At 46.2% G+C, this 144,179-nt stretch overlaps 1 protein-coding gene and 3 long non-coding RNA genes across 11 annotated transcripts; 2 read left to right on the forward strand and 2 right to left on the reverse strand.

Moving 5' to 3' along the window:
* Positions 1-27,971: 27,971 nt before the first annotated feature.
* On the reverse strand, positions 27,972-39,233 carry LOC128339915 (uncharacterized). The gene is made up of 3 exons (XR_008313318.1): positions 39,102-39,233; positions 37,837-38,012; positions 27,972-28,471 (listed from the first exon to the last, which is right to left on the reverse strand). It is a non-coding gene; the product is annotated as an uncharacterized LOC128339915 (long non-coding RNA).
* A 2,446-nt stretch (positions 39,234-41,679) lies between these two features.
* LOC128339917 (uncharacterized) lies at positions 41,680-44,987 on the forward strand. The gene is made up of 2 exons (XR_008313320.1): positions 41,680-42,046; positions 44,239-44,987. It is a non-coding gene; the product is annotated as an uncharacterized LOC128339917 (long non-coding RNA).
* Positions 44,988-47,015: 2,028 nt separating this feature from the next.
* LOC128340714 (uncharacterized) lies at positions 47,016-80,478 on the forward strand. 8 transcript variants are annotated; one of them, XR_008313914.1, is made up of 10 exons: positions 47,016-47,692; positions 51,430-51,604; positions 53,909-55,010; positions 56,955-57,051; positions 63,616-63,679; positions 69,355-69,530; positions 72,784-73,033; positions 75,345-75,453; positions 79,185-79,310; positions 80,357-80,478. It is a non-coding gene; the product is annotated as an uncharacterized LOC128340714 (long non-coding RNA). The 8 variants fall into 8 exon arrangements; XR_008313907.1 differs by lacking the exons at positions 79,185-79,310; positions 80,357-80,478 and having other exon boundaries at positions 75,345-78,321; XR_008313908.1 differs by lacking the exons at positions 79,185-79,310; positions 80,357-80,478 and having other exon boundaries at positions 69,358-69,530; positions 75,345-78,321.
* Positions 80,479-136,228: 55,750 nt separating this feature from the next.
* Positions 136,229-142,722, reverse strand: LOC128340414 (uncharacterized). The gene is made up of 2 exons (XM_053285459.1): positions 141,631-142,722; positions 136,229-138,086 (listed from the first exon to the last, which is right to left on the reverse strand). Exons 1-2 carry the CDS (start codon positions 142,073-142,075, stop codon positions 137,455-137,457), a joined length of 1,077 nt encoding a protein of 358 aa, XP_053141434.1. The 5' UTR covers positions 142,076-142,722; the 3' UTR covers positions 136,229-137,454.
* Positions 142,723-144,179: the final 1,457 nt, after the last annotated feature.

Genomic DNA, 144,179 nt, shown 5'->3' on the forward strand with positions numbered 1-144,179 from the left:
TTTGGCACAAAAAGGGGGTTCTGGGGGCAAAAGGGTGGACAAAGAAATTGGGCAAAGGAGTGATTTTTTAACAATTTTTTGAAGTTTATGGATCTTTAAGCTTTTCCCCATAGGGAATAATGGGGATTTCAGCATACTTATAACTCCACTTAGGGGGGCACCAGGGTGGCCAAGAGCAAGTTGTGGTGGATGATAGTGCCCAATGGGTGCAAGGAAGCTACCACCCAGTTTACAAAGAAACAGGGCAAAGAGGAGATTTTTAATAATTATTTTAAGTTGGCATGTCTTTGTGGCAGATTTCGGGCAGAAAAGGGGTTCTGGGGGCAGAAGAGTGTATCAGGTGGTAGTGCCCCAATGGGTGCCTGCTACCACCTAGATTTCAAAAAAAATGGTGAAAGGGGTGATTTTCTTTTTAAATGAAGTTTGCATGTCTTTAAGCTTTTCCCCATAGGGAATAATGGGGATTTCAGCAGCCCCATAATTCCACTTGGAGGGCACCAGGGTGGCCCAGAGCAGGTTGGGGTGTAGTGCACATAGGGTGCCAACAACCTACTGGGTTTTGTTGTTTTCAGTGTTTGTGGTATTCTGAGAGTAGATTCTTTGGTGGGAAATGAGAATGGGTTTTTTCTAAGTTCATTCATCATTTTGTACCAAAGAAGATTATGAATGAACAAAGATGAGCAGTGATAGTGGATTCTAAGAACTTCAACTTTAACAAAAATTGTTTAAAAAAATCACCCCTTTGCCCAATTTCTTTTAAATTTGGGTAATAGCTTCCCCCCATTGGGCACTACCACCCAACCCACTGTGTAAAGTAAAATAAAGTGTGCCATTGAGTCGGTGTTGACTCCTGGAGACCACAGAGCCCTGTGGTTGTCCTTGGTAGAATACAGGAGGGGTTTACCATTGCCTCCTCCCGTATGATATGATGCCTTTCAGCATCTTCCTATATTGCTGCTGCCCGATATAGGTGTTTCCCATAGTCTGGGAAACATACCAGTGGGGATTCGAACCAACAACCGGGATTCGAACCAGCAACCTCTGGCTTGGAAATCAAGTCATTTCCCTGCTGCGCCACCTTGTGTAGGGGTGCACATCTCCACATTGGCGGGTGGGTTGGCAGGGCACAGGGTTTGAGAGTGGCTTGCCAGCAGTTGCCGATACCAGGAAAGCACTTGCCCAAGTGCCCATCCCTGCAGCTTTCCTGCATGGAGCATCCCCCCTCACTCTCCTTCGTCTGACACTCTCATGAGAGTGGGGTAATGGGCTAGTGTTGCAGTCTACAACACAAGCACCATCTGTCACAGCACTATTACCATCTCGCACATTTTGCATTTGTGCCCCACAGATGGTTCTCCTCATGAGGAAGACTTAGGGAGCAAATATTCCCATCCGGGGAAGGGGCTGGGCCTTTGTGCTTGTGGACACCCATGACTGTTGCCCCCGAGTGGCTTGGCAGGCTGGCCAGTCCGGGATGGGGCATGTTGGCATCCCTGCAGCCTGGCAACTCCATAGCTGGACAGCAGACGGGGGGGCGTGGCCTTTCCCCCAAGCAGCTGCCAGCGAGAAGTGCTGAAAACATGGAGCAGCCACATCCTTGAGCAGATCTGCACTGCTGCCTCTATGATTGGGGTTTGTAAATGGGCACTTAGCTGCAGTTATGGGCGAGTATGCCTTCGGGCATAACAGTTTGGTGGCAAAACTACGCTTGGAGAAAACCTTAGGTTCCAACTGAAGTTTGGCAGGCCAAACTAGTTAACTTAGACCCTTAGCCATGGTTTTGCACATTTGGGCATACTATAGTTACCAACTCTGGCAGCTTTAGGTGCAGTTAAAGTGTACATGTGAATCAGGCCATTGTGAAGAACACTTCTCCTGAATGCTCCACTCAGTGACTGCTGGCACTGACAGTGTGGTTACGAATGTGCACACTCTCCCCACCCCCCGCTCCCCTCACTCCCTGTAGGGATGTGCAAACAGGTTCAAACTCGAGCAGCGAGTCCAAACAAAAACTGGATCTTTGTGGCTGCATGAGTTCTCTCAATGAATCCCTATGAAGATCTTTTCATACATATATCGATATACAGACCAGAGAAGCTACTCCGATAAAGATAGATGGTTAAAAGGCCAGAAACTAAAAAAATTCCTGACAAAAACAACCATGAACCCCACCGGCTTGGGGCTGCCTAGGGGGAGTTGTGGTATAATCTGTTGTGCCCCCAGACCCACTTTGGGGTGCCCTGGTACCCCCCAAAGGGGGGGAATGGGGCTGCCTCAAATCCCCATTATTCCCTATGGGAGAAATGCAAAAATTGGAAGAATCTTCAAAAAATCATTAAAAATTGCTGGAGTGTCCAATTGCTTTGGGATTCTGTGGGTGGTAGGCACCCCTGGGTTTCTACAACCCACCCCAGTTTTGTCCCCCTAGGTACTCTGCATAGGGAATAACTAAGAATCTAGTTATCAAGACTAAGAATATATTTCTCTCTCGCGCTCACTTGCTCTCTCGCTTTCTCTGTTATTGTCTGGGGAAGCACAGATATTGGGGTTATTTATTTGCCTATCAGATATGGGCATAAATTGTATGTATGGTTTCCATTGGGAGGGTGAGGGTAAATCAACATATTGTTATTACTATAGGTGATATTTTCTTGTACATCGGATCATTTTGAATGCTGAATTATGGAATGTTTAATAGCTAGGGAGTAACAAAAACAACTATACAGCTACAATTGCATATGATAAAAAATTTATAAAACCACATTAGAAACTGCTACAGCTAAAAGGAGATGACAGCAGCCCTGATAACATGATAGGAAAATGTGTGTACATGTACATGAGTGTGTGTATGTAAGAAACTAATAAAGTGTATTGAGATATCCCTAGAAATGTGTGGTAACATCTTAAATCTATGCCCACATAGAAAGGATTACTGGCCTTTTATGGAATCTCTTCTTTCAGGGATTCACCACCCTAGATTCAAAAAAACAATACAGTATTAAACCACATATTGCCAGCAGTTCCCCTGCCCCCCAGCTCATATTGTTAAATATCAGGCTTCGGCATAACCAAAACACATACTAACCCAATTGTAACCCACAACTGTAAAGCGAGAAAGAGAGAGAGAACAACCAGTAGCATTTCTTGTTGCTGTTTTTTCAAAAGAAAGCAGATGCTGCCAAGGCCATAGCTTTTTGTCATCTGTTTCCCACATTGGTTTTATGATAGCCGGAATTAAATCTTGCACTTGCCATTGATCCAATGGCAGGACTTTTCCCTGGTAATTTGCTGGTTTTCTTGATCTTCCATCTTCCGCTGAACCAATTTCCTGACTCCTGCAGTGTCTCCAGGTCTACCACAGCCTCCGAGTCTCCCTAGCTCTAATTAAATCTTCTGTTCTCACTTTCCAACTCACTTTCTCCTCTGGCAAGCTTATTTTCTGCTCCCATGTCCCTCTCCTTCTATTTCATCCTCCCAGAAATGGTTCAAGGAGATGATCTCTTCTTCTTCTGCCTATCTTGTCAACTTGCCGAATCTGTTCTGCATTTATTAAGCAGTGACTCCGGGACGCTTCTAATCTGCTCTGGTGTTTTGAGATACCTGACTGGTCAGCAGAAGAGCACACAAGAACATAGGAAGCTGCCTTACAGTGACTCAGACAGCTGGTCCACCTTGCTTTGTCTACCCTGATTGGCAGCAGCTCTCCAAGGTTGCAGGGAGAAGCCTTTCCCAGCTCTAACTGGAGCTGCCATGGAGTGAACCTGGGAGATTCTGCATGCAAGCACGCCAATATTCCACCCCTGAGTTATGGCCCCATCCGTTATGGGGAATATCTTACAGCAGACAGAGCGTCCATGTGAAACCTCTTGCTAGACATATATTGCAGGGAATGATGGGAAACTGTCTGCTCTTCTTTGTGTGTGCAAGCACAACGCTTGTGAAGTAGACTGAGAATACAAGAGATTGTGCAACTTTGAGCATTTGCTCAACCACGTGTAGTGCATCTATGCTTGCTGCGCTAGTGCAGCATCAGTCTGGATGTCAGCCACTGTATTTCAGGAGCGGATGCCATAATGCTGTCTCTCCGTATCCCTATTCACATGTTATGTTCAACACTAGGGATGTGCACCAAACTGGTTTGCCCAGTTCGGTTCGAATCTGAACCGAATTTGAGCAAGACCAAGCATGCTCGCTTTTGCCCCCTCAAACAGGTCGGCTCATCTCAAATTAGAATCAGTTTGGGGCCAGTTCAAGGGTGGCAAGAGGCACAAAAATTTGTTTTTTGGATATTTGGGGGGCCACCATACATGCGTGCAGGCCACTTGCATGACCATGCAATTGCATGCATGGCGGCCCAAAAAATGGCTGTCATGCATGTGCAGAGGGCCAAAATGGCTCTGAAATGGGCCAAACCGGCCTAGGGAGATTTGGAGGGAGGCCAGCAGGGGAAGAGGAAACTGCTGGAGACCACACTCCCGTGGCCGCTGTATCACCTCCCGAGGTAGGTCAATCTTTTTTAAAACACTTTTTTATACCACTCGCCAAAACTGGCCCTGAACCAACCTGAGAGGTTTGGTCCAACCTCAGACCAAACCAGACCCGGGTCAGTCTGAGATCAAGCCCTCAAACTGAACCGATTTGAGTGTGAACCAACTCAATTTCGAGCCAGTTTGCACATCCCTATTCAACACTCATATGACAAGTGTACATTGTACACAGGTATAGCTCTGTACACAGGTAGGGTTATTCACATGTTATGCTGAACAGAAGTACAGCAGTGTACTTCCTATCTGTACTGTATTATGCATTTGAAGGGCTTGTACCCAGGTTCACTTTTTAAATAAACATATTTAAACAATTTAATTCATATCATCAATATTAACAAAAGTCACTCGAAAAAAGGGTTCTCATACATCTTCAGGCAAAAGTGGGGCAAACATACTTTAAATCATGGAGAACAGCATATAAGGATGAATCTGATCGTTGATGTTATTATACCAGTAATTAATAAGCAGGGATTAAACAGGACCCACTTACTTACAATTTTACTGACTGTGTCATTATCTTTGGCATTCCCAGGTTCACTTTTAAAATGAATGCAGGATACAGTCATTCACACAAAATCATGTACAAGTGTGCAGACATCTATACAATCATACAATGTAAAGGGCATATACATGTCACCCTTTTCTAGTCTCTTCTTAGGGCAGTCAGTGTTACAGCAAAATGGAGGTGGATTCCTAGGCTTACAAAGTTTCTTCCCTACATCGATTCCAGTACAGAGTGCAAGATAATAAGATGTTTTTTTGACAGAGAATCCTTAAGATCTTCCTGAGCAACTTACTTGTTTTCACTCATTAACTCCAAGTAACAATGGGCCTTTTCTAGGGCATATTATTATTCTAGGGCATATTATTATTTTATTTTCTAGGGCATATTATTATTATTACTAGTATTTTTAAGCCCGTTAAAATAACGGGCTCTAGTTGGGTTACGTTTTCCCCCTCTCCTCCCCCCTGCCCCAATCCCTCTTGCCCCTCCCCCTGCCCTTCCCCCCCTGCATTTTTAAATTTTCTTCTTACCGGCCTGCCGCTCCTCCTCCCAGGCGGCAAACAGTTAATTTTGGAAGCCGCGGCGAAGCAGCAGCAGGAGGCGGCAACTGGGTCCGATGCCGGCCGCAGCGGGCCCGCCACGCCACGTGGCCTGCCGTGGCCGCTGCCGTCATTTGTCCGTCGTTGCAGCCGGCTGCTGGACAGCCACTGCTCCCCCCCATTCCCAACTTCTGCCCCTGTTATCGGGGCCCACTTGTAACTCCTCCAGGATTTTTACTTTATTTGGTCATGGGAATTTAGAAGTATTATGTATGTATTCGTTATTTTAGTATCTTACTACTGATTATGTTGATATTTTGTTGACTGTATCACAGCTTTGTTATTCTGGGCTATGACCATAACAAAGTATAAGTAAATAAGTGGTGGAAATTAAAAAATGAGAAGATGAAAACATCTGGGACATATCAATGGAGAAGGATGCATGGGATTATATTCTGTTGTGTGTTTAAATAATCCTGCCTCAAACAGAGAAAAACAATACATCACAGCCCTTCTCCATCCCCAGCTTCTTTCCCACAATTCACCGGCTGTTTTTCATTCCATTTATATTTCCGGCAGGTTAGTTTAGGGTTGTTTCTATGACCCTAGAAGTGGCACAGTTAACTTTCTAAACAGCTTGCTGGTGCATATTTTGACTCCTACCCCTCGGTGCCATCAAAGTGGATTTGGGATTGGCAGAGGCAATGCTGACTTTGGAACCAGCCAAGGGAATGAACTTTTTAAAGGGGTCTAGTGGATGTGGACGTTTTACAGGAGTCTCATTAACAGCTGGCTGTGTGGAGGAACCTATTTGGCACCTTGGGATGCATTAGCAGCTGCAGCAGGGTACTTAAGGTGCAGCACGAGCAACATAGCAGTTTGAGCATTATTCATCAATTGCCATGCCGCTGACCGGCTTTAGCAGAGTGGCAGACTAAACAAAGAAGCTGGGGACCTGGAAGAAGCTGGCTCATCTTGCCTTTGGAATTTATATTGCTCGACTGCTAGACTGTGCTGCCAAAGACACAGAAGGAGGGGGAAAAACTAAGCAGAAAGCAAGGTTCTCTCAATGGCTGAGTACATTTCTCTCTCTCGATCTGCAACCCTCCTTCAAAAGGGTAACTTGCGTATACGACGTGCCTTACATATTGAACGAGTATACAGAGCTGTGTGCCATGTGGGGAGAAGAGCTGGTCTTGCAGTAGCAAGCATGAATTGTCCCCTTTGTTAAGCAATGGCTGGCTGGGCTTGCATTTGGATGGGTGACAACATTTGAGAGTTGTAAGATATTTCCCTTAGGAGATGGGGCCATATCTCAGTGGTAGAGCATCCGCATGCTTGCATACAGAAGGTCACGGGTCCATTTCCTGGCATCTCCAGGTAGGACTGGGAGAAAATCCTGCCTGGAACCTTGGAGAGCCAACACCAGTCAATGTTGACAATTCTGAGCTAGATGGACCAATACTTTGACTCAGTATAAGGTAGCTTCCTATGTTGGGTCCAAAAAGCACATTGATTGATTGATTGATTGATTGATTGATTGTTAAATTTATATACCACCTTTCATTAAAACAATCCCAATTGAATCTGGCATGCCCTCTGTTGGGTTCCATCATGACAGCATGGAACCCCGATGGTTGGAACTCTGTTGGAGTTCTAACATGCCTGTCAGACCTCTGCTCTTCACTACTCTGCCATCTCCTTCCCTCTCCTTTACTTGGGACCAGGTGAGGACCAGGAGACAGGATGCATTATTTATTTATTTTATTATGTCCTCTTCACTCCAAATAGAGAACCAAGCCAGCAGCCTCACTGCTTGCCTTCAGGTACAGTTTCTGTTTAAAAGGTTTGGCTGCATCCCATTAAAAAACTACAATTTCCACAATCCCCCATGCCCTTTGCAGACCTAAGGGAGATTTAAAACCAAAAACCAAAAAACCTTGTACACAGAAGCCATGTCGGAAGGTGAGAAGTACTCTGTATGGAGGAAAGAGGACATCACATATGCTGTCTCCTGACCTCCATCTGGTCCCACTTAAGAGAGGGGGGGATGAGAAGGTGACAAGGAAGAAGAGGGTGTGGGGGCCTAACAAAATTGCCAGAATTCTGATGCAATCTCATCTGACAATTTGGAGGAGCAATTTTGGCATATCCTGAAAGTCTGAGTGTCATGTTGGGTCAGATTGGAATTTGACCTTTTGAGCCCATTCACACTGAACACAAAACGATAGTTGAAGGGGCCTCAGGATGAATTTTTTTATATCCAAATGTGTGCAACTGCAGTTTGGACCCAAAAGTGACCCAAGGTTTCCCTTCCAAAATTCCAGTTTCTACCTTCAGTTTGTAGTGGGTTTTGCCGCTCCTACCTGCGGTTTGGCGGTGCCAGTGTTACGTCCAAATGCTGCACTGCAGGCCCACTCTGCTGCAACTGGATTGGCTGCTAGGGATTTGCTGTGATTGGCTGCTGAGGTATTCCTTCAGAATACCAGAAGGTAGCCCACACAGCCAGTTCCTCCTTCTCCCTGAAGTCTACCTGACTGCAGAGAGGCTCCTGTTTGTTATATCCAACTGCAGAAAGGAGAGCAGGTGGGGTGCAGAACCGCAAATCCATTGGATCAGCAGTTCCATGTTACGTGCAAATGTGGCCTCTGGGTTAAGCACAGACCTACTAGCTTACAAATACAAGATATCTCACATATCAAGGTGGCTTAGATTTTCAAAATTCTAAAATGAGAAAACGAATAATAAGTCTTAAGTTCAATCAATAAACAAGAGAAACAACAGAAACAAAAAGCAGCAGCAAAAGTCTAAGACTTAAAAATGAGAAGAACAGAAAAGTGTAACAGTTCTATGCCACAGGCATCAGTAAATAACTGTAGAACAAAGCAGCGCTCAAGCAGCAGTGGAACACCGCCCAAGTGGGAGGAGATCAGTGAGCATTCTAGGGTAGGGAAATTCTCTATGGCACCACAAAGGAGGTCCTTTCCCATTTCCTTGTCAAAAGGCAGGGGGTTGCACAAGAAGTTTTCAGATGAGAACCACAGCAAAGGGCAGATTTGTACAGAAGTGTCTGTCCTGAGCCATTTACCAAGACTTCCACTGAAGCATGGGGAGAGAGCAACAGCAAGAGAGAGGGCATGCCCTCACCTCTTGCCTGTGGGCTTCTCAGAGTCATCTGGTGGGCCACTGTGTGAAACAGGGTGCTGCAGGGCTGTTCATACGTTCTTGTGCGGGAGCTTTAGCTCAGTGGTAGGCATTTTCAACAAATGTTTCCAAAGTGGTTTACCTAGAGAAAAAAATAAATACATAAATAAGATGGATCCCTGTCCCCAAAAGGGCTCACAATCCAAAAAAGGCACAATGTTGGCCCTCCTGCAGATGTTGGCCTACAGCTCCCATAATCCCTGACTATTGGCCACTGTAGCTAAGGATGATGGGAGCTGTAGTCCGTGGTCCAAAAACAGCTGGAGGGCCACCAAAGTTGTGCAGCCTTGGAGGCAATACTGTGTTAGATAGACCAATGGTCTGATTCAATATAGTACAATGCAACAAATATTTGTATACCGCTTTTCAATGAAAGTTGACAAAGCAGTTTACATCGATATAAATAAATAAGTCTGCTTCCTATGTAAGTCAAGATGCGGTTTAGCATGTCCAGTGTCAACATGACAGGGATAACAGGGTCAGTCTCCTGTGAGATATTCAGATATGACAATGCAGGTCTGGAAAATAAGTCATGTTTCTTGTTTTTTATTCCCAGTTTCCAGAAAACCAACAGCCAGCATGCAAGTGTCTCCCCCTTGAAGCACTGTTTTTCATAAATCAGCTACTGTCCCTTTAAATCTCAGCAGGCTTCTTGTATCCTCAAGTGTAACCTCCTCTTTAGCTCAGGTCAGTGAGCTCTGGAAGCCCCTGACCTCCTGCCGGTTTTAACACTGTCCTAGTTATGTGGAACCTTCATGTTCAGAGGCAGTTTACCATAGACAGCCTGTTGCTGAGCAGCAACACCAGAATATTGCATTTATTCTCTCTCTGGAAAATGTTCCTCTGAGGAACAGAATGCTGAAAGCATGATGGGAATAGTAGTTTCCACAGCTGATGTGCATATAACACATTTATATCCCACTCCTCCTCCAAGGAGCTCAGAGCGGCATACATGGTTATGTTTATCCCCACAACAACCCTGTGAGGTAGGTTAGGATGAGAGATGCACAACTGGCCCAGAGTCACCCAGTGAGTTTCTTGGCTGAGTGGGGATTTGAACTCAGGTCTCCCTGGTCCTGGTCCAGCTCTAACCACTACACCAGACTAGATCTTCAGAATTTCACAGATACACATTTTTATTATCCCAAACCCACAGCACGAAATAAAGTGCCTTAGCAACTCATCCACATCCTCTGTGGAAGGCAATAATGATATCTGCCTATCCCTTTAAATGCAAAGAAGACTCTAAGCAGATACATTCTTTAACCTTTTATAACGCAACAAAAGATGAGCAATTCCGTTCTGCACAATAACCTGTACACATGGTTTTAATTGACCTTGCATTGCCTTAAAAACTAACAAGTGAAGCAAGGGAAAGTTTGCCAGCTTCCCTTAGAAATTAGCCATGTGTGCTTATTCAATTTCCAGCTATTAGTAAAGCCTCGATTCCTAAGCTTATGAGGGAGATCAGGGCATGTCCCTTGCCACTGGGTCTCATCAAAGATATGCATTTCACTTTAGTTCTGCCTGAAAGAAAGGCGTTGCTACAGAAGAAGAGCGAATCCAGAATGGGGGGGGGGCTTATAAGAGAGGAGAAATTCAAGGGGCCAGTTCATGCATAACGCAGAACTTGAAGTTCCCCCAGCCCAAGCACATGTTATGTTCAACACTTGTACAATGAGTATAAAGTGTACATAGGTACAGATTTCTACTAGGGATGTGAAAGCCAGTTCGCTTCACTGTCCTAGTTATGTGGAACCTCCATGTCCTGAAGAACCTCCATTTTCAAAGGAATCCTTTACAAGTGTACCCAAGCTGGTCTCTGAACCGGCTTGGCCTGGTTCGATGGCTGGACCAGACCGAGACTGTTTCGGCTGAGCCTGAAGCGAAGCCGGCTGAATAGCCAGCTCGCACACCCCTAATCTGTTCACAGGTGCAGTTATTCACACGTTGAGACTATTCACACGATGGGATGAAATTGGGCTAGCCTCCGCTAACCCGATTTCATCCCACCGTGGGAACCACCGGGCTCAGCTGCAAGCCCAGTGGTTCCTGAGCAAGTAACCTGCTCAAGTAGCCCGTCCCTTAAACCAGGATTGCAGAGTGAGCGCTCCGCAAACCTGGTTTTGGGGATTGTGAGTCTGCTCATCTACGGGGAGAGCGGGCTTAGCCCGCTCTCCCCCCAAACCCTATGGAGGCGGGTCTCTGTGCTCGTGAGACACACCTTGTTATGTTGAACACAGATGCAGCAGGCCACATCCTATCTGTACCATGCATTTGAGGGGTTCACTTTAAAAATGAAAGTGGGTACAGTCATTCACACAAAAACATGTACGAGTGTACAAACGTCTGCACACTCACACCACATAAATATGCCTTGTCACACAATAATAAAGGGGGGGCATTCTACCTCGGTTTGCATGATTGTGTGAACTCACAAAAAGCCCTCCAAGCCAAGTTGTTCAAAACAGTGTAGCCCAGCTTTTGTACCCTACTCTCCTCTTAACCAAGGTAGGAGGAGAGGAGAGCATTGTCTCCTACCTTGCTTCTCTGGTTCTGTGAGCCTGCTTACCTCTTGTACTCAGCCATCAAGACCCAGCATGTCTGGAAACAAGAGAGAGCTGTGTCTACATGGCCTGCCATCACTCTGCAAAGTAAACTCTATGATCCTGTAACTGCAGCCATTTCAGCAGGACTGGTTCCACCTCCTGCTCTTTAATGGCCAATCAGAAGGCAGCTGCTGATGTAATGATGTTTTCCATTCTCCTGGCAGCAAAAAGTATGCTGGGAAGTCCTACTAGGCCTTTAAAGGACTTTCTGTGCTTATAGCTCCCAGTTTCAGCAATGGATGCCTTGCTCGGCTTGTGTGTTTCCTGGGTTTGCAACCCAAACAGAGTTTTAAATTCTGCCACTACTGGCGTGGGAGCTCTCTAACCCTCCAACAAGAGCTGGTCTTCTGGTAGCAAGCATGACTTGTCCCCTTAGCTAAGCAGGGTCTGCCCTGGCTGCTATGAATGGGAGACTTGATGTGTGAGCACTGTAAGATATTCCCCTCAGGGGATAGAGCCACTCTGCGAAGAGCATCTAGGTTCCAAGTTCTCTCTCTGGCTTCTCCAAGATAGGGCTGAGAGAGATTCCTTCCTGTAACCTTGAAGAAGCCGCTGCCAGTCTGTGAAGACAATACTGAGCTAGATAGACCAATGGTCTGACTAAGTATATGGCAGCTTCCTATGTTCATATGTTCCTAATCCAAGGGAAAGACCTGTGGAATGTAAAGGCAAGGCAGTGGAGTGGAATAAGGAATATTAATAGTTGGATGGAAGAGATATTATGTACAGAGAGGCAAGGGCAGACTGCTTTTCTGTGCTCTTGCTGCTGGCTGTTTGTTAGCCCCACCTCTACTGCAGGTCTTCAGTACAAGTAACTAATGCCCCATTCAAAAGCTGGCCTGGATCAAGGAACGGATTAACCAAAAACACCACAGTCATCACAGCAAAAATGTGCTGTGCTGCCCCCTCGAATGGCTGCCATGCAAGCACATTGACCAGTTGAGCAGTTGGGGCAAGGAGCATGGTGGGGCATGGGGGGTGGGCAAGCCATGTGGGATGTTGTGTGGTAGTGGTGGTAGATTTTACTGACTCCTAAAGGAAACATCTGCCTTCCTTTCTGCCCCACCACACTCCAGCCAGCCAGCCTCAGCCTTTACAGAGTCCTACAGGTGGCAGTGTGGGTCAGTGACATCGTCTGCTTTGATACCACTGAAGGATCCGGACATCAAGAAGACCTCTGGAACACGCCAATGATCACGATTACCAAAGAACATAAAAACATAAAAACAGCTCTGTTGGATAAGACCAAACGTCCATCTGACCCAGCAACCTATTTCACACAATGGACCACTGGCTGCTTCCAGCAAGCCCGGGTTTTGAAGCAACAGCCCTCCTTTGTTATTGCCCCAGCAAATGTTATACTGTGGTAGTCTGCTACTGAACCTAGAGGCTCTATTTCTCTATTGTAACTCTTAACCGTTGATTGACCTACCTTCATTGAATTTAATACTTCTTTCGAGATATCACAACCGCTGCTTGTCCGGAAGTCAATAATTTGGTCCGAATTCCATTTCAGCAGAATTCAGCAACCTTTCATTTATTAGTTTGTTTATACCAGTGATCTTCACTATTTTGGAAGTGGGGGCCACCACCACTGAGCTGCCTGGGTTGCAGCCTCTCCCTTTTTGTGGTGGCTCTATAGGCTCTGCCAGATTTTCAAGGGGCTTCAGCTCCTTCCCTCCCACCTGCCAAGGCCCCCAGTAGCCGCAGCTGTACAATCTCAGCTGGCATCACTACTCCCCTTGGTATATGCAGCCCCTGGACTGCCACTCTTGCCCTCTTGCTCTCTCTCCCACTTCTGTCACCATCAGCATCACTGCTTGCCCACCAGCTTGTGCAGCAGTAAGTAGCTGAAGGGGCCCTTTTCTCTCCCTTGTGAAGGAATACATATGATTATGATATATGATTTATATACTGCTTTTCAAAAAAGTCCCCAAAGTGGTTTATAAATGAATGAATGAATGAATGAAACCATTAATCAAATAATCAATAAAATGAGGAAAGAGTACATCCATCCCCATACTGGACAGTGCAACCCCTGCCATTTTCCGACCACTCCTGGCAGGATGGTAAGGGGATTGAAACACCCTCTCCTCTCACTTGCACACCAGAGTAAAGGGCTCCTCCAGCCATTTAGCACTGGGTGAACTGGTCAGGAAGTGGTGGTGCCAGCACGAGGAAGGGGGGAAATATTGGGGGGGGAGCATGCCAGCAGCAGCCGGAGACATGGAGGAAAGAGGGAGAGCAGCAGGAGAGGGAGCAGGAAAAGAAGGAGCAGAAAGAGAGAGAGTGCAGAGGGAGGAGGAGGAGGAGGAAAATTGAGGGAGTGTGGAGTCACAGTGACAGGAGGAGGAGGAAGAGGAGAGAGCAAGCTAGCATGGAGAGAGAGAGAGAGAGAGAGAGAGAGAGAGAGAGAGAGAGAGAGAGAAATGCAGTAGTTGCAGCTGCCCAAAAGGCTAGAGGTGACAGGAGGAGAGGGAGTGGCAAGCCATGGCCCACCACTGGTCCACAGGCCACACAATGAAGAACTGTGGTTTATACCCAACCTTGTGGCATCGTCCCTCAAGTTGGTTTGCATGGAAATTAAAATGCAATCGATACATAACCATCTAAACAGGCAAACGCTCAGAATCGACAAGTCTGATTATGTTCGGGGGGGGTGTTCCCCCACCATTTAACTGGAGCTACAAAGAATGTTAGCGGTCCATTTTATATGTGAGCTCCCACCTGTTGTTGCCTGTGTAACAGGACAAGGCTAAAACACCCTCTTTAAAAATCAAAGACATCGAATCACCATGAAATCCCCTTTATGTTTGCCTACGTGCCTGTTAGCATGAAGCTGCCCAGCCTGCGTACCTTGGTTCATTCAAAATACCAGAGAACCAAACCCTCTCCTGCCCTTTTTTTCCAAATGGGGAGCCACATCTGACAGGTTTGCCTGCAGCAACTCCTGTTCCTCCCATGCTCCTGCTTGAACGAGTGGTCTTTCATGTCATGGGGTGGGCAGTTCCATTTCAGGTTTGGTAGCAAAACTGCAAGAAGCAACATTTAATGTTTTATGAGTTGCCAGCCTCAACATAACCCTTAAGAAACAAACACGCTCTCCTCGATTCCAACCAGCCACAAACATTCCAATGAGGAGTTAATTGGTGTGAGCCAAGCATCACACTCCTAGTAATAATGAAATACAACACACAACCTGGGCAAGTTCATAGGCATCACTTCCTCCTGTCTATCCAGCTGCCAGCCTGGCATGAAAAAAGAAGAGGAAATGTGGAGTAGAGGACAAAGACCTAGAGCATATCCAGAGAGACACTCTATGCCACCGCTCCCCTCTCCTTCATTCTTTTCCTTTTTAAAATTGTGTGTGTTCAGAGGAGAAAAAGCAGAATCAGAGATGCTCACAGTGGAGGAATGACTTCTCTCTCAGCCTAGCCTACTTCACAGGGTTGTTGTGAAAGAGAAACTCAAGTATGTAGTACACCGCTCTGGGCTCCTTGGAGAAAGAGCGGGATATAAATGTAGTAGTAGTAATAATAATAATAATAATAATGGGAGGAAAGAGGGCACAGTAAATGGTTAGCAGTAAATTACTGGTAGGCTGCATTTTGCTTAATATAGATAGATATACACATCATATAGATAACTAGCTGGGCCAGGCACAGAACATCTGAGCTTCTAGTTCTCCTCGTACGGCCACCTGTCCCTGCTGCCATTTCCTTCCTCCCCCCTCCCACCCGCCCTTTCACCTGCCCCGCCTTCATCCCCCTCCCGCCTGCCGCCTCCCACCGGTGCTGTTGTTTTCCCACCCAGCCAGCCGCCTCCACATCCGCCGCCAAATCCTTCCTTCCTCCCCCCTGCCCTGCCTCCACTGCTGTTTCATTTCTTCCTCCCGCCACCCACCTCTGCCGCTGTTTCCTTCCTTCCTCTGCCCACTGCTGCAGTCGTCGTTTCCTCCCGCCCATCTGCCCGCCGCCCACCGCCCCTGCCTTCTCTGCCCGGCCGTGGTGTCATCGTTTTTCCAGCCGGATGCCACCGCCATTAACTCCCAGGCTGGCAGGCTGGCTAAGACTGCCATTTTCTTTCCCCTGCCCATTCCCGTCACTATCCTATCCAGCAGCTCTCCTAACTCTTGCGAGATCTGCCACACAGGGGATTAGCCATGGGGTATGCCTTAGTGAACTATATATAAAGATACAGATAGATATACACTGGAATGTTTCTGAACGTCTCCTCTTCTGAACTTCTCTTGGGATGTTATAGTTCTGGACAACATGGCTTTTTTTCTGCAGCGGAACTAATTTATGAGGAACTCCCCATTGTTCTGGTTTATATTTATTATTTTTTAATCAGTGTTACGAGCCAGGAGAGAACACTCAGGAAACAGATGGAGGTTTTCCAAGTGCTCAACAAGGAAAGTCACAAATCGTGAACCAATTCAAAATCAAACTGAGGAGAGTTCACCCACTGATATTCTTTTAGCAGCAGCTTGTCACAAGGACCTCTCCACACTCCTCATTCTCTGTCAGATATGATCTAGGAGGGAGGTTCTAGCTCTGTCTTCTGCAAAATGTGAAAAACAGAAATGATGCTGTATTTGGACGAAATCCAAAAGGAAACTTTCCTAGACCCCCACTGGTAATTTCAACTGACTTGGTATTTATTTACTTATTTATATTTATTGTTTAGTTTTTATAACACTTTTCATTAAGCATCTCAAGGCAGTTTACAGAAGTTAAAGTACAATAAAATTCCATAAAAGTTACAGTAAGGAAGACTTTGAAAAGTTTCCAGTGCAATTACTCCTGGTGCCAAAGAGTTGCGTATAGATGATTGCTATATCTTAGCAGCTTTTAACAGAGAGTTCCCAGTCAATCCTTCTCTCTCTCTTTCTTTCTCTCTCTCTCTCTCTCTCTCTCTCTCTCTCTCTCTCTCTCTCTCCCACATACGAGCATAATATACACTTCAGTCCCTCTTCCCGTGTTGTAGGCACTTATCTCCATTAGTTCCCTGATTGCATGGCAGATCATGGCAGGAAAGCTGAAATGTGCTGGTTCAAGAATGGTTGAAAGCTCTTTTTCTCTGTGAACAATGACAAAATATTCACTTTTCCCACCATAGCCCGTTTCCGTCAGCAGGTATCTGGTGACAAAGGCCTAAGAAGAAGCATTTGAGTTTCTCAGATGGGGTTTTAAACACCGCAGGATGTCTGCCCAGCTCATTTGGGAAGATGGCTGTGTTACAGGGATGAAATCATTGGCTTGAGTTGCCACCTCCTGCTTTCAAAAAATTTTAGCACCTAAAAGTGAGTGTATCTGAACACATGCAGAGTTCCTTCCTCTTTGACTGAAAGCAATCTTTTTTTAAAAAAAATCTAAGCACGAACTGCCCCTGAGCCTGGAAAAACTGGATAGAACCTTCCTATGTGAAGAGCATGGATCCTTACTTGTCCAGAACCTGCTTGGGTCCTTATTTTAGTCTATCAGTGGCTACTAGTCTTTATGGCACTGGTGGAGGGAGGCCAGCGGCGGCCCATGTCCAGATGCCACGGCGTGCCCCCTTGTCCTGCCCCTGTGTCTGACGTCAGATGTGGGTGGTTAGCCATGCCCCCATGTCTGACTTCAGATGCAGGGGGCGTGGTCTAGCTCCCAAACGGGCCCCCGAAGCCCCGTTCAGGAGTTAGATGGAGGCCAGTGCTGCATTTGCAGCGCAGCCAGGAGCAGCTTTCCCTGCCTAAAGGCAGGGAGAGCCATTTCTGGCCGCGCTGAGAATGCAGCGCTGGCCATTTAAATCCCAACGGGGCCCATTTGGGAGCTAATCCACACCCCTCCGCATCTGATGTCAGATGCGGGGGGCATGTTGGGGCCACGAGGCACGGTTCTTGTGGGGCAGCGGCCCAGATTCTGTGAACATGGTCGCTCAATAGTGGCTATGCCCCTGCTTTATGCCTATAGGCTTGTACTACTACTGCTAATAATAATAACAATAATATTAGTACACCAGATATAACTGTAGTTGAGAAGAAAGAAAAACAAGTTAAAATAATTGACATAGCAATACCAGGGGATAGCAGAATAGAAGAAGAAAAAATAAAAAAAAATCACAAAATACAAAGATCTACAAATTGAAATTGAAAGGCTGTGGCAGAAAAAGACCAAAATAATCCCAGTGGTAATTGGCGCCCTGGGTGCAGTTCCAAAAGACCTTGAAGAGCACCTCAACACCATAGGGGCCACAGAAATCACCATCAGCCAATTACAAAAAGCAGCTTTACTGGGAACAGCCTATATTCTGCGACGATATCTATAACAGCAGCAACAACATTGACAATAAAATTCAGCCATCCCAGGTCCTTGGGAAGGACTCGATGTCTGGATAAAACAAACCAGTCATCATCATCATCATCATCAAGCCTTTATTGCGTTCATAGACCTGTCTGACTGTGTAAACAAGAAAATAATAATAATAATAATAAATAATAATAATTCGATTTCTATACCACCCTTCCAAAAATGGCTCAGGGCGGGATACACAGAGAAATAATAAATGAATAAGATGGCTCCCTGTCCCCAAAGGGCTCACAAGGGCTGTAGTGATGGGAAGGATTGGAGGGAGGACTAGGCCTCACTTAGAGCAATTTCTAGGAGAGAAGGCCTTTCTTTATAAAGGGAAAAGCCCAGGAAATTCAAAACAGAAGGGTCAATCCAGGGGACAGGGTGGGAACTACACACATAGCCACCTACTGAAGAAGAGAAAGTGTTGTTCTATTAGTTCTGTCCCAGGAGTGCTGGTCTTGTGGTAGCAAGCATGAATTGTCCACTTTGCTAAACAGATTCTGCCTTGGTTTGCATTTGAATGGGAGACTACATGTGTGGGCACTGTAAGGTATTCCCCTCAGAGGATGGGGCCACTGTGGGAAGAGCACCTGCATGCATGCTTGCATATGGAAGCTTCCAAGTTCCTTCCTTGGCATCTCCAAGATAGGGTTGAGAGAGACTCCTGCCTGCAAACCTGGAGAAGCCGCTGCCAGTCTGTGTAGATAATACTGTACTAGATGAACGAATGGCTTGACTCAATATATGGCAGCTTCCTATGTTCTTATTATCACCATTCTTTACTCCAACATTCAGCTGCAAGTTTCAGCCCCTTGTAACATCAGAAGCTTGGGGCCTTCTGCATGCAGATGCTCTTCCCAGAGTGGCCCCATCTCCTAAGATGCCCTAAGGCATCTTACAGTGCTCACAGATTAGGGATCTGCACCAATGGTTCATGCAGAACCGGTTTGATTGTGGGCCGAACCAAACCTGGCCGGGTCCGGGTGAACCAGATCTGCATGAACAGGGGCATCTGGGAGGAGGCAGTGAGAGTTGTAAAGTACTGCTTATCCTGCTAGCATGGCTGCCAATGCTGCCGCTCGCCCTCCCAGCGGCCCCAAGCTCACTCCCTTCCCCTTTTACCAAGCCGCCAGCTCGGGTCTGGCCTCCGTGCATGCGTGGAGGCCATTTGCATTGATGCCAGAACCAAGCCTCCCATCTGCATGCACAGAGGCCAGAACGGAGCCTCTGTTGAGCTGGAAGCTTGGTGAAAGGAGAGGAGCACATACTTGGAGCTGCCGGGAGGGTAAGCGGAAGTGCTGGCAGTCACGTAAGTAAGAAGTGCTTCATATCTCTCACTTCCCCTGCCTGGGCCGTCTCTTACCTCCCAAAGGCCCCCCCCCCCGCCCCGCCATGTACTTGGAAAGGGTAATCCTCACCAGAGTCCCCTTTACAAGTATATCCACCTAACTGGTTTGGCCCGGTTCAATGGCTGAACTGAACTGGAACTGGTTCAACCAGAACCAGGCTGGGTTGATTCAAAAGCGGTTCCGTGAACACCCCTATCACAGATACTTCCCCATTCAAATACAAACTAGGGTGGACCCCACTTAGCAGAGGGCGCAATTGATGCTTGCTACCACAAGCCCAGCTCTCCTCCCTTAGCCCAGCTGTCTTGCCTGAGTTGCGCCCTTAGTGATTGTTTTTATTGATTGCAACAACCAGTGGAGAAGCATCTAAATTAGGGCAGGTCAGCATCTTCCCATCAAATAGGAGACCAGATTTCTAATATACCATAAGCAGGTTTTATTAGATTCATTTAAATAACCTATTAATTTCCAAGTAAATGAAGAACATTTTTAATCATTGCATGGGAACCACTTAGCACATTAATTCATCCCTCTGAAGCCATTTGCTTTACTGTGCCCTCAGTTTGCTTAATCCATAACTGGTCAATAGTATATTAATATTACAGTCTCATTTTAGATCTAAGCATGTATGAACCTATTAAACTGTCACCCTGGATTTACTTGCAGGGGGAAAATTATCTGTCCTCCAAGATGGAGAGAGAGAAGGAGAGAGAGAAAGAGAGATGTATTAAGGAGAATTGAGTGCTAATGAAATTAATCACAATCATCGTAAGTATTTTAAATTGCTGTCACCCAGTAGGAGACAGTGTGGCAGGGAAAATGTCCTGCACACTTCTTCCTAGTGCTAAGGCTTGGGGAATATATTAGCCTGCATTTGCTCCCCAAAGATAGCTAAAATTAGATATTAAATAAGATAGCCCTGAACAACTTGGGTCCAGGGTAGAGCACCTCCTTTCTCATGAAACATGCCCCCTATTAAGATCATCTGGGGAGGTCTGGTTATGGTTGCCACCGGCTCATCTCAGGACTGTCTCAGGACCAAGCCTTCTCTGTGGCTCCAGGGCTTTGGAATGCACTCCCTGTCAAAATAAGAGCTTCTCCATCTCTGATTCCAGATCCACATGTTTTCTCAGGCCTTTAATTAAAACTAATTTTAAATTAACTGTTTTATTCTGTGAAGTTGTTTTAATTGTCCCTTTTGCTAAGCAGGGTCTGTCCTGGTTTACATTCAGATAGGAGACTACATGTGAGCACTGTAAGACATTCCCCTTAGGATGGGGCTGCTCTGGGAAGAGCACCTGCATACTTGAATGTAGGAGGTTCCAAGTTCTCTCCCTGACATCTCCAAGATAGGGCTGAGAGAGACTCCTGCCTGCAACCTTGGAGAAATCGCTGCCAGTCTGTGTAGACTACACTGAACTAAATGGACTAATAGTCTGACTCAGTATATGGCAGCTGTCTATGTTCCTATATTGTATTTTGGATTGTGTACACTTATCAGGGGGCATATAAATATGATGAACAAACCAATAAATTTTATGGCTGATGTGTTCTGCAGTGTAAAACGAGCATTGCTGATCCACCCATGCTTCTTCAGGTCTCTAACGCACACAGGAAGACTGCTGCACACATGAGGGCTTTTCTGGTATAGCTGACCCATATCTGGTTGCTGATCATGCAGGACACGTCCCAATGCAACTAACACCCAATGCAGTTTTAGAGCCCCCAGCAGTAGGGGTAGGCATGCCTGCATTCCATGGCAAAACATATCAGCCTATGATTTTAATAATCATTCTTTGGCATCAAGAATCATTTTTGGACCATCCTTCTTAATGCTGCATATTATTGTTCTATTGGGCTTACAAGGACCCTCAAATTTTGTTTGACCTTGCCTTGGTTATTTAAGAGAGTATCTTCTGCCCCACAGTGGTATGTAGTTCCTTCTTGCATCATGGTCTCATAGATCATTAATATGGAGCTGCATTAGTGCATGCACAGATTTGTGTTTTGCATGCATAAGGTCCCAAGATCAGTTCTAAGCACTTCCAGGTAGAATATTTTGAAGTGGAAGGTTTGGGAAAGGCCTCTGCCTGATACCCTGGACAGCCACTGACAATGAACTGGGTACGATGGACAAGGCCTAATTTGACATTAGTGGGGATGCTTAGCTTGCATCCACCTGCATCTCCTCCACATTAGGGGTGTGCAGAACTGGTCTGGTTTGAACTGGGTTCAACTTGAAACATCTCGGGTTTACGAGTTCAAGTTTGAACCAGACCAGCCTCCCAAAAGAGGGGACCGGTCCAGGTTCAAACCAAGTTGAGCCCATTCAAACGTGGTAGCCACCATTACAGAGCTCTGTTTACCAAATGTATGCCCTCCTATTGGTTTTTCGCCACTGCCCTCTGATTGGCTAGTCATCTCTTTTTCTGTGGTTGGATGGTTATCATTCAAATATTTCTTCTGTCTGAGCAACACTGCCCCCGTGAGTCAGTGGGCAGGGCACCTGGCACTATGTGGCTGGCAGAATCTAGGTCAGTGCTGATCTATTTTGCACCATGTTCCACTGGGACTTGGGAGAATCCCTTTTTTTAAAAAAACATGTCTGTGAACTTTTTAAATGTGTATGTGTGGTGCTGTTTGTGGTTCTGCTAAAGGGAATAATGAGAATTCAAACTGGCCCATTATTCCCTATGGGTAGTGCCTAGAGACACCAAAATGGGTTGGGTGGTACATCATGATGGGTGCTAGGGATGTGCATGGAACCGGTTTGCACGGCAGGGCTGCAAACTGCTTCAAATGGCAGGGGGTGCAGCTTTAAGACGGGGGCGGCAGGGAGGTACGCTGCCACCCCGATGGATTTAGAAACCGAGTGCCAGCGGGGGAAACACGGCATGGGGGGAAGTGTATACTCCCCCATTCTTAAAGGTGCAACACCACCAGCCCTGGTCATCAAACCAGCCCCCGCCGAATCCATGCACATCCCTAATGGGTGCTGCCTACCACCCAACCTGCAAAGTAATCGGGCAATCTGATAATTTTTATTTCAAAAAAAAATACGTTGGGGCAAACTGCTTCAGAAGTGGTGTGAATTTCAGTGGGAAAGTAGCAAGGGAGAGCAAGTTGCTGCTTAACCCCTTTGCACATCCATAGCTTTCCTGCCTTGCCCTGCCTGTTTCCTGCCTTGCCCTGCCCATTGTGATAACCTTCTACATTGTAAGTACTCTCCTAGGCTTCTGAAGCCCAGAGCAAGGCACACCCTAGGGAATCACTCATTGGCCTTCTCCCTGGAGCAGGAAGTATAAGAGACTTCTGGCTGAGGCAAGTGTTGCCTCAGCATCGAGCTCTGCTTGTGTTTTCTTGTGTCCCCCCCCCTCTTCTGTCTACTCCCTGGCTTGACCAATGGTGTGCTCCTGGCTGCCATCTGACTCTTTGGCTCCTGATGTATCATGTCTGGGTGGGGCATGTGTGTTACAAAGCAGTCTGTCAGGAGATGCAGAGCCAGATACAAGCAGGACAAGAGCTGAGTGGTCGGTCCAACCAGAGCAAGCAAGGTTGTGGTCCCAGTAAGCAGGAGGTCTGGAGCCAGGATTCAGTAAGTCAGAAAGTGAGTGAAGTCAACATCCCAGTGAGGAGGGGGTCTACATTCAAAAGAAGCAGAGCACATCTTTTGGCTACAGAGGAGCTGGATAGCTGCTGGTGGGTTGTAGCACCTCCGCTTCATCCTCTGAGACGGAGGACAAGGGCAGAGGAATGTCAACAGGTACAGGAGAGGAGAGCTGGTCTTGTGGTAGCATGCATGACTTGTCCCCTTAGCTAAGCAGGGTCCACCCTGGTTGCATATGAATGGGAGACCAGAAGTGTGAGCACTCTAAGATATTCCCCTCAGGGGATAAGGCCGCTCTGGGAAGAGCAGAAAGTTCCAGGTTCCCTCCCTCGCTTCTCCAAGATAGGACTGAGAGAGGTTCCTGCCTGCAACCTGGGAGAAGCAGCTGCCAGTCTGTGAAGACAATACTGAGCTAGATGGGCCTATGGTCTGACTCAGTGTATGGCAGCTTCCTGTGTTCCTATGTACAGGGGAACTTGGTGCTGGAGGCGGAGACCCCTTGAATCTTGTCTTATACTACTAGTAGTAGTAATAGTATTAGTAGTACTATTACTACTACTTAATGATTTTAATAATTTAAAAAATGTGTTTTAAAAACTATTTTATTATATTGCTTTAATTGTGTCATGTATTTTAATCTGTGATTTTAAAATATTTTAAATTTTGTACACTGCCTAGAGATGTACATATCAGGCGGTATAAAAATATGATGAATAAATAAATACTTCTACGAATATGTATCTACTGCTCTTCAACCAAAGTTCTCATAGCGGTTTACACAGAAAAATAAACAATACATAAATAAGATGGTCCCCTGTCCCCAAAGGGCTTGCAATCTAGAACGAAACATAAAGTAGACACCAGCAACAGCCCCTGGAGGGATGCCGTACTGGGGTTGGATAGGGCCAGTTGCTCTCCCCCGGCTAGATATAAGAGAATCACCACTTTAAAAGGTGAGGCGCTTCACAAGACACGTGCAAATCGCCAGGAGGGTTTGTGCGGGCTTAGCCTGTTCTCCCCGCAGACGAGCAGCCTCCAAGCCCTGGGTGGCCACATTGGCCGCCCTCATGACTGCTGGCTCTGTCAGGGAGCCAGTGGGGTCTGTGGGGATCGGGGGCCTCCCAGGCGTTCTCCAGGTATCCTGGAGAAACCCCTGCAGCCTCCTACTCGGGGGTCTACTCATGTGTCACCACACACCACAGTGGCACACGAGCAAAAAAAATGAGGTTAATGGATTAACCTCATTTAAGGGGAGGGGGAATTAGGTGGGATAGCCACCTTGGAACCATCGGGCTCGCCCGCAAGCCCGATGGTTCCCACGATCAGTAGAAAGAGGGCTAGGCTCCCTTAGCCTGCTTTCTACTGACCGTGGGAAGAGCTTCAGTGTCTCTTTGCTCAGTTAGCAGGGCTCATCCAGGGCTCAGACCTAGGAATTATAGGGTGAAGCTCAGAATTCATGACTACCACATCCTGAGAGTCCTCTGTGCCAAACCCAGGCACTATAAGGTCCGGCTCAGGGTTCATGATATGTTGACTCCTCTGTTTGATCCTTGGTGTGTTCCTGGCTCCTGGCTTCAATCCTGCCACTCCTGGCTCCAAATTAGTTACCTGGCATGACCCCTGGTGTGATCCTGGCTCTCCCAATACTGGTATCCTCTGCCCATAGCTCAACTTACTTTCCCACCACAATTCCTCCCACATGCTGCTTTTCCCCTCCGGGCATTTTTTTTTTTAAGGCCAATGTCCAGGAAAAGCTGCAACCCATGTTTCAATTCTGTTGATCTTTTTGGCTGGATCAAGGCATTTATTCCAAGATCAGGTAGAAAAACAGAAAGCAGGAGTGATCAAAAGCCGAGCAAAGATCAAATGCAGAGACGTTTGAAAACAAATTCAGTCCAGCCTACAATTATACAACATTTGACATTTTAGAAATATTTGATCAATGGGTTTTTCCCCTTTTTTATTTTGCAGAACTGCTTGAGGGGGGTTGTGTTATGATGAGTAAATTAAATTTAAATGAAGTTTAAAAATACTTCTTTGGGAGAAATGGCTCAATTGAAATCATCTCATTATTTCAGCCAAAGCTGGTCTGTAATTAAATGTATATAGAAGCTTGTCTCTTTTTTATTAAGTACATATAAAGGAGAGATGTTTATCAGATAAAAAATTACCTCCCTGGAGATCTGGAAGACAGAATAATTGTATTACTCAGAACTATGCAGGAAAGAAAGAATGTTTAATTTGTCAGAGTTCAGGCAAGGTTGGAAGAAAACAGAGGAATAAAGCCCAGTTTGGGATTTAAAAAAATAGTAGTAGTAGTAATACGCGATTTATTTCACAATTATTATACCAGAGGATTTCCCTCATTGCATTCCTTTATTGTCTCTGGCTTGCTTTGTCCAGAGTTTCACTCCTCCTGAATTCTGGTTAAGTTAAGATCATTTCTAAAATTAATTTTTGATTTGGAGCATTCACAGCTTGTTCTGTTCTTCTGTTCATTTGAAGGCTAATTCCATGCTTGAGATAATTAGGAAAGGGATTGAAAATAAAACTACCAATATAGTCATGCCCTTATATAAATCTACTGTATGGTGTGACTGTGCTTGGAAGACTGTGTACAGTTCTGGTCACTGCACCTTAAAAAGGATATTGTGGGACTAGAAAAGGTGCAGAGAAGGGCAACCAAAATGATCAGGGGGTTGCAGCAACTCCCCTATGAGGGAAGACTACAACATTTGGGCCTTGTTAGTTTAGAAAGAAAGTGGATAATAAGTTATGGATGTGCCCAAATAGTTTCAGCATCTCTTTGAAGAGGCACCAAAACGATTCAGCTCCCCGTGGCCGAAACGTTTTGGCCGTTCTGGCCATGGTGCCAATGCATAAGAACATAAGAATATCCCTGCTGGATCATGCCCAAGGCCCATCTAGTTCAGCATCCTGTTTCACACAGTGGCCCACCAGATATGGCTAGAAGCCACAGGAAGGAGTTGAGGGCCTCTCTCCTGCTGTTACTCCCCTGAAACTGGTACTCAGAGGCATCCTGCTTTTGAGGCTGGAGGTGGCCTATAGTCCTCAGACTAGTAGCCGATGATAGACCTCTCCTCCATGAAGTCATCCAAACCCCTCTTAAAGCCATCCAGGTAGTTGGCTGTCACCACATCTTCTGGCAGAGAATTCCACAAGTTGATTATGTGTTGTGTGAAAAAGTACTTCCTGTCTAAATTTCCTGGCAATCAGTTTCATGGGATGACCCCTGGTTATAGTGCGGGCTGATCAGCAGTGCGGGGTGATCTCCCTCCTAAACGGGGCCGCGTGGCCCTGTTGGGGAGAGAGATCCATGAGCCCTGCTGTGTTGGCAGTGAGACCAGGAGTGGCTCTCCCTGCCTTTAAGGCAGGGAGAGTCACTCTGGCCATGCTGCCAATGCAGCACGGGCCTATTTCAGTTCCAAACGGGGGCCGCGCAGCCTCGTTTGGGAACCAAAATAACACCACCCCGCGTCTGATGTCATAGGGGCATGTCTTGGGCCGCACTCGCGGCCCCTGATGTGTGGCTGCCTGGCTTCTTGGAATCTGTTCACCAAATGGTGTCTCTGCCCCTGCTTCTTCCCCATGCCACCCCATTGCAGCACTGTCCTTCCAAAAGCTCCTCCATGAAAGCAGCAGCTCCACCATGAAACCTCCATGCTGCTGGCTCCTTTAAAGTGCCCCACCATGGCGACAGGATGCTGCTCCTAGCAGCCCTCACGCGGCATTGACACTCACATGGCATTGAGGCATGCGCTGACTCCATTTGTGGGGCCAATGCCGCAGGAGGGCTGCTGGGAGCACCATCCCATCGCCGTGGTGGGGCACTTTAAAGAAGCCAGCAGCAGGGGCTGTTACTTCCATGGAGGAGCTTTTGGAAGGACAGCACCACATTGGGGCCACACAGGGAGGGGGCATCCCTATAAGCAGGGACATGATAGAGGTGTATAAAACTTTGCACAGTGTGGATCAAGTGATTGAGAGTTCTATATCACCCCTCCCTCTCTCATAGTATTAGAATGTGGGGTAAGCTGTTGAAGTACTTCTTTACCCAACATAAATTCTCATGGAATTAATGGGGCAAGATCATTCATTCATTCATTATATTTGTAACCGCCCCAAACTCATGTCTCTGGATGGTTTATAACCAACCTTTAAAAAATTAAAACAGAAATTAAAACAGCTTAAAGCCACAATCTCTATATATAATTCTCTAAGATGTACCTGTGACTAATCTCATGCGTGGCAGCTCTCGCAAGAATTTGTGAGCGAGGGGAGGGGGAGAGGAAAGCAACAGTGGGGGGACCATTAGGCCAATGGACAGGCCAGCGAACGGGCAGGTGGGCCAGGAGAGAAAGTGGCAGCAGCAGGGGGAGAGAAAGCAGAAGCAGGAGAGAAAAAGCAAAAGCGGCAGCAGCGGTGGGGGAAGAAAAAGTGAAAGCAGCAGCAACAGCGGGGAGAAAGTGGCAGCAGCAGGGAGAAGAGAAAGCAGCAGTGTCTGGGGTGGGGGTGGGGAAGAAAGCTGCGGCTGGCTGAAAAAAAGTGGTTGGCCCGGTGCCTGGCAGAGAGAAAAAATATTGGAGAGGGGAAGAGGGAAGAGGAGAGGGGAGGACTGAGAACATGGTGTCAAGAACAAGGGAGGGGGGCCAAGAATAAGGGAGAACTAGATGCGCAGATGCTCTCCACCTGGGCCAGCTAGTTCTAGTTTAAAAGCTTGGGTGAACAAATGCATCTTAAGAGTCTTTAAAAAAGCTTGGGGCAACAACACTGAAGGTCGGTCCCTGAGTAGCCACTGGACAAGCCGGAGGGAAATGCAGATGGACGTCTCTGGATTATCTCTCTGAAATAGTCATGACTAACTAATCCAATTAATTTCAATGGGACTACTCATGAGTAACTGAGTCTGGATGCCACCAGCCCATATTAATTAAGCAGTCAGGCAAGTTTCTAAAGCATATGTTCATGAATTGAACAGGGCATTTGTTTGGCCCAGAGGGGACCAACTACTTGTGAAAGGAATGTACTCTACATGCATAAGTGTGGAGTGAGTGTTCTTCAAAGGAAGTGGGGGGGAGGAGATTGTTCATCTTTCTGCCGAACAAGTTGTTTCTTTATTTAAATTCCTGTTGCAACCATGGAACATGAGATTTCTTTAAAGAGGAATTTACTGCTAATGGCAATACAGTTGAGCATGAATCTGCTGTGACTGCATGTCGAAGCTCCTAGACAAGTGAGAACACAAGCAATTGTTATCATTGATTTTTATTATTGAAACTCAGCATAGGTGGTACATGCTCTAGGGATTCCTGAAGCATCCCAAAGAGAGCAAACCTCACACTATGTTTCGACAAAACAAAAGAGCAGCTGAAATATGGACCCAAAATGCAAAGTCCATCTTATGTGGCAGCAAAAAAAATGCCAACATGAATAAAAAAACAAAAGAAGTCCTGTTCATACTGACCAACATTCTGACTAAAGCTCTGCCTGTGCAAGCAAAGAAAGCACATGTGCAGAGGGACTGCCCCACTAAAGCAGAGGGGTGGGGTGGGGGGTGAGACTATTTTTCCCCAGGTCGTGTGAACTGTTCATCCTTGGTGCATTGGTCTGCCAACTTTCATGCCTGGAAACCTAGACTGCCTCCAGGCTCAAACACAGGATGCCTCTGAATATCCGTTGCAGGAGAGCAACCGCAGGAAAGAAGGCATGCCTTCATCTCTTGCCTGTGAGCTTCCTGGGGACATCTGGTGGGCCACTGTTGGAAACAGGATGCTACATTAGGTAAGTATATCATCAACTGCTTGGACGGTGGCTTCATACAACGCACAAAAATGTCAATCCACCCGTTTGTCAGCAAACCCGACTTCCAGGGTCAGGAAGGCTATGCCAACATTGGGCATGTCATGTGAACCCAATAGGGTTGTTCCGCCCTATTTGCGGTTCTAAATCCAACATGTGTAACCAGCTTCAAATCTTGGTTGCACATGTTGGGTGCAGAATAGGGGTGTGAAGAACTGGTGCAAATCAAACCTGGTTTGATTAGAACCGACCTGGTTCAACCAGTTTGAGTTTGAACTGGACTGGCCCCCCAAAAGAGGGCTCACCCTGAGTTCTGATCGAATCCAATTTGATCCCAATTCAAATTGAGCCCATATAGGCGCAGTTCAAGTACCTTGCCTGTAAGGGTGAATCCATCGGTGGCAGTTCTTCCGGCGGCAGTGGGGGTGGCTCTGTAGGGGCAGTGGTGTCAGCCCCTCTCAACCCAGCGGGGACTCCCACACACACACCACAGGATGGTGGGCAACCCAGTTCCAGCCATTTCTGTGACCTCCACACATGCGCATACAGAAGACATTTACATCACCACACAATTTGCAGGGGGGGCCCAAGAGGGGCCACTGCAGAGCTGCCACCACCACCTGGGAGCTGCCACCACCGCAGCCACAGAAGGTATAGTGCCCTCTCACTCGCCCTCCTCAGGTCTCAACCCTATTTCAGTTAGGGAATCCTCACCGGATTCCCTTTTACAAGTAAAGCACTCGAACTGGGTTGAACCGGTTTGACCCAGTTCAACAGCACTAACCGAACCACTGCCAGTTCTAATGATCCGGGTTGCAGGCCGGGCAGTTCAGTTTGAATTCAGTTCAAACCAAACCACTGCTTCTGTTTCCGTGCACACCCCTAGTTCAGAACCGCAAGAAGGAAAGAACAACCCGACGCTGGTAGGTTCACACAACACACTCATGTTGGCATAGCCATCCCAACATGGGAAGTCAGGCTCGCTGTTGATGACCAGAAACCAGTGCTTTGCCTTTTTTTGATGTTTTATTAAGCCACCCTAAGTTCCCTGGGAAAGAAAAGTAGGATTATTTTACTTTTTAAAAAAAATTCATAGCATGAATAAGCATTTGATACATCATTATCATCATCAATCATCATCATCATGTATCTTTTTCTTCCAATCATAATGTCATAAATAATATGTGCTGCCATTCTAATTTGATTCTTATGTCTCTGCATCATCCTACAGGCAGTAAAAAGTTAATGCACTCCAATGAACCTCAGCATGATGATCTTTTGAGCCTGGCTAGGAAAACTGCAGGGCTCATTCTGAAACCACTGCTACAATCCTTTTGGATTAGGACCTTAAGTGGTGTCCAAAAATGGCTCTTGCCCTCATATTGGTGTCTTGGTGATTTTTCACAGGGTACAAAATGGATTTCACAGCTCTGAGCAGATGTAATGAAATTGTGAAATCGGGGGGCGGGGGGATAGAAAACCATGTGCCTTCTCTCTCTGCTTGCTTATTCACTGGGGCTTTGATTTGCCAGTCTTCTAGACACTCTGGATTTCAATTGACACCAATGTTTGATAACATAATGGCAGTCTATGCCTTGAACAATGTCTGGGATTTTTCCACAGTCAGTCTATGGAGCTAGTTAACAAGCTGCCCTTAGAAAGAGGCATCCGGCCTGTTCCTTTTGCATTTCAAGAAAACAAGTTGATTTTTATTTCTTGCACAATATCTATTTTTAAAAAGCAACTAATATCCACTTTATTGAATACAGGGCTGTTTTTCAAACAGGACTACATATCTAATGTATTCCTTAGTTTACAGAACATTCCAAAATACTGCTAGTTTCCAAAGAAATGCTTGTGAAAAAGAGGGTATTTCAAATTTGGATTTGTTTGGATCTAGTCTGATTTCAGATGTAGTTTGGGGACTGAAACTGCCTTGTGCATCTCAAGTGGATGACCTTCAGCAGAAGAAGGGCAATGTGTTGATTCTCATGGACCTCTCAATGGTTTTCAGTACCATTAACCATTGTATCCTGCTGGACTGTCTTGCAGGATTATGGGTCAAGGGCAGGGACATAACATGGTGGGGATGGGCCCTGAGACAAAAAGTGAGGAGGGGTCCCTGTGCCCTGTGGCTCCTTCTTCAGAGAGGTGTGAGGCTGAGAGCAAAGAGCAAGCACCCAGTCAGCAGGTCCCCTTCCCTCAGAGCTCAGGGACATTTGCCCCCCACCCTTGTTCAATTGCATCAACAACGCTGGTTCAGGGTGCAGCCTTGTAGTGGATCCATTGATTTCTGGGAGGTTCCAGAACATGGTGCTGCTGTTGATGACAACCAGATCTATTTCCCCGTTTCAACACATGCAACTGAGATGGTGAACTTGTGCCTACAATCTGTGGTGGACTGAATGAGAATGAACAGACTGGAGCTCAAGCCAGATAAGACATAATTGATGATAGTGGAAGCTCATGGTGCAGGTTAGACAGTGGACTAGTTCTCAGGGGGATATGTTGAATGGGGTCATGCTCCAATATAAGGTTCAGGTACATAACTGGGATATGCTACAGGGTAGGGATGTGCATGAACCTGTTCGGAGGCCCTTTTACGGGCCTCCGAACAGGTTATAACACTGGCCGGTTCAGATGTTAGGCAGGGTGGGGGTAGGATGTTAAGGGTGGGGGAGGGTGCACTTACCCTCCCACCAGTGCTGGAGTTGTGTAAAATCCCTCGGGGCTGCAGCGTACCTCCTCTTCTTTGGCCGAAAGTGGCCAGAAGTACCAGGTGTATGTGTGCATGCCAGGTACGCACATACACATCACGATCATCCATGAGCCTGTCTGACGTGTGCAAGTGTGTGCGCGATGTGCACACGCATGCCCGGTATTTAGAAGGGGCGGCTGGGAGGAATGCTGCCAACCCAAGGGATTTTACACAACTGCAGCGCTGGTGGGGGGGAAGTGGGGGAGGGGTAAGTGCACCCTCCCCCACCTTAAATTCCTACCCCCCCTTCGAGCCACCCCTGCCCAGTTCCATGCACATCCCTACTATAGGACTCACTTTTGTTCCTGAATTTCCACACTGCAACTGTGGCCAGGAGTGCCTTTTAGTCAGCTTCAGCTGGTTGTGGTTGCAGATGAAAGATTAAAATGTGGGAAGCTGCCGTCACCACCTCCTGCCCCACCCAACACTGCCATTATTCTGAGCTCCATCTTATTTAGAAACTAGATTGGTCTCTGAGTAGGGCCTTCTTGTCCTAGTGAGGTCAATTCAGCCTCCTCCCTGTGGTCTTTCCTCATGAATGTAAAAACATTTTAAATTTCAGATTGTCTTTACTAATTGTTGATTAGTATCTGCTGACCTGCTACCACTACCCCTTACTTCAGGGATCCTCAAAGCAGCCAGGCAAAGGGGGAGGGGGCAGTGCTAGCGAGGGAAATGGAGCTAGCATCAGCATCATGGGCCGAGGCCAATGTCAGGATGTGGGGCTAGCATAAGGGGTGAGGCTGGCAGGTTCTTGGCTTTCACCTCTAGTGGTGGAAGATCTCATCATGATGTTGTAGAAGACCTCCAAGGACTAGCATGTGCAACTCAATTTGGATTCAGATCAATTCAACTCAAATCTAAGTGATTCAAGCAATTCAGATTTGAATCGAATCACCTCTAAAAAGTCTAAAAGTTCAAATTGGAATTGAATTGACCTGATTTGAATCTACTTGACAACTGTTTTGGGACCTTTAAAAAACCATTCAGGCACACTGATTGGTTAAAAAAGGCACCAAAAATGGATATAATCTATTCAAATTTGATTTCAAATTGAATCAACCCTGTTTCAAACTGATCCAATTCAAATTGAATTGGGCATATTCAATTCAAATTTGAATCGAATCATAAAATTCATCTCTATCGTTACCATCGCTACCAAGGACCCTTCCAACTCTAAAATTTGATGATTCTATGGACTCAAAGTTCAATTCCTGGCATTGACTAAGTTCTCGTTGAGGTGGTAAATTTGTGATGGGCTGTATTAGACTACAGTGGTGATTCAAATTGATCAAATGCTCCTTCATACAAAACAATCTTCTGCATTTAGGGAAAAAGCATGTCAGGAAGAAGACTAGAAGGTTGTTCACATGACCACAAGGGAGTGGGCTGGGGGGGAAGGTAGGGGCCTTCCTGCCTTCCCTGAGACAACCAGCTGCCCACCAGGGCTGTGCTGCTCATGAGCCCACATGAGAAACGTGGTGGTGAGCCCAGCAACAATTGGTGGGGGGAAGCAAGCCAGGGCCACCAGATGTCCCACAATATGCTGCATGAGCAGCACGGTGCATTGGGGAAGCTCTCTGCTACCTGGCCACTCCTTCCCCCTGGCTCTATCACAAAGATGGCAGCCAGGGAGCAGTTGCTGGCAGCATGGTGCCCCAGTCAACTAGAGAGTGAGGTAGGAGGTACACAGTTGTCCTTCTTCCTCACTTTAAACCTGGGTGGTCGGTCAGGACTACCCTGGGGAGGAACAGCAGGATCAGGAGGAATCCCAGGCCCCAGATGGCCAGCCCTATCTCGGCTGGTGCTGTCCTACCCAGGTAGGGGCTGGTTGTGAGAATTGGTTCTAGGCTAAAACTCTTCTCCCTAGCATCTATTTTTCTATGTGAAGATATGTATCTTTGTATGGAGGAACATTCAATAGTGTGATCCCTAAGCTGCATCTGAGGTGGTACAGCCCACCTCATTGAGAACCAGGCCTTATTTGACATTAGATTGACAACTATCATAATCCAGCATTAGTATCCTAGTTCCTGACAAACAGCTGTACCTCCATGTTTGAGTGGCAATGAATACACAGCAAATATTGTTGGAAGTAGGTTTTGCAGGCTGCCTGCAAAGGAATAGTTTATCAACAAAGAATAGTTTATAACTGGAAATGTAGGATGGCTTCCCTCTCATCCACTCTTTTATTTTAAGTTTGATCTGGAATATCTTTCCATAAAATATATATTTTATATTTGTTCCATCTTTGTCAGTTCTGGAGTCATTATTTTTGGAGACCACAAGATGGAAAGAGTTGATTTTTCTTTACTTGCTCTGCAACATTTGACAAAGTAAATGGTCCCCTGACAGACAATGGGGCTGTTCACATGAGCAGCCCTACCCAGGTTTAGTCAGCCCTATCTGGGTAGGGCTGCTCATGTGAAGCTCCAAGATCAAGGCCGATCCTGGTGCTGCCTTCCCAGGTAGTCCAGGATATTTATCTGCCCATTTACCTAGGTAAAGGGGTGTGTGTGCATCCTTGTACCCAGGTACATGGTCTAGTGAATGCTCTAGCCAGATATGCATTGGCTTCAATACAGGCACCCCATATTAACTTGGTGATTGGCTGAGTTGCGTAACAGGTACAGTTAACAAAAGGGTGTTATGTTTCTTAGAAATTCCAGGATAAATGTTAATTTGAGTAAAAGGATTGAAGGAAATCCACATCTGCTCAACAGGATTCTGCATATAGATTGCATTGATAGATTACCTTTATGTCTTTACCTTTAAACCCCTGCTAACTGGGCAAAGAGGCACCTTTTACCATGGTGATTCTCTTTATTTAGCAGGGGGAGAGTAACTGGCCCTGTCCACCCCCAGCACAGTACTTCTAGTGACTGTTGCTGGTGTGTGTCTTATGTTTCTTTTTAGAATGTGAGCCCTTTGGGGACAGGGAGCCATCTTATTGTTTGTTATTTCTCTTTGTAAACCGCCCTGAGCCATTTTTGGAAGGGCGGTATAGAAATCAGATTAATGATGATGATGATGATGATGATGATGATATATGGCCCATCAAAATGGGATAGGCTTAATTAGATTGAAGCTGGTCTCCTTTTCTAGAATATGCTACTCTGCATATCTCAAGTTCAATTCAGGATTTCAGATTAAGGATGTGTAAAATCTGATATTTAACTTCTTAGATATTTCCACCCTGCCATAAATTGGCACTGTGTGTTCAGGACACGTATCCGCAAAAGGTTTATACAATGCCATTCTGCATTATTGTTGCACGTTGCTTGCTCACTGTGTTCCATGACTGGTTGAAATGCACATTATATTCACCATTAAAAAGCCTCAACATCTCTCTAACCCAGGGGTTCTCATACTTGGCTCCCCAGATTTTGGACTGCAACTGACAACATTGTGCACCAGCCTGTGCATCCTATTGCTGCTTTTATTTTCTAGTCTGTTGGAAATATTCCCAAGCCTCTGCCTGTTCAAGACATTTCTCTGTGACAAATATATGTAGCTTTTGCTTTGCTCCAAAAGATCATGGGCCCTTTCTCATGTTCAGTGAGAAGGGCTACCAGGCGTGCAGGGAGAAAGGCTGCTAAACCTGACCACCCAGATGACTTTAATAAGTAGTGGGAATCATGCAGAAGAATGCATTCTCTTAAGAACCCTGGGCCTAAGCCATTTAGTAATTATCAGCACTTTGTATTTTTGCCTGGAAACATAGCCGTAGACAGTTAAATGCTTTTAAAACAAAAGTGATGTGGTCTTTCTGAGTTATCCTGAGTCCAACCTAAACACGTAGGGCTTAAGAAGAGGAAAAACAAAGTAGCATGGCCATACAACAACTGAAGTCGAGGCCAGACAATTTTTATTATGGCCTAGTATGACCAGCTTAGATAGGGAGCAGGCGCGTAACAACGATAGGGCAAGGGGAGGCAGTTGTCTGGGGGCCCCACTGCCTGGAGGGGCCCCCCAGAGGCACCTCACGTGACTCCCCATTGCCCCCTGCCCAGCCCCAAGGCTCCTCAGCCACTTGCCCTGTTCACCGTCTCTCCAGCTTGTTTCTCCTGGCCGGCAATCCAGCAGCAGACACGGTGCAAGGAGCTCCTTTTCTCCCACCTCTCAGCTGATCGGCGGGTGGGCGGGGCTTCCACGGAGGTCTGGTGTAGGCCTCTGTGAAGCCTGAACTCCAGTAGGGCCCAAGCCAGCCAGGAAGGAGGAGGCAGCCAGAGTGGCCACCACTGGTCTCTGCAGCAGAAGACCCCCTGCTGCCAGGTAGAGTGTGAACTCCTTTTTGTGGTTACCTTCCCCACACCCGGATATATAGGGATCTGCTTGCCATAGGGCTTTGATATGGGGGGGAGGGACTGAGAAGTCTCTGAATATTTATTTTTAAACAGCTTGGAAAATTTGCTGGCTTAAAAAAAACTATCTAAAAAGTCCTATAAGTGGCTTGTTTCATGGCAGAAAATTACAAAAACTTCTGGAAGAAACAGTATTATATTTATTTTATTCATTCATTTATAAATGCACTTATGTTCAAGTTGTTTTGCAACCCAGAAGGTCTGAGTGAGAACTGTGAAGCATGTCTTCTGCTTTTATTTTATTTTATTTTTCTTGTGTGTGAACTGCTCCCCAATAACTTGCAGGGACTTCAGGGTCAATCTGGCCAACATGTGAATGCAGCACCTCCATTCCAGAGGAGATGTGTCTTAAAGGGCTTTAAAAGCCTCCTGTGAAAAACCTCCTGGAATCAAACTTGACTGAATTTGTTCAGAATTCTGAGTAAACAAACATAGGCTCACCCTGAATGGTTGAAAGTCTTCTTGGCTAATCTGCAGCGAGGGGCCCATTTTAATCATTCATCTTTCTAGTGTGTTCTAGGCATTAAAAGTAAAACAAATGTATAGTACTCAGTGTATATCACTATATATTGTGACGTGTGCGTGTGTGTATTCAGTGAAATGTATTTCCAGGCAGCATACTTATTTTGGAATATCAGACTTAAATCCTTGGGGGCCTGGGGTGTGCGGAGGCCCTAGACTTTGGGGGGGGGGCCCATTTTAAAATCTTGTCTCTGGGCCCACTCCAACCTTGCTACGCCCCTGCTTCCATATATGTCTTTTTAGATTGTCACGCCTTTTGGAACAGGGAATAACCTTATCTATCTACCTGCTCAGGGGCGTAGCAAGGTTGGAGTGGGCCCAGAGACAAGATTTTAAAATGGGGCCCCCAAAATAAGTATGCTGCCTGCAAATACATTTCACTGAATACACACACACACGTCACAATATATAGTGATATACATTGAGTACTATACATTTGTATTACTTTTAATGCCTAGAACACACTAGAAAGATGAATGATTAAAATGGGCCCCTCGCTGCAGATTAGCAAAGGAGACTTTCAACCATGCAGGGTGAGCCTATGTTTGTTTTCTCAGAATTCTGAACAAATTCAGTCAAGTTTGATTCCAGGAGGTTTTTCACAGGAGGCTTTTAAAGCCCTTTAAGACACATCTCCTCTGGAATGGAGGTGCTGCATTCACATGTTGGCCAGATTTACCCTGAAGTCCCTGCAAGTTATTGGGGAGCAGTTCACACACAAGAAAAATAAAATAAAAGCACCACACATGCTTCACAGTTCTCACTCAGACCTTCTGGGTTGCAAAACAACTTGAACATAAGTGCATTTATAAATGAATGAATGAATGAATGAAATTAATAAAATACTGTTCCAGAAGTTTTTGCAATTTTCTGCCATGAAACAAGCCACTTATAGGACTTTTTAGATAGTTTTTTTAAGTCAGCAAATTTTCCAAGCTGTTTCAAAATAAATATTCAGAGACTTCTCGGTCCCTCCCCGCCCCCATATCCAAGCCCTATGGCAAGCAGATCCCTATATATGGGGGGGGGGGCGGGAAAGGTAACCACAAAAAGGAGTTCACACTCTACCTGGCAAATGCTGGTCTGGGTTGAGCAGGGCAGCAAGGGGTCTTCTGCTGCAGAGAACACTCTGGCTGCCTCCTCCTTCCTGGCTTGCTTGGGCCCTACTCGAGTTCAGGCTTCACTGCGGCCTACACGGAGGCCTCCGTGGAAGCCCCGCCCACCCGCCGATCAGCTGAGAGGCGGGAGAAAAGGAGCTCTTTGCAGCTTGCCTGCTGCTTCGATTGCGGGCCAGCAGAACAAGCAGGAGAGACGGCGAAGAGGGCAAGTGGCTGAGAGGCTATGGGGCTGGGCAGGGGGCAATGGGGAGTCACATGAGGTGCCTCTGGGGTGCCCCTCCAGGCAGTGGGGCCCCCAGACAACTGTCTCCCCTTGCCCTATCATTGTTACGCGCCTGTACCTGCTTATTTTTCTGTGTAAAAACTGCTTTGAGAACTTTGTTACAAAGTGGTATATAAATATTTGTACAGTAGTAGTAGTAATAGCAATAGTGATCCCTGTATGTTTCTGAAGTGCTCCCTCGGGAACTGCCATGGAATGAACCAACATTAGGAAAAAACACCATTACAGGAGATGCTTGAGCATGCATTTCCGGGAAGCTGGAAAAAGTCAACTCACTGAAGGATGTGATGGTTCAAAGCTGGGTGCCCCACTTTGGCCTGTGATGAGTCACTGTACTGGGATCTCCTGTGACTCCAGCCCGTACGATCAGCCTCCCCACAGATGTCTCAAAGCCATAGCCAAAAGTAAACAAAGGAGATCTGAAGTCTCTTTCTGTCTTTGATTAAGACATGCTTCCATACAACAAAAAACCAAAAGCAGAGCACAGATAATTACAGGAAATAAAAACCTAAATGGAATGAGATGAATAGCTAGCAAACAAAGTATGTAAACTGTTAAGTGCCTAATGCAAACAAATGCGAATGAAGCCCAGGCTGCTATCAGATACAACTCAACTGAATAAATACAAACAAGTTTGTATAAGTCAAATTTAGGCGAATTCAGCCCTGAAGTTATTCCCAATTTTGAAGGTATCTCCTGGATGCTCCCTATCAGGGGCGTAGCAAGGTTGGAGTGGGCCCAGAGACAAGATTTTAAAATGGGGCCCCCCCACTCAAAGTCTAGGGCCTCCGCACACCCCAGGCCCCCAAGGATTTAAGTCTGATATTCCAAAATAAGTATGCTGCCTGGAAATACATTTCACTGAATACACACACGCACACGTCACAATATATAGTGATATACACTGAGTACTATACATTTGTTTTACTTTTAATGCCTAGAACACACTAGAAAGATGAATGATTAAAATGGGCCCCTCGCTGCAGATTAGCCAAGAAGACTTTCAACCATTCAGGGTGAGCCTATGTTTGTTTACTCAGAATTCTGAACAAATTCAGTCAAGTTTGATTCCAGGAGGTTTTTCACAGGAGGCTTTTAAAGCCCTGTAAGACACATCTCCTCTGGAATGGAGGTGCTGCATTCACATGTTGGCCAGATTGACCCTGAAGTCCCTGCAAGTTATTGGGGAGCAGTTCACACACAAGAAAAATAAAATAAAAGCACCACACATGCTTCACAGTTCTCACTCAGACCTTCTGGGTTGCAAAACAACTTGAACATAAGTGCATTTATAAATGAATGAATAAAATAAATATAATACTGTTTCTTCCAGAAGTTTTTGTAATTTTCTGCCATGAAACAAGCCACTTATAGGACTTTTTAGATAGTTTTTTTTAAGCCAGCAAATTTTCCAAGCTGTTTAAAAATAAATATTCAGAGACTTCTCAGTCCCTCCCCCTCATATCAAAGCCCTATGGCAAGCAGATCCCTATATATCCGGGTGTGGGGAAGGTAACCACAAAAAGGAGTTCACACTCTACCTGGCAGCAGGGGGTCTTCTGCTGCAGAGACCAGTGGTGGCCACTCTGGCTGCCTCCTCCTTCCTGGCTGGCTTGGGCCCTACTGGAGTTCAGGCTTCACAGAGGCCTACACCAGACCTCCGTGGAAGCCCCGCCCACCCACCGATCAGCTGAGAGGTGGGAGAAAAGGAGCTCCTTGCACCGTGTCTGCTGCTGGATTGCCGGCCAGGAGAAACAAGCTGGAGAGACGGTGAACAGGGCAAGTGGCTGAGGAGCCTTGGGGCTGGGCAGGGGGCAATGGGGAGTCACGTGAGGTGCCTCTGGGGGGCCCCTCCAGGCAGTGGGGCCCCCAGACAACTGCCTCCCCTTGCCCTATCGTTGTTATGCACCTGTATGGAAGACACAAGCAACAGCTACTGGATGGTGTGCTGGGTCTGGATAGGGGACAGTTGCTCTCCCCCTGCTAAATATAAGGGAATCACCACTTTAAAAGGTACCTGTTTACTTAGTTCGGAGGGGTTGCAGCTGGGCATTATCAATTAGCACTATTGGAGCTGCAGCTGGTAAGGTGTTTGTGACAGCTTCCCCCTCTGCTTGATGGGTTCCATGCCAACATATAGGCCAGGTTCCCACAGTCATTCGAATCTTAATTTAATGTGGGTTACCAGCATTAGCATAATGGTGAGAACCCATGATACAGCAGAAATCTCAGATCCTCTTGGGCCGTAAACCACCTTGGCATGGGTTCACACAATCTTGCTAATGTCGGTAACCCACATCAAACCTAGATTTAAACAATTGTGTAAACCAGGCCAAAGTGTAGAGAATAAAAAAGTCTCCACAACAAATGCTCTCCAAATGCACAGCTACCCCGCCCTCCAATTTACACATCAGAAAGCAAGCCTTTGAATCAAGCTGTGAATTTCATCCCACCCACTCCCGGCTGAAATCTTTCCTCTCTCATAGAACCTCTGGAATAACACCTTAGCATTTATTCTCTCTTCCCTGCCCTTCCTTCTTCTTTCTTTCGCTTCCAAATTTTTATTCTCTGTGGTAGGGGAAGAAATGTGCGGAAACCAACGTTTCTGGACCAAACTGAGAATTTATTTTTATATGTTTTACAACAGGTTGCTCCATGCATGTCACATTAAGTTACACACGCCTGAGGAGATGAAGGCTGAGAGTGCCACATCAGAGTGTTTTCATGGGTGGAGGATGGGGTCACACATGAAAGTGGCCGCCTTCCTCCTCCAACAGCTGCTTCTCCCTGGAGAGAATGAAGACTCCTTTCTCTTGTTTTCCTCTTCTTGAAATATTTGGTGCATCTCTTCAATGAACAGTGCATCACGTATGGGAAAACTGAAGCTGAGATTGCAAGGCTTTTCGTGAGACTGCGGGAGAACATATTAAGCAGAGGGAAGGAACAGGCAGTTTGGCACAAATCAGGGCTTTGTGCTGTTTTTCTCTCATGTCATTCCTTTCTCTCCTTTCCCTCCTTCATCCCCCTTCAATTTTGTACACAGACTAATAGATTCTCTATGGTCCATCTCAGATTTTCAGCATCCATTGTGGAAAATGGACAGACATTACCTCGTTGAATCATGAAACATAGTTCTGGCTCACCATTTTCCCATACAAGGAAGAGCAAAAAGGCTCATTTTATTCCTTCAGCGTGCTTCTCACGTTTATGTGACACTCTCTTCGTAAGTCAAATTCATATAAAAGAAGAACTTATGAAGTGAAGGATTGAAGCACTAATGTGCCTCACAGTCATGTGACATGTGGCCACATTTTAATTACTGCCACCTGGAGCTATCTCCACAGGTATGTTTCCTTCCTGCATAAAACATGAGCCTGGGGGCGATTTCAATCCTCTTGCTCCATCAGACGGGAAGCCAACAGTGTTAGACTTTAATCCGAGAACCGATTTCTCATCCAGGGGTTTATCTTGTGTGCTCCAGTGGGGAGGTGAAGAATTATGTCTATGTTTGTAAACCCACAGCACTGGTGCAGTGGACATCAGGGCAATCTTTCATTTCCTTAATAAATACTAAGGCATGGCCAGCCCTTGACACTAGTATCCTTTCAATAAGAGCAAACCATATATGGTCACTTTATGATACATGATTGATTAGATGTCAGGTTAAGGCAAAGTCAGAGCTACCAAATGCACTCAAGAGATGGTTGTCTGGTTGCATATGGCATTTTTATGTTTCTATAAAGAACAGACTATTTGAGCATGGCAGATTCAGGGATAAGGTGTGATACTAAAAGCAGAAGAGGTTTTCTCCAGATATATCCAGATCAATAGTGCAACAAAAACAGGAACAAGAATCCTTCCAAGGCATGATTATAGGGCAGAGCTAGGATAAAAGCAGGATGCTGGGCTGAAACAAATGTGATTCCTGTGGTGTTCCTTGATCCAGGCCATTCCTTGATCCATTCCTTGATCCAGGCCATTCCATTCCTTGATCCAGGCCAGGTTTTAAATAGTGCTTTAGTTACTTTGATTCCAGTCCTGGAATAGAGGCGAGGCTAACAAACAGCCAGCCGCAAGAGCACTGAAGGCAGATTGCACTTGCCTCTCTGTACATGATGAGGCTATTTGCATCCGTGTGTGAACCGTCACGATTAGGCCCGATCCCGGTGCCTATACGGCGGCAAACCCACCTAAGTAGCCTCCCTTTAAAATGAGGTTAAGTGAGCAAGCGCTTCCTTAACCTCATTTATTTGCTTGTGTGTCGGCGGCTGCTGCTTGCAGTCATAGCTGGCACAGTTGGGGGGGGGGAGTCCCCAATAATGCACTGCACACTTGTGTGGTGCATTATTGGAGCTGAGGGGGGAGGGGTGATGCTCAGAGGTGCCTCCCAGAACCCCGACCCTCGGAGCCGCAGGGAGCAGCCGCCTGTTGTCTGGGTGTGTGATCTACCCACTCGGGGAAGCAAGGATGATTGTTTGTGGGGAGGGTAAGTGTAACCTGTTCTCCCCACAGACCGCCCCGGAGCTCTTCTTACTGATCATGAGAAGAGCTCCAATATCTATCTCATTAAACTGTTAATATTCCTGATTCAACTTCACTATCTTGTCCTTGTATACCACAACTCTTGCCCCTGGATTCTACTATTCCCAAACTGCATTGCAGTCTCTTTTACAAATCTTGCTGTTGAATGTTCTTCAGATAATCTCTGATGACTGGTTCTCACTGAAAATCAAATTTTCTGAAGTGGGACAACCAGCGATAGAGGACAAGTGCGCTGCCCAAGTTCAGGAGCTGTGCTTATTCACATTTTGTGATTGTTCCAACCACAATCTGTCACAATAGATTGTCAGTCTTGGAGGACAGCCTGTGCTATTTCCAATGTACAGTGGCTTACATACTGTGTGGCACCCTTCCAATCCAAAAACAGGGCACCTTTGCTGGTTTCATTCAATTCTAAGCTATTAGTAATTCCTAACGAAGCGGCATCATTTCAGCACTGGTGCAATTCTTAGTGGCCATGGAGCATCTCCTAGCTTGGTAAAAGCATGCATGCAACATAGATTCAGACAAATCAGTGCAAATACCCCACTCTTGAATTGGCAGGGCACTGCACGGTGTGTGAGACACTGTGTAGACATAGAGGGAATTGATTGTCTCAAGCCTCATGCTGGGTAGGACCGTTCTGTCCTACCCAGCAACTGTAATGAGGTAGGAGGAAAAGCCCTCCTACCCAGTGGGAGCCTTGCAGATGATTACTTCTCCACCTCTCACCTTGCCTTTTATGAGCACACAATCACAAAACAGGAGTGTGCCTAGCTCCCAAACTCAGGTAGGATGCTTGTCCTACCCAAATAACAATCTTGAGAACTAGCCTTGAATTTTTAATGGTTTCCAAATAATATTTGATGTGTGCTTGAAATCTGATGGCATTTAAGTTTAAGATCTGGATATCTGACAGTTGATTCTTGATTGTTTGGTGGTGGTGGTGGTGCTTCTAGTAGTAGTAGTAGTAGTAGTAGTAGTAGTATGATGGAGGGATTGTGGATGGCACCTAAAATGTCTAGACACTGGCTCACATAGCATGTGGTGCCCAGCCAGTCCAAGAGCATGGCACCTGCCCTAGTTCTGTCCAATTCTAAACTGTATACATGTTGTTACTGAGCTTGAAGAGGTGTAGGGGAAGGATGGCAGTTCAGTCCCCAAATAGTGAAGCAAAACCAGTTTGGTGAGAAAGCAGCAAAGCAAGAGCTTTTGAGACAGTACTTTAGTATTGAAGAACTACAAGGATTTATTTAAAGAAAAGGTTACAAACAAATGTGAAAAGGCCTGCAGCTTAATTTCAGCTGTAGTTCATGGCTGAAAAGAGAGACCAAAACAAACAGCCATCTCTGGAAAGACAAAATGGAGACTAACTCTGGAAGAACAAAGAGCGGGGGAGTCCAGCACTTTTATCCATGACCCTAACAGCCCCAGTGGTCACTATGAGACATTGCAACTAAGAGCTGATGCTGCCAGGGTCCTAGTTCCAACAAGAGGCTCTGCTGCAACAATGAACTGTGTCAGCGCTGAAGTGATGCCTCTCCATTAGGAATAACTAATAGCTCAATAACAGTGTGGATGCAGCTTAGAATTGGGCGGAACCAGCACAGGCACTTGGTTTGGTGGAGCACTGTGAGGTATGTATGGCACTGTACTTTGGAAATAGTACAGGCCCTCCTCCAAGACTTACAGTCTATTAACAATAAAGTTTTGGGAAACAGAATTAATTATGTGGTGAGCTGTGGGATGGGAGAGCTTGCCCATCACTAATAATGTCTTGGCAGTCAAGAACCCTATACCTCTAGGCTTAGAAATTAGCTGGCATAGGATATCAGCCAGTCCAGGCATTCGAGTCCTACAAAATTGCTTTCCACTTGACAAGGAAAAAGGATTTGAAATATTGCAGATCTCCAACTCAGCACACAAAAGGTGTGGAGTTTTGTATGATTTTGTTTCCTTGCTGTGTACAATGGGCTGGGTTTGCTACTGTTACAAACAGCTCAAAGACAGGTTTTCTGTAAGTAGCTTTAAATAAATAAAATTGTGCTTTATTTATTATGCATAAGCAAAAAAAAAAAAAATCTAGGGCATTAGATTCACTCCTCTCAGAAATGTTTGACACTGCTCTCTTCTGTATAGATCCCACTACAGAAGGATGCTGTTAACCAGGGAAGACTGCTTAGGGACTCCAGCAGACATCTCCATCCAAAGATCAGCAGAAGAGGTTGTAAACAGTGCATGAAGGTGGCTGAATTGTATTTTTCCTTCCCTTTAGGGGGCAACCATTCACCATTTGACTGAAAGCCAGGGTCACTGCGTGCGTCAGTTCAAACCAGGAAACAAGCGGCACAGGGAAATCTAAAGCTGAAGAAATTTTTGATTTGCGCACTCGCAGCATCGGGTCAACATACTTTTCAAACAGTTCTTTACAGCACTGAGAGCACCAGGGTAAAACCCTCAACCAAAGATCTCGGGTATAAAAAAAACTAGCAGAACTGTGGAACTGCTATTAAGTACCACAATACAGCCAGAACTTATTTTCAGCAAGGACTGAGTAGTTTTGGAAGCTAACATCATGACCTGATCCACAGATTCTTAGGTCACTTTTTTAGACAATCTGGGCCTCAGCACAGCCACAAACATCTCAGACATCAAAGATATTATGGATGTACTACATGCCTCCAATAAGGAACCATGCCACATTTTCGGGGCACACCTTCATCTTCTGCCAATCATTAGTCAACTTGGAGCCCTTCTCAGTCAAGAATGACATCCTAGATTGGGAACAGCCCTGGTTATCCTAAATGACTCTCCATGGCCCAAATTACCACCTTGTTGCAATACCAGCTGAAGATTTCCAGCATCCCTGGAATAAATAATTGCTAGCCTTGGTGCCATTCCTTAAGTGTACTTGCAGTCAGCTACTGGAGGCAAAGCCAGAGCTGACCTTTGCCAGTATCTAATTCTAGGAAATCCCCCCCCCAGCTCATAAAACTGAAGCATTTTTCCAGAATTCGGCAGAACCAGCCAAAGCCTAACCAAGGGATAGGTAGAAGGTGGTTCACAGTCCAGTGGTGCTATTAGCCAGTTTCTGGTGGACTACCTAATACCTCCTGGTTGCTGGGATTCTTGCAAAAAATGCTGTTCTAGGTTTGGTGTGCACAGCTCAAATGCCCTGGTGGGCCAGAAGCAACCATGACTTGGGGGGTGGGGTGAGGGTTATTTTCTTGAAATTATTTTATGCACATTATTACATTAAGATGAATTATTACAAATATTAATGGAAGTTACTTGTGGATCTTCTCCCCTCAGCAAGGTATCCACAATTTTAATCAAAGATAGTGGCCCTGCCCCTGCTCAGACAGTGGGTCACCTGGAGTGCATGAATGGCCCCAAACAAATGCCAAGTCCTCTCCTCTTCTTAAACCACCATTACTTTCAGGTTGCAATCCTAGGCATGCTTGCTAAGAAGTAAGTCACACTGAGTACACTATGGAATGTATTTCCAAGTAAACATGCATAGGATGGTGCTGTGAGGCAGTTTCTGGAGAGGAGAGAGGATGGCCCTCCTTGGAGAAGAGGGAACTGACCAAAGAGTGGCCCTCTGCCTTTCTGGAGTGCAGATGCTGCAAGATACTCTTGCCTGTGGGCCAGCAAAAAAGTCTCTGTGAGTCAGATCTGACCCATGGGCCTCATGTTGTGCAGGTCTGATCTAGGTGGACTTTGCTGTGATCTGATTCAAGAAGTTACTTTGATTCAAGAAAATTCTGAAACTTCTCACCAGCCCACCAACCTCACCCCCCATGCCGTTTCCTCACCCTTCTAGTGAAGGGAACAGCAGTGACAAGCAGTGATAGGGGAGGGGTTCCTTCCCTCCCCGTGATGCCAGAGTCCCCCTAGGGTGACAATTCCAAGTCAGACTGGCTTGGACAGTTAGCAGGAAACAGGAAGCAACAGATGACCCAAGGTACTTATAGTTTTCAACAGACTATAGTTTTAATTCAGGTCAAACATCTGAGGGTGACTTCACCCATGGATTGCCTACCACCAGGGATTATTGTCTCTCTGGGGGTCTTGCTCATACCACAGGGTTGAGTGTTACTTCATAGCCAACCCCAGCTTCTACTCATCTTCCATTCGTTCCCTGCTGCTGTCACAGGGACTGTTGGGAACTGGCCCCTCAAGCTCCTCTCGCAGTTATTCCTGTAGCTCAGAAACTCCATCCAATGGCAGCTTGTAAACTGAAGTGCCTCTCCTCCTCTTCCTCCTCCTCCTCCTCCTTTGGGCTTGCCACCCAGTAAGCAATTCCCCTGCCTACAACCTTTTCCTGTGTAAGAATTTATTTAACATGCTTTGTTTCCCTCTGGGCTTGACCACAGCCTCAGCAGACACTTTTATTCAGAAGATAGGTCCCTCCCAGGCTAATTACCTTAATGACTCCCAGAAAGTGACCCAACCTGACTAGCTTTACAAAAAGTATATCTGGGAACTCACCACAATCCCAGGAAAGAAACTAGCGAAACTGTGCAATTGCTTATTCAACTGGCTGAAGGTACACAGAGTTCTAAAAAAGATCTGAAGACCACCTCACAATCTATTACCATCACTTTTATACCCCTTAATCTGTTCACTTTCTTGGAAGCCATTCAGGTAACTAGCCTGAGAAGGAATGATCTTCTGAGCCTAACAGTGTCTCAGCTGTGGCCAAGTCCAGAGGGAAACATTTAAATCATCTATAATATAATTCACTAAGGTGTACCTGTGACTAATCTCATGCATGGCAGCTGTCACGAGAGTTCATGAACAGAAGCACCATGGTGATTGGACAGTGGAGATTCCATATGCAGATAGGGAGGAGGAGCCTGTGATGGTTAAGGTCAGTTGGAATTCAACTGTTACTGGTCAGATGTTCTTGATTGTAGAGAAGAAGAATCTATATATATAAAAGGATAGTGGGCAGGGGTCTGTGAAAAGAGGAGTTGTGAGGGAGGAAAGAGCCCCTTCAGGAGAAGGAGGCTGCCGTTGTGAAAATTAGATGAGGAAACAAGTTGAACAAGATCTCTTATCTCAAGAAGAGAGAGAGAGAGAGAGAGAGAGAGAGAGATGGGAAGAGAGAGCGGAGGAGAGAGAAAGAAAGAAAAAGAAGGGAGGGGGAAGAGAGAAAGAAAGATGGGTGAGGGGTGGGCCTGAGCCTGTCAGTGGCCTGAGGGAACAAGTGGTCATGGTGGTGGCAGCAGCAAGGAAGGGCCCAGTCAACCACTGCTGCTGTTTTGGGCTACTGAGGGCATTGGCAGAGGGAGGCAGGCAGGCAGGCAAGGGACAGGCTCGGGCTTGTCAGCAGTCTGAGGGGAATGAGCGGCCATGGCAGTGGCGTCAGCGAGGAACAGTCAACCACTGCTGCTGCTGCTCTTGTGGGGAGGAGCAGGAGCAGGGCTCGGGTGGGGAGGTCTCTGGGGCATAGGAGGTTGTAGCTTGACCAATAGGTTCCAGCAATGCTGCAGCTGCAACCAAGAGAGGTGAGGGGGGTGGAAGCAATGGGATGGAGGAAGAGAAGCAGGAGTGCAGCTCAGGTGAGGGTGAAGAGATCTATGAGGTGAGTGGGGCTGTGGCAGGGGGTGAGGGGAGTAATCAAGTACTAGCATGCAGATACTCTGTGCAGGTTAAGCTAGTTTTATATACATTCCTACATATGCTTTATAGGTGGGGCTTGATCACGTCCAGGTACCTGCCACACCCTGATGGACCAGCCTCCTCGTATCCTAGAGCAGGCCTGCTCAACTTAGGCCCCCCAGCTGTTTTTGAACGACAACTCCCTTAATCCTCAGCCACAGTGACCAATAGCCAGGGATTATGGGAATTGTAGGCCAACAGGTGCAGGAGGGCCGAAGCTGAACAGCCCTGTAGCTATTAGGCTCATGGGTTTAGCAGGAAAAGATCATGTTTTCCAGCCTTTGGTTTTCTCTTTCTTTTGCTGGCACCAGCCTTCATAGGAACACAAGAAGCTGCCATATACTAAGTCAGACCATTGGTCCATCTAGTTCAGTATTGTCTACACAGACTGGCAGTGGCTTCACCAGGTTTGCAGGCAGGAGTCTCTCTCTGCCCTATCTTGGAGATGCCAGGGAGGGAATCTGGGGCCTAGATGCTCTCCCCAGAGTGGCCCCTTCCCCTATGTTACAGTGCTCACATGTAGTCTCTCATTCAATTGCAAACCAGAGTGGACCCTGCTTTGCAAAGTGGACAATTTATGCCTGCTACCAAAAGACCAGCTCTCCTTCCCTGATTACTCCTCAAGCCACAGGGCCACACTCCCAGGTACCCTGACACATGCTGTGATGAGAAGTAAGCACGGAGCCTCTCTCTTCTTTGTTTTTCTGTGACATGACACACTGGGTCCTTGTAAGTACAAAAATCTGGGGCATTGGAATAATTCCTCTCAGAAATATTTAACACTGCTATCTCTGCAGACCCATGCTTTAGAAGTATGCTGCTAACCAGAGTAGACTTATGAGAATAATGAAAGCAGCATCAGGACAACAGTAACACTGTGCAAAGTAGGTACGGAGGCTCCCCACTTTTTCAGCCAACGTCCACCTGCTTTTGAGTAGGACACTACAGCGTATGTGCATTCCACTTACAGCATGTTCTGTAAGCCAATAAACATTATCAGTGCTTATTGATTATTATTAGGGTGGCATGTTCTGTAAGCCAATAAACATTATCAATGGTTTTATAATATATATGTATAGAAATAAGGCATTCCCAGAGACTTAGATCTTTAAAAAAATCTGCTTTTCATTAGAATCAGGATATCTGTGAAAGGTTTTCTACAGACACAACAAATTGGGGGGGGGGGGTTCCCCCCTGCCGAGCACCTTAAATCGGCATGTATTTAACATGCTGTGTATAGACAAATCCATTATGTTCCTTTTTAACGGACCTCAGAAATGTCAGCATACCAATAGTCTCTCTGCTCTTTATGGCATATAGCTGAGTGAGCTAGAATATTTGGTGATAAATGGAAATTGGATACTAATGGTAGTCGAATCTGCTGTAATCTTATATTCCTCAAGAAGCAAATGAGACAATGTCTGCTGGTATAACTGCTGGCAGATTACATTGCTCCTTGGAGGTCAATGAAGCCACAATGATTTACAGAGGCCCTGCTCCTGGAAACTTGCCCTTGACCCCATATCCCCACAAGATACAATAGATGGGTGGGATTAGGAACCACTCGATTATTAATGAAGCCACATGTCTAATCTGCATATTCCTTAACAGGTTAAAGCCAACCTCTCTTAACTCAGTGCTGGTATGATTGCTACCATAGTGAGAATTAGGAGATAGTGGCCAACATACTGACTAGGAGTGTGCATGGAACCGATTCCGTGGTTCAATTAGAAATTCAAACAAAATTCAAACTGGCCCTTGATTCGGTTCAACAGTCGAACTGGTTCAGAACCACTTTGATTCGATTCGAGGGATATGCTTGTGAAGGGGAATCAAGCACTTGTTGTATATTGCCCAGAGCCTTTGGATGGGGCAGTATAGAAATGTAATTAGTAAATAAAAAATAAGCAAAGGGCCAGGGAACCCAGCCTTTAAAATACTTCTAATGGCAGCTGTGGGGGGGGGCAGTGAGAAGAAACCTCCGCAGATGTGGAGGCCATTTGCTAGGAGCCCCAGACCCGGTCTGGAGTTCAGAGGAGCCACTGCTGCCACTGCTGCCGGTGGGGTAAGATGCCCTCTCGCCGACACCCCACCACTACCACCATTATAAGTATTTTAAAGGCAGGGTTCCCCAGTCCTTTGATTGTACAACCATGCCCCTTGAACCGCTGAACCAGCTCTGAAATGGTTCCATTTGAACTCGGGTCAGTTCAGTTCAAACTCGGACCAGCAACCCTTCTGGGGGGGTCCGGTCTGGTTTGTTTTTGAAGGAATCAAACTGCCCAGTTTGATTCAAACTGGGTTCAAGTAGAATTTTTGCCTGCTAATTTGGCAAAGAGGCACCTTTCAAAGTGGTGATTCTCTTTATTTAGCAGGGGGAGAGCAACTGGCCCTGTCTACCCCCAGCATTAGTACCTCCAGTGACTGTTGCTGGTGTCTATCTTATGTTTCTTTTTAGATTGTGAGTCCTTTGGGGACAGGGAGCCATCTTATTTATTTATTATTTCTCTGTGTAAACCACCCTGAGCCATTTTTTGGAAGGGCGGTATAGAAATTGAATGAATGAATGAATGAATGAATGAATGAATGAATGAATACCAAAAAATGGATTTGTGCACAACCCTAATAGGCACCCTAGACAGTGCTGTCCAGGATGCCCTGGGGTCCAGAGATTTTTCTAATCCAACCTCAAGGTTCAGGCAGGGCTGTCTGATGGCACAGCCAGCCTGTCAGTCTCCTTCCATGTGCCTGCCTCCCCATCTCACTGCTGGGATGATCACTACCCTGGTGATCTCTCAGTGGCAATGAAGGGGTAACTGCAGTTGGCGCCTGACATAGCTGCACTCTCACAGAACTCTAAGTGTGCCATTTTTGTGCCAGTGCAATCATGCCTCTGAGCATCTGCACAAGCGTTCCCGCATTTACCTGAATCCAAGATTAGGGTTTTTTTCCAAGTTCTTTGCTGTTAGAAATTGTGTGGGAGTGGGGTGGGGGTGAGATCATCATAAAGTCAGAGTTTTCTTCCTTTTAAGTAAATACAGGTATAACCTGTATTTAATCTCGATTTTTTAAGGGGGGTGTCTTAAATTCAGAGTCATCTTCTATTTAGGGAAACCTTGTAAGTTCCACCGCACATGTAACATGGCACAGTAAGTCAGCCAGAGAGAAGAAATGGGGGCTCAAATGAATGTTTTATTCCTTGGGCTCCTCTGATTCTTAAAAAGACCCTGTTCTTTACTTCTCTGAATTTTTTAGTTAAGAATTGGGTAAAGCAGGACATATTATAGGTGAACGTTACTGCTTGGCCTAAGAATTAGCTCTTCATTCTGTCCATCAGGCTACACAGAAAATTTGCCCTTTGCTGCAGACTTTTGTTTCCCCAGAACCATGGGCAGGTTTCAGCTCTCTCTGCAGGAGTCCTTTTGCCCCAGACCTTCTCAGCTTGAGAAACCTTGCCTTCTTCGACAGTCCACCCCCAGATCTGGAAGAAAAAGGAAAATCAGCTTTTTTAAAAAAGGCATCATTCATAATTAGCATATACAGAGTTAATAGATGTTTTTAGTAAATGCTTAGTCAATTGTTACCAATGGTTATGGAGTCCAATAGGTCAATAGGCTGTTTGTAACACGGCTTATGACCACCAATAACATTTCTCAACAGATGTGCTTTATAACTAGATTAGGAGCAAATGGGGCTTTTCAAATTGGAGCATTCATTGCTCTTGAACGATGCAGGAATCCAGAGGTGCACACACCCTTCAAGCGTTGCCGTGATTTATCAGCGACTCCTCAGTTCATGCATCATGAATGTGATATTTAAGAACCCAGCAGCACAGGTATGGCCATTTGTTGGGGAATTTTGTAGATTATATTACACATCAAGGACTCTGTCTCATGTATTTCTATATGTAATGCATTTACATATACAAGTGAGTCACATGTACGGGGTTGTGGATGTTGTACATGTGTGTATTGCTGTGCATATTATTATTATTATTATTATTGCTATTATTATTATTATTATTATTATTATTATTATTAAATAACAATGGAGGAGGAGGATCCATGCTAGGGATCATTAGGAAGGGGACTGGAAATAAAACTGCTAATATTATAATGCCCTTATCCAGATCTATGGTACGACCACATTTGGAGTACTGCGTACAGTTCGGGTCACCATGTTTGTTTGTTTGTTTGTTTAACATATTCCTATATTGCCCAAAACTTGCATTCCTGGGCGGTTTACAATTAAAATCATTTAAATATTAAAATCTTTAATGTTAAAATCATTTAAAACTCAACATTAAAAGTATTAAAACTATAAATCTAATAAAAAGCCTGGGTGAACAAATCTGTCTTTAGTGCCTTTTTAAAAATTGCCAGAGATAGTGAGGCTCTTATTTCAACAGGGAGCAGATTCCAAAGTCTAGGGGCAGCAACAGAGAAGACCCGTGTGGTACCAACAGCAGTTTCTGGACAATGTACAAAAGCAGCCCTACATAGACCGCGTTGCCCCAGCACCCAAGAAGACACGAGACACAGAGTATTGTTTTAAACAAGGGCCACAATTTTATTTAACTTCTTATTAACTCTTAACAAAGAGGAATTGACTCACCACCCCATCCAGTGTGGTATCACAAGGCACGCACCAGCAGGGCATGCCTGGCCTACGGCACAGGGTGATAGACCTCTGCTTGAGGCAGCCCCATTGCTCTAAAGCAGGGGCTGCCTGTCCTAGCCGGCCTAATGCCAGACCTCAGGCATAGCAGCACCTCTGGTAGCCATTCAGCAATTCCGGGGAGCTTAGCCTGACCGAGTAAATCATCCAGAGCAGATCTCCCTGAGTTGTGCAGTCTCTAGAGAGTTGCCATGTCTGACCTGTAGCCAAACACTTACGTGAAGGTTCTTACTGGCTTCAAATGTTATTCTGGACCACACTGAATCTGCCAAATTGTGACCAGCAAGATCAAGTCCTAACTATCTAACTAGTGTCAGTACAGTCCAGAGCAGGCGAAAAAGGATGCGCACCAAGAGCCAATCAGGTGAGCGTCCAAAAACATTCTTGCCGAGCCCCAAATGGCGACCAGCAGAAATCTAGACTGTACTTCAGGGAGGGAGGGCAGGTGCCTGAATGGAGCGATCTGAGGCTGCTAAAGCTGGAGCAGCCCCGAACGGCCAAAACTCCACCCCTACACGGGCCGGGGGGGCAATCAGGGCCTTCCAAAGCCTTATGCTTCTTTCTTTCTTTCTTTTTGCAAATTAAATTTTTATTTATTTTGACAATATTCTTATTAACATTCACAACAAATAAGCAAATATGGACTTCCTGCTCACACCTCTTCGTGAATCATCAGCTATAAAATTTACCTTTGCTATAATAATAATTCAAAACATAAATTTAAACCTTACAAACATGATTTTAATCTACCCAACCTGCTAGTTATTACTAAATTTCAAACCCTGCTGTATCCTCATGCTTCTTTCTAGCAGATGGAGGCAAACCGGCTGCGCCGCCCAGTTGGGTGGCGAGCAGCCCGATTGCAAAAGTCCAGTCTGGAAGTTATAAGTGTAGGTTTTAATTCTGTTTTAATAGTTTTAACTTTTTAATTTTAATTGTTGAAATGTTTTAATCTTGTATTGGCTGTTTTTATTGTTTTGTAAACTGCCCAGAGAACTTGCATTCGGGTGGTATAGAAATGTATTAAATGAACAAAATAAATAAATATGTACCACCGTTCTGAGGTTGTTCATCTCAAGAAATGAACGCAGCTGGCGTATAAGCCAAAGCTGATACAAAGCACCTCAGGCCACCGCCTCAACCTGGGACACCAGGGAGAGATTCGGATCTAGAAGTAACCTCAGACTGTGTACCTGTTCCTTCTGGGGGAACGTGACCCCATCCAGACCAGAAGCTGCAGATCAAAATTATCTCCTGAGTTCCAACCCCACACAATAAGTACCTCCATCTTATCTGGTTTTAGCCTCAGTTTGTTATCCCTCATCTAGCCCATCACCTCCTCCAGGCAGGCATTTAGGGAAGTTATGCCTTCTCCCGATAAGGTTGATATGGAGAAATAGATTTGAGTGTCATCAGCAGATTGATAGCACCCTGCACCAAATCTCCTGATGATCTCTCCCAGCAGCTTCATGTAGATGTTAAACAACATCGGAGACAATATGGAGCCTTGAGGGACACCATATGAAAGTTCAGATTTTGAAGAATAACAATCTTCAGGAGATACCATCTGGAATCTGCCCGTGAGGTAGGAGCAGAACCACTGCAAGGCAGTGCCTCCCACCCCCAATCCCCTCAAACATTCCAGAAGGATACTATGGTCGATAGTACCGAAGGCTGCCAAGAGATCCAAAAGGACCAACAGAGTCACACTCCCTCTGTCATTTCCCAGTTGGAGATCATCCATCAGGCCATCCAAGTCAGTCTCCAGCCACCTGAACACCAGTTTGAAATGGATCTAGATAATCAGTTATCTAGACCGCCTGGAGCAGTCTCCTTATCCACTTTCTCCACACCATTCATGATTTTATAGACCTCTGTCATGTCTCCCCGCAGATGTCTTTTTTCTAAACTAAATAGTCCCAGGTGTTGTATCCTTGCCTCATAAGGAAGGTGCTCTAGGCCCCTGATCATCTTGGCTGCCCTCTTCTGCACCTTTTCCAGTTCTACAATGTCCTTCTTTAGATGTGGGAACTAGAATTGTATGCAGTACTCCACAGGGGCGTAACTATAATAGGGCAAGGGGAGACAGTTGTCTGGGGGCCCACTGCCTGGGGGCCCCACCCAGAGGCAAGTCACATGACTGACTCCCCCAGCCACGCACCCGCCCGGGCTTCCTTCAGTTCAGGGGCGTAACTACCATTAGGCAGGGGGAGGCAGTCGTCTCGGGGCCCCACTGCCTTGAGGTGCCCCCCAGAGACACCTCACATGACTCCCCATTGCCCCCTGCCCAGCCCCAAGGCTGGGCAGCCACTTGCCCTGTTTGCCCTCTCTCCTGCTCGTCGTCCTGGTCGGCAATCAAAGTAGCAGGCAAGCTGCTTTTCTCCCCGCCTCTCAGCTGATCGGTGGGTGGGCGGGGCTTCCAGGAAGGCCTCTGTGTAGGCCTCAGTAAAGCCTGAACTCGAGTAGGCTGGCAAGCCCCAGGAAGAAGGCTTGCAGTCAGAGTGGCCACTACAGTTCTCTGCAGCAGACCCTCTTCCCAGGCCAGACAGCTCAGCCTTTGCCAGGTAGAATGTGAATTCCTTTTTGTGGTTACACCCCACCCACACCCCTATATAGGGATCTGCTTGCCATAGGGCTTTGATTGGGGGGGGGGGAGACTGAGAAGTCTCTGAATATTTAATTTAAAACTGATTGGAAAATTTGCTGGCTTAAAAAAACCCTCTAAAAAGTCCTATAAGTGGCTTGTGTCATAGCAGGAAATTACAAAAACTTCTGGAACTAATTAATTAATTAATTAATTAATTCATAAATACACTTATGTTCAAGTTGTTTTGCAACCCAGGTCTGAGTGAGAACTGAGACGTGAGTGAGAACAGTGACGCATGTGTTGTGCTTTTATATTTTTTCCCCTTAGGGTCAATCTGGCCAACATGTGAATGCAGCACCTCCATTCCAGAGGAGATGTGTCTTAAAGGGCTTTAAAAGCCTCCTGTGAAAAACCTCCTGGAATCAAACTTGACTGAATTTGTTCAGAATTCTGAGAAAACAAACATAGGCTCACCCTGCATGGTTGAAAGTCTCCTTTGCTAATCTGCAGCAAGGGGCCCATTTTAATAATTAGTGTTTCTAGTGTGTTCTAGGCATTAAAAGTAGCACAAATATATAGTATTCAATGTATATCATTATATATTGTGAAGTGTGTGTGTGTGTGTGTGTGTGTGTGTGTATTCAGTGAAATGTATTTCTTGGCAGCATACTTATTTTGAAATATCAGACTTAAATCCTTGGAAGCCTGGGGTGTGTGGAGGCCCTGGACTTTGTGGGGGAGGGCATTTTAAAATCTCTTCTCAGGGCCCACTCCAACCTTGCTACACCCCTGAGCGCATTTGGCTCCGCTCTTAGAGCTCTTCTTCGAAAACGGAGCACAATGCAGAGAGCTTCACCATTGAAAAGGGAGCTGCATCTGCTGTCCACAGAGCCACCACCGGGTATTACTTGCTGGCAGACTGGAAGTCACTTAGATGAACTTCAAGCTCAAATCCTTGGTTTTGCAAATACACCATATGAAAAAGGAATTTTTGACTTGGAAATAGTTGTGCCTGAAAGGTATCCATTTGAGCCTCCAAAGATGCGCTTCCTGACTCCTTTTAAAAAAGGTTTTACTCCCATATAATTCTTCTCTTCTCATTTGCTCAATTTTGTACATCTGTTTTTTGTATGTTTTGAATGAGGACAGAAATGTGAGAATAAAAGTCCCCTGCCAACTGGGCAAAGAGGCACCTTTTTCTCTTTGTAAACCGCGCTGAGCCATTTTTGGAAGGGCGATATAGAAATCAAATTTTTTATTATTATTATTATTATTATTATTATTATTATTATTAAAAAATTTCTCTGCGGGGGGGGCCCATTTAAGAATCTTGTCTCAGGGCCCACTCCAACCTAGTTACGCCCCTGCTTCAGTTGTATTCATTCTCCCAAATTGATGTGAGTGTTAAGACCTGGAGCTACCAGAACAGCATGTCTTTCTCTAGTACCATTAAATGACTTGCATCGTCCACAATTTACAAAACCTTTTAAAAAATAATTTAGGATGATGTTCTATTGTGGCACATAGGTTATATATATAACTTCAGTAAACAGGGGCCCCATTTAAAAACCTTGTCTCTGGGCCTACTCCAACCTTGCTACGCCCCTGGTACTCCAAGTGTGACCACACCATAGTTTTGTAGAAGGGCAGTGACTACAGTAATCGACTACACTGCATTGACTACAGTAATCAAGTGACAAGGGAGACTCTTAGCAGCAAGAGGGTGGGGAAGAGAACATTTTGCTCAGAGACTGGAGAGAATATTAAAGAGTATTGTTCCTTAGCTTATTAACTTGCCGTTTACTATGCAGGAACTGATATTAAAAATGCTTTAATGCTTACTGAAGCAGGGTATACGGTACCTAACAGCATGTTATTTTGTGCACACTATTTAACATTCTTTATTGCTCCAACTCATAAGGTTTATTTGAAATCAGTGGAGGAATTCAACCCATCTCACATTTACTCAGCTATTATCAGCCACTGCAAAAGTGCCAAGCGTAGGGGCATAAACACAGGTAATTTATGAGCGTTCATAAACATGCAAACGACTGTGAGGAAATTAAAATCTTTAGGTACATTGTTATTTATGGAATAGATGAAGTAGAAGTACACATTTAGCAGCCTGGGTGCCCCCAAGTATGGTGAAGGAAAGAAGGATAACTTTATTTGAAGTTCCTAGGCCCATCAGATAATGTAGTAAGTAGTAGCATGGTATGTTTATAATCTCTTGCAAGCTGACTTTCTGTTCCTAGGGATATTCACCTAAGAAATATTGGTAGTCTTATCAACACTCTATTAGATTCCTTATAATTTTTTCAGATGGCTCTTCTGAGAAAGAACCTCCAAATTCACTTCAAATATGACTTTCAGCACAATCCAGTGTTATAAAGTTTTCAGAAAATCTCTTTTGACTTCCCTCCAGAGCTCAGATGCTTTGCCTGAGAAGGGAAACCCGCAAATTATATTCAACATAAACTTTATATGAAAACTTGGATGGAAGCAGTTTCATTTTGTGAAGCAGTGAGGAGAATTTTACAATTCCTCTGTTTCTCTAGTTTTAAGATTAGATGCAGAAGTACACTATCAACACCACAGGACAATTAAAATGAATGGCTTACTTCACTGACTCCTGGTTCTAGAGGTGTGCACAAACCAGTCCAAAACAAACCAGTCTGTAATGAATCAGGCCAGTTTGATGGTTCGATCGTAAACCAAAATGGCATCCAGGAGAAGCATTTTGGTCCGTAACCAAACCGAACTGAGCCCGATCCATTGTGGATGTGTTCGACCCGGTTCGATCCAGTTTGACCTGGATCGATGGTCCAAGGAGTTATGCTTGTAAAGAAGAATCCAGTGAGGATTCCCCTTTACAAGCAAAGGGGAATTATGCCTTTAAAGGCTTTAAAAGACGAGTTGGTGGCAAGCTCAACTGGACCTCTCCAGAAGTTCGTAACAAGTGGCAAGGATTATGACAAAGGAGGCACTCTCTTAAGTACACTGGACCTAAGCCATTAAGGGCTTTATAGGTAATAACCAGCACTTTCTATTTCACCCAGAAACATATTGGCAGCCAGTGCAGTTCTTTTAGAAAAGGTAATATGTAGTCCCTTCGTGTTGTCCCAGAGACCAATCTGGCTGCCGCATTCTGTACCAATTGTAGTTTCCAGATGATGTACAAAGGCAACCCCACATAGAGAGCATTACAAAGTCAAGCCTGGAGGTTACCAGCATATGTACCACTGTTTTAAGGTCATTCACCTCTAGAAATGGACATAGCTGATGTATCAGCCAAAGCTGATAATGGCTTTTAATGGCTATCTTCTGCTTTTATTTAGTAGCTTTACTGCTCTTTGATACATATTCTATTGAATGTTATTGGGTTTCACTATTGTTGTAAGCTGCCTTGAAGCTACTTGTGGCAAAATGTAGGACATACGATAGGTAAGGAGATAGGTAGGTAGATAGGTAGGTAGATTTGTGCGTATTGTACTCAGTTATCACTCAACAAATATTTACCTGTGTTCACCTCAATGGCAACTCTCAACAAAGGCTTTCTTACCTGTCCTGTTCTCAGGGGGTTCTTAAAGTTTGTATAGCATTTTAAAATATAATGTTACCTGTAATCTACTAGTGTTACCTAGGAATACTGGAAGCTGCCTTCTACCTAGTAAGACCATTGGTCCACCTAGCTCAGTATTGTCCACACTGACTGGCAGTAACTTCTCTAAGGTTTCAGGTAGGAGTGTCTCCCAGCCCTACCTGGAGATGCCATGGAGTGAACCTGGGTCGTTCTGAATGCAAGCATGCAGATGCTCTTCCACTAAAGTATGGTCCCCTCCTATAAGGGGAATATCTTTTGGTGCTCACATGTAGTCATCCATCCAAATGCAAACCAAGGGGGACCCTACTTAGCAAAGGGGACAATTTATGCTTGCTTCCACAACACCAGCTCTCCATTCGGAGCACTGCTTGTAAGGGGATGTAATATGAGAGCTTAACAGTGAGAAGTAGAAGGATTGCCTGGGTGTAGATAGATTTTCAGAACTATGCAGCATTTGTCATGCTAGTTTTGGAATAAGGTGTGCTTGAAATTAACCTCCTTGCCTTGATTGCCTAAGACAACACTTTCTCACAGTTAGGGGTGTGCAGACCAGTTCGAGGTCAAACAGGGTTTGAATTGAACTTGACCATTTCGAGCTCAAACCGGCCCAGCCCTCCAAAAGGGGAGCCAGAACCAGCTGGTTGATACTCGAGCTGAATCAGACCCAGTTTGGATTGAACTAGTTCAGCCTGGTTTGACCAGTCTGGATGCTTGTAAAGGGGAATCTGGTAAGGATTCCCCTTTGCAAGCATTGGGGTGGGGGTGGGATGAAAAACAGCAGGTGGGGGGAGGCGGGAGATCACCTTACATGCCACAGGCTCTCAGACCAGGCGGTTCAGTTCAAATTCATTTCGAACTCGAACCAAACCACCCTTAGTGGTCTGTGCACACCCTTGCTCACAGTGAGCTTTCAGTGCAGTGCAGAAAGACTCCTGCCTGAAACCCTGGAGAGCTTCTGCCAGTCAGTACAGCCATCCTGAGCTAGATAGACAAATGGTCTGATTTTGTATAGAGCAGCTTCATATATTCATATCAAAGTCCAGGAAAAACAGGTCTACCGCATTTATGTGATTCATCTCTTTCTGCCACTATGCACACACCAAATAGGAAAAGCGTATTTAACAGTCGCGAGTGACTTGTCATAAATGACTTCAGATGAACAATTCAAATTAGGGCCTTGTGTCTAACTCCATATTTCACCCTTCCAGAACCCCTCTTCCTCTCCCCTACACACATGAACACACATATCTAAGATTCCAGACATTGGTTAACAGAACATCAACTGTACAAGTACAATGAGGTTTGATGAGCTCTCGGGATGTAAATTTGGACTTTGAGCACTTTTCCCCCAAGTGCGTTCTTATGCTAGTTTTACATAATCAGACTGTGCTTCCCTCTTCCAATGATATATTTACAATATGTCTTAGACAAAGCTGAGTTTCATGAGACAGGCTTCGGAGCAGCAGGGAATGTGTATGCTACATTGGGCATTAGAGTAACGATTTAGATCTATCTCCCCAGCATGTAATGCACATACGCTTTGAAGCATAAAAATCATAAATGATTAACCTACTTGATCTCTTCCAAATGACAGAAATATGCTCTTCCTGGAGTATTCGTGGAAAAACAAAAAGTGTGAAGTCATCCTTTGCCAGAAATCAGAGACCATCTCTTGGTTGGAGATGGGGTTGTTGCTCGACTTGGTTATTGATTGATGTTTTGGCCCTGCATTGATTGCTGTACACTCTCCATTTGCTAGGTGCCCCTTGAAAAGCTTGCAAAGGAGGATGTAGTCTTAATGCAATCATGCATGATTGCATTGTTTGCTATAATCATGGAGGCTTCTCTAGGTCTCCATCAACGGTGCTGAAAGAGGGAGATAAATAATATTAAATTGGGAAGAGGACTGATTTATATTCTTCACACCTTGATGGTTTAGCAGTACTTACTCCTGAGGAAACATTCATCGGATTGCACTGTAAATGAGATAGATGTTGAAGCTGTTCTCACAAGCAACCTAGTCCAGGCTAGGGCAGCCTAATCTGGGCTAGGCTACTCATGTGGAGCACCAGGATCTGCATGGATCCCGATGCCCAGACAAACCTTACATTTAAGCCCGGCCCTTAGCCAAGGTTAAGGGAGGGCTCCCTTAAACCCACTACCAGGATCATGTGTCTCCTCAGGCTACACTCAGACACAGAGGATTCTGAAGGGGGAATCTCCCAATGCACCATACTTGACACACAGTGCATTGTGGGATACCCAGAGGCTGAGAATGTCATCCTGGCCTCTGGAGTTCCATGCTGCCTGGTGCGGTGCTGCTCATCTGGGAGCATAGTCTGCACTCCCAACAACATTGGAGGGATCATCTGGGGGGAAGAGAAGGTCTTGCAGCTTCCCATTCCTCCCCACCGCCCACCCACCCACCCTCCCAAATGGCCATGCAAATAGCTCCATTATCTTATACTGAGTCAGACTGTTGGTTCTTCTAGCTCAGTATTCTCAGTGTTGAGTCCTCAGATGATATTGGACTTCAATTCTGATAATACCCTACCAAAGTCCAATAACATCTGGGAACCCAACATTGAGAATCCCTGATCTACACTGACCGACAGTGGCTTTCTAAGGTTTCAGGCAGGAGTCTCTTCCAGCCCTACAAGGAGATGCCAGGGGTTGAACTCAGGACCTTCTGCATGCAAAGCAGATGCTCTACCACAGAGCGATGGCCCCATCCCCAAAGGTGGCACACATAGGTCTTCCATCCAGGTACTGACCACACCAGCACCTGCTTAACTTCAGCAAGTTGGCTGTATTGTGTGTGCTTAAACTATGCTCTGGAACATAAGAATATAATGCAAGATAAGAACATATGAAGATTCTGCTGTTTCAACAAACTGAAGAGCCATCGGTTGCAGCATCCTGCTTCTCACAGTGGCCAACCAGAAGCATTTAGGAAGCCAACAAGTAGGACATGGAGACAGTAGCCACCTTCTACTGTTGCTCCCCTGCAACTGGCATTAAGTGGAATGTTACCTCTGAACCTGGCAGTCATAATTTTTTAGATTGTAAGCCCTTTGGGCAAGGAACCATTCTATTTCTTTTTAAATTTTATTTATTTATTACATTTATATCCTGCTCTTCCTCCAAAGAGCCCAGACAAACATACATGGTTATGTTTGTCCTTACAACAACCCTGTGAGGTAGGTTTGGACAAGAGAGGTGTGACTGGCCCAGAGTCACCCAGTGAGTTTCATGCCTGAGTGGGGATTTGAACTTGCGTCTCCCCGGTCCTAGTACAATACTCTAACCACTACACCACACTTTCATAGTGGCTGCAACATGCAGAGCAAGAATGCACTGGTGCAGCAAGAGAGCATCCCAACAACACTTCCCAACTAACTGCACCAGTGCAGCAGGGTAGCAGCCATTTTTCTCACACACAGAGACACACACTCTCCCCCAGGAAGCCTTCTGTGACACCCAAAAATATTTCTATGATGGTTACACAGCCCTTGGGGACATGTTTTTGGGAGGCACCGAATGCTTCCTGGAGAAGGGGCAAGCATCAGAAATTGCCACTTCCTCACAGCCCCCTCCTCTGGTGCGCCTCCATCACCCTGGGTTCAGAGCACACAGCCCCTCAATGGTAGATCCACCTGGATGGCGCCTGTTAGAGAGGGTTCTGAGAAGTATTCCAGTGCATGGCACTGCTGAGCTTGTAGGCAGATGCACAGGGACAAAGGAGTAGTGGGGACAAATGTCCCTGGGCCACAGGGGTCTGGGGGCTGCCAAGGCACTCCCTTGCCCCCCAGGACACCTGGACACCCCTCATTCCCATGCTACATTATCACTTTGCTCCACCATGTTTCCCCACCCTGTCGCCGAGGCTGGGTGTCCTATCCTACACAAACAATGCCCCTTCCCTCTGCAGAGGGTGTGACCAGCAGGGCTGTGGCCAGCAGTGGTCACGAATGCACGGACTCTCACCCTCTCCAGCCAGCGAGCACTTTGTTCACTGGTTGGGTGAAAGTGGTGATGAAAGCACTTCACTAGCGGGAGAGGGTGACGGATCACGTGTTCAGCCCCAGCGCCTGCCATATCCCCTGCACTGGCAAACTGACACGGCAGAGGCGTGGCTGGCATGGGGTAGCATATTTGGTGGCAGCCTTAGTGGCCTGTCCCAAGGCCTCCAGCAAACCTGCTCGGCTGCCCCTCCTTGTAGGACCTAACTACTGCTGCACTGTACTGAAATCATACCCAAGACTATACCTAATCTTCCCCTGCAATCATGCATTTCAGGGAGAAGTCAGTACTCAGTAGTGGTGGACAAGCAGCCTTTCAGTGAAGCTTGTCTGCCATTATTGATTTTGTCATTCATGATAGTGCTACAGCCAGATTCCCTAGCTCAGAAATACAGTCATCAAGGACTCATAATCCTTAGTTGCCTCAAATACGGATATTATGGCCCCATCTTTCTCTTCCAGCCCAGATTAAAACACAGCAGGAGGAACTAGCAAGAACCTTCTTCTTCTTTTCTTTTTTAATGCATTTTAAATTTTTATTAGATTTTACAATAACTTTTACATTCAATTACATTCATTTCCTAACTCTACACATAAATAAACATTGACTTCCAGCTCACCTATGTGCACGGTTCACAATAACAATACATATAGTCCACTGCTATAATAATTCACAATATTCAAACTGCATTCAATACTGCTCAATTTTTACCCACCCCAACCTGCTGCTATTACTGTATTCCATACCCTACTGAGAAGTCCATATTGGGAAAATAATTCTTTAAATAAAGCAAAAAAGGTACTAGCAAGAACCTTCTGAAAGACACCAGAAAAAAGTTGCTTGTTAGCATTATTTCAAGGTTCATTCCAATGTGCATCTAGGCATATTTTGTGCAGTGCACAATATATTGCACAATATATTGTACACTTGAAGCTATTTTTTTTTTTTTTTGCAGCTGGACCTGTAGAATTTAATAAGGAACTACGTTGTTTTGAGAGAGAGAGAGAGAGAGAGAGAGAGTAAGTATTGGTTTTTGATATGCATAAACTTATTCAAAAATCATATTTTTGAGCTTTCCCTAACTTTCTCCCATTTTTGGCAAGGCACATCTGTTTTCTTTGATTCCTCTACATGTGTCTTTTTCATTCCCCCCTTCTTTCCTACCTACTATATTTACCGGAATCCAAGACTATGTTTTATCCGGTTTTTGCTATTAGAAATCAGGAGGTCATCTTAAATGCAGAGTCTTGTTCCTTTCAAGTAAATGGAGGTATAACCTGTATTTAACCTCTGCTTTTTAAGGGGGTTGTCTCAAATTTAGAGTTGTCTTCGATTTGGGCAAATATGTTAGGCTGTTTTCTCCGCTCTTGCTGCCTATCTCTTTATTTTCCTACTCCTCATTTCCGCTTCCATTTTTCTTCCTTTCTTTTGGTTAGAAAAGTCCAGAGTAAAGGGATGCTCATGGATTGGGCTGTGCTATATGTGCTGGTTGGGCAATAGAAAACAACTCTTAAAACAAATCTTACATTATTTCATACGAGTGCCCTTTTGAGGTTGGGGGACAGGCTCCCCCCACAAGGTTCAGACCACATGTGATCAGTGTTCCCTCTAATTCCCCCCCCCCCATCTCTATGAAGAATGAGTTTTGCTCTGGGTAGCAGTATCAAGGCAGTGTGTGCACATGTATTTCAGAGTGGGGCGGGGCCTTCCTGATTCAACCTGAGCAGGAACTAAAATTAATGGAGGAGACAGCTAAAAAACTTGTGAGCATGTGCACATGTGCACACCTTAGAGGGAACATAGCATGCAACTATGCCCCTGGAGAATCTGTATTTCTGGATATTGTGACATATATTTAAATTTTAATTAATTAATTAATTAATTAATTAATTAACACACTTCTATACCGCCCCAAACTCATGACTCTATAACATATATATTTATTTTTATTTATTTATTTAACACATGTCTATACTGCCCCAAACTCACGTCTCTATACCATATATGATATATATCAAATATTGTCATAATAAATGCCCTTAATTATGCATTGCTTTTTCCTTTTTGAAATTCAGTCTTGAATAAATTCAAGCGCAAGCCTTTGAACTGCATTCTAACTCTTGCCCCTGTTAAAATCTCTTTGACCCCCATCCCCACTGAACCCTGTAATGGTGTCCTCACACAGAGGATGCGTCGGTTCTGGTATGCGACTTGTGAGATGTGTCTGAAGCAGGAGGCAACTACTCAGGCAATTGGTAATTAGGTAATTAGGCAAAGGGTAATTGGAATGTGTAAAAGTATCTCACATTTGCGGTTTGTAAATACGAGTAAACAGCAGACGAAATCCACCCGGGATTTAAACAGTTGTTCAGTCTGCGCAAAATACAACGTAGAATGCAGATGGCTGTTAATTTGGGCTCCATTCCGAACCCAAAGCTGCAATCGGAAATGTGTATCTTATCCTCTTGAACACTCAAAAGCACAGATAAATTCCTTCCACTTTGTTTGAAATGTTGTGGTTCTTGACCTCTGGGGGTACAACAAGATTTATATAAATAGAATTTCCATTTCTGCCGGCTTCCTTGGCCTGGAGAAATATGTGTAAATAAGAGATCAAAGTTCTGTACAAATATTCAACATAAAACTGACAGCCCGCAAAGGCACAGCGGCTTCCTTGGGAGTCTCGAAGCGATGTGACTTATGAAGCCCAAGGGAGATCACAAAGTCTTCCTTACCCTTTACTAAACTTTGCCCTAGGAGAGGTTCTCTCTAATCTACCCCCCAACACTCTTTACATATGAAAACTGGCTTTGAGAATACTATAGAAGCTGTGCTATACTGTTGTGCAAAGGTAGTCCTCTTACTGGGTTTTCATATTGCCTGGGACTTGATATGGAAAAACAGGACCAAAGTGTATTCTTGGAATGTGCCACAGACGAGGATGACTAATGTGTCTATACCACTTTTCAACAAAAGTTCTCAAAGTGGTTTACATAGAGAAATAAAAATAAAGATAGTCGCTTGTCCCCAAAAGGCTCACAATCTAAAAAGAAACATAAGAGAGACACCAGCAACAGCCACTGGAGGGATGCTGTGCTTGGGCTGGATAGGGTCAGCTGCTCTCCTCCTGCTTAGTAAAGAGAATCACCACTTCAAAAAGGTGCCTCTTTGCTTGGTTAGTAGAAGAAGTTAGCCACACTCTCATAGGAACATAGGAAGCTGCGTTACACAAATCAGACCATTGATCCATCCAGCTCAGTAGTGTCAACACAGTCTGGCAGTGGCTTCTCCAAGGTTGCAGGCCCCATACCCTAAGGGGAATATCTTACAATGCTCACATGCTCTCTCCTGTTCAAATGCAAATCAGGACAGACAGACTCTGCTTAGCAAAGGTGACAATTCATGCTTGCTACCATAAGACCAGCAATACTCCTTAATAGTCCGTCCTGCACAAGTGATCCACTGCACCAGATGCAGTCCTTCTGTCATATAGATTGGCTCACTAGTTGCTCAGTAGATCTGGGACTCCAAACAGCTGGGATTGCAACAACAAGGAAGTTGTCAAGTATCTGGCAAGCCACAATATGTGTTTGATGGGTTGCATTTGGTTTGGTGGTGTCCTGTCCCAAGGCAGTCAGGGTTACAGGACCCTGGAGAGCTCATTCTAGCATCACAACATTGTATACCCTCAGAGACATATGCCCCATTTGCACATAACGTGAAACTGGAGTTTAAGGGGCCGGAGGTTTTTATTGTTACATTGTTACATTTATATACTGCCTTTCATTAAAAACAATCCCAAGGCAGTTAACAAAAGTTTAAAAACATACAATAAAAATGACAATAAAAATATTAAGCTTAGTAGTGTGCACGGATCGGTTCGGAGGCCATTCTACTGGCCTCTGAACTGGTCTGGACAAGGGGTGGTTTTGGTTCAGGAGGGTTAGGGTGGGGGGTTCCATTAAGGGCGGGGGGGGCTTTACTCACCCCTCCCGCGCTTTGCTGCTTTGGCGCCATAATTAGTTTAAAAAATGCGCCGCAGAATCGCTCGCCGCTCCGGGGCTCCTTCTTGACTTCAAAATCGGGCGGCAGGATACTTCCCTGCCGCCCCCGAAGCCCCCTCAAGCCATTTTAGCTCTTTAAATCTCACCCCGGACCGAGTGCTAAAGCGCTCGGGCGGGCGGCGGGGAGATGTCCGTCCGTCCGCCCGCCCCCTTCCCTGCCTTCTGCAAAGTGCAGGGAGCCTTCTGCGTGCGTGTGCGCAGAAGCAGGGAGCCTTCTGCGCACGCGCGCACAGAAGGTTCCCTGCACTTTGCAGAAGGCAGGGAAGGGGGCGGGCGGACGGACGGACATCTCCCCGCCGCCCGCCCGAGCGCTTTAGCACTCGGTCCGGGGCGAGATTTAAAGAGCTAAAATGGCTTGAGGGGGCTTCGGGGGCGGCAGGGAAGTATCCTGCTGCCCGATTTTGAAATCAAGAAGGAGCCCCGGAGCGGCGAGCGATTCTGCGGCGCATTTTTTAAACTAATTATGGCGCCAAAGCAGCAAAGCGCGGGAGGGGTGAGTAAAGCCCCCCCGCCGCCCTTAATGGAACCCCCCACCCCAGTGCCGAGCCGCAGGTCCGCGGTCCGGTGCACACCCCTAATTAAGCTAAAAATACAAAACCCATCTAATTTAAAATCTATAAAATACAAACATAAAAACTATACGTGAGTAAAACACATAGAAGCAACAATAAAACAACCATGTAAAGGCCGGGATAAAAAGCCAAGATTTGACAAGCTTTCTAAAAACTATGATCGAGTCAGAGGAGTGAATGGCCACTGGGAGAGCATTCCAAAGGTTACCAAAGCCGTACGTCCAAATGCAGGAAACTCCAGTTCCACACACAGAGTGAACTGAGTTTTTCTTTTCTAAACTCCAGTTTGAACCCTTGGGTTGTAGTGAGTTTCACTGCTCCAGTAGACTGTCTCATAACTGTAACTGTTAAATTTGTGTGTGCATAAAAATTTCTGTGGGGTACATGAGCTAAAGGTTTGAGACAGAAGAGGTGCACTTGTTTTTCAAAAGCTGGGGATTCTTACACTCGACTAACAAGTACAAGAACGTTGCGCTAGTTAGTCTAGTGTTTCACGGATGTGGCATGCCTCCGACTATGAAACCTCTGCCTCAGACCATACACGTTTGAGGGAATGATGCAAAGCTAACTGCTGTCCTTTTTCCATAAATGGACTAAGAGTGAAAGACCTGGAGACTTTGAGAATCTACCCAGTTCTGTGACTTTTCTGCATGGGTACCTCTTTGTTCCATTAGTGCAGCATCCATCTGGATGTCAGCCTATGACCTTGTTCTCATGACCAAGTTTTTGTGTGTGTGGGCGGTGGTTGGAGGGAAGGCAGGACCCTACCTGCTGCTCTCAGATGACCAGAGCCTGCTCTGGGCTTTGCCACTCACGTCCCCACACAAATGATAGAGCAGCTATCTCCATGACTGAAATTGGTAGCTGGGGCCTCCAGCTATACCAAAATGCAGTGCAGGAGTAGTGGAGAGGCCACCCACATTTCTGCAGCAGCTCTGCACTGCCTTGTCCCTCTTTCCAAGGATAAAATGTTGCTTGGGGCAGCTTTAAACAGCACAGCTGCACAGACAACCAAAAAAAAAAAAAGGTAGGAGAGGCTGGGTGTCTTCCTACCTCGCTTTTAACCTGGGTAGCAAATCTGGGCTATCCAGCTTTGGCATGGCTGGGTTGGGAGGGCTCCTGCTGCCCCAGATGACCCGAGGTTCCTGGGTTCACCCTCTCCTTTTACCCCTGCTAAAAGAGCAAAGTGGCACCCTTTAAAAGTGGTGATTCTCTTTATTGAGCAGGGGGAGAGCAACTGGCCCTATCCATCCCTAGCACAGCATCCCTCCAGTGGCTGTTGATGGTGTCTCTCTTATGTTTCTTTTCTAGATTGTGAGCCCTTTGGGGACAGGGAGCCATTTTATTTATTTATATTTATATAAACTGCTTTGGGGACTTTTGTTGAAAAAGTGGTACATATAGATATTCAGCATATTCATATTCTCCCCAGGAATGTCTGGTTGTGAGAACAGCTCCTCTGTTTTGCCCCAGGTGCCGGGTTATTTCTCGGTGGCCCTGACTTTAAGGATGCAGACAGCAGCTCTAACTGCTGAGCATTGGCCCTTCTCTTATCTGGGCTCATCTGGGATGAGAAGTTACTGTACAAAATTAGAGCCATCTTGTGTCCATGGCAGAAACCAAAGTCCTCCCTCTCCCTGGATTGGGGATGGGGGAAGAACTTTAGGCTGATAGGCACTTCTAACAAATGAGAATTTTAAAACAGCCTACCTCTTCAAACAGAATGTGCCCTGCATGGGGGGAAAAGGCATTTGCCTGAGCATTTCAGTGTTGCAATAACCCCTTTCGTGATTTAAAAGCCTTATAAACATGTCAAAATGGTTGGTCTGTTCTACCATCTTTGTACTACCCATTGCACTGGATATGTAAAGGGAAATGCAATTTATTCTGTGCTTTGGGAGCTCAACATTTCTCTCACTGATGTGTGACAACTATTATCATATTTATTGTCAGTGTTACACTCTAAGCATGTAGGTGATGCATTGTGAGTACTTCATACTGATAAAGCCATCAATAACTTCCTACTGGACTCTTTTTCTCTCCCCTGCTCCATTTCAGTAGAATCGGCAAAGCTGGCTGCGGAGATCTTGGGGGCAAATGCATGGAAGGCCTGAATGAAAGAAATGCTAAAAATATCGGTTCTGCACTATGAAAACCATCACCACTGAGATTTCACTCTATGGGCTGGTTCAGACATCATGTGGAACCTCGTTAGAGCTGTGCTCCATGCAGGGGTGAGTCTGTAGCTTGGTGATGGAGCATCTGCTTTTGCATGCAGAAGGTCTCAGGTTCAGTCGCTGGCATCTAGAGGTAGGGATGCAAAAGACTCCTGCTTGAAAGCTTGGAGAGCCACTGCCAGTCAGTGTAGACCAGGGATTCTCAACACTGGGTCCCCAGATTTTATTGCACTGCAACTCCCATAATCCCCAACTGAAGGCCACTGGGGATTATGGGAATTGAAGTCTAATAACATCTGGGGACCCAAAGGTGAGAATCCCAGGTGTAGACAATACTAAGCTAGATGATATAAGGCAACTCCCTATGTTCCTGTGTTCGGGTCTGAGCCATAGCTCCGTAGAGCTCGATAGAGGATCTGCTTTGCATGCTCAAGATCCCAGGTCCAATGCCTGGCATCTCCAGGTAGGGATGAGAGAGATTCCTGCATGACATCTTAGAGATTTTGATTGATTGATTGATTGATTGATTTGAAACATTTAATATACCTCCCGCTCCAAAGACTCTGGACAGTGCACAAAAACATGTAAACAAGGCAACATTAAAAGATGGACCAGTGATCTGACTCAGAATAAGGGAGCTTCCTATGTTCCTATTCCTCCTACCTCGGTAAAATGCTGGGGACAAAATCTGAATAGGGCACACTTATCCTACCCAGCTCCCACCTTGCACATGATCATTTTCTATGATTAATGCTTGCAAACACATGACCCCAAACCAGAAGTGCAGTGGTTAGTGTAGTGTAGTGTAGTGGTTAGAGTTTTGGACTAGGACCAGGGAGAGCTGAGTTCAAAGCCCCATTCAGCCATGAAACTCACTGGGTGACTCTGGGCTAGTCACTTCTCTCTCAGCCTAACCTACCTCACAGGTAGGGAGATAAACCAATATTGTGAAAATAAACATAATTGTGTACATTGCTCTGGGCTCCTTGGAGGAAGAGTGGGACAGAAAAGTATAAATTAGTATTATTCTATTCTATTCTATTCTATTCTGTTCTGTTCTGTTCTGTTCTGCCCTTCCAAAAATGGCTCAGGGCCATTTTGATCAATTCATTTCCAGAGAGCAAAGCACATAATGCCCATCATGCCAACCCTTTCTTTCCTGATTGCCAGGATAGGGGAACAAGGGAAATAGTGGAAGGAACATAGGAAGCTGCTATATAATGAGTCAGACCATCGGTCCATCTAGCTCAGTATCGTCTACACAGACTGGCAGCGGCTTCTCCATGGTTGCAGGTAGGAAACTCTCACAGCCCTTGGGGAAAGGGCATGTCCCATGTGACTTTCCTGTCTGGCAGGCTTGCAAGCTTGGGATGGGATGTGGCAGTATCCCTGTTGCCAGGCAACTGCTTTATTAGATTGGGGACAGGGGGTGGGGCAAATGCTCTGAGAGGTGGGCAGCGAGAAGTGCTGCAGGCATGGAGTGGGCATGATCCTGGGTTAGTCTGGGCCACCCTCTCTATGATTATGGTTCCAGAAACAGCACAAAAGCATGGTTATGGCAGCATCTGCATTCAGATGTAATGCTGCTGCCCCAAAACCTCAGGTTGGGTGGCAAAACTCACTACAAACTGAAGGTTCAAATAATTTATTTGTTTGTTTCTTTGCTGTTTGTCATATTTTTGTACCACCTGATATGCAAATCTCTAGGGGGTGTAAAAATTTTAATATTAAAAATCACAGGTTAAAACACAATAAAATTTTAAAACAAATTATTAAAATTATTAGAATTCTAATTCACAGTTTACGAGAAGAGCTTTGAGGGTCTTCCTGAAAATAAACAGAGGAGTTGCTTTTTATTTCACAAGAAGCATATTCCAGCCACAGAGAAAGCTTGGCCCTGAGTCGCCACCAGACGAGTTGGCGGAAACCGTAACTGGACATCTCCAGAGGATTGTAAAAGGCAGGAGGGTTCATGACAAAGGAGGAGCTCTCTTAAATAGCCTGAAACCAAGCCGTTAAGGGCTTTATAGGTAACAACCAGCACTTTGTATTTCACCCGGAAACATATCAGCAACCAATGTAGTTCTTTGAAAACTGGTGTTATAAGGTCCATTTGTGTTGTTCCAGAGACCAATCTGGTTGCCGCATTCTGTACCAATTGTAGTTTCCGGATTATGTACAAAGGCAGTCCCATGTACAGCACGTTACAGTAGTCAAGTCTGGAGGTTACCAGCATATGAACCACTGTTTTAAGATCACCAACCTCTAGAAATGGATGTAGCTGATGTATCAGCCGTATCAGTACTGTAGTGGGACTGCTCCTGGCCACCGCCTCCACCTGAGAAACCAGGGAGAGCTTTGGGTCCAGGAGCACTCCCAAGCTACATACCTGATCTTTCAGGGAGAGTGTAACCCCATCTAGAACAGGCAGCTCTACACCATCTCTCAGACCCCACCACAGTCAGTACTTCTGTCTTATTTGGATCCAACCTCAGTTTGTTTTTCCCCATCCAGCTCATTACCGCCTCCAAGCAGGCATTTAAGGAAGATATGCCATTTCCTGATGAGGTCGACATGGTGAAGTAAATCTGGATGTCATCAGCATATTGATAACACCCAGCACCAAACCTCCTGATGATCTCTCCCCGCGGTTTCATGTAGATGTTAAAGAGCATTGGAGATAGTATGAAGTCTTGTGGAACTCCATACTTCAGTTCTTGCTTTGCAGAGCAACAATCTCCAAGTGATACCATCTGGAATCTACCAGAGAGGTAGGAGCAGAACCACTGTAAAACAGTGCTAATCCCATCTCCCTCAGGCGGTCCAGAAGGATACCATGGTCGATGGTATTGAGAGCCATAGAGAGATCCAAAAGGATCAGCAGAGTCACACTCGCACTGTCAATAGCCAGTTGGAGATCATCCATCAGGCCGACTAAGGCAGTCCCATAGCTCACACAAAAACCAGTTTGAAATGGATCTAGATAATCTGCATCATCCAAAACTGCCTGGAGCTGAGAGGCCACCACCTGCTCAGTCACCTCAATGACCTTTTCAAGGAAAACCGCAGGTTGCTTTTGCCGTGAAACTGTGGTTTCACGCATTCAGACGTACACAAATTCCAACCTCTGCCCCATTTAACTGCGGTTTCACATTACATGCAAATGCGTCCATAGCTTCTCATATATTGCCTAGCTATCCTTCACTAAATAAATTAGAAAGAAAACAAAGGGGTTTTAGGGTGAATATAAAAGATGAATATTCAAGAAGGGATGGAAATTAATAGATATGGTGACTGCCTTTTCAATCAGGCCTGTGTCTTTGCTGATGAATAGAGATGCCAGATCAGAATGCTGAGGAGCCCCTCGGGGATCTTTGTGGCAGAGACCTATGGGAGGAGCAGCAGCAGCAGCAACAGCAACAGCAGCTGCATATGATTCTTCAATGACACATGGAGGCTTCAACAGTGCCCCCTGATTGACAGCATCGAAGGCAATCCATTGATCAGGAAGCCTTGGCGTGAGGCTTTGAACACATCTAATTATCACTGTGCAAAATAAGGTGACTCAGTGGGGATTTGAGGCTCGGGGCAGGAAGTTGGGTAATGGGATGGTGCCTAGGAAACATCTGTGCATTGTTTGCTAGCATTTTCATACAGTTTGGTAAGTGTTCAAGCCAAGAACTTCGGCAATCCTCATGATAATCAGGGCCTTTTCTTCCCATCCATCCATCTCTCACTCTGCAGCTGCTCCCTTCCTGTTCTTCAGTGTGCCTAGCCTGGCAAACCTATAATCGCCCAGCTGTATGCCTGCCACTTCACCTTTAGCTCAGACATTTTTCTAGGTGTAGGAGAAAGGAAATGGTGCAGCACAGTCTTCAAGCTTCTCTCTGTTAATGATTTTGATCTGCTTGGCAACCATGCCTCATGGGGATGAGGTCTTAGCTCAGTGGAAGAGCATCTGCTTTGCATAGAGAAGGTCCCAGGTTAATTCCCTGGCATTTCCAGGTAGGGCTGGGGAAAACTCCTGCTTGAAACCTTGGGAAGTTGCTGCCAGTCAGTAAAGACCAGGGGTGTGCAAAGTTGGCCCTCCAGATGTTGTTGAACCACAATTCCCATCATCCCTCACTATTGGCCACTGTGGCTGGGGATTATGGGAGCTGTAGTTCAACAACTGGAGGGCCAACTTTGCCCACCAATACTGTATATTGCATTGTCTAGTGTAGACATTGTCTAGTATAGCACATACTGTGCTAGATGGACAATGATGTGACTCAGTGAGGTTGTGCACGGAACCTCTGGCCGCTGCTCAGTAGGGATGTGCATGGAATCGGCTGGACTGTTTTGGTTCGAGTCCAGACCACACTCGAACCTGACCGGGCCATTTTGGTCAGGCACCTGCTCGAACCCTCCCTGGTTCGGTTTGGTCCAGGGGGTTAGCGGGCCTTTTTTAAAAGAATTAAATAAATAAATAAAATGTACCCAACTGTTCAGGGGGTTTGCGGACTTTAAAAAATAAATTAATCAAACTTGTTGGAGGCAGTGATGGGGGGGTCCATGGTGGTTCCCCCTCCACTGGCCGGCCTCAATGCAGCCTAAACCAGACCGTTCGGCTGGTTCTTTGGCCCGTTCAGTCATTCCCCCTCAGCGCATCGGCCATTTTGGAGGCTGCCACACCTGCCCAATTGGCCTCTGAGAGATCTGGGTCATGCCAGGCCTCTCAGAGGCCAAAATGGTCACCGCACCAAGGCGGAAGGCCCGAACAGGCTAAAAAGCCAGCTGAACAGGCCGGTTCAGGCTGCATTGAGACTGGCAGGGGAAGGGGGAACTTCCGCGGGACCCCCCCCCCCTCTGCTGCCACCTCCAACAACTCCCCCAAAGGGGGTAAGGCACCAAAAAAGTTTGATTTTTTTTTTAAAAAAGTCTGAGAACCCCCGATCAGTCTGGGGGTGTTCAGTCCGGGGTTGGACCAAACAGTGGGTGGTTTGGTTCGACCCTGGACCTTCGAACCGAACTGGCTCGATGTCAGACCTGTTCGATGTTGAGCCGGTTTGCATATCCCTACTGCTCAGGAGGGCAGTGGGGCAGGCAGGAGCTTGCCTGCCTTCCCCAGCAGATGAGCAGTGGCCATCTTCCCATGCCATGTGCCCACATGTGTGGTGGTGCAGCGGAGCACAAAGCTGGGATTGGGAGGAGTGCCGCATCCCAGAGTGCCCCGCGAGTCCTTTCCCCCAACTCGCTGCCCAAGTTGGCAGTGAGCCGGGGGGGGGGGGGCTTCTACCCAACGTCAATCACCCACATCGCCTGCTGAGGTAGAATAAACCCACATTGCATTCCACTTCTGTAAAAAGCCAGGCAGAATTATTGGGCTACCCTTCACTGGAGCATCCGGGAGTGGAAGGCTCCCAGATGGTTACCACAGGCAGCTCGTATTGTGAGAATAGCCCTAGTATAAGGCAGCTTCCTATGAAACTCTTTCTGGTGTGGAATGCAATCAATGGCTGTTCACAAAGCAATTGGCTGCTTATTCCATGAGACAAGTGTTGCATTATCCCCGTAGTGGAGGGATAGCTCTGCTCAACATGCATGTTCTGCTCAATACAATGCCAGACCTTCCCAACCTTGGGTACCCAGATGTTGTGGATTACAGCTCCTATAATTCCCAGCCACATAGTCAAAGGGGGACAATGGGTGTTGTAGGCCAACTGAGAGGCCTCGCTCTATGCCAACCATGGCAGGTCTTCCTATACCTACTTTTATATACAGTTGAGAGAGTAAAACTATGCCAGATCTCCCCACCCACTGTTAGACTTAGGCCATAACTACAACACAGACTTAAACTGGTTTAATAGTTCTTCCTTCTCCCAACTCTAGATGCTGTCGTTCTGTGCATGGAACTAGGGACCTCTTACACAAATTCTCATCACCTTCATCAAAGGACAATTCTCAGGATTCTTTTGGGGAAGCCATTGCAGTTAAACTGGTATAAAACTACACACATTTGTACTCGAGATAAACCACGAATTTCTGCTTCCCCGCATGGGCAGCTTTGGGTAGTTGTGTCCACTTCAAATAAAAGGTGGGGGAAATAATCTGTTTGGTTGCTCTCTTATATATATTTTTTCAAGATCTGCATGTAGAGACAGAGTACTTCAAGGAGAAAAAAGAAAAAACAATGGGGGTGGGAATCCCAGCTGAACATCAAGCATCTTCTGGAAGTAGCTCACTGTGTCTGAGGAAGGGCATTGCTTGCTTAAAAATTAGATACAGAAGGAAGATCTGGAACGTAAAGGCATGGCCTACTCTCAGTGGGTCACAGGCTGACTGCATCATGCAAGAAGAAGGATATTACACTTGTGCATGGGGGAGGGATGATTTGTGCAGATCCCCTCCTCCCTGTGCTGCCCCGATGCCTCTCAAATATAGCCTCAAGGGTAGGTGTGTGCACGGGACCAGTTTGGCCAGTTCAGTTCAAATCTGAACTGGAATCTTACTGGCCTAGTCCAGTTCCACATCTGGTTAAACTGGGCCGAACTGTTTCATGGGATATACTTGTAAAAAACAATCCAGTGTGGATTACAAGTAAAAGGGCATTTCCGAGGTGGAGGCAGTGAGAGGGGGCTAGAAAGCTGCTTATTTACCCTGGTGGCTCAGTAAAGGAGGGGGGGCTGCTTGCTGCACTGGGAGGGCGAGCAGTGGTGAGCAGCTGGGATAAGTAAGCAGATTTTTCCCCTCTCACCTCCACTGCCTCAGGAATGCTCCTTACCATCCCGATCCAGTTTGCCCCAAAAAAGGCCCGGTTCAGTTCGATCACAGACCAAACTACCCCCAGTTTGGTCCATGATCAAACCTTCGAACTGGCCCTGGTTCAAGGCAAACTGGTTTCGGACAAACTGTCTGTGCACACCCCTACTCAAGCTTGGGTGGGGGGCATTCAGGGATATATTTTGTGGAACATGAAGAGCAGCAGAAGGAAGGAGTGATTGGTGAAAAACGCACTTTCCTTCCATGGATGAGTGAAACATCCTTCCGCGCACTTGATACTAGGTAGTGATAGAAATGCTGCTGAAGGCAACACAGTCAGTTCAGTGGGAGAAGTTCTGAGTGGGACTACAATCCACAGAAGTCTGCTTGTTCTCTCAGCAACCCCACAAGCTTCCCAGGCTGCCCAAGGTCACTCCTAGCCCACCCCCCACCTCCTGTTGGTGGGGACTGGGAATTCCCTTTTTCCAAGCACAGCCCTACTAAATATAAGAAATCACTACTTTAAAAGGTGTGTTTTTGGGCAAGTGAGAAGTTATGAATGTTCTGGACCAAGAAAACAGGCAGTGACTGGTTAATATCCTGAATAACACTGCATGCACGCAGCCAACAGGCTTACACATGCAGCTGATGCACTCCTGCTTCTGAAGCATGAATGTTCGTGCACAGAAGAGGACAATTTTCACTGATCTCACTTTCCCCTGGAGAATGACTACTATGTCCCTGAGGATCATGCAGCCCTCAGGGACATAACTGCTTGTGATACAGAGGGGGAAGAGGAGATAAGCAAAATTCCCCTCATGGGCAAGCACCCACGCTTCAGAAGAAAGAGCCAATCTCTGCTTTCCTGCTTTGTTTGGTTGCAAGGATGCTGGCCATTATTTTTCCAGAAAGAAAGAAAGAAAAAAAAGGAAGGAAGGAAGGAAGCATGCATGCATTTGTGGGAGGGTGACCCCAATCTCTTTGTCCTCTATTAGAAGTAATATTAAGCAATATTGGTTATTTTAAAATTATGACAGCAATTTTAAAACATCTTTTCTGATACTACCATCTCCTTCCACTCCCTCTCCTCACGCACATATTCAGAGTTAATAAAGTTACCTGGAATATTGAATGCTGCCTGCAGGGTGTTCACTTGAGTCATTACTGCTGATTCTTAGTAATTTTCTTCACCCTGAGGGTGGCAGTTTAACATTGTGACCCCCCTCCTCCCCTCCCCTCCATGAAGCTTTTTACATTTCTATAAGCCTTTCAGAATAAGCCAAGGACTGTGATTATGCCGGTGTAAAAATAGACTTCGGCGCTGAAAATCACATTCGTTGTCATCTGGGTAGTCCACACAATAGACAGGTAGATTGTGCGTACATCTAGTAAGATGGGAGGCAAACTGATGGAAAGGTCAACCACATCTATAATCAGCTGATTCTTAATACACGTGAATACTTAAGACATTTGTTGTGTTTTGCCGTAATGGCCCTGACAATATAGTTACAGGACATGTGAAGCAAAGGTTCCTTGCCAGTCTCTCATGCCCAAGGCTAATTTCTCCATGACTTAATGAGACTCCATTTAAAAACTTATCAGTTCGGTGTAGAAGTGCCTGTTTAGAATATGGTGCTGGGAATGAATTGTGTGCGGGGTATTTTCTATTCATATCTGCAGGAGAGGGGGTTGTTTCACTGCTCCAGTCTGAAAAATGAGCAGAATTAGAGGTTCCACTGTAGCAGCATAATGGCTCAACAACACATCAGAGCAGAGGAAGGTAAATTAGGTCAGCCTCAGCCACATGCACTCAGACAAGACAATGTAATTTAGAAGATAGTCATGTTAAATATAACTCCAGCAGTGGGATCAGGGGCTGTCTGTCTAGCTCTATGGGATTTCCGCAGATATCAGGCATGTTTTATTTATTTGTTTTATTTTTTATCCTATTTCTATACTGCCTGCAAGTTAAAACATAGCGAGTGTAAAACAATATACGAAACAGTTAAAATCCACAAGACAAAGTAAAAAACAATCTCAAAAGTTAGTTAGTTCTCTTCAGAAGAAACCTCAGTTAGTTCTAAATGCAGCAGCCAGATTGGTCTCTGGGCAGGTGCGGCCCGTGAATGCGCCTCCGAGGGGGGCAGCAGGCGGCTTCTTTTAAGTGTAAACAGAGCCGGTGCTCTGTGCCGCACAGCAGCCCCCGCAGCAGGGAATCGCCTCCTCCACTCACCTGGCTCCCACGGAGGTGAGCCCCCGCCAGCGGCCAGGTGAGTGGCGGAGGCGATTTCCCGCCATGGGGGCTGCTGGGCGGCATGGAGCACCGACCCCGTTTACAGTGAAAGATGCCACCCGCCGCCCCCGCCCCCCAGAGGCGCATTCACGGGCCACACCTGTCTCTGCGGTAACCAGGAGATACCATATTATGCCTGTTTTAAAACAGTTGTATTGGCTGCTGATATGTTTCCGGGCCAAAGTGCTGGTTATTCTTTTTAAAGCTCTGAACAGCTTGGGTCCAGGCTACCTTAGAGAACGCCTTCTTCGGTATGATCCCTCATCTGGAAAGGTCCATCTCCGGTTACCACCAGAACTTCTGGTGGCGACTCGGAACTAGGCCTTTTCTGTAGCTGATCCTGGCCTATGGAATGCACTCCCGGCAGATATCCAAATTTTAAAAAGCATTTTAGTTTTAAATGGTTTTGAATTGTTTTCGAATATATTGTTCTTAGCAATGTGTTTTAAATGGTGTGTGTTTTGATGTCTTTTTAAAGTTGTTGTACACGGCCCAGAGCCTTTGGATGGGGCGGTTTATAATTGTAATACATACATACATACATACATACATACATAATAAAAGATAAAAACAAATTATTATTTTAAAAAAATGAATTCAGTTAAAAGCCTGGGGAAACAGGTTGGGCTTGAGGTTCTTTCTAAAAGCAAGCAAAGAAGCAGCTCTTATTTTCACAGGGTGTGCATTCCAGAGCCCCCGGACAGCCACAGAGAAGGCCCGGTCACCACCAAATGAGCCAGTGGAAACCATAACCAGACCTCTCCAGATGATTTCAATAGGCAGCAGGATTCATGACAAAGAAGGTGATCTCTTATGTACTATGGAACCAAGCCGTTCAGGGCTTTATCGTTAATAACCAGCACTTTGTATTTCACTTGGAAACATATCAGCAGCCAGTGCAATTCTTTTAAAATTGGTGTTACAGTGTCCCTTCGGGTTGACCCCAACACCAATCTGCCTGCCATATTCTGTACAATGTGAAGACTGCACATGCAGATGAATATTTATGCAGAGAGAAGTGATACAGAAGCCCTGTTCAGACATGATGCACATGTGTCTACACACATATATACATTTTTGTCTGCATGACCGTACATGTGCATTTTAAATGTAGACCTGGGTAGACCTACCTCTGCTAACTGAGCAAAGAGGCAGCTTTGAAAGTGGTGATTCTCTATATTTAGTAGGCGGAGAGCAACTGGCCCGATCCAGTCTCAGCAAAGCATTCCCCCTTGGTTGTTACTAGAACCTTTAAGAACATAAGAACAGCCCTGCTGGATCAGGCCCAAGGCCTATCTAGTCCAGCATCCTGTTTCACACAGTAGCCCACAAGATGCTTCTGAAAAGCCCACAGGCAAGAGGGATGGGCATACCCTCTCTCCTGCTGTTGCTCCCCTGCAATTGGTATTCAGAGGCATCTTGCCTCTGAGGCTGGAGGTGGCATGTTGCCACCTGACTAGTAACCATTGGTAGACCTGTCCTCCATGAATTTATTGAAGCCCCTCTTAAAGCCATCCAAGCTAGTGGCCATCGCCACATCCCGTGGCAGATAATTCCATAAATAAATTATGCACTGTGTGGAAAAGTACTTCATTTTGTCGGTTCTAAATTTCCCAGCCTTCAGTTTCATGGGATGACCCCTAGTGTTGTGAAAGAGGGAGAAAAATGTCTCTCTGTCCACTCTCTCTACTCCAGGCATAATTTTATGAACCTCTATCATGTCTCCCCCAAGCCACCTCTTTCCTAAACTAAAAAGCCCAGATGCTGTAGTCTTCCCTAGGAAGTATGTTCAGGATTTAAATCTCATTCTTCTACCCTGCTGCCTTCTTCCCACAATTACCTAGCACAGAAATCCAAGAGAGGCCAGACAGCATAGCAGAACAAATCAGCCCAGACTCTGGAAGAAAGGGCACAATTGAGAAAATAAGAGGAACTACCTGGAGAAGGAACTCATTAAAGTGTATAACACTTCGAAAGTCTCTCTCCTTTTTTTTTTAATTATTCTTCTACTGAAAAGCAATTAGGTTGGGGAGCTACTTTTTGTCCTCCACCTGTATTAAGTCTTTCATTTTCTTCCCTGACTTAAAACGATATCCTTTATTCTTCGCACTTCAAATGAAATACCCACATCATTTGCTAATGCTGGTTGCTGGTTGCCAAGGCTTGGAAGGTGTCCTTCTTGGGGGGGGGGGGGTTGATGCACTTGCAGTGCCTTAGGGCTTCAACCCTTCGAAAAGCAATACAGCAAGCTGTGATGTATAAGCAACACTTGGGCTTATCTCTATAGGGAAAAAATGGTTTTGCTTCGTAATGTTCTCATAGAGTGCCAGGGAAATTCAACTAAAATCCCACCTGATTTCCACATGGCACGAAAGTAATTATCACTCACTGGAAATTAGACGGGACTGAAGAAATGGAAGACAGATATATATATATATACAAACACACACATATATGTATGTATGTATATGTGTGTGTGTATATATATATATATATCTCCTAATGTAGAAAAATGAGAATCACAGATCGTTATGACATATGCTCGTAGAGACTGGTTAATATTTTGGTTTGCCCATTTTGATAATTGTGGCATAGAAGAAGGTGCTTTTCTCTAAATGCTTTTCTCTAATGCTTTTCTCTAAAACCAGAAATATGGAACACAATCCTGCCAAAGCTAAGCACTTTTAGGACAAGAGTCAACTGAGTGGTCAGTACCATCTGGAGGGACAAGTGCTCCTTGTTATTTTTGACAAGGTCTACACTCTTAGAGATGGGAATGAAAGCATTGCAATACTTTCAGCTTCCAGCCTGTTCTCGAACCTTTATTGCAGGGATGTGCACAGAACCGCTTTGCCCAGTCCGGTTCAAATCTGAACCGGATCCAAACCAGACCAGGCATGTTTGGGTGTCGTCGTCCCCCCCCCCCGTGGAGCCCCAGTTCAGTTCAAATTTGAACCAGTTTGGGCCTGGTTCTGGGGTGCCAGGTGACATTAAATTATGTTTTTAAAGTTTGACTTACTGCTGCTGAGGGCTTCGGTGGCCTTGGGTCTGCTGCTGTGACCATGGGAGGCTTTCCGGTGGCTTCGCCTCCCTTGCTGGCCTCTCCCCTGAATCTCCACGGGCCTGTTCAGCCTGTTTGGGGGCCATTTTGGTCCTCTGCATGCACACAGCCATTGTTTGGGCTACTGCTCATATGTGCAGGCCAAAAATGGCCATCACATGCAGAAACAGAGCTGAAACAGCCCTGAAACAGGCCTAACAGGCCCATGGAGACTTGTGGGGAGGTCAGCGGCAGGGGGGGGAGCCGCTGGAACAACACACACACCCCATGGTGGCAGCAGCACCACCCGAGGCTGCTGAGACCCTTGGTGATAGTAAGTCAAGTTTTTTAAAAAACAAAATCTAATGTCACCCGGCACCCCCGATTCAATCTCAAGCTGAACTTGGCCCAGTTTTGCTCAAGGTTGAGCCCTCGAACCGAACCAGTTCTACAGGTAGCTCAAAGTGGCTTGAGATCGAGCTGGTTTGCACATGCCTACTTTATTGTCCTGATCAGCAGGCCTTCAGCGACCAAATTTGCAATGGTGTTTTTAAAACTGTTTAAAGTTTTAAAAACACAAAAACTACTATACCATTTTATCGATGTTGTCAGAGGAATGGCAATGAAAATTGGCAGGAATGTCCTCCAAAGCTTACTCCATGAAGAGAGTACAGTTTGTTCATTGTTACCCTGATCTAACACAAACCGTGACCCTAACCCTTTGCTCTGTGCAAAAATGATTGCAATTTTACCCTCTTCATTTGGAGGTCAGGATAAAGAAGGAATGATAACACAGAGAAAACAGTAAGTGCAACAATGCTATCACCTGTTTTCCATCTCTCATGGGGTAAGGTAAAGTTGTGCCATCGAGTCAGTGTCGACTCCTGGCGACCACAGAGCCATCTGGTTTTCTTTGGTAGAATACAGGAGGGGTTTACCATTGCCATCTCCCATGCAGGATGAGATGATGCCTTTCAGCATCTGAGAGCTGACTGATATGCTGCCTGATATATATGTTTCCAGCGGGGATTAGAACCAGCAACCTCTTGCTCCTTAGACACGTTACTTGCCCACTGCACTGCCAAAAACACATGTGATCTTACTCCTCCTCCTACTATATACTATGGCATTTGAAAATACTAGTGTAAAAATATAGCAACTCTTCCCTTCCTGGATCAATTCTGCTATCAAAATTATTTTTGTTTTTCTCAGAATTCCTCAGATATTTGTCTAAGATGATATCTAAGAAGGAACTTCCAGATTTAGATTAAACCTGTTAACTACTTAGGAATGTTCAGAGATCCTCCCCATAATTTTTTTACCAGTTTTATTGAAATGTTTGGTTACTATCCAATGTTCTCAGATGTTCTGTCTGAGGGGAAAAACCCAAAGCTAGCTTCAGATTTCACTGACTGGCATACTGCACAACTTTCCACATGCATTTTAATGGAATGTGTCCACATTTATGCCAAAGTTGCTCTTGTGGAAGAAATTTCACAAATGCAGTTGTACGGTAGACACCCATTATTTCCAATGGCCGTTCTATTACAGCGTATGCAGAATGTTTCACAGTATGTCAGCACTTTAGGTGAAATTTTGGTGGGATCTCTAAGCATGTTGTTTTATAGCTGCTTCCCTCATACACAAGGAAATCTTATGAAGATTTAACTAAAGGTTTATTCAGCAATATCTCCATTTTTCTCCTTCTCCTTTCCCTCCCTTTTCCTTTCTGACTCCATCCCCACACTCTCTACAGGATCTCCCCTGGGATAGTCATGTGCACGGACCGGTTCGGAGGCCATTCTAAAGGCCTCCAGACCGGTCCGGACACGGGGTGGTTTTGGTTCGGGTGGGGGGTTCCACAGGAGTACGGGGGGGGCTTTACTCACCCTCCCAAGAACGGCGCCGTATTTATGTGAGTAAGCGGGCGGCATGCCTCCCTGCCGCCCGCTTCATTCCCCCTCTCGGCGTTCCCTCCGTTCAAATTCTGAATCGGGCGGCAGGGTATCTCCCAGTCCCTGCTGCCCTCTTTAATGCCCCCGCTCGGCTGGCGGCCGCCCCATTCAAGCCTTCAAGACCCCTGCCAGGCCGGCCCGGCCCGGCCCGGCCCGGCCCTTCCCTTCCCTTCCCTTCCCTTCCCTTCCCTTTGCAAGGGGGACGAGCGGCAGAACTCCCTGCCTTCCCCCTTGCCGGCTGCGCTGCAAATGGCTTCAAGCCATTTGCAGCGCAGCCGGCAAGGGGGAAGGCAGGGAGTTCTGCCGCTCGTCCCCCTTGCGAAGGGAAGGGAAGGGAAGGGAAGGGAAGGGAAGGGAAGGGAAGGACCGGGCCGGGCCGGGCCGGGCCGGGCCGGCCTGGCAGGGGTCTTGAAGGCTTGAATGGGGCGGCCGCCAGCCGAGCGGGGGCATTAAAGAGGGCGGCAGGGACTGGGAGATACCCTGCCGCCCGATTCAGAATTTGAACGGAGGGAACGCCGAGAGGGGGAATGAAGCGGGCGGCAGGGAGGCATGCCGCCCGCTTACTCACATAAATACGGCGCCGTTCTTGGGAGGGTGAGTAAAGCCCCCCCCCCGCCGTTATTTGGAACCCCCCACCCCAGTGCTGGACCGCAGCTCCGCGGTTCCGTGCACATCCCTACCCTGGGACAAATGTCCAAACAAAAAACTGCAAAAAATTACTGGATATGATACAACACACGTATAAAACTTTCCTATTGATCTCTACGACTGAGTTAAGATGAAATAGGAAACTGGAGGCCTCTTAACCTCCGGTTTCCTAACCCGAACATCCAAACTCAGGGAAATGGCATTTGCAGTGATATGACCTGTGGTTTCCCTCACTGAACTCCACTCTGACTGAGTTTCACTGCCACAAACTCAATTTCTGTGGTGCCAGCACTATGTTTGCATGCTGCCACTGCAGTTTGGGCCCAATGGGACTGCAGTTGAAGCAGGAAGTGCCTCCATCACTCTGGACTGATTGGCTGTGTGGGCTGTCCTTCAGTCAAGAAGGAAGACCACACCTAGGTGGCCAGATTTGGCTTTTAAAAAAGCCAAATTCTGGCTTACAGCCCATTTGACCCATGAGTATACCCCTTAGGTTCTGGCAACTCTGGCACCGCAACCCCGCCTCTCACAGACTGCAGAGATGCCCCTCTCCCCAATGTTCGAATGCAGACAGGAGAGCAGGGGAGGGGGCACCGAACCACAGGTCCATTGGATCCATGGTTTTGTGCAACATCTTAACCCAGCCTTAGGTCTGACATTCTGACTTAGTCAAAGAAGAAAGCAAAGAAATTCTTTGCTTCAGGTGGACTGTGCTCATGTTTCTGAAAAAAATAGAAATGACGAGTCTAAGATTTCTACATGATGTGAAGACAAGGGAAACTTTAAGCAGGGAAATCAGCTATTACAAGACTCGGAATCTAATTGGAAGCTTTGGGGACTTTTTGATCAATTGCTACATTTTCATGTTCATGTTATTTTCTTTGAAAGATCACAAGGGGGAATTTTACAGCAAGTGCAGGTTAACTTAGGGGTCAATTCTTTAGCCTGGTTGTGTATATTTCTAGAATGATTCTTAGCTTTTCTTTTTGCAGATATTTTCTGTCTAGCTTTTATGGCTGAAGTTGGGCCTGATATTAAAAAAAACAAGGTTCTTCGGTCCACCAGAGACAGTGCTAACAACAGAGCTTTGAATGTAGACTACAGGAGGCCTGCACTCAAATCCCCACTTGGTCCTGAAGTTCACTCAGTGATGGGATTGTTGTGAGGTTGAAATTGGTTTGCTTGTCGAGTTTAGCATAGAAATGAATAATAATGAATTTAGGTTGACTTGTGTTTCTAGAAGTCCATCTCCGAAATCAACCCTATTTGCATTTACTGATTTCTAACCTTACAGTGATATGATTTTATAAGGCTGTGCTTAAAGAAACTTAATGACCAGGATTAAAAGTTAATTAATTGTAAGCATAGTTAAACACAGCCAATTCTTTACTTTGTTCTCATAAAATTTATCGACTGTAAAAAAAATCTTTTTAACTGCTTTGCCACTGAACTTTTGAATCATGTGTAAAACGTCTTTTGTCTAATTTTCTTTTTAGAAAACTTTCCTTTCTTCTGCATTCCATCAGTCCCTATTCTTTTTATGGAGAAGCAGGAAACCACCATAACTTAAAACATTGCACTGATTGGTGCTGAGCTGAAAGGGGAGGCACTTTGGGCAAACCCTTTCCCAACCTAACTCAAAAAGATCTCCCCTTTTCAGTAATTTCTTGCATCTCTTTGCTAAAGGCTGCAAAAGCATTGCCCTGAGGGCAAGTGTTGGGAATGTGTCATGTTGGTGCTCCTTCACCCAATCTAGCCACATGATATTGATTTGTGGTGGCAGAACATGGATCAAAATGTGCATTTGGATCCGCATCTAAATGCACGTTCTCTGGAAAGAATGAAGCATGGATGGATAAACATCCACACTTTGATGCACATCTGAATGTGGATGTGGCTCATCTTCACTACATTACTTTCAGTGGGAAGCACATCAATGGGGCATCTCCATCCAGATTCTGCTGCAGCTAGTCACATGTGTGATGAGTGCTGGGTCAGGGTGAAAGTGTCCTATGCAAATAAACACTGCCAGCATAGCATGGCAAGAGAGGGGACATCAGCCAGGTTGTCGAGGCAATGGGGATGCAATCTTGTAGACAAGGAACAAAAATTAGAGCTCCCCTCACTATAGTCCCAGTCTGGATCCACCCCCCGCCCCATGGCTTTTATTTAGGGAATAAAAGTATGTGTAATGAGGGATAAAAACTGAGGCTGAATCCAGATAAGATGGAGATACTTATTGTGTGGGGTCGGAACGCAGGAGATGATTTTGATCTGCCAGTTCTGGATGGGGTCACACTCCCCTGGAAGGAAAATCTCTGGCAATTTTCAAAAAACACCTGAAAACCCATCTCTTCACCCAAGCTCACTCAGCATCCTAAATTTGGGGTTTTTTAAAATCTGATTTATTTTAAAATCTAAAACCTGATTTCGGGGGTTTTAATTACCATAATGGTTTGATTGTTGTTTTAAAATGTTTTTACATTGTTAGCTGTTATATTGTTTTTAATTTGTTTTAGTGTTTTGTTTTAACTTTACTGTTTTAGTGGTTTGTTTTAGCTGTAAACCGCCCTGAGCCATTTTGGAAGGGCGGTATATAAATCAAACAAACAAACAAACAAACAAATGGTATGCCGTTGGAGTGCTTCTGGATCGAAACCTCTCCATGGTGTCCCAAGCTGAGGCAGTAACCAGAGGTGCTTTCTATCAGCTTCAGGTCATCTGGTGGCTACTTCGGGACAGGCCTTCTCCATCGCTGCCCCTGGGCTTTGTTTTGCACTCCCTGTTGAAATAAGATTTTAAAAATTTTAATCATTTTTAATTTTTTGTTTTATTTTTTAGTTGTACACCACTGACAAGTTTGGGGGGATATATAAATATGTTAGATTGATTGATTGATTGATTGATTGATTGAATAAACAAACAAAGTAACATGTAATTCAGCCCCAAAGCACCATAATTTCCTGGACGAGCTTTGCCCAATCCATTAATCTGGATTCACTTTTTAAATTATGTTCTTCAGCTAGAGTTGAGAGGCGGTGGGAAGGACAAATATTCAGTGAAAATGGAAACCTGTAATGTAACCTGTGTTGCTTTGGCTCTCCCAGAATGCTTTACTCAGCTGTAATATCCTGAGAGACTCCACGGAGTCTTGCTATAAATGCAAGTGCAACTTGTCAAGTAGAAATAACAGCTATTTCCTTAATTATATCTTAGCTGCGTACTCTCTTTCCCCCCCCTTCCTTTTTAACAGTCCAACATTTCTGCCTGTACTACATTTTACTGTTGTTAGGGAATTAAATCAGTAGGAAACTCGACCTGAATTAATGTGCAGGTTGGTTGACAACTAGCAAAAGGTTTCCGTGTGTGGCAATTGCTAAAATGCAATCATCTGCATCTGACGTTCAGTCAAAAGGGAAGGATTGTATGCAAAGATTAAATCATACTCAGCTTTTGCACTGTGTTTAAAGGGGAAACGGACAGGACAACAGGTATTTATTTATTTATTTATTTATTTATTTCATTTATAAACTGTCCCATTCAGAGGCTCTGGGCAGTGTACAACAACTTTTTTAAAAGACATAAAACCCGCAGTTCAAACACAATGCTAAAAACAATATAAAAACAATTCAAAAATGGTTAAAACTATTTAAAACCAATTAAAATTCCTGATTGGCCATTGGGATAATTCTACAATCAAGGGAGAAGGAGCAGGACATGATTGTCTGTGAGCTGGATATGGAGGCGGGAGGTACCAGAGATGCTTTCCCTCCACCCTCTCTCTGGAGCTGTGTACAAGTTGTGGGTTTACAGCTGCCACCTGCCTCCATATCCAGCTCACAGGCAATTATTTCCCCCTCATCCTATCTTGATTGTAGAATTCTCACAATGGCCAATCAGGAGCACTCAGTGCTCCTGAATTAGGGCTGGAGGCTTCTCTGACCCTAATGCCAATCAAAAATGTCCCTCCCCTCTCCCCAAAAAGGTTAAGTGAGGAGTTGCTCCACAGGCTTGCCCTCTATCTGCACCCCTGCTTCAGTTACCGCGCCCAGCTATGTCCATGAACTAGTCCCACACCAGTTCTCTATGGGAAGAGAGCTGGTCTTGTGGTAGCAAGTATGACTTGTCCCCTTTGCTAAGCAAGGTCTGCCCTGGTTGCATATGAATGGGAGACTAGAAGTGTGAGCACTGTAAGATATTCCCTTCAGGGGATGGGGCCGCTCCAGGAATAGCCCCTGGATGTTTGCATGCTGCAGAAGGCTCCAGGTTCCTTCCCTGGCATCTCCAATGAAGGGCTGAGAGAGACTCTTGCCTGCAACCTTGGAGGAGCTGCTGCCAGTCTGTGTAGACAGTACTGAGCTAGGTGGACCTATGATCTGACTTGGTAGAAGGCAGCTTCCTATGTTCCTATGTACACTGCTGAGCTGCAAGTGAATGATCCAACCGCACAAGCATGGCTGATCACATGAAACTTTCCCCATGAAATTGCCCCGCCTCCACCCCAGTTCAGTGAGAAAGACCAATGTGATTGTTGGTCTGCTTACATGCAGTAACTTACATACGGAAAAGGGATAGTAGCTCAGGGGTAGGGAACATGCTTTGTACACAGAAGGTCCTGGGTTCAATCCCTGACATCTCCAGGTAGGGCTCAGAAAGACCCCCTCACCTGAAAGCTTGAACAGTGGCCAGACAGTATGGCTCTGGCTTCCCCAACCTGCGGCCCTCCAGATGTTGCTGAACTCCAACTCCAACTTTACACAATACATTGTGGCTAGGGATGCTGGGAGTTGTAGTTCAGCAACATCTGGAGGGCTGCAGATTGGGTAAGCCTGGTATAGATGGTACTGACTTCAATACGTCAGGGTCTGACTCTGTGATCGTGAGTAGCCGCGGTGCGCCTTCGCGCCGTGCCTACTCATGAGGAGACCCCCGGCCAGGAGGCGAAAAGCTCGCGCAGGGCATACTGGGGATTGCGGGGGCCATGCAGCCCGCGCTTACCCCACCCCCCGCTGGCTCCATCACGGAGCCAGCCATCGTGTGGGCGGCCGATCCGGCCACCCAGGGCTCCCTTCCCGCTCACCCAAGGAAACCGGGTCTCACTGATCGTGAGACCCGGTCCAGTATCTTTTTGGTTGTGTCCCCTCGGCTCTGGAATGCCCTCCCAGAAGAACTTCACCATGCTTCCTCCCTTAGGGCTTTTAAAAAAAGATCTTAAAACCCACTTGTTCAGAGAAACTTTTTAATGTGTTTTATTACAGCTCAGTGGGTTTTTAATTTTAATTGTGTCTGTTTCAATTGTTTTATTCTATATTGTGTTTTATTGTGTTAAATTTTATATTACTGTTATTGTTTACTTTTGAGCTGCCCCGAGCAGTATTGTACTGGAGGAGTGGTATATAAATCCATCATTATTATTATTATTATTATTTAATGGAATTATTATTATTTAGTGGAAGAACAGACTCCTACTAAATGGGCAAAGAGGGACCTTTCAAAGTGGTGATTCTCTTTATATTTAGCTGGAAGAGAGCGACTGTCGCTATTCAGTCCCAGCACAACATCCCTTCAGCGTCTGTCGCTGGAGTCTTATGTTTCCTTTTTTATTATGAGCCCTTTGGAAACAGGGAACTATCTTTTTTTTCTATCATTCTTTTTACATATAAGCTGATTTGAGAATATTTTGTTGAAAATCTTAATAACGGCAGTTAGCAATGCTGCTGCTTAGTAAGATTGTTATCCAAATGCATTTGCCATATTGTTATCTTTTGATATGCACTGAATATGATCATTATTAAGATTATTTGATGGTATTATCACTGAAAGTGTGATATCTCTGTTACTAAATTGCTCATTATTTGTCGAATGGCTAGATATTGACCTAAGCTTTTTGATAGTAATGAAAATAATTGTAAGATATTAGAGCTATTCACATGAGCAGCCTATCCCAGGCTAGGGCAGGCCAGCCTGCGTCCAGCGGCCTGCGTGCACTGCTGGTGTGGTACGTTGGAATCCCGATGTTTGGAAAACCGAATCCCATCCTCCAGTGAACGGCGCTGCATGGAACAGCACAGATGGTGTGGGCACACAGCTGCACACCAAAGGCAACAGCACCGATCCTCTGGGGGGAAGGTAGGTCCATTGCCCCCACCCACCTCCCCGCAGCTATTTTGCTCTCATGTACAGCCTCCTTGTGTAGTATTTACACAAAATAACTCCAGGCAGACACAGAGCTCTTAACAAAGCATTTTCATTGAGCAACAAGCCCAATGAGGCTGTTCACACGAGCAGCCCTACCTGGGATTGTGAACCCCTCTCGGGGTATGGTTGATGCCGACTGAGGCCAATCCAAGTGCTACCCAGGGGTGTAGCTATAACTGAGCAAATGGGTTCAACGAAACTGGGCCCCGAGCTCCTGAGGGCCCCCCAGCTCCACCCCTCCCTATTTTCTTCATTATCTCCCTCGCTCTGAGGGGCCACTGGAGAGAGGGGTGAACACAGGCCCCCTCTCCCCTAGCTACACCCCTGGTACTACCCTGCCAAGTAGCCCAGAAACTTGCCCCGGGCTATTACCCAGAGGGGAATGAGCATGTCCTTCTACTGGGGATCCCAGCCATGTGTCTGCTTGGGCTCTCTGCAGCCTGAGGAGACACAGAGCCCAGAGCCGAGAGCGCCCAGTTTGAGCGGGAATCCACCAATGCACTGCACTCCTCACATGGTGCATTGTGGGATTTCTGGAGGCCGGGCAGTGTTCCCCCAGCCTCCAGAATGCCATGCCGCTCACCACAGCAGCGGTTGTGTACGCAGCCGGGTGGCACAGCGCCAGGAGTGCCTTGGTCATGTGGGGCAAGGTAGGTATACTCCGGCCTTCTCTTCAGCCCTCCCTAGCCACCAGGGATTTCAATTATATGACCGAACTTTCTACGATAGCAGATACAACAGTTTGTCAGTGTATTCCAGTAGAGTGAAACCTAAATGCAGATTCATGAAACAATTCAAACAGATCTAACAGTAATTTACTTACTTACTTACTTACATATTTATATATTTATTTATTTATTTATTTATTTATTTAACTTGTATAACACCCAAACGTTCATCTCTGGGCAGTTAACAATGACATAAAAACAATTAAAACAAATATAAAAGGTTAAAACAGTTTAACAATTTAAAAACAGTATAAAAGTAAAACTACAAATTTAAAAAGCTGAAAAAGCTTGGGTGAAGAGATGGGTCTTCAGATGTTTTTTAAAAGTAGTCAGAGATGGGGAGGATCGCATCTCAGCAGGGAGCGCATTCCACAACCTCGGGGCAGCGATCGAGAAGGCCCATCTCCGTGTGGCCACCAGACGAGCTGGCGGTAACTGGAGACAGACATCCTCAAGCGACCTCAGTGGGTGGTGGGGCACATAACGAAGAAGGCATTCTCTTAAATACCCAGGGCCTAAGCTACTTAGGGCTTTATAAGTTATAACTAGCACTTTGTATTCTGCCCAGAAGCCAATTGGCAGCCAGTGTAGCTCCATCAAGAAGGGAGTAATGTGGTATCTCCGAGATGATCCGGAGAGCTGGTGATTAGGAGAGCTGGTCTTGTGGTAGCAAGCATGACTTTTCCCCTTAGTTAAGCAGGCTCCACCCTGGTTGCATGTGAATGGGAGACTTGATGTGTGAGCACTTTAAAATATTCCCTTTAGGGAATGGAGCTGCTCTGGGAAGAGCAGAAGGTTTCAAGTTCTCTTCCTGGCTTCTCCAATATAGGGCGCAGAGAGATTCCTGCCTGCAACCTTGGAGAAGCCACTGCCAGTCTGTGTAGACAATACTGAGACAGATGGACCAATGGTCTGACTCAGTATATGGCAGTTTCCTATGTTCCTATGATCCGGAGACCAACCTGGCTGCTGCAGTATAAACTGGGGGCAGTGCTGAATAGTTCCTAGTTTTTATTATCAGGATAAAAGATTGGCTATTTCAACAGAGGAATACTGTTTCCTGGTAACATGCCTTGATCGTGCTAATATATCTAATTCCAGTAGAGCTGGTTATGTTATGATTATTATAGATGATATCTGGAGCACCTGCAGGTGAAAAGGAGGTGCTGGCAGATGTGGGGTAACCCACAGAGAAATCATTTTCAAAAAATTCTGGAAAAATTAAGGAAAGACCCCAGACTCCCCCAATGTGACTCAATGGAGCAGAATGTTTGCAGACTGAAGACACTTAACAGACAACCAGGTGGGTGGAGCTTATGGAACTCAGTGGCAGGGATGGGGGAAGGAGGGCCTGAACAAAGAGAGTGGGAAATGTCTCAGCTTGAAGAATACTCCACAACCCCTTCTGTTTTTGAAACTGTTTAGTTTTCTCACTAGCCATTTCACACCTTTGTGTTTCTGGGGATGGGGATGGGGTTGGCACATTTAAGCTCTTGGTGTGGTGGATTAACCCACTCTCCCCAAATATCATTAAAAAAGAACTGTATGTGTGTGAACGCTCCTGTGCAATGGAAGGGGGACGCTGTGCACTGAATCTGTTAGTCTGCTATCAGTGTACGTACACACACAGAGAGAGACACAGTTACACAATAAGTTCACAACATTCACCTTTTCCCCACCACATAAGGCATATACGGCAACAATTTGTGGCAAGTCCAACTTTTTCATCTCACCCCCCCCCCGCACTCCCCCCGCCCTGCTATTTCATCCTCCTTTCTGGGTCAGCCACAGAGGTTAATCCCATCCAATCAGTGAACACGGCGTTAATGGATTGATAACACAGTGCTATGTAGCCAATTAGATTTGGCGATGGGATGATGTCATCGAGGGCAAGTGAAGCCCATTGAGAGCTCAAGCAAATCAGAACAATATAAATGAACACGTGGACATTCTTAGAAGTGCAGGGTGGGGGAATCATAAAAAGGGAGACTTTTTTTCACACAGCTGAAAAAAACCTGAGTCATTTTGGCTCAGCCCTTCTCCAAACCCTGTCGTATGTAATACTTTTGATCCCATAATTGTTGGTAAGGATAGAGCATATGGCTAGCATTTGGTCCTTTGCCAAGCATAGATAACTGGGCAATTCTAACAGGCTGGAATCAATCTCTGCCTATATTCAGAGAAGAATACTGTCATGATTACACATTTGCTTGCTCAAGACTGCCAGCGACCACATTATGTTGGCTGGCTGAGTGTTTGCCATTAGCTGCATGTTTAAGGCGACAGAGGCATTGTCACTTGCTGAATACCCGTATTCAGGATAAGTATAAAATGAGGAGCATCATCTTGCATTTCTCCAAATCTTCCTCTGATTTCACAGACAAGGTACACTTACCATTCTGATTAAAAGTGGAAACTGGGACTGTGCTGAATGAGGAATAAATAAACTGATTGGAGGCTGCATTTTGAGCACAGAAGCACTATTTGGCTGAAATATGGGAGAGGGTATTGTACAAATACCATAGTTTCTGCTATTGTGCGGCATCTTTTCTATAAGGAATTCCAAAAGGCTTTTTGCCTGTGCATCAAAAGCCAAGCATGTCAGCTCCGGTAAACAGCAGGCGGCATCTCAATGGATATATCAGGTTTGAAACAAGGGGCCTCAAGGACACCAATATGAAGGGAAACTAAAAAGGAATGCAGGGGGAAATGTCGCTCAGGTAGTCAGGCTGCATTGCTACTGAAAGGGCTCGGAAAACAAGATGGCTTGCTGTTATATCCTGGAAAATGCTGCGGAAAACAATGGGGCAATTCCAAGGGCAACGGAATCAGGCGTGTTAGCGCTATTTCTGTGACTGCAGCCATAAGCAGTTTTTCAAGTTGATATTATATAAACCCACTGGCAAGAGAACAGCTCCTACTATAAGACCATATTTTTAGAAAACGCATACGGATTATAGATAGTGTATGAGACATACAAAGTACGTTGGTGGTGGAATCAGAATTTTTAGACCTCGTTTCTGATTCTGTTACTAACATACAGTATTTTGCACATTTCGGACACTCTCTCGCATTTGCATGTAACACAGATATCTCCACCTGATTCGCATTTACCAGCAAGTTCCGAGCTGGCTCGAACCGAATTGGGCCTGGTTTGGCTCGACCCAAGCCCTTTGAGTCAAGCCAGCTCACACACCCTTACTCAGAGTTGTGCAATGTCTTGTGCAAACATTGCATTTGTGAAACAACAGTCTCAGATGGCTCTGTATCATTCCCTGCAACATATATGGGCAGAGGAAGATGTTTCACAGCAGGAGGCACACCACTGGATGCATGGGCGCAACACTAGTCTGGGACACGAGCTACTTCTCAATTTAGCAGAGCTATCTAGCACAACATCCCAGCACTACTGCAACATTCATCTGGATGTTAGCCATTATTTCTATCACTACTTGAAGGAGACTCCAAATGGTGTCTAACCCCTGACATAACATCATACAGGGCTGCTCTCCACAGGGTCCTTCTGGGATGGGGCCATAGCCCTGTGGTGCAGCACCTGGTTGTGCACGCAGAAGGTCTCAGGTTCAGTACCTGGCATCTCCAGTAGGTCTGGGGAAGACTCCCACCTGAAACCTTGGAGAGCCGCTGCCTATCAGTGTAGACCAGGGCGTCCCAGCCAGTGGTACTCCAGATGTTGCTGGACTACAACTCCCGCCATCCCTAGCCACAATACATTGTAGCTGGGTATGATGGGAGTTGCAGTTCTGCAACATCTGGAGTATCACTGGTTGGGAACCCCTGGTGTAGACAATACTGAGGACCAATGGCCATATAGGGCAGATTCCTGTGTTCCTATGCCCGATGAGGTGACCTGAGCCTCAGAACAATGGGTGTTCACATGAACATCCTCCACAGCAGGCTGAATATCCATGTGAAAAGATGCAATAGGTCCAGTGTTAGTGAAGAAAGACTTGCGTGCAGAGGCTCTTTCAAGCAGTCTCCGCATCATAAATCTAACATGGAGTTTGGGTCCATGATAGCATCTGTATGGTGTTATACAAATAAATATAAATTACATTTTAAAACAACTGGTGTGTGGGGGTGGACTCCTTTGTGGAAATAACTTTGCAAGCTAGCTTTAGTCCTCTCTCTCATTTCCTGTCGCTGGCTCATCTTTAAAGCACTGAGTGGAGTTTGCAAGAGAGTCGTCAGAGTTTTTTTTGGTTTGTTTCAGCTCTGCAGTTCCCCAACGGACCAGGAAACACACAGGCCTTTGTTAGGCTTATTTACTGGAAAGCCCAAGCACCAGAAGTAGGCCACTGCAGTTTCCGGCTGCACTTGGTCTGGGCCCAGCTCTCAAATAGCAGAATAGCCCTTTCTGAGAATCCAGGAGGAGAGCCTAAGATGCATGCGTTTATGCAAGGGGTGTACATTTTGCTCTGGAACAAATGAAAAACTGACCTGAAAGGAACCAACTGGTTTCTTGAACCACAGCCATCCCATTTTCTGCCATTTTCTAATCCACATTTCCCCAGTCGCAGTCACAGACCTGGAAAAGCATTGGTAATACCCTTTAGGGAGAATCTGGGAGTGCAGAGGCCGGAAAGTGAAGGTCCCAATCTTTCACAGTGAGCTTGGGCTAACCAGGAGATCTGACCAATAACTGGGGAGGCCGCATACGTGGTTTGTCCTCTTTGCTAAGCAGGGTCCACCATGGTTTGCATTTGAATGAGAGACTACATATGTGAACACTGTAAGATATTCCCCTCAGGGGACGGGGGCCGCTCTGGGAAGAGCACCCACATACTCTCATGCAGAAGGTTCCAAGTTCCCTCCTTGGCATCTCCAGATAGGGCTGGAAGACACTCTGGCCTGCAACCTTGGAGAAGCTGTTGCCAGTCTGTGTCGACAATACTGAGCTAGACAAAGAGGAGAGCTGGCCTTGAATGAATGAATAAATAAATAAATAAAAGGGAGGAGAAGAAACGACCGGTGTTTGAATATGTTTTGTATATTGGTGGTATTTACAGTGTTTTCCTTAAACAATGTTTTCGTGAGCAGAAGTTAAAATAGCAGCTTCTGAAGCCTTGAGAGCCAATTTACACAAACAGCAGAATCGGACAGGTTCATTCAGCACTGATCCTATGAACCAGGTGGGAAGGGATAATAGCCATGCAGGTATGCTTTCTATTGTTCAGACTCTTACCATTCATGTTTCTCACAAGTAAACTAGGTCATAAGCATGGAGCAGTTAAAAAAATCCCTTGTCAGATTTGTCTGAATTCCAACCTGCAATAGTCCATACTGGAAATGAGAGTGAATTTTGCTTTGCCAAGAACAAAGGAGAGCTGGTCTTGTGGTAGCAAGCATTAGTTGTCCCCTTAGCTAAGCAGGGTCCACCCTGGTTGCATATGAAAAGGAGACTAGAAGTGTGAGCATTGTAAGATATTCCCCCCAGGAGATGGAGCTGCTCTGGGAAGAGCAGCTCTGGGTTTCAAGTTCCCTCCCTGGAATCTCCAAGATAGGGCTGAGAGAGACTCCTGCCTGCAACCTTGGAGAAGCTGCTGCCAGTCTGTGTAGACAATGCTGACATAGGCCAATGGTCTGACTCAGTATATGGCAGCTTCCTATGTTGGAGCCCTCCTTCCCGATTCAAATACCCAGCTTAGGGAGGAGGAAAAGCCATCCTATACAGCAACTCTTTCACATAGTCCCTCCTTCCTCCTATCTACTTGTTTGCTAACAAACGATTGAAAGCCAGAGCAGCACGCACAGCTCCCAAAGTGGGATAGGATGCTTTATTTACCCTGTTTTCAATTTTGTGACAGCCCTCTTGTGTTTTATTCCATGTCCATGCTGACTTCGCCTCAACCAGGAAAGAGGGCATTTAGGTGTGAAGTAAGATAATTAAGGGATATTTATTTATTTATTGAACATACTTGTATAGTGCCCCAATTAAAACAATCTATCTATCTCTCTATATAACGCTTAGGTGAGGCAGCCAGATTGGTCTCTGGGGTAACCCGGAGTTCTTTCCCTCCCAGGCACTGTATTTTTCACTGTATTTTTGATTATATGATGCTGAATTTTAATTATGTTTTATATTGGTTTTATTGTAGCCTGCTCTGAGACCTTTGGGTATAGAGCGGGCTAGAAATGTAAATAAATAAATAAATAAATAAATAAATGGAGTCAAGTGAGTCCTCATGTTATGCTGTGGGCTGGGGTCTTGGAGTGGGTGTGGGGGGTGTATGGGAGAGAGAGAGAGAGAGAGAGAGAGAGAGAGAGAGAGAGAGAGAGAGAGAGATGTGGGATAGGAATATGTTAAGTTGTGTGCTGAAATGTTTCTGCTAATGCATATTTGCTTGTTTTACATCCTTACATTCTTTTGATTTCAGTTCAGGGGTGTCTCTATAATTGAGCGGATGGGTTCAAAGAACCTGGGGCCCCCAGCTCCTGAGCTCCACCAGCTCCTTCCCTCCCCATTTTCTTCATTATCTCCCTCACTCTGAGGGGCCGCCAGGGAGAGGGGCGAAGATGGGCCCCCTCTCACCTAGCTATGCCCCTGGTTCAGTTGCTTTTTGGGTCCTCGATAACCCATGTGTTAAAAATACTGTGGTGTGTGTGGTGGGGGGGGGCGGGATGATGCTTATCTTGAGGGACAGCCCTCAAAAGACCTCTAGGTCCAGGCTCCAAAATTACCTAGGTGCTTGAAGCTTGCCTAGTCCTCTGAGTCATCTTGGTCAGAGTCAAGCTCAGTGGTCACAACCACTTCACTTTGAGAGCCCCTGGTGTCCAGCTCAGGGGTCATGACATCTTCATCCTGGGACTCCTCCATGACAGACTTGGGATTCATGACATGCCCTGTGCTTGAGGTGATGTGGTGAGACACCTCCTTCAGCCTTCCAACCCCATCTTCTGCTGCCTCCACCGATCCACTGCCCAAGACACCTGCCTCACCTGACCTCATTAGCGAGCCAGCCATGCAAATGCAAAGCGGCAGTTGTTTTGTTTGCCTTCCATGCTGGCAACATTCCAGCAAGTCACCTCATCTCAGGATTGATGGAATAAATAAATCCACATTTAATTTCATTAGGCAGTGAGCCAATCCAGGATAATTGAAAATGGCTAATCAGAGAAGATAAACGTCACTTCGCACAAGACCTTGGATCCATTTAATGCAGAGTCTGTCTTTGACTCCAGTTTCACTCCAGTGTGGAATCATGTCCTCTTGCTGCATGGATTGCTGCTGAAAGACTGAGAGAGGTGGGGGGGTATACATATTGTGACTGAGAATGCCCCGGATTCATTTGCTGTACGGATTCGTATGGATGCCACTGGCTCGTTTGGTGGCAACCCATGACCGGGCTTTGGAATATGCTCCCTACTGAAATAAGAGCATCTCTTTCCCTGTTTGTTTTCAGGAAGAACCTCAAGACTCTCCTGTTTTCGCAGGCTTTTAATCAGAATTAATTTTAATAATTTTAAAAACTCATTTTAATATCTGTTTTATTCTGTTGTTTTTATTGTTATGTATTTCAATCTGTAACTTTTTAATATTTTAAATTTTGTACACCGCCTAGAGATGTGACAAATAAATAGACAGACAGACAGACAGATGAGAGTGCAGAAAGCGATTTTGTTTACTTTTGGGGTGAACTTGATTTTTCAGAAGACATCCCATAACATCATATGAAGAGATGGTAACATGCACTAGGGATGAGCACAAAGCATGTTGGCGCCTCTAATTTGAAGTGCTGAAACACTTCAAGCTGCCCCAGCCGAATCGTTGCAGCGGGCAGTGGGCAGCGAGCGGGCACTTTAATAAGGAGGAAGGCCGGTCTTGCCTGCCCCTCCATTGCTCCTCGGTCATGCTGCAGGGCTGAGCAGCCCGCAGGTGGTGTCAGCACATAAATGGCATCTGTGCATGTGCGGACACCATTTGTGTGGTCAGCAACACCATGCGCAGATGCCACGTATGCAGGGGCGGAGCTATAATTGGGCGAACGGGTTCAAAGAACCCGGGCCGTGCCCAATCAGGAGCCGCCATTCGCGGCCCTGACATGCCCCCCACATCTGACGTCAGACGCGGGGGCGGCAGTTTAACTCCCAAGTGGGGGCGGCGCGGCCCCTTCGGGAGCTAAACAAAGGCTGGTGCTGCGTTCGCAGGACCGAGTCGCAGGAGTGACTCTTCCCTGCCTCTTCCCTGCCGCGCAGCCCCTTCAGGAGCTAAGACTGGTGCTGCATTCACAATGCAGCCCAGAAGCTGTTCTTCCCTGCAGGGAAGAGCCGCTCCTGGGCTGCGCTGCGAACGCAGCACCAGCCTTCGTCTAACTGCCGAAGGGGCCGCGCGGCCCCTTCAGCAATTAAGCTGCTTCTCCCGAACGGAGCCTCAAGGCTCCGTTCGGGAGCCAGACCACGTCCCCCGCGTCTGACGTCAGACATGGGGGCGTGGCTATCCCCTGCATCTGACGTCAGACGCAGGGGGTGGGGCTATCGGGGTGCCCGCCACGGCCGCACACGGGCCGCCGGCGGGCTAGCTACGCCCTTGCACGTTTGTGCTGACGCCACCTGCAGGCTGCTGGGAGCAGTACTGCAACTGTGCGGTGTGGTGCTTAATATGCCACGGTGAGGTGGGGGTGGCAGCAGAAGAGCAACGCAGGGGCAAGTAAAACCTGTCTTTCTCCTTTTAAAACACCCACTCTCCACCACAACCCCCCCGGATGTGCATGTAACGCTTCGTGCACATCCCTAAAATGTGCACTGTGTGATGTTTTCCTTGCAGGGTTCGAGAAATGACTTTATAACAGGTGCATTTTGTATCTAGGAACATAGGAAGCGGCCATATACTGAGTCAGACCATTGGTCTATCTAGCTCAGTATTGTCTACACAGACTGGCAGCAGCTTCTCCAAGGCTGCAGGCAGGGGTCTCTCTCAGCCCTGTCTTGGAGATGCCAGGGAGGGAACTTGAAACCTTCTGCTCTTCCCAGAGCGGCTCCATCCCCTGAGGGGAATATCTTGCAGTGCTCACACATCAAGTCTCCCATTCATATGCAACCAGGGCAGACCCTGCTTAGCTATGGGGACAAGTCATGCTTGCTACCACAAGACCAGCTCTCCTCCTGTTTCTGAAAGAGCTGAAAATGTTATATGGACACATAACTGGAGCACCTGTGGACGAGAGGGCGGTACTGTCAGACCTGCCAATTGGTTTCACAAAAATCTGAAGGAAAAAACCCTACAGGGGCAAAAACAAACAAACAAACCAGCTGAAAAGGCAGCAAAAAACAAAAGCTCAATGTCACTCAATGGAGCAAAATGTTCATCGACTCAGAGAACAATTAACAGACAACCAGGTAGGCCGAGCTAATGGAACTCAATGATGAGGGGGGCAGGAGGGAGGATCTTGAACAAAAAGAGCAGGGGATTTCTCATTCCAAAGAAAAACTCCCACAGGACATTCACAACCCCTTCTGCTTCTGAGAAGGAAAGGTGCCTAACATTTTCAACATGGTCAGGCACAGGTTTGGGTAACACATGCACACCAGAAGTATACTGCAACATTTTGTTGTGGGGGCCATACTTTTTCAAAGAGCTGCAGTTTATTCGAACTGTAAATTAAGAATTAAAAAATGTTTGCATTCCCACTTCAGCAGGCAAGTGATGTCTATCGCTCTTCTTTGTTTTTGACCCATGGCTGCCAAGTAAAACAGTGTGTGCGCTGTGGTCTCTGGAAACAAGCATCAAATTACACGTTCTAGGATATGGGAGTTCCATGAACAAGCTCTCCCCGGGGTTGTTTAAAACGTGAAGCCAGCCATGGAGGGAAAATTGGGATCAAGACTTCAGTGCTGGATAAGGGAAGATTACCTCAGTTGGCTAGAATGTGTCTGCTGTTTTCTCAACCCAGTTCAACTCTGCAAAGCAACTGAGGGACTTCTTCTGTGGACATCTGACTGATCACTGTTAGAATGCAGATAAGCCGGACTTTTGATTTGACCCACCACAGCAGTTTGTGTGTGTGTGTGTGTGTTTATTCAATTTCTATACTGCCCTTCCAAAAAGGGCTCAGGGTGGTTTACACAGAGAAATAACAAATAAATAAAATGGATCCCTGTCCCCAAAGGGCTCACGGTCTAAAAAGAAACACAAGATAGACACCAGCAACAGTCACTGGAGGTACTGTGCTGGGGGTGGATAGGGCCAGTTACTCTCCCCCTGCTAAAAAAAGAGAATCACCACATTAGACGGTGCCTCTTTGCCAAGTTAGCAGGGGTTACTTTCTTAAGTAAAGAAACTGGAGCATTCTACCTGAGTTTGCTGACCAAGCCCTAAGGACTCTCTGCTCTGCAGCTGCTCACACAAAAACTACTTCAGGGCAAAAACAAATTAGGAAGCCACTGAGTCAGGCCATTGGTCCCTCTAGCTCAGTATTGTCTACCCAGACTGGCAGCAGCTCCTCCAAGGCTGCAGGCAGGAATCTCTCTCAGCCCTATCTTGGAGAAGACAGAGAGGGAACTTGGCACCTTCTGCATGCAAGCACGCAGATGCTCTTCCCAGAGCAGCCCCATTCCCTGAGGGGAACATCTTACAGTGCTCACATGTAGTCTCCCATTCAAATGCAAACCAGCGTGGAACCTGCTTAGTGAAGGGGACAATTCATGCTTGCTACCACAAGACCAGCTCTCTGACTACAAGACTCCCTACAGTGGTTGAAGTCTCTCCAGGCTCAAGTTCAGTACACCTGCAGTGCATCTCTGAGTGCTATTAGAAAGACTCTCAAGACAAACCTGTGTGTTCTCCAGCATTTAATTGAAATTACATTTTAAACTGTTTAATTGTTTTTATCCTGTGAAATGTTTGTAACTTGTTATTCTGTGAAATAGTTTTAATTTTTTACTTTGTTTTATGGTTGTTTTAAATTTGTGTACACCTAGTGTACACTTGTGTACAATGGTGCCTAGAGATACATATATCTGGCAGTAAATACATATGATAAATAAATAAATTATAAACAATAAATAAATATCAAATGCCAGTTGAACAATAACAATATCAAATACTCTTTTTTTAAAAAAAAATCTAAAACCTCTGAAAAACAGTGCAGCTCCATTGGAAATTCCTCCTAACTTGCTTCACACAATCACTTCTACCCGGTTTTTCCTCTTACCTTGCTTCCACACAACCAAAAACTGGGAGCACACACAGCTCCCCAACCTGAGTAGAACACAGTTTTTGATTGTGTGAATAACTTCAGGGAGTTCCAGGAGAGGGGCTATCACAGAGAAAGCCCTGCACCCATATGAGCCTCACCTGGTGGCTGCACACACAGGAGGCCATCTCAGTTATATGTTACAGGTTGGAGAAGATGTAGACTCAGGTAGGAGAAGATGACCTCTCAGGTGGTCTGGTCCCAAACTTCAAAAGGTTTCAAAGGTCGTCACCAGCACTTTGAGTTTCACCCAGAAATGAACTGGCAACCAATGCAGCTCCTGAGAGGCTGGTGTTACATGATCCATGAGCTAGGGATGTGCATGGACCTGTTCAGAGGCCCTTTTTGGGGGCTCTGAACAGGTCTGAACACTGGCCGATTTGAACGTTCAGCGGGGGTAGGGGATAGGACTTTGAGGGCAGGGGAGGGTGGACTTACCCCTCCCCCTGCTTTCCCCTGCTGGCGCTGGAGTTAGGTAAAATCCCTTGGGGCGGCAGTGTACCTCCCCTTCTGCTTTGGCCGGAAGTGGCCAGAAGCACCAAGTGTGTGTGCGCATGCCAGCCATGCGCATGTACCCCTTTGAGCCACCCCCACCCGGTTCCGTGCACATCCCTACCATGAGTCTTATCCCAGTCAAGACTCTCACTGCAGCATTTTGGACTTGTTGAAGTTCCAGAGGGTCTTCAAGGGCAGCCCCATGTATAGCACATTGCAGTAATCCAATAAAGGTTTAACAAAGGCATGGATCACTCAAGAAAGGTCTCACTGGCACAGTTGGTACACCAGTCAAAGCTGGGCAAAAGCCACCTGGACATCCATATGTAATGTCTGGTCAAAAAGAAACCTTGCCCCAGACTATGAACCCACTCGTCCAAGAGGAGGATTCCATCTGTGTACTCAAGAATCTCTAAAACAAAGCCATCATATTAGGAGTATGGCAGATATATTGAGTATTGCCAGAAGATGCATGCATGTAGCTTATCTATAGCATTTTAAAGCTGTGTCTGCAATAAAGCAGAAATTGTGTAACAGGCAAACTCCTCTCTCTCTAGTCTCTCACTGTATTTCTCCTTTTATTGTGCCATTGGGTTGCCCCAGAAGTCAGGGAATTTCAATACCCACACATCCTCATTGAATATTAATGTCAGAACCATAACAATGGCGGCTAATAATGCAGCTTTTCACTGCCATGTGAATTACGCATCAATATTAATGATGCTTTTGTTAACATTCTGCATTCCCTCTGCTCTGTTTCTCTGCCAAGGTTTGGGGATCTGCCTATGCCAACAACACACATTTATGGATGTCAAGCCAGACCAGGTAATTTGGGGGGAAGAATGCCTATTTCAATTAAAATATTGCCTATTGTGTTGATTATCTTTCTATTTTTCCTCCTCCCATCTTCGACCAGATGTTGCTTTAATCTGCGAACACACTCTCAAATTATAATATACCAGAAGTCTGGCACTGATTTCAAAGCTATTACCCCCTCCCCCCCAAAAAAGAAAAGAAAGAAAAGAGACAGACAGACAGGGCCGGCACAACTGTTGAAAGTTCACATTATTCTGCAAATCAGCTGAAATAAGAAAGGAAATAGTGGATGGGCATAAATACATACATATATGCGCCTCCCCTCCAAATGCCTTGCCCACGTTGCATACGATGCTAAGCAGGTTGACTTGAATGCCATTCTTCTAGATGACAGGAAATTGTTTGAGGTCTTTGAATTTTCATACAAAACGTAAATGCAATTGCCAGCAGCGCAGCCTTATTAATAAAAGTAGAAAAGCATCATCGCTAATTATCGCAGGCATCATTTGCATTTTCTAAACATTTACATTATTTTAATCTAACTGTGGAGCAGATGCTAGTGTGAGTTCCAACGCAGTGTTTTGCAAAATTAGTACCCGCCATGAGTAAATAATAATAATTTAGGGCAAAGGGGGAAGGGTGGGGAAGAATATCTCAGATTGAAAAGACAACAGAAGATTCACATTTTCAAAAATCCAGCACCATGACTATATCTGCGGGATATTTGGATACATGATCTCAGCTTTTTTTGTGCTTTATCAGCCGATTCTGTTTCAACTGTGGATCCAGCAAGATATCTGCAACAAATTACTTCTGTCAAAGAGAGAGAAATGAAATTGATTTGCCCTAATATAATTTAGAGGAGGCCAGTATAAAATAGTAGTGTGGGCTTAATCATATCTCAACACAAACGGTACAAAAAGGCTGCTGCTAAGTAGCTGATGCAATGTCCATGCACATGTGGGGGGTGCGGCAGTACATTGGTTCTTCTGCCATCGAAGAGACGGCGGTCAATTCCCAACTGTGCTGGTTGGATTAAGACTTGAAATTGCTTGTTTAGGCAAAAACAGCTGGATCTTGGTTAGTATCCGAGCAAGTGTCTTTGTCCATTGCAACAGTTGCTGCTTAAAGGGGAAATGGCAACTTTCTTGGATCAGATTACCAGGGCCACCGCAGTGATGGATTAATGGGTACCATGTTGTATGTTGACTTGTATTCTCAATAGGTGGCCTTGTTCTGCGCACAGATGCTGTAAAGCTGACTTTTATATGTTTTCTTTTAACCATTGTGTTATTCTGAGCCACGCACAGAACAATTTGTTTTGGGGTGGCTAACAAATAAAGTGTATTATTATTATTTAGTTCTTTCCACCAAGACCTCTTTATTTGCACAAAAAATAAAAAGTTAAAAGCAAAACAGTTTCAGTGTAAAATACACCATCTTCAATTGCTGAATACAGATGGAATGTCTTGCATAAATAAAGAGGATTTGGTGGAAAGAACTGTTTGGAAGTTAATATGTACATAGCATCATCAGCTTAGCATTTATTTTTTATTATTTCTTGTTTACACAGTCAGACAGGTGTTATTAACTGGTTTGTTTTATCCAGACATCGAGTCCTTCCCAAGGACCTGGGATGGTTGAATTTTATTATCAGTGTTGTTGCTGTTATTATAGATATTGTCGCAGAATATAGGCTGTTCCCCGTAAAGTTCCATTATTTATTATTATTATTATTATTATTATTATTATTATTATTACTCAATTACCCTGCAAAATGCTGAAGAATATATTCATTCGCACATCTGCCATTAGGGTAGGAGAAGCACCCGGACAGGTAGGAGAAAACTCCAAGATCAAGGTAGTTTGCTCGGCAGTTGATTGGCAGTCAATCAGTAGTCTTGTGAACTCCAAGATCAAGATAGAAAGTGAGAAGTGTAATTATAAGTGAGATGGGAGCTGGGTTGGACAGGTTTGCTTCCACTCTAAAATGCTAGGGATAGAATCTGGATAGCGTGTGCCTTGCACATGATCATGATCCCTGCTTCTTAACTTGATCTAGGTATTCATATAACTACAAATCAGGTCAGGAGAATGCACAGCTCTCCTACTCTCACCGGATGCTCCTCCTGTTCTAAAGGTGGACTTGTGAACAAGCCTAATCTGTACTGTATCGACTATGAAGGTGTCTAAACAAAGGTCAAGCAAGGCAGGCTGAAGGCATGACCTCTAAGAGGGAGCAGTTGAACTAGCAAAAGGTTGGTGCCATTGAGAGCCCATATAGTTGGTGTGTGCCCCAGCCCCTCCTGGATCCTCAAGCAAGTCCTATACTCGAAGAGGCACCTGAGCTGACCTCCCACTCCTCCTGAATAGGCCAATGGGATGGAAGCCCCAAGCAGTCAGATGAGCACTATGTCTTTGGAGATGGAGCTCCATCAGCATGGTGTCACATCCACTACATATACCTGTTCCTTCATCATAGGAAGGAACAGGAATATGACTCAGGAATACCACAAATACATGTGAGACAACTCTGGCAGTCTTTTCTAAAGAAAAGAAGCTTCTGGGAATTGTAATTATTCCCATATAAATTGCTGCCGTTTGACCATTCACTCCTCAAAAGACTGTTTAAAAATATTTAAATCCTAATGGAAAATGAAGTGGAGAGGATGCAGAATGTTCTCCATGTTTTTACACAAGGCATAATTTGTAGAAATCAGTGGCTGATATCCAGATTAATGAAATGAGCATGCAGTGTTGCTGCACACATACGCCAGGAAATGGGTGATTTTCTTCTATCTCCCCTTCCCTCTGTAGCTGACTGTGATTCACAAAAATATGTCCCTGTGGGTTCCAGAGTCCCCAGGGACATATTTTTGGGAGTCACAGACGGCTACACAGAGAAGGAGAGAACAGAAACCACCCCTTTCCTGAAGCATGTGCTGCATATTCAGTGCACATTTACTTTCTTAATCTGGATGTTGGTCATTGTCACAAAATATTCAAGGATGTATTAAGCCTTTTGCCGCCAATAGGCAGAGGCCTAAATTGTGCCCCCGCCGGCCCATGCTGATGGGGAGAGTGCCAGCGGGGTCTAGGCGAGCTGCTGCTGGCCTGCTGCCTCCAAGGAGCCATGCTGCCCCCACACATACGGTAACCTCCTGCCTGCCCCCCACCCACCCTTTTCCAACCCCATAGGCTTCCCCTGATGATTGTAACAGGAAATTCTTTCTAGATTCCCATTTGCGAGCACTAGAACCAGGTCGACCCAGTTCGACCCAGTTCTAGGCACGAACCAAACCAGCTTGCAGACCGGACAGTTTGGTTCGAGTCCGGTTTGAACTCAAACTGAACTGCCCAAAGCAGTCCCAGGCAAACCCTAGCTGGTGGGGCCCTTTAAGAGAATCAGAGCCATCTCGCAAGAGCTCTACGGGGAAAGTGCTGGGAAGGCCTACATTTTGCAGCACTCCATGCACGCCCTCCAAGATGGTGCAGGGCCTCAAGTGGCCACTGGCCTGTGGGGTCCCGCAGGGATTGGTCTTGTCCCCCATGCTGTTTAACATCTACATGAAACCGCTGGGAGAGGTCATCCGGGGACTTAGACTGAGTTGTCAGCAATATGCGGATGACACTCAGCTCTATCTCTCCTTGTCATCTGATCCTAGGGAGGCGATGGATGTCCTGAATCAGGGGCTGGAGGCCGTGATGGGCTGGATGTGGGCTAATAAACTGAAATTGAATCCGGACAAGACGGAGGTACTGTTGGTCAGTAGGAAAGCCAATCAGGATGAGGAGATTTTACCGGTTCTGGATGGGGTTGCACTCCCCTTGAAGGAGCAAGTACGCAGGTTAGGGGTACTACTGGACCCGGCTCTGCTTTTGGAGCTCAGGTGGAGGCGGTGGCCAGGGGTGCCTTTGCACAGCTTCGGCTAGTGCACCAGCTGCGTCCCTTTCTCGAGAAGGCAGATTAGGCCACGGTTACCCATGCCTTAGTCATGTCACGCCTGGATTACTGTAACGTGCTCTACGTGGGGCTGCCCTTGAAGAATATCCGGAAACTGCAGCTAGTGCAAAACGCGGCAGCTAGGGTTTTATCCAGAGCTGCCCGGTGGGAGCACATCACACCCATCCTGAAAGAGCTGCACTTGCTGCCGGTTTGTTTCCAGGTCCAATTCAAGGTGCTGGTATTTACCTTTAAAGCCCTTAACAGTTTGGACCCGGGGTATCTGAGGGACCGCCTGCTCCCAAGGGTTGCTGCCCACTTGACAAGGTCATCTGAGGGGGCTCTGCTCCGGGTGCCTACAATGAAGGAGGCTCAGCTGTCGTGCACTCGGGACAGGGCCTTCTCTGTTGCTGCCCCCAGACTTTGGAATGCTCTCCCAGCGGCCATTCGCTCCTCGGACCCCATCACAGTTTTTAGAAAGCTTCTTAAATCTTGGCTTTTTACCCAGGCTTTTACATGACTGTTTCTACAGCTGCTTCTATGTGTTTTTACTCATTTATAGTTTTATGCTTGTATTTTATAGTTTTTAAATTAGATTTGTTTTATATTTTTAGCTTAATATTTTAATTGCTATTTTTATTGTATGTTTTTTAACTTTTGTAAACTGCCTTGGGGTTGTTTTTAATGGGGGGGGGGAAGGCGGTATATAAATTCAACAATAAGTAAGTAAGTAAATAAGTGGGCTCTGTTTCACTTCCTGGACAAAATACAGCACTGTACAGTGGGAAAGGTAACTTCCAAATGGTGGCAGGTGGGCCTGTGCAGAGTATCCACTTCAGCCAAAAATTTGCATGAGCCTAATAAACAATCAGTCAGGGAGTGACTATGCCACACTTAGGTGTGATGGAAGCTGCCCCTGGCTCCTAGGTCTTCCAAGGAAAGTTACTGAATAGCAGCTACTGGGGAGTGATAGCCAGAGAAGTCTGTTGCCTTCATGTTCTGTTGCCTTCATGTTCTCCTCAAAAGCTCCTGACTGGTTGCTGTGGGAGACAAAATGCTTGCCTGGATGGACCTTTGATCTAATCCAGAAGTGCTCTCTGTTTATTGCCCTGATTTCAAACTGTGCTCAGTCACACAGTCCACTAGTTGCCACTGAACAACTGCTCTCAGCCTAAGCTGCCTACTAACTGGGTAAAGAGGCACCTTTTTAATGTGGTAAGGATCTCTTTATTGAGCAGGGGGAGAAGAACTGGCCCTATTCACCCCCAGCACAGTACTTCCAGTGACTGTTGCTGGTGTGTGTCTTATGTTTCTTTTTAGAATGTGAGCCCTTTGGGGACAGGGAGCCATCTTATTTGTTTATTATTTCTCTTTGTAAACCGCCCTGAGCCATTTTTGGAAGGGCGGTATAGAAATCGAATTATTATTATTATTATTATTATTATTATTATTATTATTAATAAACTGCTTTGGAAACTTTTGTTGAAAAGTGGTATATAAATATTTGTGATGGTGAGGATACAATGGGATCACCCAATATATGTCACTCTGGTTGAATTAAGGCACTGATTCTCCTAATTGTAGGCCGAATTTTGTGATCAACATTCTCCCATATCAGCATCAACCCTCGACAATTATTATTCACAGCAGTTGTGCAGCCTGATTTCAAAGGCTAGGAGATGCCCTCAATTTGCATCGTGCTTCATTTGTCAGGAAATCTGTTTGCTGTCGGGGAGGCATTTTGCCATCCTGTTCTATTAGTCATTCAGTTAAACAGCAAGATTTGCAATTAACACTTGCCGTAATTAGGCTTCGGTTTGGTTTGGGTTGGAACCAACCTCTGTCTTTTAATTAAAATCTCAGAAATTGACAAAAATGGATCTGTTTTGCAGAGCCAAATGAGAGAGATGTATTGGCTTTATCTCCCTTTTGTGGAACTTAACGTTTGTTGCTTATTGTGCGTGGCAAGAGGGATTGCAACTCCATGGTCCAAAAGGAACAGTTTTCAAGTGTTGCTGATCCGTACTATTTAATTCTGGGGAAATTGTCATAAAAGCCAAACACTAGATGCAAATCGGAACCCCTGTTGGAACAGTGCATTGTCTGCAGGGCAACTCTGTGCATTATACCTGCTTTCATTGCACATAAGCCGGGGGATGTCCTCCTAACACACCAACCCTGTGTTAATGAACCCAGTACATAAATATTCTGTCCACCGGCAAAGGCACCACAACAGATTCCAATTACAAGGAAAAAATATATCTTGAAAGAATGAAACCCTTGTGTACTTAATGGCGCAATGCAATGATTACCGAGACTGCTGGCGCATCTGTGCACCCTGTTTATGCCCTTATCAAGTACACCCCAAAGCAGCACATGTTAAAGATGGATAACTTCTTTTATCAGTAGAATAAATATACGGCTACATGTTTAAGAGGTCTCCAGTGTAGCATTTGGTTTTATCAGTGAAAACGGAGCTTCCAAAAGGTGAAACTGCCAAGGCATAAATAACAAGAACACATTTCCGGTTTTGACTTACAGGGTAAATGCTGTTTGTGTGTTATTAGTTCTGGGAGATGAACCCTTCTTGATGGCACGTAGGATATGGCGAATGTGCCCCCAATTGATACCTAGGAGTTTCTTTTGGAAAATCCAACACTGCATGCATAATTAGCTTTAAGCGCATCTTCGTGTAGAGCTTGGCAATTTCCCAAGAGGGTCGCCATTTCAGACAGGGGAGGCTCATAGAACCAGAAAAAAAAAATAGCGAAAACAGGCCTTTGAATGAGATTCTTTTTTCCTTGTGACTTAGCTTTAGCAAGGCCTTGGAACACTTCTAGTCCTCTCAGTATTCTGTGAATGCTCCCACTGCAATCAAGTCCCAACACAAAATGAACACACAAGGGGGAACAGAGTTAAGTGGCTGCCTAAGGCCTAATCCTTCATTCCTCACACAACCCAGACTCCCAGATGATTTGCAGGATAGCTGGGAAGACTGGATCAAGCCATTATTTTAAGCAAAAAATCCCTCTAACCCAATATGTTCTGTTAATGTTGCACTGAACATCTCTCTCTGTGTCTCTCTCTCTCTCTTTCTCTGTCTCTACAGAGACAGAATCATTTGAAAAAGAACTAGGCTTGAACAAGGTGCATTGATGAATAAAGTTATTCTTAAGAGCTGAAATTAATTTGGGATGAATTATGTAAGCAGCCCCTCCCCACTTCCATTCAGTGTATTCCTCATTTTAGCCATGAGCCATAACAACATCAGGAAAGAATGCACATAACACTTGATGAAGCAGAGCTCTTCTCAAGCATGAATTGTCCCCTTTGCTAAGCAAAGTCCACCCTGGTTTGCATTTGAATGAGAGACTATGTGAGCACTTTAAAGTATTCCCCTTAGGGGATGGGGGTGCTCTTGGAAGACCACCTGCCTTCTTGCATGCAGAAGGTTCCCTCCCCGGCATCTCCGGATAGGGCTGAGAGAGACTCCTGCCTGAAGCCTTGGAGAAGCCACTACCAGTCTATGTAGACAATACTGAGCTAGATGAACCAATGGTCTCACTCGGTCTAAGGCAACTTCCTGTGTTCCTAGGGGCCCAAGTTGAATGATACTTCTCCATTGATCCAGTCCACTGCATGGAGGGGAGTGGGAATGTTCCTGCCCCTCCCACCCACCAATGTATCTACCCTGCCTCCAACATTCCTGCATGCCCACAAGGGGACTTTATATTCAAACATGGCATGCATCTGTGTGAGCCAAAACTGCATATTAGTGAAGTCTGGGGTATTTAAGAGAGTGTGCCATCGAGTCGGTGTCAACTCCTGGCAACCACAGAGCCCTGTGGTTGTCTTTGGTAGAATACAGAAGGGGTTTACCATTGCCATCTCCCACGCAATATGAGATGATGCCTTTCAGCATCTTCCTATATCACTGCTACCCAATATACTGTAAATGTTTCCCATAGTCTGAGAAACATACCAGCATGGATTCAAACTGGCAACCTCTGGCTTTCTAGTCAAGTCATTTACCCACTACACCATTAGGTTGCTTATTTAAGAGAACCCAACCCAATACTTATTGGGTATTTGGGTATTTAAAAGAGAGCTTTTAAATAGCCAAAGAGATTATTTAAGAGAAAGTCTTCTTCACTATGAGTCCCAATGCCCATTGAGATCACCCAGAGAGGTTCATCTGTAGCTGCCACCAGTTCATCTGGTGACTATACAGGGACAGGCCTTCTCTGTTGCCACCCTGAGACCCTGGAATGTGCTCTCTGTTGAAATAAGAGCCTCCCCATCTCTGACAACTTTTGGAAAGTCTTTAAAGATACATTTAAATTTAAAGATAAATTTAACTTGAAAAAGCAAACTGAGATGGAGGAATCAGTTAAAAACCAGGCCTACAAAGTTGCTGGTGGCCTACAGTGCTTTATATATGGGAGTACTTCACATTTGAGAAATGCATGCCCTAATAAAGAGGGCATAATACTTCAGAGACATTATGTGAAAATCGAGCTCCCTTGAGAAGTCCACAATGCTGGGAAAAGTTGAAGGAAAGAGAAGAAGAGGACAACCAGCAGCAAGGTGGATGGACTTGATTACAACAGCAATGAATGCACCACTGAGACCTTAAAGGCCACGTTGTAGACAGATCATCCTGGAGAGAAACTATCTATGTGGTCACTAAGAGTCAACACCAACTTGGCAGCACTTAATCAATCAATCAAAATAAAGAGCAAGAAAAGTATTTCAAACAAGAAAAGGCAATAAGAGTAAATTTCAGAAAAATGGATTTTCTAGCAGACAGTCTCATCTATGCAATAGAGAAAGCAGGGAAAGGAAAGCTGTGAGTAGTAATGGAAAATTATGCATCGCAAGAGAAAATATCTGCAGGATTGATGCAAATCAAAGTAGAAAGAAAATATATTTGGACAGTGGAGCTACTTCACATTTCTTCAATACTTTACAAAAAAATTCTGAAATAAGCATGGAACAGAAATTCCCAATATACCTTGCCAATGAGGAATATATTTTTGCAGAAGGAAAAGGCGCAGTTTACCCAAAGTGTAATCTTGGAGCAAAGAAAATAAATGAAGTATGTATTCCAAAGGCTTACTATGTTCCAAGTTTGCAACACATTCTGATGAGTGTGAAGACAGTAGGAATGTGCACAAACTGCTGTTCAAACTATGGTTCTGCAGCTTCCTTCTGGGCCGTGCATTTCTCTAGAATCCATGCATGGCATCAGCATGCACATGGTGTCTGTGCATGTGCAGATGCCATGTGTGGGGCTTCTAGTTGTGTATGCCATCCCACAGGGGTGTAGCTATAATTGAGTGAATGGGTTCAAAGAACTGGGGGGGGGCAGCTCCTGAGGGTCCCCCAGATCCACCCCTCCCTATTTTCTTTATTATCTCCCTCACTCCAAGAGGCCACTGGGGAGAGGGGTGAACACAGGCCCCCTCTCCTCTAACTACACCCCTGCCACCCCAGCAGAAAGCTTCAGGTAAGGAGGACCTGCTGTCCTCTTTATTAAAACTACCAGGCCATGCAACTGAAATGTACTCGAACCTCACTCCGTGCACATTCCTAGAAGACAGCCACAAGGTGTTGATATGGAGTTCTTTTCATAAGGGATCATTGCTTTGTTTTCAAAGGAGGGAAGCTTCTAATGCAAGGCATGTTGAGGGATGATGAATTGTATGTAATAGATTGTAAGAGGGAGCAAGCTTATGTTGAAAATGAGTGTGTTCACAAAAATTGCATAGTTTGTGGCAATGCAGATTTGGGCATCGAAGCAATGGATGCATTTCAAAATTAGTAAAAGAACAACTGGCAACAAAACTAAAGGTTCAACCATGCAAATCTGAAGTCAAGCGCATTGAACATATTAAAGCAAATGCAGCAGCAAGGGACACATATACATCAGCCACAGAAAGGCCATCTAATGAGGTCTTGGATTTAATTTTATGGGCCCGTAATAAAAACATCAGGAAACAAACTTTATTTTCTTACTTTCATAAATGATTTTTCTCATTATGTTTACACTTATCTACTCTATGAGAAAAATAAACTATTGCTAAAATTTAAGGAATATGTGATTAGAATAAGCAACTTATTTGGAAGGAAACCTAAGATTTTGTGCACCAACAATGGTGGGGAATATACTGGGAAAGATATTGAGCAATACCTAAAGGAACACGAAATAAAGCATGAGAAAACAATACCTTATGCTCCAGAGTAGAAATGCTTCTAACTAAGGATGACTTGTAGGAGGTTATAACAAAGACAGGCTTGCAGCAAATAGGGATGTGCATGGAACCGACAGGTCTGGTTTGATTTGAGTCCAAACCAGACCTGAACTGGACCGGGCCAGTTCAGTCCGGCACTCCCTCGCCTCGAATGCCCCACCCCACCCCGGGCAAGGGGTCCATGGAGGTTCCTCCTCTCCCCATCAGCCTTCCTTGCTTCCAAAACTGGCCCATGTGGTCATTCTTTGGCTCATTTGGGCCTTCCTCCACCCCAGCACAGTGGCCATTTTGGAGCTTGTGCAATGGGCCTCTGCATGGCCTAGCATGATGGATCTTTCTTCTGGTCTTTGTGGATGACCTATTGATGTTTTGAACAAGAAGGAATAATGAAAGCATTAAATCAACAATTCGAAATGAAAGATCTGAGAAACGTAACACACTCTAGATAGAGAGAGAAGATGATTAGAGCTACCTCCTCAGTCAAAGCTGTGAAACAGAATAAATGATAGAGAATAGGGATGTGCATGGAACCACATCCACATTCGATTCTCCTTCCTGCTCCTGTGAGTGAGTCACCAAGTACTGTACTGACCCCTAAGCGTTTATCTCACAAGTAAAGTTGTCTTAAACTTTGCACTGGTGTTCTGAAAACCACACGGACAGCTCACATTCTGCAACAAAAGGTACAGCAAATTTAGAATTTCTACTACCAGCTAGTAAAGAACTTAGGGTGGTGGGTTACATGGATGCCAGCTGGGCTGAGGACAAGGAAGATCACTCAAACAGTGGGTATGTATTCTTTTATAGGGGAGGAGTGATTTCATGGATGAGTAAGAAACAGTCTATTGTTGCCCTCTCTTCAGCTGAGGCAGAATATATATCTGCAACACCTCTTTAGGGAGGTCCTTCCAAATTTGGGTCCCAAGAGGGAGTAGGTCCCAGCGGTAGGCTTATTCACATGACTTCTGGCAGGGTAGGAGAAGTCCCTAGCCTGGGTAGGAACACCCAGAGCACTCCTGATTTTCATCCGTGTGTTTGCACACGTTCAGGTAGGAAGCAGGGATAATGATTGTGAATGAGGCAGGAGCTGGAGAAGGCATCCTTTCCTCCTGTCTTGGTAAAATGCTGCGGAGATAATCTGGGTAGGGTTCACTCATCCTACCCAACTGCCACCTCTCACACGATCTTACCATAATCATGTGTGAAAGCTCATGACCAAAAATCAGGAGTGCACTTGGCTGTCCTACTCAGGATGGCTGCATCTCCTACCCTGCTAGCGGTAGTGATCAAGCCTGTATCTGTGAATACCAGGAGCTGAAGATGAAAACCTGAAAGGGGTTTCTTGTCTTCATGCTTCTGCTTGTGAACTTCCCAGAGGCATCCCGAAGGTCATGTTATGAAACAGAAGAAGGACTGGATGGACCATTGGGGCTCTTATGTTCTTTAGATGTTATGGAAGAGAATTTGGAACAGCCGTTTAGCATTCAAGAAGATGAGGCTATTTACAAATCCACATTCCTAAAAGTAAATGAAAACCATTCTTGTTTTGCTTTGCATTGTCACAGAAATGTAACTTGGGGGCTTTGCCAAAGGATTAAAGAATCTGTAAGGCATAAAGGAATAACAACACAAGCTAATCTGCGCACAGAGCAATGATTAAAGACCTTTCAAACTCAATGGAGACACATAAAAGGAGTTGAAGGATCTTTTCCAGTTCTCACTGCCAGTAGTTTACAGATCCACAATGGGTTAGGTGGAAATGGAATAAAAGGAAAGGAAAGAAAAAGAAGAAAGAAAAAAATCAAGTTCACTGACTCATTTTCAATTGAGCCGAAATTCCTTTTCTTTTTCTGTACCCCGTTTTCTCTCTCCCCTCTCATTACAGTTTTGGATGAAATCAAGCCCCAGACTGGAAAAGAGAGGGAGAAATGGAAAAGTTTGAATCAAGAAAGTAAAGTAACAAAGCAGAAATGAGCACAAAGGGTGGGGTAGCGAGGAAGCAGGATCAGCTGGAAATTGCACAGAAAGAAAAGGGGGGAAATACTTGGAGATGAAATGCAAGGAAGACTCCACCAATTGAGAGATAAAAGTATAAAGGTAAGAAAGGAAGAGCATGTGGTTTGAATGAGATAGGGGGGAAAGACGCAGACTACAAAGCTTCATAGTGAGAATGTAAGACTCTCCCCACCCCAATCAGTCATTAAAGCTATGAAAAGGATGAAAAATGCAAAATGACAGATAAGGTGTCTGAAATGAGATTATAGTAGAGAGGAAGGGAAAAACTCATGTATAGGCAAGAATGCATGAAAATGTCACAATTCTCTAAGAGGACTTCCTTGAACTGAAATAAATGAGGCTGGGAATCATGGTCCTGCACCGGTTCTCAGCCTAGAAACTAGGGGTGGGTGAAGGCTGTTACTGGGGTTACTCATACCACTCTAAATGGTTTTGGAAGAGCACCCAGCCAGGATAGGAGAGCCATGCATGCTCCTGGTCGGTGGCCATGTATTTGCAAAAACCAAGGGAGCAGGAGGAGGAAAGTGTGATTGTGTGGAAGCTGAGAGCTGGGTAGGATGGCTTTTGGCCAACCTTGGTAAAATACTGGGACAGAATGTAGACTGGCCACACCAATCCTGCCCAGCTCCCAGAGGGTCACTCTCCCGTCTACTCCTTCTATCTTGATCTTTGCATACACACAACCACCAATCAGGAGCATGCATATTGCTCTCCTACCTAGGCTGGGCACTCCTCTCTCCTGGTTTAGGGTCGTATGAACAGTCCTACTACTTATTATAAGTAGTAGAAAGAGGGGCCATTCACACGACCTACTGGGCAGTCTGGCAAGGGGGAGGCTTCCCAAACCTTGCCTCCCCCCCCGACAATCCTTCACTGTTTGGTGGGAACGCACTCCATGCTCCCACACAATCAGCCCTGCTCTGTGCAGGGCAGAGCAGGGTGAATTGATCTGAGCCAGGGGTAAGGGAGTGCTAACAGCTGGGCTAAAAAGACGGGTTAGGCGTTGCTGGCCCACCGGGATCGGTTCTCACGCGCAGCCGAACCCAGGCTGGGCACCCCTAGCCTAGATTAGGCTGTACATGAGAATAGCCTCATAATGTGACAGCTATGGAAAAGTACTGAAATTAAGGCCTGCTACACACAATCTCAGGCAAATCAGTGCAAAATGTGGGTGGAGAACTAGAGGTGCCCAGTATGTGCATGCTCCCGACCCTTCCAGATTTCTTTCTTTCTTTCTTTCTTTCTTTCTTTCTTTCTTTCTTTCTTTCTTTCTTTCTTTCCTCTTCCTCTTCCTCTTCCTCTTCCTCTTCCTCTTCTCTTCTTTTTCATTGCCCGATTCCAGATTCCTTCCTATTCTTGGTTACAAGATGGGCAGAGAATGTCAGGCAGAGAGAGAAACTGTCTCTGCCTGACATGGTGAGTTCAGATGACACTTAAAAAAAAACCCTGGAAGGGTTGGAAGTATGCATGTGCCAGGCAACTCCAGTTCCCCAGAGCTACCTAAGAACTATCTTGCTCTGAGGAAAGGAGGGTAAGACAAAACCTAAACAGTAGAATATGTAAAAAGATAACAGTGTGGTTCTTTATTGATGTTTTTGTGTAAACCGCTTTGGGAGGTTCACCTGAAAAGTGGTATATAAATGCCAATAGATAGATAGATAGATAGATAGATAGATAGATAGATAGATAGATAGATAGATAGATATTGAGAGTGATTCCCCATTCCTCCATCCTTATGTTTCAGACGACTGAACCGCCCTGAGCCATTTTTGAAGGACGGTATACAAATCCTATACCAATCCAATCCAATCCAATCCAATCCAATCAATCAATCAATATGCCTCAGGGGCACCTGTTATTTCTGGCCAACTAACTGGTCCTATACAGTAAGGGCCTATCTAGAAAGTAACACAGCTGTTGTGTGACTGGGGTCTTGTGTGTGTGTGTATTTGAAATGGAAAAAGCCGCAGCATGTGGTCCTCATCCAGATCAGGATTGTAGTGGAAAGGAGAGGCTTTAAATCTACTCTTCCACTATGCTTGTGATCTGGATCAGGCACTTCAGGACTGCTATTTGCCCCAGGAGGGATACCCCAGTTCGAGAACCAACAGTGGCCTATCTGTGTGTTATATTATAATGCTTCATCACTTCTGTTCTCCAAATAGATGGAACTTTCTGACTTAAATCCACACCTTGCCGTTCCCAGATCAATCAAAACTTATTCCTATTCTGAAGACGGAGGTTGAGTCTGAGTGTTCTCAGCCTCAACCCCTCCCTTAAGTAACGTAAGGCTAAGGTGAGATTCCCTGCCCATCACTCCTGCTGTATAGGGTTTTTTTTTTCTCAACTTGACTTACATTTGTGAATACAGTAATTGTACTCTAACACTTCCCATTCTGGCAAATGCTCAGTTAGAAATCTGCTGAGCAAGCTGGGTTGCTGACCAACCCAGTTGTCTTGAAAAGCTCTCTAGTGGCAAGTCACTTTGTGCCTAAATCATAGAAACATAGGAAGCTGCCATATATCGAGTCAGACCATTGGTCCATCTAGCTCAGTATTGTCTACACAGACTGGCAGCAGCTTCTCCAAGGTTGCAGGCAAGAGTCTCTCTCAGCCCTATCTGGAGATGCCAGGCAGGGAACTTAGCACCTTCTGCATGCAAGTATGCAGGTGCTCTTCCCAGAGCAACCCCATCCCCTGAGGGGAATATCTAACAGGGCTCCTATTCATATGCAACCAGGGTGGGCCCTGCTTAGCAAAGGGGACAATTCATGCTTGCTACCATAAGACCAGTTCTCCTCTGTTGTAAACTTCAATGAACTTCACTGTTTTTCAATCGGGGGGGTGGTTCCTGTGGCAAAATATCTTCCGTATGAGAGCCATTTCCCACTGTACTGACCTCTGTGCTTTTCTCAGTACTGGGAGGTCCTTTGGGGACGGAGACTTCTCTTAAGTGCTCCAGGAGAAAAGCCCTGGGAGTGCCAATTCCCAGCACTGTGCATACGCCTTCCAAGATGGTTTAAGGTTTCAAGAGAGCTCTGTTTCCCTGCTGACCCACTGGAGCTGGGCAAAATTCAGCACTATACAATGGGAACGGTCACTTCCACCTTGTACCAACAAGACTGTGCAGAGTATTCAGCTTTGGCTGAAGCATCACATAGGCCCAATAAATGGCCCCCGGGCCTCCCAGTGAAAAACACAGGCCTGACTGCTTGCAGGATCAAGAGCTTTGCTTGTGTGGCATGGGTAATTGTGCATCCTTCTCGTTTCCCCATTCTTCGCTGACACTTTGCCAGACAAAATGGAGCTGTACTATAACATGTCAGCACCGCACAAAGTCCTGCTGGACGAACAGCGGCATGAATTAGAACCTTGTGATCATCCTGACAAGGCTTCTGTCATTTTCCTTTTGTTCCTGCTCCTGTTCTCGTTGGCAGATGGAAAACGGGCAATTAAAAAGATCTTCTGTCTTCCTGTCATTGTGTCAGCCCATTTTTTCATTGCTCCTTTAAGGACAGCCTCCCGTCCAACCCTACTTCTTTGCCATCCCTCCCATGAAAGGGAAAGGAAATAATTCCCACTTTGGCTAGCTGGCCCTGAAGTATATGGAAGGCAGGCATGGGTGTCTCCCTTTGAATTGTGAGGTTCCAGAGCTTCTCTTGAACAAAAGGTTGGCATAAATTAAAACTCCTGGAGCATTTGCCTTCCAAAAAAAAAAAAAGATGCCTAAAATACTCCCTTCTTCCCTTGAGGGAGAAGGAAATTACTTTGATTAATGACACACATGCCCCCCCTCAAAAAAAAAACTTTTATACCCTACCCTACCCTCCTCCTGAATTAACTAATTTGTTAATAGTTTGTGACATCAAAGGTTTAACTTCCAAGAGTTTCAAACATGTGCAAGACCACCCTCTGGTCTTGAATAGAACCTGCCAATTTTTTTTGTGTGTGTGTGTGTGCGTGTTTGTGTGTAATGTTTCCATGGGTGCTTTGTTTCTGTCTGTAATTTCGGGCTGAAAGGCGAATGAGGAATTGAGATCTCTCAGTTTGCTTGAGGAATGACATTTCCAGAGCACATTATCAGACACCTCATTTTCTCTACATTAGTCAGAATGAGACACGGCTCTGTCCTCTTGTTTAGCTACATTCAGCCCTCTGTCTGAGCTGTATCTGAGCTACATTTAGTTGACATTCATGTTATATGGTACGCCCAGCACCAGAGGATGGCAAGGTGTTTTGGAGACCACAGACCCAGTACAGAGAGCCCACTTTTAAGTCTAGAAGGGTTGGGTGGAAGGGGAAAGATGCAGAGTATGAGTTCTATTGCTAACCATTAGTACCGAGAGCCCACAATAGTGGGGCCCCAGATAGTTGGAAGGTTTACCTCATGAGAGCTGAAATGCATTAGTGTTTCTGTTATCTCTGGTGGGCTGGCCCTCGCATGAGAAGGCTAACCCCCTGGCCGGCAAGCTGGCACAAGGATGAGTGTGTGTTGGGTCTTTCTGACTGCTTTGCTCAGATCTGCAAGCCTGGTGGCACCCTTGATTACAGTGAACCAATCTCCAGGACCCTTTGCCCGGCTTAATATGCATATCACCTCCTAGGAAGTCAATAAGATTTGTTCCTGGAGTACCAGACAAGCAGCCCTGACTCTTCTGTGGTCTGGAAACTGGAGTCTTCCCCTGGGATTCTCGGGCATGTCCCTCGGTCTGGTTCCCCCACACCTTTGTGTATGCTAAAGCCAAAGAAACCACACTCCACTGGTAGCATCTGAGAGCCCCAGGAATGGGGTTAGATCAGGTGTTAGGTCAACAAAAGGGCTACTTGCACATGTGTCTATTTTCCTTTTATTTAAAGGGTGCTTTCCCCAATGCCGTTCCATCCCTTTAAATGCAGGTACTGCAGGGATGATGCATCCCTGTTGCCAAGCAGAGGCAGGAGGAGCAAGGGGGCGGCAGAGGGCGGGGCATCAGCTCCAAGAGGCAGCCAGTGAGAAAGACAGCTGCCCTAGAACTGATGCGTTTATGGGCTGCTCTGAGCCACCCTCTCTATGGTGGCAGGAGGCGCTTACGCATGAAACCCAGGTTATGGTGGGTGGCAGGATTCAGATAGCTCAATGGTGCCTTCTAACCTTAGGTTTCAGCAGCAAAACTCACTACAAACTGTGGGTTCATATTCAAGTTTGGGAGTGAAAATGGAGCAGTGGTTGGGTGATGAAACCGCAGCTTCATGGTTTCAGATTATCATGAACTCAAACCTCTGGCACATTTACCTATGGTTTGGCGTTATGTCTGAACAGGGCCTATGTGTTTTGCAGTGTGAGCAACCAACCCATGGCATGCATTTAGAAGTTATATATTACTAGCTGGGCCGGGCACAGAGTATCTGCACCTCTAGTTCTCCCCCGCCCCCACCGTTTCCTCCCCCTCCCACCCACCAGCTGGTGCCATTTTCTTTGCCAGCTCACCTGCCGCTGTTTTCTCCTCCCCGCCTGCCTGCCAGCCCACCCAGCCGGCTGCCACTGTCGCCACTGTTTTCTCCCACCTGCCCGCCTGCAAGCCTATCCAGTGCCACCGCTTTCCTCTCCCCCTGCTGGCAGCTCACTTGCAAACTCTAGCGAGAGCTGCCACACATGGGATTAGCAACAGGTATGGTGCAGCGGGGAAATGCTTGACTAACAAGCAGAAGGTTGCCGGTTCAAATCCCTGCTGGTACACAGCGTTATAGGAAGATGCTGAAAGGCATCATCTCATACTGCACGGGAGGAGGCAATGGTAAACCCCTCCTGTATTCTACCAAAGAAAACCACAGGGCTCTTTGGGCGCCAGGAATCAAAATTGACTTGATGGCACATTTTACCTGTACCTTTACGCCTTAGAGAAATATATAGACAGATTTTGCACAAAACCATTAACATGCATAATTTGTCATAGCTTTCTGTTCTTTCAGGTCATTTGCATCTCTTATCTCTTGTACAGCACCAGTGTGCACAAGCACATTTGGGGGGGAAATGCTATTAAAAAGTTATCTTGATATAATCACATGTATGATTGCATCAAATTTCTTTTTGTGTGGTCATTTAGCAGTGTGCAGGAGTTCATGAGTGCATACATAAAACACTGTATTAGAACTGTATGAATGCACATGTGTAGATAAATAGCAGAATGTGGTGGTCGGGATAGAGATGTAAACAAACAGGTGGAATGGAAAGGTGCAACAAACTTCATATCCTTAAATTCTAGAGTTACTTTTAGAAATTCTCCTAATTAAAAGAAAGAACCAGGGGAGGTGGGCGGCGGGGACAAGGTAATGAAACAGAGAAGGTTCTCTCGTTTTTGTCATGGCTGGTGGGTTACATCAGTATTTTTCTCCCAACATCCTAAGTTCAGGAAACACTTTCAATTTTTTACTGGTTTATGAAGGAACCCCTGCACATCTGCACTGGAACTACTGTGTGTTGCAGAGGATTCTGGGAAATGTTCTAGAATGCACTCTCAGCTCCTGCAGGGTACTGGCCAGGCTTGCAGGTCTTCATCACTTCTCAAAAATAACTGAAGTCCAGACTAAATGTGACATGGGAACTCCATGTCTGGAACGAACTTCATTCTCCTGACACCTTTTTCATTCTCAAAATGCTGAGTAGGGTGAAGGTCTGATTTGCACTGGAGCTATAGTGGAGGGGGACGAACGGGTTCATTCCTTTCCATCCCCTGCAGCCTCCATCCAGATTGACCCTTGTTAACTTCTGTGGAGTGGAAAACTTATGGATGCAGGCTCACATTCTGCACAGCACTCAGCCAATCCAAGAGTGGGACATGTGCACCAGTTTCATGCTAACCCGAAGCCTGCTCGTGCTGCTAGTTATTACAGAGAGGCTTCGTGGCTACAAAGAACTACATCATCACTTTAGGGATGCTTTTCCCATTGAGAAAGATGGGGGAAAATTGCTGCAGCGATGATGCAATTCCTAGCAGCCATGGAATCTCCCCATACTCACCAGTAATGTGGATGGGCTTTGGATTAGCATGCAACCAGCACGGGCATCCCACTCTTGGATCGGTGCAGAATATAAGATTATATTTTTATGCCTGTAATTTTCTCTCTCTTCAGTTATTAGAAGCAATTAAATCAGGGAATCAGTGCATGGGGAGGGTTAGCAAACCTCCCCTAGATCATGCACCAAGTTCAAATCACAGCCCCGGCAGCTAATTTTTAAGAATGAAAAAGACATCAGGGGATCCAAACACTGGACTCCAAGACAATCAACCAACCAACCAACCAACCAACCAATCAGAATTGTATTAGTCCACCAACCATATATGGCTCCAAATCTTGTTTGGCCCAGAGAGTGTACCATGGAACAACACACCCAACACTCCCTTGGCTAAGCATTGCAGAGGAAGATCGGTAATGGTAGGTGAACTGCCTTTTGTGGAAGTTTAGGAACATAGGAAGCTGCCATATACTGAGTCAGACCATTGGTCCATCTAGCTCAGTATTGTCTACACAGATTGGCAGTGGCTTCTCCAAGTTTGAAGGCAGGAATCTCTCTCAGCCCTATCTTGGAGATGCCAGGGAGGGAACTTGGAACCATCTGCTTTTCCCAGAGCAGCCCCATCCCCTAAGGGGAATATCTTACGGTGCTCACACTTCTAGTCTCCTTTTCATATGCAACCAGGGCAGACCCTGCTTAGCTAAGGGGACAAGTCATGCTTGTCTTCCTCCAGTTTGTTTGTTTCCCATGATGATCTCCTCCTTAAAGACACCCTGATGAGCTTCTGAAAAACCCTGAAACAGTCTGAATATTAAACCATTACATTATTGCACACTGGAAGAAAAAGAAGCCCATTCTGATTTATAAATAAATAAATAGTTAGTTAGTTAGTTAGTTAGCTAGCTAGCTAGCACAAAGATTATTTCCCTGTTGTTCAGGAATTGTCCAGATTGCAAACAAATCTGCCTTGATTAAGTCTCCCTGCTCAGAATATTTTCCCTCTGAGTCTCCGCATTCTGTTTGATGTGCATTTTTAAAATGTACTGTCGTCGTGATTTTTGCTTGATGTGTTTTGACGCACCATGTGGTCAATCTCCATGTTGAAGAGTCACTGTGCAAAAGCACATCTTTTGCACCTGCCAATGATAATCAAAAAGCCTGCCTGTTAATTCCCTGCAATCTAAACACATCACACACCGCTCAGCTTCTCCATGCAGCTGCTTCAGCAAATCACATTGACTTCTAGTGGATGTCCTACTCTATTCGGTCCATATTTCCATTTTCAGAGGCTGAATGCACAATAGGAGTTGTCCTGGCACAGGCCCAGCCAACCGGGCAGATGAAAACCAGCTCTTGTCATAATGATAAACCAGTTCTTATAATCATGACATCAAAGCAACCTGGATGATACACCCATTTCTAGTCGGAGTGATGGTTCTGGTGAGTGTTTTGAGTTATTTTCTTTTCCTTTTTTTTGGAAGGGCTTTACTTAGATAGAAATCAAATTATATTCTTTTTAATATGTTTGCATCTTTTAGGACTTGGGGAATCGTGTTTCTGTATTAGTGGTATTATTACAAGCTTAAAGATAACCGCTAATGAAGACCTACTCAAAAGACATCTGGTGGTTCTCATTCCTGGGGTACTCAGATGCTACCAATGGAGTGTGGTTTCTTTGGCTTTAACATACACAAAGGTGCAGGGGAATGAGACCAAGGGACATGCCCAAGAATCCCGGGGGAAGATGTCGGTTGCCAGACCACAGAAGAGTGAGGACTGCTCTTCAATAAGAACTTGGTATCCATCAGAACATGAGCATTGGAAGTGCATTTTAGTGAAATGTGTTTTGTTATTCATGCTTATGAATGATTGAATGTGTCATAATATTCGTGTTATATTGGGTTGACTTGTCTAAATTTTATTTTTAAATGGCCCATGTGGGACCTCTCAGATGGGAGATAGCTTGCTAGCCATTTAACTTGGTCTGACCGGAATGTTGGGAAATGTCAGATTTCTGATCCGAGCCAACAAATTTAGGAGAGAGGCATGTTGGCCCTCATGCCAATTTTTCTTTCGGGTCAGATCAGTGTGGATCCGGCATTTTTAAGGCTGCACAGGCCTAGTATCCACCCCTGGGTGACAGGCTTGTATAAGCTGAGATACTGACTGCATACGAAAAAGGAGATTTTGATAATCTCTATTATCATTCTGAGCCCACTCGGGTTCTCTTTTGTATTACATGGGACCTTCTACTTTCTGTCAGAATCTCGTTTAAAACTATTGATCTCCTCCTGCTTCTTTGCTCTGTTATTTCATTTCAGGCCTGTTGTTTTGCTGACCCTGCTAGAACCATATTGAAGTTCAGCAACAACATTTTTCTGACTTTCCCCCTTCTCTCCTTCCCACCTCCCCCTCAAAACAATACACCTTGTCATAATTTTACATATGAGTTGGTTTTGCTTTTCTCTTCTGGTGGCTTGCAAAATTGCACTTAAGCATTTGATGCCGCTTAATGTGCCCATCAAGGTTTCAGTCTTGTGTTTTTTTTATAACAATCTTTGTGTATGCCGTTTTAGCAACCCAGAGTCACCAACGGATAACATGGCTGAGGCTGCATCTGAATGTAGTTAATAATTAGTTTTAATTATAGTGACATTCCCTCGTTGTGTTCATCGCCAAACTGCATATTTCCCTTTCCACCTCCTTCCACCACTCCTGACAAGTCCTGTGTTAGAGATTCCAGGTCTTGAATTGGGATCTCAGGTTCATGTGTTGAGATCTAGCAAGCATGATGAGCTCTCATGAAATAGGCACAGGTGGGCATCCAAGCCTTCTTCAGAAAGGAAGAGTGGATATTTTGTGGTGGGGACAACAGAGTATAATCCAAGACATTCCTGTGCCTAACTAAGGTCAATTTATTTATCACAAAAAAATTTCTGGAAGATCCAGGACAAAATATTACTGGGTGCAATCAGAATAACAAAACATGTATCTCATCTCAGCTTGCCTTTTGGAGCTATCACACTCCAGTATCCTTGAGCAAGGGCAGTGGTTCAGCACCTGATTTGCATACAGAGGGACCCATATGTCATCCCTGGCATCTCCAAATAGGGCTGGAGAAAGCCTCTTGTAGAAACCATGTTGAGCTACTGCCATTCAGTGAAGATAATACTGTGTAAGCTGGGCCAGTGGTCTGATGCAGTATAAGGTAGGGATGTGCAAGCTGGTTCAAGCTCAAGCCAGCTCGAGGTCAAACAGGCCTGGTTTGAGGGCTCACTCTTGAACCAGACTGGGCTCAGTTTGGCTCAAGGTCAAGCCGAACCCCCCGGGCTGGTTCGGGGCTGGTTCAGGGGTGTTAGCAGGGATAATTTTTTAAAAAAAAGCTCTACTCACCACTGACAGCAGGTTCAGGAGCCCTTGGGCGGGGAGTGCTGCTGTAGCCACAAGGGGATCTCTGGCAGCTTCCCCTCTCTCTACTGGCCTCCCCACCAGTCTTTGAAGGGCTGGTTTGGCCCATTTGGGGGCTGTTTTAGGGCCTTTGGCCCTTTGAGAGTGTGTGGTGGCCATTTTTAGGCTGCCACACATGTACATTGGCCATTTGCATGGCCAGATCATGACCTGGCCACATGAATGGCTAGCACATATGTGCAGTGGCCTAAAAGATGGCCACCTTGCACTCTCAAAGGGCCAAAATGGCCCCAAAAGTGGCAAAAATTGCCCCTCAGAGACTGGGGGAGGTTGATGGGGGAGGGGAAGCTGCCAGAGATGCCCCATGGCCACAGCAGCCCACATACCCCCCCCGGGGTTGACAAACCTGGTGACAATGAGTGTGACTTAAAAAGAATTAGCCCGCTAACACACCTTAACCGGCCCTGAACCAGTTCTAATTTACACTGATCCAGGCCCTCATTTGGGGGTGCCAGAACCAAACATGCCTGGTCCAGTTTGAATCTGGTTCAGATTCGAACCGAATTGGACAAATCGGTTCCATGCACATCCCTAGTATAAGGCAACTGTGCTAACTGGGCAAAGAGGCACCTTTTAAAGTGGTGGCTGTCTAATATTTAGTCAGGGAAGAGCAAATGTCCCTAACAATCCACCCCACCCCCACCCCTGTGGCTTTTGCTGGTGTTCATCTTTGGTATTGTGCTGCTTTTTCTGTGTAAAGCACTTTGAGAAAGTTTTGTTGAGAAGCGGCATATAAACATGCTTAATGGCTGTCATCCAGACTAACAAATTGTTTGTGCAGCAAACATGAAGCATACACTATGGGAAAGGGGTGATTTTAGTCTATTTCCCTTCCCTTTGTACATAACTGTGGCTCCTGAAAGTACATCCCTGAGGGCTATGCAACCCTCAGGGACATATTTTCAGGAATCACAGTCAACTACACACACTCTCTCACACACACGAGAAGAGATTTAATAAAAAAAATTACACTTCATCAAATATGTCACTTTCAACATAAAAATTAAATTCCTCCCCACAAATTTGATCCAGACTTAATTTTTACAGAGTCAGTTCTTACTTCAATTAACTTGCGCACAGGTCATTTCAGTGGGGAAATGAAAATAATGAAAGCTTTCATTTCTTTCTTCTCTCTTTTTTATGTTATTTCTTCAGGCCTAGTCACTAATCCCTTTTTAAACATGAATATATAGTAGATCTAGCAGATGTTAGGTCTGGCCTAAATTATTTGGTTAGCAAAACATCACAATTTTAAGACATACATACAAGAACAGGGCTTTGTTGATCACTGCTGCTACAAAATAGCCACCCTTTGGGAATGATTGCAGACTTTCTTACTGTTATTCATTGCAAATTGGTGCATGAATTTTGTTTCCATGAAAAGAAGTGATTAATGATGCTGGCTTCAGTAGCGAACAACATCGATTGGAACAAAGCAAACTTGTCTGCCACAAGCGCACCTTAATCCTGACCTCCAGCACCTGTGCAATTACAGCATGGTGTCTCCTTGGTACAGAGTCTGCCAGACATGTTGAACTCTGCCAAAAAGGTGTGATTTGTGAAGTCAGCGTGAGCTCTGACATTTCAACTCCCTTTGCCTTCTGCTGAAAGCCAAATAATCTCCTATTCCACCATACCAAAGGTTTAGCTGTGGGATGTGGAGAACCACCTCATAAAATTCTGTGTGTCTCTTTGGGACTTCTCTTCAAAATTCAGGCCGCCTTCGGACATAATGCAATACTGGAGGTAAACATGGCATAGGTTTGTGTTTGTGATCATCTGAATGTGTGAAGCTGCAGTTTTGTAACTCAACAGTGGCTCCATTTTAGCCTCTAAACCTGAAATTGAACCTTCAGTTTGTAGTGAGTTTTGCTGCTGAAACCTCAGGTTCGAAAAGGCCATTGTTTTATACAATTTCTGCCACTGCCATAACCTGAGTTTTGTGCTGTAGCTCCTCCAGAAACCATAGAGAGGGTGGCTCAGAGCAGCCCAGAAATGGGTCAGCTCAATACTGACCGCGTTTCTCACTAGGGGTGCACACGGAACTGGCTGGTCCAGTTTGGCTCGAGTCTATACCATACATGAACCATACCAGGCCAGTTTGGTCCAGCACCCCCTCAACACCCCCCCCGGTCCGGTCCGGGGGGGGGTGCACAGATTTTTTTCTATGATTTTTTTAAAAAATTAACTTACCCCCTCCAAGGAGGTTCTCCAAGGCGATGGTGGAGTCCGTGGAGGTTCCCTCTCCCCAACGCGGGCCTCCCTTCCTTCCAAAACTGGCTCATTCAGCCATTCTTCAGCCCTTTCCCCTGTGTCACAGCCATTTTGGAGGCTGCTGCACCTGCGCAATGGGCCTCTGCATGGCCTGGCATGACCCAGGACACGTGGAGGCCCCTTGTGCAGGTGTGGTGGCTTCCAAAATGGCTGCCACATCGGAGGAAAGGCCCAAATGGGCTGAAGAATGGCCGAACAGGTCGGTTTTGGAAGGAATGGAAGGCGGTGTGGGACGGGAAATATACGCAGACCCCTACACACACTGCCTTGGAGAACCTCCCCTTCCCACGGGATAGGTTTAATTTTTTTAAAAAAGAACACTACCTGCGAACCCACCAAACAGGCCAGTGTGGTGGTGGTTCGGTCCGTAGTCGGACCGAACAGAGAGCGGTTGGATTCGTCTCCAAACTGTTGAACCGAACTGGTTCGACATCAAACACTTTCAACATCAAACCTGTTTGCACATCCCTATTTCTCACTGGCTGTCTCTCAGAGCTGTTGCCTTGCCCTCCAACGTCTCCACATGCCTTGGCAACAGGGACACCACATCCCTATCAGCCATTCTTTTAAGGGGAAAGAATCACATTGAAGAAAGCCCACTTTCCCCAGCATCTCATTGGCCCACCTTATCCATCTGCAAAAAAAGGATCAGATGAAAAGACGGGGACAGCAATTCAGGTCGGCAGCAATGCAGGTCTTCGGAGATATTTCCACAAACACAGGAAGCCCCGACAAGACCAGAAACTGAACAGCTAGGTTGTTTCCCCACAAAGGGCACACATGCCAGGCTGTTTGGGGAGTGATAACATGACACCTAGCAGAAATACCACGGTGCCAACCCTGTGTATAGTGAAGCTCCCATCAATGCTACATCCGGAACAAACCCGTGGAAACCCTGGCCATAGTCCAGTCACATAAGACAACACATCACCATACAAATCTTATTTCTGTCTCTGCCCCACAAATCTGGTGTTTGTCTCTGTCCATTAGATTGGATTTCTTGAGCAACCTGCAATGCACACTTTTGCACATTGCCACATATGCAGGACCTTCGATTGGTTACCATGCAAAACATTTTGACCACTTTCATCCGATGAAGGAGAAGGGGCACAGGGACAAGGAACCCTTCCATTACTAACACACCTGTTTTAGCCTAGCTGCTCAGCAAGGCATCCTTTCAAAGGTGTTGCATTTGCTGTCCAGTTGGGCATCATTGATTGCCCTAGATGCCTGGACAGCGTCTGTATTTTTAAAGGTTTCCATGGATGGTGCTGCCCCCTCCAGCTGTATAGAAGAGTGCCTTCAACCCTCTACGTATATGTATATATGTATCCACATGTTCAGCCTTGGACCCCCGGCTTGGAGGTACCCCACACTGGTGTGGTATCATGCACGCGGCCAAAGGAAACTCTTGCATAAGTGGGATAACCTTAAATTTGGGTTAAAAGAAAGTGTCTAGTTTTTCCACTGTTCCTGTTCTACCAGTTTGTTAAGAAAGTGGGGCCCAACCCCTTCCCCTGGGGCACAAGCACACAGTCTCAGCCATACCTCATGAGCAGAAGTTTGTCCAATGGGACAAAGTGAATGAGCTTGAGAGCCCTGTGTGACCATAGAACATGCAATCGATGCTTATGCCCTTCTCCCAAGGACTGCTCTCTCATGAGATTGCCAGGCCATGAAGACACACATGTGGGCCGGAGGGCTGTTGCTGCACAGCCTGATTACTAGATCCATGCAAGCCTAGGGGAAGGGTACCCCAGCAACACATTTCCTGGTCTCAGCGACTTCCGTCAACCAAGAGTCCAAGCACTCCCTCTGACACTCTGGCCTCCCATAACACATATCCATGATTTCTTTTGCCTCACACAGCCACCCAGCTTGCCAGAGATTGCTGCAATCCAGGGATCGCTGCCCTGGAATGCTCCATAGTGGCCGATTTACATACACTGCAATGCCCAGCCTGTTTTGCTGTGGACATAGGGACCGTCCCCTGTCTTTTCCAACTCTGCCCAGCTGAAACGGCTCAGACACATGAACCGGACCGGACTCCTTTGAAGTCTGGAAAGACTGAGTGGAGAGGGGAAGGTATGGAGTATGAGTTCTATTATTGACTGGAGATACCAGGAGTCTTACATCAGAGAGGCCCCCTATAGTTGGAAGGCTTACCTCATGAGAGTGCAGAACAATGAAGTGCTGAAGTACTTGGAGCCTCTGCTCTTCTCCAGTGGACTGTCCTTCTCAGGAGAGGGCTAATCCCCAGCTGGCAAGCTAGCATGGAGGCAAGAGTGTGTTGAGGCTTCCTGGGCTGCTTGGCCTGGGTCTTCGAGTCCAAGAGCATCCTTTGTCACAGTGGACCAAACCCCGGGATCATTTGCCTGCCCTTATAAGCATATTCCTCCTAGGAAGTCATCATGACCCCTTCCAGGAGTAACAGAAAACTAGCACCCCTTGCCGCCACCCCCTGGTATCAATAATTGTGCTTGTGCGAGACTGTATCGCTCCAGAGCTCTTGCAAGGGAAATGGTGCAAGTGACGTGAGGAAAAGGTTAAAATGACTTTTCCTTGCCAAGGGTGGCCAATCAATGATGAAAAGGCACAGTTGTGCCAGACATGCCCCCTCAAAGATCATGGCCAGTGTTTGCTGCTATACTGACATCCTGATGCCTTACCTGCTCTTCACAGAGCGGCTTCATCCCCTGAGGGGAATATCTTGCAGTGCTTACACATCAAGTCTCCCATTCAGATGCAACCAGGGCAGACCCTGCTTAGCTACGGGGACAAGTCATGCCTGCTACCACAAGACCAGCTTTCCTCTCCAGAAACCAGGAGCTGGGAAACTGCAGTTGAACCAACATCTTTGGGATGATTCCCGGCTTCATGGATTAACCACAGTTTTGTCTACCCAAGGCTTCATGCTATATCCGAATGGGTCCACAGTTCCTCCTTCGACACAGAAAGCTGCCTTATACTGAGTCAGAATATTGATCCATCTAGCTCAGTATTGTCTACTCTGACTCACAGCAGCTCTCCAAGTTTTGAGGAAGAATCTCTCCCAGTCCTACCTGGAGATTCTGCCAGGGATTGATCCTGGGACCTTCTGCGTCCAATGCAGAATGTGAATGTTGTTAAGGTGAAAGCAATGTTAATGTGAATGGGTTTTAAACCGGTTTAACATTTTAATTGCTGTTTTTATTGTGTTGTGTTTGTTGTAAGCCTCTTGGCGATGTAAGTTTGGGTTGGTACACAAATATACTAAACTAGTATTTTTAAGCCCGTTTTAATAACGGGCGCTAGCTGTCTTTTCCCCCTTTAAGCTTTCTTCATATCTTTTGCCCTTTTTGTGTGTGTGTGTCCCTGTCTCTCTTCCTTTCTTTTCTTTCCTTCCTTTTCTTGCTTTCCTTTTCCTTTTTTAAAAAAATATGTTTTATTCTCTACGTTATCTTTTTCTCTCTTCTTTCTATTATGGGCATGTTTGTTGGGGGTTTGTGTGTGTGTTTTCCTTTTTCTCTTTTTCTATCTTTCCCCCCCCCACCTTTTTTCTTCACTTTTACCTCTCTTCTTTTTCCTTCCTCTTTGTTTATTTTGTTCTTTTCTTTCCTATCTCTCTCTTCTCTCTTTTTCCTTCTTTATCTCTTTTCTTTTCTCTATTGTTCTGTCTCCCTCCCGCATTCCTTGTTTTGTCTTTTGCTGTCTGTTTTTCTTGTTGTCTCTCTCTCTCTCTGTCTCTCTCTCTTTTTCTCTCTGTCTTTGTTTTCCTCCACCCTGTTCTAATTTTCCCTTCCCTCTGTGGTTTTTTCCCCCTCTGGGGGACGTTGTTTTGGGGGGGGTGCTTGTGTGCGACACAGAATGGCTCTGGGCTCTCCAGAATGGCGACCCCCCCACATGATTAAGGGCCAAATCGGCCCATGTAAATGCCGCTGCGGCCGCCGCCGCCGCCGCCCGCCCTCCCAACTGCCGAGTCCTCCTCACCCCTGTGTCCTCATCCCCGGCCCGAGTCAGTCGGGCGATGAAAGTCCTTAGTTTGATAGGGAGAGAGGAGCTCGCAAGCAGAGCTCCTCTCTCTGCAAAGCCTCTTCCTGAACTGGCGCTTTGGACGCAAAGGACGCAATAGGCGTCCTTTGCGCCCAAAGCGCCAGTTCGGGCAGAGCCTTTGCACAGAGAGGAGCTCTGTTTGCGAGCTCCTCTCTCCCTATCAAACTAAGGACTTTCATCGCCCGACTGACTCGGGCTGGGGATGAGGACACGGGGGTGAGGAGGACTCGGCAGTTGGGAGGGAGGGCGGATGTTCGTCGTCGTCGGTGACCGCAGCAGCAATTTCGCCCATGGGGCTGGGAGAGGAGGACTCGGGCAGCTGGGAGGGTGGGCGGGTTAAGGGCAATTTCGCCCTGGTTTTCCATCTTTCTGATGTGCCGCCTCTTCACTCTCAATGGCTGTCCTGGAGCCGCTGCCGCCTCTGTCTCTCTGCGTCCGCCGCAGCCGCTTGGCAGCTCCGCGGCACGGTAAGGCAATGCCGCCCGCGGGTGTTTTGGTGCTGCCGCCACCTCTGCCTTCCAGTTTCCCCCGCCAGCGCTTCTCCGGCTTCTTCAGGGCGGCCGCTTGTGGCCGTCCAAGATGTCCACCGGGTGCTGGCGGTCGTGTCTCCCTTTCTCTGTTCTGCGCCTGCGCTTCGCGCAGGCGCAGAACAGGGCAGGGAGGCACGAACACACGCTTGGTGGCCGTCCACGGACGGACACCAAGCGTTTTATTAGAGAGGATAAATAAATAAAAACGCAAAGCAGAGGCTCTAAAATTGCACTAGGGCCCCATCCCCAAAAGGCCCCCCAGTTTTGCCCCTCAGGAACCCAGGAACCTAGGAAGCAGCCTTATACTGAATCAGACCATGGGTCAATCTAGCTCAGTATTGTCTACACTGATCGTCAGTGGCTTCTTCAAGGTTTCAGGCAGGAGGCGTTCCCAGCTCTACCTGGAGATGCTGCCAGGGACTGAATCTGGGTACTTCCGCATGCAAAGCACATTCTTTTTCACACTGTTGGGTCCGACCAGTATGCTAGAACTGGGACAGAATTCCACAATGACAGGAGGGGATTTTAGATGGAGTTCCAACAGGTCAGGGGTCTCTCTTGTTGTGGTCAAACTCCTTCCAATATCGGAACTGACATGACTGTACGACCCTAGGAAAACACATGCATTATTTTTAACTGTTTGAATTTTTAATGTCTTTTACAAACAAAAGACGTACAATGAGACAAATAAGTCCCAAGAAAGTCAACATAAAAACAGGGTACTGACTTATACCGAGCCTCACCATTGGTCCATCTAGCTCAGAATTGCCTACACAGAGGCGTAGCTAGGGGAGAGGGGGTCTATGTTTGCCTCTCTCCCCAGTGGCCCCTTGAAGTGAGGGAGATAATAAAGACAATAGGGAGGGGTGGAGTTGGCGGCCCCTCAGGAGCTGAAGGCCTGGGTTCTTTGAACTCATCCTCTCAATTCTAACTACACCCCTGTGCGTACATTAACTAGCAGAAGGTCTTCCAGGTTTAAGGTGAGAGTCTTTCCCAGCCCTACCTGCAGACCCCAGGGATTGAACCTGGAACCTTCTGCATGCAAAGCAGATCCTCAAACATTGAGCTATGTCCCCATTCCCAAAATGAGGGTTGTATCCCAAGCCACCAATTTGGAATAGAGGAGGTTCAAAAACAAAACTTTCCCCCTTTCAGGAATCCTTGACCCAGGTCTGTTCCACAGTTGCTCTCAACTTTGATGAAAGTAAACTCCCCTGAACACAGTGGGACTTACTTCTAAGCTAAATATGCATAACGTGGCACTGTTAGTGAAGTTAGGCCTTGCTAGGTACAAAAAAGATCTCAGGTTGCACTAAAGACTACATTCAGAAACTGATCCAAATAATTGATGGCCTCTTTTATTTACAAAGGAGAGCACCCATTGGTCCAGCATCCCAAACTTGAAGCTGCCCTCCACAGACCATTGGTCCCCCTAGCTCAGTATTCTCTGCCCTATCTGTGGGCAACTTTCCAGGGACTTTCACAGACCTACCTGGAGACACCTGGGACTGAAACTAGAACCTTCTGCATGCAACCTATATGCACTACTGCAACGGCAGGGTTTCTTGTACCAAACATGAACTCACCTAATTAAGGCTGCAGTCCTCAAAAAAGACTACAAATCCCAGGAGCACCCACACCACGCCCAGTCTTAAAAAAATAAAAATCTCAGAAGCACCCATGCCATTTCCTGAGTCTCCATGGGGGAAAGGTTAAAATAAAAAAAAAAGTGTCCTCTTAAAAGTCAAGTTGCAGAAGGCAGTGATCTGATCACTCCCTCGCCGTGAGGAGAGGAGAGAAAGACTATAGCCTTTTCTCCTGACTCCTGCTAATCCTGATAAGTAGCTTGAGGGGTGGGATGAGATGGGCAGCGAGGGGGACTGAAGTCTCACTTCATTCCTCTGAAAGTTTTGACTCAAAAGTGAAGGAGCAAAGTACATTAGGGACCCTTTGTAAGTTCCAAAGTGGTCCTCTAGGCAAAATGACCCCATTTCACACAAGTCTACTAATAAATCTATTATGCTTCTATTCTTCTCCATTAACAATAGTAGCCCATCTCTTTGGCCATGGGTCAGTGGCACAGCAACTGCTTTGCACATAGAAGGCCTCATGTTCAATCCCTGGCATCTCCACATAGGGCTGAGAAAAGAATCCTGCTTTGAGAAGACACTGCCAGTCAATGTAGACAATACTAAGCTGGGTATGACCAAGAGTATGACTCGGTATATGTCCTTTTGCAGTATATTCAATACTATTCTTCATGCAAACCTGCTGACTTTGTTGTTAGACACCTTTCCACTTCTGTATTTTGCCATTTTCTTACATCTTGGTCATTATTATTATTTTTTTCCCTGTGGCTGATTTAGCAATACTGGAAGCCTTGCTGGCTCTTTAGGAATTTGCAACCTGATCATGTACAATATGCCTTTGAAACAAAGGGGGGAAATACAAAGACAAAGACAGAATGTGATAGAATTTTATTTAATGCATTGGCATGAAGTGTAAATACATATTGCATACAGATATTAAACTTCCCTGGCTCTGATATGAAATAATTACCCTGGGGAAACTCAGTATAAAATAAGTCCTGTACAACCATTCAAATATGCATGATACTATTCAGGTGACCTCTACTTAATACTAAAGGTCAGCTCCCGAGGAGAAAAGTGAATGTTTACTTAGGGGCTATAATTTTCACCGACAAACAGGAGCTGCTAATTTTTAAAGGTACAATCCACTCAGCGCTTGTAAGGTGCTGCTTCCATTGATTTCAGTCAGTCTACCCAAGAGCATTACATGGTGTAATTGGACCTACCACTGCTTAGTCGAGAAAGCAAGACCCACAAATTCTGGCCATCCCATGGCCAAAAATTCAAATCCAAATCCATTGGATTTGTCCCATCCAAGGAGACAAATGCTCATAGTGATTTTTGGCAATATCTAATAGGGATGTGCACAAATCAATGTTTTCTATTCAATTTGTACCCAAATTGAATCACCTCCAATTTGTTTTGGGTCCGAATCTGGCCAGCTAGCACAGGGGTGATTTGTTTTGTCCACAAATCTCCCAAAACAGATAGATTTGGGCAAAAATGGTTTTGTACCCAGACCCCAGCCCAAGAAGACACAGAGACATTTTTTAATGGGAGAAACGGGCCACGCTTTATTAATATAACAACATTTGTGGCGGACTGGAAACAAGGTGATTAATCACCAACATAAAAACAGTGCGGGCACCTAGGCGTGGGCTAGGATTCAAAACGTCCTACCCATCGCCTGCAAGGGCGACACACCCTGGCTCAGGAAAGAGGCAGGTAGCTCCCGCCCAATTCCTTCAAAGCCAACCACCCCTTTTAGAAGAGGGGATCTGGACAGCTTCAGATCTTTACCTCCCCGGACCGCACAGCCCAAAGGTAGGTGAAGTCCTGAAGCAGGTTTCTTGGCAATGTAATTCTTCCCGTGCCGCACAGGCCACAAGGAAGCAATTGACCAATCCACCTTAAAATGTCCAAGGGTGCTCACCGAAATCTAGACCTCCTTACCCACAGCCCGCACTGTTACCGCCAACGTGGCCAACCTAGAACCTAACTACCAACTGACTGCAGAACAGAGTAGGCGAAAAAACCCCCAACAACAGCCAATAAGTTGAGAGCAAAAAATTCCTACTCGGCCCATAGGCGACCAGTCACTAGACCCGCTCTGCAACAGGGAGGGAGGGAGGGGGAAACAAACAGCCGACTGAGAGGCCAGAGCGGGGAAACGCTCGGCCTCTCAGCAAGCCCCGCCCACCACGAGCCAGCCAACCAATCAGGCTTCTTCTTGGGCTTGTGAGTCCCGGGCTGGGACAAACACCCTCCCACTTGCACGAGGCAAGGGGAGGGGGATTGTACCCAGACCCCAGCCCAAGAAGACACAGAGACATTTTTTAATGGGAGAAATGGGCCACGCTTTATTAATATAACAACATTTGTGGCGGACTGGAAACAAGGTGATTAATCACCAACATAAAAACAGTGCGGGCACCTAGGCGTGGGCTAGGATTCAAAACGTCCTACCCATCGCCTGCAAGGGCGACACACCCTGGCTCAGGAAAGAGGCAGGTAGCTCCCGCCCAATTCCTTCAAAGCCAACCACCCCTTTTAGAAGAGGGGATCTGGACAGCTTCAGATCTTTACCTCCCCGGACCGCACAGCCCAAAGGTAGGTGAAGTCCTGAAGCAGGTTTCTTGGCAATGTAATTCTTCCCGTGCCGCACAGGCCACAAGGAAGCAATTGACCAATCCACCTTAAAATGTCCAAGGGTGCTCACCGAAATCTAGACCTCCTTACCCACAGCCCGCACTGTTACCGCCACCCAGGAAGGTTAGCCCTCGCTTGACCTTCCTGCCCCACCCCCTCCAAACCTTCAGCAAGCACTTCCCGGATATTATGCAGATACAAATCACAACCTTTCTCAGACAGGTGGACCCCGTCAGGGCGGAATAACTCGGGAAAGCGAGCAGCTATATCTGGCTGCCGCACCACAGACCCCCCGGCTGCCAAAACCACTTTACCTATTGCGGCTGAAATCTTCCTGCGTGCCTTTTCCAAGCTAAGGCAAGAATGAGCACCCCGCCACACCCTGCGCTGGAGCCAATTAACCCATATTATGCGCACGCCAGGCATCCAGCTGCGCAAAATAGACAAATCCGAGGAGGCTTGCTGAAGGATGGCGAGGCCAGGCCGCCGGCCCAAATCATTCTCCCCTAAATGAAGAACCAGGATGTCGGGAATGGGAAACCTATCTAAATGCTCCCTCAATGCTGGAAGCAACTGATTCCAGAGCATGCCCCTCATGCCCAACCAATAAACTGAAGCCTTGCTTCCTAAACCCAACTGGGATCCCCAGCGGGTGGTGCTGGCCCGCTTGAAAGCCCAGAAGACCAACGAATGGCCACACATCAGGACTCGGACCGGGACCGCCGCCCCGCCAGCACCTGCCAAAAGAAAGCAACAGGTCAGTAGAGCCCACACCTGTCCGCTGTCAGCGCACATAACGCCTGACCGCCACGGACCTCCAACGTCCAATCCTCTGAACTTCGACCTCCTGAAGCCCCATACGTGTAGCGGTGGTGGCCGCACCAATACGAAATGAATGTAGAGTAAGCCCCTGGAGCGCAACCCCCGCGGCCAACAGAGCCTTCCTCACCACCGCCAAGAATTGATACTGCGTCAGAGGAGTCTGATTGCTGTGGGTAAAAAGACATCCCCCCGAAAAGGGGCCCAGCCCAGCGTACTGCCTCAGGGCCACCACGGGGCATACATTGATATTCCCGGCCGCCGCGAGGCGAACCGTCTGGCCTCTGCCCCTCTGATCCGTCTTGGAGCGACGAAGGAGCAAACGCACCTCCCCGTCACCGAACGATAAATCAGAATATTGCAAGCAGCGGTCCCTGGGGGAAGACCCGCTGCGGGGAAGCAACTCCCCTGGACGGAAGGCCCCAAAAAAGGCAACCAACAGTGCAGCCCTAAACAGCGACACCTCCCATGGGCCAGAGCAGCACCCCACTAGGTGGCCCAGCGTTGAAGCCACCAACTCCAGAGTAAAAGGGCGTCTGGGGTCCCTAGTCCTAGGCTCCCCCCTAGCCCAACCCTCCAACATGCGCCGCACCCGCGGGTCGGAGGAGGAATCACCAACCCCTCAAACCTGGGCTTCAAAAGCTAACGCGGCAAGATAGCCCCCCAAAGTGGATACCGCACGCCCCGCCCTGCGGAGGAAGACCAAAAACTGCTGAAGTTGCTCTACAGGGACCGGCCACACCTCCGCCAAACCTTCAGTCTTTCGAAAAAGAGAGAAAGCCTCAAGCTTGGCTGTGTAGCTCACTCTGGTGCTAGGCGCCAGAGATGCCGCTATGGCCCGCTGTGCCTCCGCCTGCCAAGTTCCCACAGAAAAGCTGGCATGGGTTCCGGGTGAAGGGCGGCCTCGGGCGCTAACGCTCTGAACCTGTTTAACTGAAAACGAGACAAAGCGTCAGCTATGTCATTCCGGATACCCGGAACATGGCGGGACCGGAAAAGGATGTTAGCCCGCAGACACTGCAATACCAATGCCCTAACCAAAACCATGACCCTCGGGGACTGGGAAGTCTGACTATTGACAATCTGAACAACTGCCAGATTGTCACACCAAAACACAACTGAGGAGTTGGCAAACTCAGCGGACCAAATATGCACGGCCACCACAATTGGAAAGAGCTCTAGGAAAGTCAGGTCCCGGGAAACCCCCTGCCTGAACCAGTCCTCGGGCCACCTGGCGGAACACCAACGTCCCCTGAAATAAACCCCGAAACCTATTCCACCTGCAGCGTCAGAGTGGACCTGCAGGTCGGTTTCCAGAAGTCTAACATCCCGCCAGAAAGACACCCCATTAAAATCAGTGAGAAATGCTTCCCAAAGAGCCAGGTCGGCCCGGGCACCCTCCGTAATTCGTACTCTGTGATGGGGAGCCCTAACGCCCACAGTCAGGTCACATAACCGGCGCAAAAAGGCCCGGCCCGGAGCCACCACTTTGCAGGCAAAATTGAGGTGACCCAAAACAACCTGGAGATCCCTAAGGGAGACCTTACGGGCGCGACCAAGGGACCTAACCATGTCCAATAAAACCCGCAGCTTGGCCTGAGGCAGCCTGGAGCAACCGGCAACAGTGTCCAACTCAATCCCCAAAAAGGCGAGGCACGTGACCGGCCCCTCCGTCTTATCCCGTGCCAAAGGGACACCTAGCCGGTCTGTTAGCTCCATGAAGGAGCGAAGTAAATGGTGGCACTCCCTCGAATTCCCCCTGCCTGTAAAAAGAAAATCATCTAAAAAATGAGCCGTGTAGGGAAGACCCGCCTGGCGCCTAACTGCCCACTCCAAAAAGGAGCTGAATGTTTCGAATGCTGCGCAGGAAATCGAGCAGCCCATAGGCAAAGCCCTATCAAAATAAAATTGGCCAGCAAATGCAAAGCCCAGCAGCTCGAAGTCATTTGGATGTACCGGCAACAGGTGAAAGGCGGATTCAATATCACACTTCGCCAAAAGGGCCCCGGGGCCCCTACCCCTGACCACTTCCACGGCCTCATCAAATGAGGTATAACGTACAGAGCATAAGCTATCAGGGATGCCATCATTTACTGAGGACCCCCTGGGATGAGAAAGGTGGTGAATCAACCTAAATTCACCAGGAACCTTTTTAGGGACCACCCCTAATGGGGAGACCCTAAGGCTGGGGAAGGGGAGACTGGCAAAAGGCCCCATCACCCTGCCCGCAGCCACCTCCTTACCAATTTTCCTAACAACGACTTCCTCCTTACCAACCACTGATCTCAGATTGCGAGAACTGCCTAATCCCCTCCGGGCCGAAGAGGGAATTCTGAAACCATCCCGGAAGCCACATAACAAATAAGAAGCTGCTGACTGGTCAGGATAGTCCAGCAACAGCTGCTCAAGCACCTTCACCTTGATAGGGCTAGGACCCTTTATTCGGAGCGGGTGGAGGAGGGCCACCCTTTTTACTGCTCCCCTGCCTATACTTAGCCCCGGAACCCCCAAACTTGGCCCTGGGGCAGGAGGAACTGGGGTGCCTCGCCCCACAGACCCCGCAGGCATGCTTAAACCGACAAGGGGAACGGGAGCACTTGCCATTGGAGTTAAACTCCCAGCAAACAAGGTGGGGTTGAACCCACTGTTGCCCAGGACTCCCTGAGGGCAAAACCCCCGATGGTTTAGAAAGCAAATGCCCACTGTCAGACCTATCTCCCTCTATGGGCCGGGCTGGAGACATAGTAACCAGCCACAACTCCTGCAACGGAGCATCCCAGGGCAATGTGGGGTCAAGGGCAGCCCTCATTCTAAAACTCTCATCGTACCGTACCCAGGAAGATCCAGCAAAGTCGGAGACCGCCCTGTGAATTATATCCATGTATTTTAACAGGGCAGGGCCCCTTGCGGGCTGGGCTTGGACAATAACCCCCATATAAATCGTGAAGCCAGAAAGCCAATTATTCCAAGTCTTTTCGACCGGCTTTCTCTTGGTGGCTTCGTGCTCCTTACAAGATTCCCCCTCTTTATGCTTAACCTCAGGTTCCCTGAACAACAAGCTAAAAATGTCCACATATTCACCCTTAAGGATTTTTTCTTTTGTAGAAGGGAGTAAGTGATCCCCTAACGGGAGGCCCATGCTACCATAGGGCGCATGCTGAGGTGACGGCAGAATCCCCATCGGATAATAACCCGCCTGCACCCCCGTGGCAGATCCAGCAGAGGAGGCCACCCCCGGGAGTGGGAGCGACCCGCTGGAGGGCCGGTTGCCCAACCAGACCTGCTCCGCAGCGCCTTGTAAGCCTGCAATAACTCCAGGAAAAACCGGCGGGGAACCCGCCACCCAAGGTTGTGTATATGGGGGCCAGTAAGAAGCTGGGCCCCATCCACCCATGGCAGGCATCGGCCAGGGACAAAGCCACTGGCCGGTGACGCCGGGCGGTGTAGGTGCTGCTGGCTCACCCTGGGCCAAAGGAGTAGCCGTATCCACTGGAGGCTGAACAACTGGTGCCGCAGGCGGAGGTAGCAATGGTGAAGGCGACTCCGGAACTGGAGACTCAGGTTCAGGAAGCGGTAACGCAGGAGCAGAAGGGCCCGGTCCAGCAGGGTTCAGCCCTTCTTCCAGCGCAGCCAGCCTACTAGAGAGAGAAGTTAGCAGCTGGCTTTTCACAGAACCCCTGGTCCTCCGAGGGACCTTAGGAGGAGGCACCCCCCACACACCTGAAGGACCCGCACCTTTGTCGGAGGGGGCTGCTTTTGCTTTCTCTAAAGCTTCCATCCTATTAATTAACCCCCGTATCAGAGTCATCTCCTCCTCCTCCTCCGAGGAGGAGGACTGCGGGGGAGCAGGCCTCTTGGGCTGCTTAACAGGGCGCCCCCCTTTCTTGCCCTTGGCCTTCCCCGGCATACTGCCTCCAAATAGTGGGATTCCAAAAGGGGTTGGAGAAAAAAAAGCGCCAACCACACACAGAATGAAGGTAGCAAGGATATAGAACAAAAGCCAAGCCCTTGTCCTGAATCAAAAACAATACTCAATCCTATCCAGGAAAGCACCAGAGCCCCCCACCCAAGGAGAAGGCTTGAAAAGGCCTTTTGACTCTCAACCAGGCCAGGCCCACCAGGGCACCGATGAGCACAAACACCCACCTGCTACCCACCAAACAAATAAAAGAATGTTGGCATCAAAGTAGTGCTCCAGGGAACGGAAAAGGGGCCGCTGCCCAGCCACCCAGGCTGATGGAAACCCCCCAAATACCCCACAAACCAAAAGGGCAAACGCCCAGAAGGAGAACCACGCCCAGGAAGCCGAGTGCCGACGCCGCGCTGAAGAGGCCCAAAGACGCTGCTGCTGCAGCTGCAACCCAGCCGGGAGCAGTCCCGGGAGTACCCCCCTACCAGCGGGGCCACCGCTGACACTATGGCCCCCTCGACGGAACGCCGCCGAATGCCGCCTCGCCCGCTTGTCGGGCGCACCCCCCCAACTAAGGCCTTCGAGGAAGGAGCTCCCGGACTGAGCTCCTTCCTAATCGGAAACAAACAGCCGACTGAGAGGCCAGAGCGGGGAAACGCTCCGCCTCTCAGCAAGCCCCGCCCACCACGAGCCAGCCAACCAATCAGGCTTCTTCTTGGGCTTGTGAGTCCCGGGCTGGGACAAACACCCTCCCACTTGCACGAGGCAAGGGGAGGGGGATTGTACCCAAATCGATCCGAACAGCAGGTGCAGGCAGTAATTCTCTCAGCAGCAGAAAGAGGGTGGGGAAAAAAATATCTTCTCTTTTCCTCAATCAGGAAAGCAGGAACAAAAAGCAGAGAATCCACTCCAGGCAGCAGGCAGGCAAGGCAAAGCAAAGCTCCTCTGGCGCTCTCTCTCTCTCTCGCTCTCTCTCTCTCTCCCAGGAGGCAGAATGGTGGCTGGCTGCCTCCTTAAGTACATTTGAAAATCCCTTCTTTGAACTCCCCCAACCCTTGTCCCTTCTTTGACCCTTCCCCTAGCCAATGCGGGGTCAGTCACCCCTGGCAACACAAGATTTGAAGCCAATCTGGAACCAGGGGGGGGGGATTGCCAGCCAATCGTTGCACAATATAAGTCACCAATCTGAAGCTTCGGAGGGCGGGGTTTTCAAAAATATTTCCAGAAACAAAATGGAGACAGCAAGAGAGATCACCACAAAATGGAGGTCTGAATCTACAAATCTTTCAGGTTCCAAATCTGGACAATTTGTTTTGGACCCAAATCTGGCCAGCTAACACAGGGGCAATTTGTTTTGTCCACAAATCACCCCAAACAGGTAGATTTGGGTACAAATCATTTTGTACCTGAATCGATTTGCACATCCCTAAATGTCTACCCACCTAGAGAGGAATAATAGGTAATAGCATCGTTGCACTTATGGCTTTCACTGTGTTATCAGCCCATCTTTATCCCTACCCCCATCCAATTATGGTAAAACTGCAGTCTTTTGCACAGAGCAAAGGGTAAGGGTCAGGATCAGGGCTAGGGTAACAATGCACAAATTGTTGTACTTGCTCCAGAGTAATCTTTGGGAGACATTCCTGCCAATTTTCATTTCCATTCCTCTGATAGCATTGATCTAATTTTATTGTCATTTTTGTGTTTTTAATGTTTTAAAACCTTTTAAAAGCTTTTAAAACAACATTGCAAATTTGGCCGCGGCAGACCTGATGGTCAGGACAATAAAGGCATGAGAACACACTGATGGCTGAAAGTATCACAATGCTGTCATCTGTTTTCCACTTTCAGGGTGAACACCTCACCCATGCCACTCAGCTATGCTATTTGCCTTGAATACAAAGTTCCCATTGGGGCCAATTGAAGCTTTCTTCCCTAAGACAAATATTTCACAATAGGGGGGAAATCTGGATTGGGACCATGGAACTCCCTACCTCCCAGATCATGATTCAATCCAGATTGTTTCCCCATAAATGTTATTTATGGGAGAAAAGATATTTTAAAAGTTGCAATTTCCATTATATGGGATTTTCCTGTCACT

This window comes from Hemicordylus capensis, chromosome 1, assembly GCF_027244095.1.
Source record: "Hemicordylus capensis ecotype Gifberg chromosome 1, rHemCap1.1.pri, whole genome shotgun sequence".
Lineage (NCBI taxonomy): Eukaryota > Metazoa > Chordata > Lepidosauria > Squamata > Cordylidae > Hemicordylus > Hemicordylus capensis.

Coding starts and splice junctions, on each gene's coding strand:
- LOC128340414 (XM_053285459.1), bottom strand. CDS start 142,075: ATGCCGGGGAAGGCCAAGGGCAAGAAAGGGGGGCGCCCTGTTAAGCAG. Junction 138,087..141,630: donor GGCTACTCCTTTGGCCCAGG/GTGAGCCAGCAG, acceptor TTCTTTTGGCAG/GTGCTGGCGGGGCGGCGGTC.